This window comes from Echiichthys vipera (genome assembly GCF_963691815.1).
Source record: "Echiichthys vipera genome assembly, chromosome: 20".
NCBI lineage: Eukaryota > Metazoa > Chordata > Actinopteri > Perciformes > Trachinidae > Echiichthys > Echiichthys vipera.
This window is the reverse complement of record NC_139845.1, coordinates 13,798,791-13,920,676: the sequence shown is the minus strand read 5'-3', so window position 1 is coordinate 13,920,676 and position 121,886 is coordinate 13,798,791. Positions and strand designations below refer to the sequence as shown.

At 39.9% G+C, this 121,886-nt stretch overlaps 1 protein-coding gene across 4 annotated transcripts; it reads right to left on the bottom strand.

Annotated features, from left to right (window-relative positions):
- Positions 1 to 1,834: 1,834 nt before the first annotated feature.
- On the bottom strand, positions 1,835 to 63,227 carry cald1a (caldesmon 1a). 4 transcript variants are annotated; one of them, XR_014593656.1, is made up of 17 exons: positions 63,006 to 63,227; positions 35,332 to 35,417; positions 25,456 to 25,587; positions 22,599 to 23,022; positions 22,478 to 22,510; positions 22,160 to 22,384; positions 20,073 to 20,197; positions 18,298 to 18,565; positions 15,878 to 16,015; positions 12,445 to 12,488; positions 12,119 to 12,194; positions 10,956 to 11,096; positions 10,709 to 10,804; positions 8,596 to 8,664; positions 8,015 to 8,066; positions 6,588 to 6,624; positions 1,835 to 3,515 (listed from the first exon to the last, which is right to left on the bottom strand). XR_014593656.1 is itself a non-coding variant. In XM_083934748.1 (16 exons), the coding sequence occupies exons 2-16, from the start codon at positions 35,406 to 35,408 to the stop codon at positions 3,502 to 3,504; spliced, it is 1,899 nt and encodes a 632-aa protein (XP_083790874.1). In that variant the 5' UTR covers positions 35,409 to 35,417; positions 63,006 to 63,227; the 3' UTR covers positions 1,835 to 3,501. The 4 variants fall into 4 exon arrangements, 3 of the variants coding, with proteins under 3 accessions (XP_083790874.1, XP_083790875.1, XP_083790876.1); XM_083934748.1 differs by lacking the exon at positions 8,015 to 8,066; XM_083934749.1 differs by lacking the exons at positions 8,015 to 8,066; positions 22,160 to 22,384.
- Between the last annotated feature and the right edge of the window lie 58,659 nt (positions 63,228 to 121,886).

Sequence of the window (121,886 nt, the reverse complement as noted above, 5' to 3'; positions counted from 1 at the left end):
ATGGTGAACGCATTAAAATGGCTTTTCAAACCACCACCACAACACCAAACCTTTGCAGTAGCAAGATAAGAGTCCCTACACATAAACCGAAGAATCGATGGGCTCCTTCCTTTTGTATTGCATTTGGTAATTTGGTAATTGACTTGAATGGACTTTACTATGAGAGGAGCTGGTACCATGGCCAGTTGGTAAGTCTTTCAAAACACTCTTGAAATAAACTCTGGGTTACTAACTACATTGTCGGTGCTTTGTTTTACGTGTAAAGACTCTTCTCATGCTACTGCAGAGGTTTGGTGTTATTTTGAGCAGTATTAGTGGTTAAAAAAGCCGTTTTAATGCCTTCACTGTGCTGCCCTGAGCTAATCAGCCGCATTCGGCTGTTAGCGACTCTCTGGGATAGCGCCGTTAATACACAAAAAAAATTGTCTCCATGGCTTATTTGATGAGTGTATTTGCCGAAAAAAAACCATGTGATGATTTTTTTTACATCAGAATTTCACTTTTCAAGTCTGAAATTATTTCAGAAGGCTAAGATAAGTTCAAAAGGTAGACATTCACATTTGTGCTGTAGAAAATAACCCACCCTGTTCAGTTTTTTGACCATGGTTACTATCTTCTTTAAAAGAAACACTAACTTCTGAGAGCTAGCTAACCCTACATCAAATGACAACAGTAGGCTGCCTGCTAATTACAGCCAATCAGTCGCACCTGGCGTTTGTGCATGCTATTGTTTTCCTACACTTGCTATTGGAGCATTAGGCCCTGTGGCCTCTCCAGGCAAGTTCAGTTAAAACCCCTTAAAACCCCATTTTAAAACCATTTAATAACAGTCACAGACCATAAGTTGTAGGGTAAAGATGAATAACAGCAGAATTATATTTATTTGTTTTTTTTAGTAATGGAATGTAGGTAAGCCGTCTTTACTCTCAAATAGCCTACTGCACTTAAGTACAAATTGACTTTACTTCAGCATTTCCATTTTATATTCCGAACACTTCTACTCCAAAACATCGCATCACTTAATATTCTACTTTTACTCCACTACAATTGTGGCAGCTACTTTTCAGAGTTTTTCATCCCCTTCATGTCCAGTGAAAACCATGTATTTCCATATGTGTTGGTTTTTTTATGTAAATGTTGGTGCTCCCTTATGGTTTTAGAAAACTCTCCTACGTCTAAAGATAAATAATAAACTAAAAAGCCTCTTTGATCAGCTGGAAAGCTGTCTTTCTGAGTTCATGAGAAATGGACTTTTTTTCGAGATGCGTGGTTCTCACAGGTCACTGACCCTAAAAACATGATCTTATAGAATATGATGCATTTACAACCCAACTGCATTCATAAGAGTTAAAATTAGCTCAACCTTAAACATCTACAGCAGTAAAATGCAACAAATGAATGCCTGAATAATGGTCAGAAGAGCGTTTCTGCAGAACATTATGTCACATTGAAGTTGACCTTTGACCTCCAGGATCTACTCAGTTCATCCTTGAGTCCAAGTAGACATTTGTGCCTAATTTAAAGACATTTCCTTACTGAGATATCACGTTCACAAGAATGAGAGGGATGCATGGACAACCCTAAAAAAAAGTTGCCTAGTGAAAAACAGATAGAATAGAGAAATGCATTAATGCATAATTTATTCCATCAAAATGATTGGTGGTAAGGGAATAAAGTGTAGGATGTTAAAGGAAAATAAAAACTTTAAAATTTCATTTTGTCAGTATCATGGCTCCATAAAAAATACAATTGTCTCAACACCCTGAGCTATAATGGGTACAGAAATGGGGTCTAAAGTAGAATAATAAGAGTTATGGAAGGAAACTTAACAATGTGGAATACGTCAATGTCTTTATTGCTGTTGTTGAGTGAAGCGTACAATGTTTAAAACATTCATCCAGTTGGAAACTGCCAACTTGTATGACACTGGGAATGTTAGAGAGGCTACAGATAGTGTGTTTTGCATAGGCTCCGCGCTACACAAACAAGTGTCGGGTTAAACATGGAAGAACTTAAAAAAACATAAAATGGACACAAGGTTGTATAAAACAAAAAATAACAACACGGCATAATGAAAACAAAAAGACATAAATGTCACATTAAATCACGCTTAACAATATTTTGGTCAAGCTCCCCTGCTCTTTTCAGGAGCCCTGGAATGTGATTGTCAGAATTTTGAGCAGTAGCATTGATCAATTTAATGCCCCGGCAAACCGTTAATATTATCATAGCTTGCAAAAACTATGAAAGGGAATGTTCTACTTAAGACCTTGTCTGTAAAAAATAAACATGAAAATCACATCATATCATACTAAGTTGCTTTGAGGCTATCATGTACTGTACCTCAGCTGTCATAAATGTTTTCATTGCAATCATAAGGCCTGAAGACTTACATAGTGGTAAATATCCTTGTATTATACTAGCATCTTGCTATATGCTTAGGCACCCTGATTTTACTTTGTATGCCCTCAATTAGAAAATAATTGCTGAGCATAAGAGTGTGCATAGAGGCAAAAAAGAAATGAGTAGAAGTTAAGGTAGATTTAAAAAAGAGGGTTGATTTGACGATTTCATACATTGTAAAACCTACAGCGAAGGCACCTTGTGCCCCTGCTTTTTAAGAGGAATGTCTGAAGATTTTAAAGTGATCAAACACATACACAAAAGCTACAAAAACAGCTAGAAATAGAAAAGGACAAAACACATTAAAACATAAATAAAATGACATAAAGGATAATAAAAGTCATAATGGCCTTCTGAATATTCAACACTCTATCACCATGGAAATTAACTGCCTGTTGGTGAAAAGTTTCTGGATACAAAAAAAAAAGCAAAAATACCTTTTGTTATGAGTATAAAGATGTTATATAAGATACAGTATGATAGGTCATATTCAAAACATCACATGTGCTAACATATATTACTCAGACCATTGCTGCACTATTGGTAAGACATAATAAAAGTGAAATCAGCTAAATTCTAGAAGTGCTTATATTTCTATCCTGAACTGGTGAACGTTGAATAAAATAGCAATGTGTGAAGCTTTTGCTTTAAATATAAATTAAAAAAAAGAGATGGAAAATGTACTGTATGAGGGAGGGAACTGATTTCACCCATCTCTTGGAATGTGGAAACTTTTTACTCCGTCTCTATCAAAACTGTCGGCATGGAGTACAACAGATAAATCTAAATTGAATTTGTTTTTTTTCCTTCCTGGCAGGATTGTATAAAGTAATTAGTAATAGTAATTACAAATGTCCAAATTTCACAGCATTTTGTCTCTTTTAGAAAGCAAAATTCATTGTGCAAAGGCACTATACGAGGCAACCGTACAAAAATATGATGCTGTTTTTGGTACAGTGCTTGGACAGCGTCTCTCCTGTCCCTCCATTTTCTTGGGGTCCCTCTTGGGAGTGTGATCATTATTTGGTTCTTAAGACAAAGTCAAAGGAAGAGTCTTGGATTGTCGTGGTCCCCAGCTTCAGTGGCTCCTTCAAGACATTAGTGTCCCATACCTGGTGAGAGACACAAGACAAGTTCATCAGCGGCTTTATAAGTCTGCAGACAGCTGTGGGTTAGTAACTCTGACCTTATGGCACAGTGGGTCAAACCAGGCAACAAACACCACATGCAGTTAACTGCAGCCTTCATGCAGTTCAAAGGCCACTTGATGTTTACTTTATAGGGATTATACTGAAAGTTCATGCCTTACCTAATATCAGACAGCTTTGGGGCTGCTGTCAGATGGCAAAGTAAAGCAGTGAAAATATTCTAAATACAGTGTAAACCTAAACTGGTACATTTTTTTTAGCTCCTGCCCCTGTCCACATCAGTACATTGTTTAGCTTTCATGCCTGTCATCCTGCCTGCTTCTTCAAACAGCAGGCCTATCGACCACCATCTACTGTAGATAATAACCTGACTATGGCTAAGTACCTCATACAACCCCACTTCAAAAAAATCCAAGCCATCTCTTTAATGAAATTTTGTATCAAATGTAATAGAAAAGACCTTCAGCGCATCCAGTTATTTATGTTTTTAAACAAGAAATAAAAATAATTTTACTGCTTTTGTTTCTGGGTCAAAATTCTTAAAATTCTTATTTCATTAACACAACAACAACATCAACGTTGAGATGGATATATTTCGGGGTGTTTGCTTGATTGACAGATCTACAAGACTTGTGTTGGCTGCTGCTTGCTTTACCCACTTTAGATTCACCCAGACTCCACTCAAAATGTGCTCAAATTTAGATTTGCTGACTCCAAGAGACTGACAAAATGACGGTAAACATAAAGCCAATAATCGACTTGTAAATACCCATTCTGAAAACTTGGGGTGACATCACACACACACACACACACACAGTATCTGTATATGCCTTTAAGACGTGCAGGCAGCCTGGTGATGTCCCGTGTGTGTTGGTTATTTTCCAAACTGCTAAAATTAATTTTGAATCAAGAGGCCAAACAACTCTCACTTGAAAGATATCGCTCTAAATTCAATACAGCCAGACATTTCCGAAATGGTGAACATTATTTTTGAAGTTCTCTATTAGAGCCAAGCATGTGGAGAGCTGCTAACTCACATGTGGTCCAGTGTGGTGTCAAATGTCTCTAAGGTCCTGCAGCCAACTACTAGGAAGAAATACAGAATCTATACAAAGCCTCTGTCATCCTCTGAGTCAGGCTGCGATGGTGTGATAATCTCCAGCATACCAGCTATTAATGTGACAAACTAGCCTGGCAGGAAAAAATATGTCTGAGCAGCACCAGTGGACCTGCACATGAGTGGAAAAGCTGAAAGGTTTGAGGGGCGTCAAGACGGCTGTTGAGTGGGTTTACAGAGGTGAAATTGGTGCGATGCTGTGCGCTGAACAAGCAACACATTACGCAGACATGTACAGAATCCCTCAAGGCCAAAACCCCTCCTCTAACTGCTGGGAGAACAAAGGGGGGCTGCACTCTAAATTTAAAATAGCATGCAACATTTAAGTGGCATCCTAAAATGCTGTGGTCCAAAAGGCCAAGCAGCAAACAAAAAAAGACTGCAGGGTAGGCTATGATAGGGTCTGTTATTGGTTTGTGAAACATGGTGTGGTATAAATAAATAAAAAAGGGCCAATGACAAGACGACATGCTAAAGACAAGGTCACACCTACAATATCTGAAAAGAAAATACCACAATTGGGACACAATTAAAAATATTTGTTGGTAGGAAGCCAGTGAGGGATCATGTGCTTTTCGCTGTTCCACTGAGCCAGGGAAATTTGTGTAAGAAAAATCCAGCCCTGCCTGAACCCAGTGGGTTGGATCAGATCCAATCGGGTTTGGGCTGGAGGTCAAAGCTCTAGTTTATTGTACACAAGTAGTCTGCCTACATGCCTATAAAAGCATATTGTTATTTTTTATTTAAAAACTAATTTTAATAATTTTCATGTTTTTACTAAAATCAACTAGAACAAAGAAAAAATGCACTGTGGCCAAACACAGAACAAGATGGTATTTGCAGTATGATTCAATTTTCTGCAGTATGCATGCCCACATGGCTGCCCACCCATTTGTGTTTTTTTTTGCGTACACATTCACAAGATCTAAACCCCATAGAGAATCTCTGGAAAATCCTTGGCAACAAAGTAATGTCTAAGAAACCCACTACAGTTACTGAACTGTGGAAGAGACTGAAGAAGAATGGACCAAAATTAAACCAGAGCAGTGTGAGAAATTAATGATGTCCTGTGGCCGCAGATGTGCTGAAGTCATTCAAAGCAAGGGCCTCTACACTTCTATATTCACTTCTATACTATATATCTATATATCTATATATAGATAGATGTATAGATATATCTATATATATACTCAGTCTTTTTTTTTACCGTCACTGGGTTTAACCTGAGCCAAGTCATATATATGAATATATATATATATATTCATATATATGGCTTGGCTCAGGTTAAACCCAGTGACTGAGTATATATATAGATATATCTATATATCTATCTATATATATATATATCTATATATATATATATAGATAGATATATAGATATATCTATATATATATACTCAGTCTTTTTTTTTAACCGTCACTGGGTTTAACCTGAGCCAAGCCATATATATGAATATATATATATATTCATATATATGACTTGGCTCAGGTTAAACCCAGTGAAGGTAAAATAGAAGACATTTAAATTTTGAAAGTGCATTAACAGTATAAAACAGTAGTGCAGCAGCAACTGAAATTGGCGACACTAGTGCCACCCTTTGGAACTGAAGCCTTGCATACTGTACTCATGCTGATGGATTTGCCAGTGTAAAATGGTGCCAAATTGCTGGCATTTTGCGAATATGAGGCTCTGACTAACATTACACTCTCTGGCAAACTGGAAATCAATTGTTCTTTGGGGCTCTACAAACAGTAGACAGCACAGCGCAACTTGCTTTGTCAGCTATATATATATTTTTTTTTCTGGAACTTTTTTTTTTTAAATTACAAGCTATTGGATCGATGCCCAGCGGAAACCTGATCCAGCCTTTTAGGCAGTATCAGAGGAATGTCTGATCTGGTGCCTTATAAAAACTCACCGTTGGCGACTGATTTGGTCTCTTCTCTGCCTGCCACCTGGAAAAAAAAGACAGGAAGGTAACAAGGCCGCAAAGAAGAAGACAGATGTCTAAATTAGGCAAAGCATACCAGCAAAGCCTCCAGACATAGCTGCGACTGCTTCAAACCACTTCTGATCTGACACTTCCAACTATACAGACTCTTGAACCTATCCATATCTCCCTCACTGATCATTACCCTGCTCATCTGGCCATCCCTGACATCACAGCATAACATGGTTAGCTAATGACAAGGTCGCTAACTGCTACCTTTCCTGTCCAGGGCCCTTTTTACGTCAGTGCAGACCACCGCCTGGGGCCCTCCAACTCAGCTACTCACTGTGGCGGACCACAACGTCTGCTCTACACAGCAGCTGTTGGCTGCAGGAACACACTACTACCAGGCTAGGATGGAAGGTAGAAAGGTTTATACTAAAGTTAGTGGGTAGGTACAACATTTAGTCTTTTTTAAATGTGTGGTTTCAGTTGTACTAAACAGCTCTACAAACACAGATTTATCTATGTATGGTAATACATGGATAAGACATTTTATTCAACTCAGGTTTAGTCATTTAGTAATGTCAAAGTGCCACTGTGCCACTCAGCAAGGCATTTTACTTGCTGTAAACAATTTCGCCATTAGGGCAATATACTGTAAAGCCAAGTGAAGCGGGACTAAGAGTAGCGATTTGTGGTCATCAGAAGAAGGAGCCTTGATGTGATACAGCCATGTGGGAAAAGCATACAGCCCGCAGTGGGACAACAGGCACACTGTTTAAAGGTTTTTTACGCCACAAAATTTATACTGATAATGGAATCAACAGCCTAATGCTTTAAAATTGGCTTTACTGCGGATTTGTTGATATATTCTTTGTTCATTTTTATCTTTCAGCACTTTCAACATTTGGCACACATGCTTTACAAGTTTCATTCCTAAATGCACTTTGAAAAGCAGTTGGTGTTTTATGCTCAATATTTAGAAAATGCGTACAATTACATCCTCTAAAGCAGAGATTTTCAAAGTGGGAGGCAGGCCTCCCCATGGGCGCTCCGATCAATTTTAGGGCAGGCTCAGAAAGAATATTACATTAGTTTTTAAGATTATCAAAAAGAAGATCACATAGAATAGCCTTAATGTGTGTGTTTTGGTTAAAGAGATAGTTGAGATATACAGTAGTTTTGGAGAATGTTAATGGTGTACAACATATTTGTCAAATTATGAATATTGAACTGTGGGCCAAAGCTCTTAGATATTACCATTAGGATTAATATAAGCAGTAGCGTCCAACAACAGCAGAACAGAGCACAGCTTAGCAACAACAGAGCAAAACGTTGACAGAGTGACAGCAGAGTGTGAGGTCATTCTGTGACAAGCGCTTTGAAGAAATGTGGAACTATTACACCTTTACCTCTCCAGGTTTATTCCAGATTTAAAGGTGAGGTCAACTAGCTATCAGAGTTCTTTAAAACAAAAGCAAACAAAAGTAATTGTTATTCCCTTTGCTGTGACACCAGGGTCAGAATCGTGATATTATTTAATTTTCCCACACCACATCTTTAAAGGTCCCATATTGTAAAAAGTGAGTTACCATGTCTTTTTTTTTTAGTACAAAAAGAAGGGTCAAGGTGCTATGTAAATACTGTGAAAGTATCAAATGCTGAAATCAAGTGCTGCTACTGTGCAGGTGGTCTTAAAGAGACAGGCGCTAAAACGGAGCTCTTCAGACAAAGTGTGAATACAGGTTTATTCAGACGGATAGTATGAGCATGATATAGGACCTTTAACAAAATGTTTTCTTGATTGACATCTGGAAAACTACGAAAACCCACGGGAAATCCTTTCAAGACCACAAACCAAACTGGCATAGTTAGAACTTCATCTGGATGATCACTTGGTTTTTTCCCCCTGATGGTTGAGACTGGTATTCTGATCACCGTGCAAATTCCTCATTACGACACCAGTCAATAGTTTGAAATGAATAACAGCTACCTTGGTTGGAGAGGCACCTTTGTTTTCCCATAGACTTCTCTTGTTGGTGACATCAACAGGCTTCAGGTCCTGTCAGAGAGAGACAGAAAACATGAGGCAAAGACAAAGACAAAGCATCATATCAGCGGTGCTCAGACTGCCCAGCATTTGTAGGTCAATTTGAAAAATAGTTGTCAGTCTGCGGTAAATGGCAGAGTATCTGAGATGTAATAGAGAAGGAATTATAGAGGACAGAGCGGTTGATGAAAGAGGGTGAAGGTTGACAGACGCTGTCAAGCAGAGAGGTGCTTGTTGCGAGAAAGTGGAAAAAAGCATTCTCGCTAGAGGCTATTCTCTTTCAAGACACTCCATTATTATGAAAAATAAAATTCAGAGACAGGAATATTCAGAAAGGAAACATTCCCGTGTTGGACACTCTTTTGGAAATACTTTTCTGCAAATTTTCCTCTCATATCCTCATTCTCTACTGCTGTGTGTTACTTATTTAAGCAAAAAGCCTAGAGATGGAAACTCTAAACATAAATATTTGGGTGAAATACGGTTAAGAGCGAAGAGAGGCATGATACTCTGGCATGGCGCCATACACATAAGCAGGACTGAAAAGCACCACTCTGCACGAAAAGCTTATGATAAGCTTAAGATGAAATGCTGAAATGACACTGTAAACCAAACCGATGCCAAATCTTCAATACCCACATGTTCTGCATATGTATATTATGACAGATGGAAGAGTGGACTATAGCAAGCTCAGACAATTTAGACAGCTTTTTTTCCTTTTGGCCACCAGGTGGTGCCAGACGGATGGTACCTCAACCTGACTTTCTCACCTCGTTTAAAATAACATATACATATAATGTATAGAACATGACCAGCAGAGTGACATAGTAATAATAATAGTAATAATAATAATAATAATGATGCAGGGCTGATACAAGTGTGAGAGTACTGCAGAGGGTTTTCTGCAGTGACTATATCTCAGATGTTACAGGATCACTGTTTGCACACACAACTGGCTGACTGAATCTTTAAAACAAAATCCCTTTAGAAACACATCACTTAAAATTCCTAATATAAATGATATGTAAACAATACCATAATAAGCTAATACAAATTAAAACTTAAAACTTATTCACTACGTTTTTATGTGATTTGACTGGATTTGATTGACAGATGGGCAAACAACTCATCACTTGTCACCAGATTCTGATTAAAATGTTGGTACATCCTGATAGTGCTGCAGGAATGAGTCCTATGAACATCCGGTAACCTCATCTCAAAGTCAATTTAATGTTTTTTTAGTCAGATGCCGGAAATACGGTCTATTGTTAACACAAGCTTAAGAGATTTTCATGTTTAGCTTGACAACATAAATTACGCCTGTAAAAACCCCAATTGTGAATTTTGAAGCCCTCACACCAGGGGCGTCCAATCCTGCTCCTGGAGGGCCCCTGTCCTGCATGTTTTAGGTTTCTCTCATTATCAAGCAGCTGAAGCTTGTCACAGTTGTTTGACGATCTGAGACTCAGGGCCTCACACGGTTTGCTAACAGCCTAATGAGACTACAGAGGTTGTCAAATGTCATAAAGCAAAACACCGGAGATCAGTTGGAAGCTTATGCATCAGAAATCATCAAAGTGTTCATTTGTGAAGATTATCTTGCTGAACAAAATGTGCAAGCATCATAAACTTGTTCGCCACAGAGCTTATTTTCTGCAATAATCAAAAAATCCAGTGGAATAATCCTATTGGTTTTTTGTTGAGGGAACCAGGGGAGATGCTAATTTCTGGGTTGGACTACAAAAAAATTGTCATCTCTGCAGCCCTCTATTGGTGCATTGATATATGTGACATGCCCACTTCAAACCAGTGAGAAGAGCACATGAATAAATAAATACATTTATCCCTCATGAAATAACCGAACCTGGTCTAAGTTGGGCAGAAAATTGTGTGTTCATGTAAGACTGCTTCGCTCATTGCAAAAAGGTTATTAAGATTTATTTTTTAGTGCCTTTAAAGTAAATGTGTAGATCTGAGTTTTATAGAAAAACATCTTTGATAAGTCCATACATTTTGATACAAATCTATGATAGTGGTTGCTACGGGGACCACCTACCGTTGGCCTTCCTCCTGGCGTTTTGCCGCTCTCCGGGGTTTTATTCAGCCAGTCGTTAATGCGACCTGCCACGCCTGTCTTCATCACAGCTGCTTCCTGTTTGGATAGGGTCAGAGGTCAGCTAAGCCTGGTCGTCATCAGCAACAAGGCTGAGCAGGAAGTGCCTGTGAATTGAATTCTCTCTCTCTCTCTCTCTCTGCTCCAGTCACGCACAAAGTTTTATCACCTCCACCACTTTGTCTTTTACCTTGAACGGGCTACCGCCAACTCCAGGTGAGCCGAACACGTTGCCTTTCTCCCACATGCTCTTGATGTTTCGGATGCTGTCGGTAACCATGGGAAGATCCACCGCTCCAGAGCGAGGGGATCGAGACTCCTTGTTCTCTCTCTGCTGAGACAAAGTAGTGGGTTTAAATTGGTAAAAAGAGGGGATGGCTGTTCCTGATCACAGCTCAGATACTCGTCTTTTTTGAAAACAAACACATGAGCTTGTTAATAATAATGATGACAGATTCGGAGTGGCCTCTAGCTCACTGGGTAGGGTGCGCCTCCCATATAGGCCCAGTCCTTGGCAGCGACTGCGTTCAAATCTGCCCTGCAGCCCTTTGCTGCATGTCATCCCCTCTCACTGTCTCCCCCCTTTCCTGTCACTCTTCAGCTGTACTTGGAAGTAAAGTCAAAACAGTCCAAAAAATGAATCTAAAGACAGTGACAGATTCCCAAATTGGAATAGATGAGTACTTCCGGGCAATGTTTACTCCAAGAATAGCAGATTTTGTGAGTTGTAAATGTAATTTTATTCAGGATTCTATAGATATGTGTCAGTATTGTTGCTCAAATCTGATTTCAAATAGTCTTTTACATTAACAACATGATTTGATGAGCTTTGGCCTTTTATCTGGATGTGAGAGCGAGGTTTTTATTTTGTTTACTATTGTCTTTGAAACTGGGAACCTCACTGTACATTTCTTTAAATAACAAAAGAAGAACATTTTCTAATCATGTAAGATGTAAAAGACTGAGTTTACGATTCACATGTGAAATATTTAAGTTAGCCACTTCCTTGGATAAAGCATGGGAGATGATGTTTACCATGAGGATAAACGTAAACTTAATTCATAATCTTTCTTATTTAGCTTCTGGTATACAATATATTTCAAATGTGCACATAAATGAATGTCATTTTAAAGTATAAAGGAGTACATATAATGCTAACTGATGTTTTTTGTTGTTGTTGTTGTTTATGTATTCCTGTAAGAAGTCTTTTTATATTTGTGAAGTTCAATATATAACTGTCTTTTAATCCTAAGTGGGATAGGGCAAATGCTTTGCAAGACACAGAGAAAAAAACATTTAGTGACTACATTGTCATGTGTCACCCATGTTGATTACAGTTGCAGAAATTCTGACCTGAGCAGCTGATGTGTACTGCTCCAGCCTGTTGTCAATCTTGGACACCACAGGAGAATGAGACGCCTTCATTGTGCTGCTGGGCAGAAGCAAAATACTTAGCAAACACAGTATGAGACCACTTTGGATATTATACACAGTGTGGTCAACCCTCTTTAGTGCCTTGAGAAGAGAAGACTTACAACCCAGAGTGGGAATTTAACTCTGGATTACATTCTTTGTATTCAGCAAAACAGGACTGCAAGGCTCACATGCTCCACTGAAAGCTTTGTCAGTAGGAAAATAACAAACATGATCTGTCAGATGATGCTCAAGTATGTTTTTACCTCTTCTGTGCAGACTTGTTCAGGAACTCTGCTCTCTCTCCAATCTGTTGAGGAAGGTTATTAAAGCTTAGGTTAATAAATGTCGCAGACATCGCTGCAACACATTTTCCTAAACCTAAACTTCCTTTCAATTCCATTGCTTCTGTTGTGTCTTTAATTATTTGATGTACGAGTAGTTTCAGTGTAAAAACCCATTCCTGACTTGAGTCAGATGGTTCATAAACTTAGATATTTCATGACATAATTGCCAATAATCTCAAATATCTAATTTGGTCTCTTCTCCTGACCAGCAACACACAATGTACCTGATTGTTCCCTGTGTGCATAATGCTCTGAAAGACACACGCACACACCCACACACCCACACAGAAAAAACACAGCAAGTCTCTTCCTATCAGCTGTTGGACTGTGGGAATGTTGAGGATTGTTTATGATAGACGAAAAAAAGACTAAAAGAGGGAGCAATGCATGCGTTCCTTAGGCGCTCACAAAAAACCTTTAAACGGACAAAAGAAGAAAGTACAGAAACAGCTCTCTCCCCCTCTCCCTGTGAAAAAGGACCTTGCGCTGGGCTGCTACCGAATGTGGGAGTTCCCAAAATACTCTCAGACAGGAAATTCCCCATTCTCAGATGCGTTTTAAAGAGCCATGGCCATCCGAACGCAGTTACAGTAATCCTGTTAACCCTAATCGCTTTCCTGCATCCCAGCAGCCTGTCCTTCATTCTGTCGCTCTGTCCTTCTCTCACAGAGAACGCTGTACTTTATCAACAGTACTGAGCAGGGTTATGCTGGTTTACTGCTGATAACGTGTGGGCGAGCTCTTGGGACTGTGTGTTCCACTGGGAAGTGATTGCTGATAGCGAGGCAAATTTCTGTAGTGTAACAGGAGCCAAAATATGGCAGTTGTTCTGCAAAAAAAACGCATAACGACAAAAGACAATGATGAAAACAATGTATTTTCTCAACGGTATGCATGCCATTTTGAAATCTTTCTGTTTCCAACTGCAGTAGGCAGCTGTTTGCAATAAGAAAGCTCTGATAAATCGACTGTAAACTACCTGCCCAGCACCAAACCACAGGCAGACTGAGCGAATAGCTTGCTGGTGAACATAGTGGAGTATTTAAGAGCTAAAGAGCCAGAACTCAGAAGTTGGTGAAGACCAAAGCAGAGCTAGAAGAGTGAAAATTGGATTTACATTCAACAAGTGACTAGAAACACCAAATGTTGCTCTGCAACTGCTGGGTGTGCAAATAAATTAGCCATATCAACTTTATCAGTTGAATATTTTAAGACATGCATCAAAACTGACAACTTTTAACTTGTTGTCTATACGTTTTGGTTGTCTATACGTGGCATTCAACTTAAAGCAATTATAGTGAAAAACTTTCCCCAATCAAGTAATAGAAAAAAATCCACAGTTGTAAGACAATATACAGTGCAACACACACAAACACACCAACAAAAACAGCTGTACCTACAGTGAACATTACCACAAAGTAAAGCTGTGTCTGTGAGGTGAATGCAGCAGGATGGAGAATAACAGTTCAACATTATTTACAAAACTGACCACAAGCAAACAATGTACTCAATTACAGTCCGATCAGACCTCACACACCATTAGAGCCAAGTCTGGAGTCTCACCGGGACGAACAGATGGATATTACAGCTAACTGTCACTAATTAGATTTTCTCCACTGGCTGAAAATCCCCCTCGATTTTCAGCATGTGGGAGTTGGCTTTTGGCAACACTGGAAACATTTATTCACTTTTGAGTTGATTAAACGTTCCTTCGCCGTGACAAACATATATCTTTGGATGAGGTGGGGAGGGGGCATACACTGGGTTGATGTTTCTTTTCCGGGTGCCGTATTTCTTGTGACAAACAGGTCAAAAGGTCAACAAAATTTCAAAGTGAAATATCGAAAAACTTGCAAGCAACTGACTTTCCCCCCCACATTTTCCCACTAGTTCATCAAGGCTCTTGCTATTTTTGACCACCTTCATCTCAGTCAGATACCACCTCATGCAGAGAGCTAAAAGAGGTGAGAAGTGCAGATGGAGGGTCATCTGGCACTTAATCTCTCCAAATATTTTGAATGTTTAGCTTGAGCTTTGCTGCACTGCCGGATGAGTGGGATTTGCAGGTTTTGGAGAACCATTATATTAGCTCCATTACGCTGACAACTGTACTGGACGGGATGCGAATACAGACAGAAACATACAACACAGGCAAAGTCTTTCATAGTTAGAATTGTTTAAACTACTGGAATGAAACATCCGTGTTTATGAAGAACTGTCGGATTAATGACCACTCGCTTAAGCCCTCCCTCGAGCAGCAATTGTCTAATCATAGTTTAGTAACCGTGACTAGGCATGGCAGGCCTGTCAAGCTTTAACACATGTTGAAGCTTTGAAAAAGGCTGTACAGAGTAGTGAGAGAATTATTCTGCATCTAAATAGTTTGAAGGGTCATATTCTTTTTGCTTCAACATGAACTGCAATCATTAGCATTTCTGTCCATCTATCTTAAATCCCACAGTAGTAACATAATGCTTCTTCCAAAGACGCATATAAAAAGGAGAGTTCACCCCAAACTCACGCAAAAATGTGCAGAAGGAAGCATGCTTATTGACAAGAAGCCCATGCTTGTGAGAATGCGAGATGCAAACAATAATGGCTCCCACAGCAAGGTCGTACATGGACGGACCACTAACACCTCTGCGGTTGTAGTTTGGTAGCTTTGAGCACCACAGGCTGAGTACCATCTAGTTCCATTATATTCAAGAGAAGGTGGACTTTACAGCCAATATCTCCAACAATGGGCAACTCACACCAAAACAGTCCAGATTGGTAAATAGCACTACAGGTAAAATCAAAAATATGTATTTTTGATACTGGGGTGAACTGTGCCTTTAATTAGTTGATTATATCAGCTTTTTAGGATGATCGAACGCTCTGTCTGGATCTTTATTGTATGAGGGGAAGTTAAGCAGCAAAACAGGGTTACATTAAAACAAAAGAACAGTCTTAACAGAGCTTTTTCCTTATCAAACTTATAGTACTAGGATTAACTATTTCTGATATTCAATACAAAACAAGGCTGTTCCTTTATTTCCATGTCTTCTACACAGATCATCAACTTGTGAGGATGTTCACTTTTTGTCTGAAACATGTCTTAAGCATGATATCATGTATGTTGCCATCAAGACTGATTTGTTTAAACTCAAGGACCCAAAAGAATAACTAAGAATTTTGAGTGCAAGGACTATATATATATATATATATATATATATATATATATATATATATATATATATACAGGTTTATACAGTAATAATAGCTATGAGACATGGGGGTTAGTGAAAGGTCAAGTGGCCAATGAAATTGCACTGACACTGTTGGACGCGGGGGTTAAAAATGGCGCACCAACCTTCAGAGAGGAGCCTCTGGGACTGACACACTTGAAGGGTCTTCCCTCCCCGTCCATAGTGTCTTCCACCTTCTGTCTCTTCTCAGCTGCCTCTGCTCTCCTCCTTTCAATCTCCTCCTTCATCTTCCTCTTCTCCTCCTGAGAAAAGACAGATGTGTTTTAGAGTTGAGGCGGTTTAGCAGATGCACATTTGAGCACAATATTGGAAAGTCATTTTTTTTTTACTTTGCAGCATCTTTGGATTTGACAGGGAGCTTTCTGTTAATTTCATTGGAGCACAATGTAGGTGGCGCTCTGTTCTTTGCCAGCCCAGCCATGCAGGATATTGCTGCTCATGCTTCTCTTGTATTTACTCTAAACAAACCACTGTTTGCTGCTGGAAACCTTAAGTACGCTTCCTGTGCACGAGTGGATTTTTCCTGGGAACTAACTAACAGAGCCAGAGCGTTTGGAGCAGCAAATACAAAGTCCTTACACAAGACTGGGTATAAAGTGAATGACTTGAAAGTGATTTATGAGTTATTGTATTGAATAGCATAAGCCACCAACATGATAGACAACCAGGATTTCACTAATCAGGAATGTGGCCAACTCAGACGATAGATGTGCCACTTTCTAATTGATTTACTTACTTTATCTAATGAAGCAGGTCAGGAACAAATTCAATTACTCAGAACAAATTCTTATTTACAGTGATCGCCTGCCTCGGGAAAAAAAAGCCATTTTGGGAAGCTTGGGACATGCACACTATCAACAGCTTTTTTACAATCAATGTATAAACCATTTGTACTGTATTCATAAGAGGGCTGGTGCTTGGCAATATATCAGCCCTCTCCAGAAGCCTTGTCTTGGTTAATTAGACTCTCTGTATCTCTGGGCCATCTTTTAATTACAAACCAAAAGGCCTCATTAACATCACACAAGAGGAGAAGAACAGGGGCCGATAGCGAGAGATGGGCGGCCACATTCGGAGCCAAGATCAACAAAAAAGACCAGACAGTAATAGTGAGAATGCAGAGGCCTCAGAGCGAGCGGATGAAAAAATGGACGACATCGCGTGGTGGTTGAATACAGATGTAAACACAGGTTATCATATTTGAGATACATAAGGATGGAGGTCGTTATTAAAGGAGGAAGAAGGAATGACAATCATGAGTTACGAGTCCGGGGCACCAAATAGCTTGAGTCATGATAACAGTGAAGTATGGCGAGATAACGTCACCGCCGCGCTAGTATGAGTGTGATGCATGGGTTTCAGCTCACACTGGTGTAAATGCTAAATCAACATGGAAGTGGTGGTGTGGAAAAACAAGGAGAGGACACATGTTTTGAAATTAAGTGATATTACTGGAAGATATTAAAGTAATAAAAGAGACAAATGCACCTAAAATTAGGGGTGTGCGGTAAATATCGTTGTCTATCTAAATTATTGTTTTAACGATGAGTGAAATCACTATATAGAGTATGTTCCTCATTTTGCAAAAAACTATCAAAACAAAAATTTTTGAGAGGCCACATATTCACGACCTGATCAAGCCTAGTGGGGCAGACTACTGTCGGCGCTGCCAGATTGGGCTGTTTTCAGCCAAAATATTTGGCCTGTTTTGTCTGGATTTTGTGTGTGTCTGTAATCTCAATTGCGAAACCCTGACTGTGGCTTCAGAACGCATGGTGGTTCACGCTTCACAACAACAACAAACCAGGCTAACGTTGCTGCGTGTAGTTAAGTCAAAAATGAGTGAACAAACAGCGGCAGGAGACAAAACACAAACGAAAAGACGGCAATCAGCAAACCATGCTGGAAAGCGGTTGCTGTCAAAGACAGTGCAACAACAAACTTGTCTCACCGCCATTGTAGTCGGGGAATGACTGTAACAGCACTGTAGCACACTTTCTACCTATAGTATAGTTGTGACATCATAACTATACAGAAGTCCTGATGGCTCGATTAAAGTCACAGTTTCTGAATATGGACAGTGTGCATTTCTCTGTGGATCGAGTGTTTTGTGATAACATTGACGTAGTTAGCTTAGCCTGCGAGCTTCCACTTACAAACTTAACAGCACGATGTAGTGTTAAATTGTAAATGGATGTACTGTATGTCTTAAATCAATAATTGTACAAAATATTATATTAATATTATTACAATTTGTATACTAGGTTGTTTGCCACCCGGAGCTTGATGTTGGTGTTCCAAAAATGTTTTTTTTCCTCTTTTGAAAAATGTGAAACTGTACAATACCTGCAGTATTTCAGTTTATATTTCCTCACAAAAAAGAAGTGAGGAGAATACAAATTTCAGTTTGACTTTAACAAATCATCAAGAAGAAACTGGATAAAAGGGAGAACAGAAACACAGACAGACAGAGCCGAACCGATCAAACAGCATCAATAAAGTGACATCCCTCTCTCTTCCCTACCTCCTCTCTGGCTTTTCTCTCTGCCTCCTCCTGCTTCTTCTGCCTCTCCTCCTCCTCCAGCACCTTCTTCCTCTCCTCCCTCTTCCTTTTCAGCTCCTCCAGCTCGACTTCTGCCTCCTGCTGCTTCTGCCTCATTCGTTCGAACTCCTCGCTCTCCGCGTCATCGCGGCGGCGCTTCAGCTCCTCCAGCTTGCGCTCTGCCTCCAGGCGGGCAGCGTCGTCCTGCTCTTCACCCGCGGACACCTCGGGGGAACGCACACTGCCGCGACTAGGACAGAAACGGGTCAGAGCACACATGCAGGTCAAAACAGAAACAAAAACCGTGGAAGTAGGATGACGACATTCAGGTTAACGCTTGACATTTGATACGACCTGAATAATTAAACGTACAACATAACAAGGATTTGTCTCTTTCATGGAAAAGCAAACACACGCTGACAAAAACAAATGTGCACACGTACAAACACCAACAATCACCTTCGCAAAGATAGTGTTACAGCACAGCTCAAGTTTCATCCAGTGTTTCCCGATGGGGACTGACTGTAGGTGACCCATGTCTAAAACACACTTCTTCTCTGCTACGGCTGACTGCTCAACACAAACAGTTTGTTTGCTTGAAAACTGATTCAGACAGCTTTTTCAATTATTTTGCAGATGCCCGAGGCAATAGTTTTTTGTTTTTTTTATATCTTGTTTCTGTTTGTATGTTGTGGAGTTTTTTTTCCCTTTCATTTTGTATAGTAATGTGATTCTGTCTTATGTGCTGCAGAACAGGAACCTGCTGTAAACCAGATTTGACTGAATCAGGCCAGTTTAATCATTAATGTTTAGTGTTACTTTGAATCTTTTTACTTCTTCCTGTAAAACAGTGGCATTGAAAAATTAATGAAATACTTCCACGCATTTATTCCAGCCTGAGCGACAAAAAATAAATGTCAGGCAGCACATGCAAACGCTGACTTCTTCTCCATCATTTTCACAATGAGGCATTAGTATAATTCTGTATATGAAGGACATATTTAGTATCTGTTAAAATGTACTGCATTTTATTTTAATGTCAAAATATTTTTTTTTTCTCATAGGAATGTGTCTTTTCCTCACACTTCTGGATATCTGTTTTTGGAAAAGCAACAGGTTGTGGTGGTTGTGTACCATGATCTTCTTAAGTGACCTGCGTGTCAGGAATATTAGATCACTGCAGTCAGTTTACACAACTGGTCAAGTGTAGCCAGGCACTGATATATTATCATGCCGTCATAATTGCTGATTTTTCTTCATTTTAATGTTTTACTGACAATATCGGGACAATTGGGGGAATTGAAATTTCTAAGTCACATTTCATTGCCAAATTAGCTTCAAAATAAAAGCACCATGCCTAGTTTTAGATTAAAAGAAAATCATTATTTAAAACATGACTAAAAAAGGCAATTTGTTTTGCCCCATTTCGTGTCATTTCATCTGATCTATAACGACCCTAAAAGTCCTCGAAATCCTCTAAAAAACAAACAAACAAAGCATACATATTGGTGCATCCCAAGTAATTAGGATAGCATATGTGAGAATGGATTAAATATACAATTTTAGTAATATTTTAGCAATAATGCACATTCAGGTAATACTTTTAGATTTTTCAGGCATGCACTCTTAACTGGTAACAAATTGGGACGTTGAATAGAATTGAGTTCCTTGAATGATTCATCAGACCAGGCTTGCCCAAATTTGGCCTCGCTGGAAACCAGGACGTCCTGGATGTGTGCACTGTTGTGTCTGCGTACCTGAGGGTCCTCTCAGGTTTCCTGTGCTGTTTGGGAGCCTCCTCCTCCTCTTCCTCCTCGTGCAGCCCTCCGTTCTGCTTCCGCTGTTCCTCCCTCTCCTCCCTGGCCCAGTCTCTCTCATTCACCTGCACAGAAACATCCACAGGGACAGTAAGCATAGATGCGAACGGTGTGTAGCCTGAATGGGCAGAGTCAGTCATGTGACATCACAGGATGTCGAATGACAAAGGGAAGTAGAGGCCACCCCAAACAAAGAAACGCAGAACATCACGTAACACAGCGTCCACTCCAGTATTACTACGGAGACAGGATTATCTAACATGTGATCACCATGGGACAAGTGTCTCCAGCCCTGTATTTTATCTTGGACTATTATCAAAAACAAGTTTTATAAATTATAATCATTATGTGTCTGAGCCGAATAAGTACACTACCAGTCAAGCTTTTAAAGCACCATATATTATTAACCTGTAGCACAGAGGGTATATTTGTCCTAGTGTTGATGCCATAGTCTATGCATTTTCTTTTACCATAATATAGGCTGGTGGGCCTTTTCAGCACACCTGTCTTTAATAAAGCACTCGTTGAGACTCTCTTTATGACAGGAAGGCTTGCTCAATAATACAGTATATACTCTCTGTAATTAGGTATTTGCAATAGTCTGAGATGTAGAGGGTTCACATCAGCTTAAAACAGAGGGAAAAAAATCCCTCTATTATTACAAAGAGGAATAAGAAATGTCAAAAGAAATGTACCTCAACAGGGAAAGTGCCAAGAAACATGAAGGGTCTTACAGCACCGTTGTTTACACTATCAAAGGCATGATAGGAAGGAGCTCACATCAAGGGCGTTTTGTTTGCCTGCTTTGTTTGTAAGAGAAGCTACACAAGAAATCCAGGTGTAAAGAATTCACTTCAACTGTAGAGAAGAGTTTGGGAGGCTCGGCTTACGCCTGGGTCCCACACTGTTTAGTGTCCATAATTCCATATATTATAAAGAGTACGCCCCCTATTTTTCAGAACAAGGAAATGCATCTTTGAACCGAAGAACAGAAATTGCGCCGAAGAGATGGGAGGAAAGTTCATTTTGTGTGTTTTTCACCGCCCAGTGTTACGGAATATGCATGACATACCAAGACAAACACAGGACAGAATGTAATAATGAACTCTCAAAATCTCAAACCCTTTTATTTAGCTTTGATTTATGTTGTATCTGCTTACCATATATTTTTGCAAAATAACATTACTCAAATTTACAACAGTTACAATAGCTGAACGAGTTGCTTTTTAATTATACAAATAAACATTTTCACTATCATTATTGTCAAGCAACTGAATTGAATGAAATAGCCTAAATAAATAAAACATTTCAGCGAATTCTGGACAAATTCTAGATCAAAAACGGAAACAAGGCATTATGGGTTACTGGATGAATTGAAAGCCTATATTGACGCATTCAATTAGTTGAATAATGTTCATAGGATTGCCTGGATGTTACTAAACCTACTAAACTGCTGAAAATGAAAAATGTAAGTTTGGGATTCGTACATTTATTCCTATGTCATTTGGACATTTTCATTATTTATTTTTTCTAATTTATGGGGTTCTAAAATGAAAAACTCATAGTCTGGTGTCAAACATTTGACTGGAAGAATACACATGATATGATGGCTCAATGATCTCCTTATAATGTCCCCTTGCCGTAAACACCCTTATTATTTTAAATTACATTATGTTCCTCTGCTGCATTGAGGTTTTTGGAGTGGAGTTAGTGTAAGAAGTGTTGCTGCTCTCATAGCTGAGGTGGAAGACATGCAGAAAAACATTGTGACCAATAACATGTATGCCGAGTTTGCAAACCGTGCAAGCCAAACTGTGACGACACGGGGTGTCTGGGTAATTTCAGTGTCTGGCTCCAACGTAAATCACAAAGTCAAGACTTATTAAGAGATATTTTTGTGGTTTAATCTGGAAAGATTTCTGAGTACATATCTTCTTGAAGATGCTTAAAGACACTGAAGTTACCCAGAGAGATTTTCTGTGCTGTGCATCACACCTATACTGAAAATCTTACCACTTGCATAATACCTCATTATCCTCTGACTGTAGTATGTCAGATACCTCATTGTCCTCTTCAGTGTAATTTCTGAGACTCATAGACTTATTTTCTGATGAATAATGTACATTATCATCCTCAGGTACCTCCTCAGTCTCCTCGGATGCTACTGCATCCTCCTCAGCCTCTGAGTTTGTTGACCTGGCCTGGTTTGAAACCTTACTGACTACTGAATGTGTTTCTTCTTCAGCGAGTTCCTATGAAAAAAGGTTTATAGCAGTTCTTTGAAAGAAAGACCAGTGATTGCCTCAAGGATTTGCATTAAGAAGTCAATAAATTGTTGACCATACCTTGTTTTCAATTTTAGATTCTTCAGTTGATTCCTACAGAAACAAGCATCACATTTGCAGGGAATGTCAGCTCCAAACACCCAATAAATTAGTGAAATAAATGAAAGAACAGGTGGCTCACCTGTTCTCTTAAGTAAGACTTTCTCGGTTTTTCCTCCACTACTTCCACATTCGGCTCCTCCTCTTCATCTACACCCTCGTCTGCTTCCTCTCCACCCTCAGGAGCAGCCTCATCTTCCTCTTGCTCCTTCTCCTCTCTCCTTGAGCTATACGTCTCTGTCTTCTCCTCTGCATCCTCGTTGTCACGGTAACGACCCCGACGCCAAGAGGATGGCCTTTCCTCTTCTGCATTGTTTTTCTCCATGGTAACGCTGTCGTTGCTCTCTGTCACGGTTGGGTCCAGCTCCTTTTGTCTATCCAGCGCCTCCTGCATGCGTCTCTGCCGTCTCTCCTCTCGTTTGGCCATGCGATCCAGCAGGGCTTGGTCCTCGTCTTCCCCGCCACCTCCTCCATAAGAGCTGCTCACAGACACTGTCTCTGTCACACTAGGAGGAGAGAGGAGAAAACAGACATTTCACTGTGTGTGTCACTTATGTAAATGAGGAAGAAGCCTTGAGGTCAGAGAAGCAGACGTCAGCCGTTAAAACTGAATGCATTATATCTACTTTTATGAGATGCCCTTGATGGAGGCCTATTGGATAACCTCTAAGAGTTTCATAGTTGTTTAGTGCAGAAGGCTTTTTAATTTAAGCATTTTTCAGGTTTGGGTTTCACTTGGGACTTGATCTCTGACATGGCACAAAATGGAAATTAAAGACCATTGGAGACCCGATCAGCGTGCCTATGCTGTTGTAACAGTCAATGATGAAAAAAGAGATGTGCTAAAAGAGCATGAAAGCTCAAGTTAGCCATCTCTGGATTGCAAAAAAAAAGAATGAATTCTGTAAGGAAACCAAAGTTTACAGAGAGTGGCTGCCACATCAGTTTGCCCTTTAGCCAGTATTTGGAGAATGCTGACAACTGGCTGTATTGTCAGGTCTTCACCACAGATATTCTTAAAAAATAAACTATTGGTCAGGTTTTAAGATAAACAGAAAATCAGTGAATTTCTCTTGGATTCCAGGTCTGGAGTTAAATTTCTATCCTTGACTCAATAGGTCTTTTGTTTATGTAAGAGGAAAAATCAGGGAATTACCAAAATCAGTATGATTGATCCTTTTGGAAAAAAAGGAAAGTCTGTACAAAATGTAATATATCAAATAGTTGTTGTATTTAAGTCTGGACCAAAGTGGTGGACCGACAGTCCAACTGACTGACTGTATAGTTAAAAACAATGTATTTAATACCAACTGTACATCCATCCACGCTACTCCAATTAGCATGACTCATAATTTTCTGACCTAAAAGTCTGGCAAACATTATCCTTGCATCTACACAATTGACAATTGTTAGTTAACACAAGGTCCGGCCATAGCATCCTCCTGCACAATCCTCTAGCTGTTTGACTAGCCCAGGATGTATCTCTGAGCTCATAGAGAGGAAACATTCATGTCCACAAAGAGGTGTCTGTGTTGCTAGATGTCAGAGCAGCCCACCGCTTCCACCGCAGCCAAGACAATTGATCTCATAGCCTCAAAAAACGGCATAGAAACGGGAATGTAGCCCCTATTGTTCCTATGACAGTCTTTCTGATGGATACGTATGAGATCATGAGTTGGTTGTCATATTGACAGCGGGAAAGTGAATTTCACATTGGTTGACTTAAATGTATTCAAGGATGCAAAAATAATTAATGGTTGGGGAAAGCCACTACACAAAGTTCCATCATACAACACCTGACAATGTTACAATTTGTCAGCTTAGCCGCCACCATAACTAGGCACAGCAGGTTTGTCAAGTTTTGGATTACTCCACATCTTGGAGTGGTGTGCATGGGGTTCTAGTTAAATGTGACAGCCTGTCCCAAAAGATTTTTCAAGTCTTTCCAAAAACCAAAAGCAAATGTGTAAGGCTTGGATTAAACTGTGCTTACCCGCTCTAATGTAAGCCATAAATGTTAGCATGTCTGGCTGACTAGCTTACTGTCTACAGTACGTGACTGACTGTTAACTTCCAATGCTTCTAGGTTTAAAGAAGGCCAGTTCAGGACTACTACATTCAATGTGCAGCTGTTCCCTGATGCTATCAGATCCCAGTTAATGTTACCTGGGATACCTGGCATATTTTCTTTGCTAAATACACTAGTAAGTCTTTTCCCTGAGCTTTGAGCGTTTTCATTTGTAGTTTTTAAAGTGGAAACACACTGAAAATACAAACTAGTCACTTAGGCAAGCAGCCAAACAGGGTTATGTAGAACAAAATAACAGCCTGACCTCTTAGCACAATACCAAACACAAATAGCCATAGTGCATAGTGCAAAGAAACATTAAAAAGTCAGATGGAGAGTTTACAACCATCTTACGGAGCGTATGTAAGCTAGCTAGCTACAGTGAATAAGATTATCCAGAAACAGTCGTTATATCAGCCAGCAAAATTGACAGCTGCCAGTTAGAAATTACAAAGCTAGTTTTGACAGATTCTATCTGAAAACAGGGACCCGATGTTTCAAAAATGAGCATTCATTTTGAATAGTTTACTATTGTAAACTACAGAAAGTTAGTTGGCAGCAGAGCGCTTTGCAAACGGTCCATAGTTTTATGAGAGAATAAAAAAAAGACAGTTCCCAGATGTCTTCAAATAATCTCTAACCCAACAGTATGCTAAGTTCTTTTTAACAGCAAAGGTTGTGAAATATTTTTTGGTGACATTCATTTGAGTTGTCTTGGGGTTGATATCAGGCGGGATGATATTACACTGACATTTTTCCTCCCTCTTTCTTGTTGCTCTTTTGCCTCTTTAGCTGGATGAAAAATTGAGCTAAGTAGTCGGCTGCTGACTAAGTTTGTCACAGACAGAACCTGTGTTGCTGTGTGCGTCACCTGTGGCTGTTGGTCATGACCAGACTGTCTGGCTGTAGGCCGGGCTCCTCACTGCCCTTCATTCTCTCCTGGCGCGCCCTGCGCCTCCTCTCGCGGGCCGCTTCCTCCTCATCATCATCATTTCTTGCCAAGCTGAAGGAGACAAAAGAAGAGAGAGAGAAAGGGTGAGGGCACATAGAGAGACTCTTTTTTCCCCCCAACTTTCAAGCCTTCACCTTCTTGTCTCCTTCCTCAAATTAGCTTCATGGTTCAAAACTTCAAAGTGAACGATTCTTTAAATTGGACTTTAATCATCACAGTGACCAAACCTGCTGGATTTGTCCAGAGCTTTTTTTCTTCTTCCCTCCTATCAAGCTGACCTGTCAGCTGTGCAACAACCAATACTTCTTATCGTGGCTGCAGTTTTCACGAGCCGATAAAAGCTCAGTCTGGAGACATGGCTTGGCTGAGGATAAGAGAGAGCCAGAGAAACATTGCTTCTGGGCCCACAGCTTGTACTGGTCTGGTCAGTGTTGGAACAGAGAAAACTACAGAGGTGTGGGTATGAGCGTTTTAATGCACTGCAAAACAGCCACTAGCAGTAAAAGTTTATATTTTTACAAGGAATTTAATACCACATTAAACGTTGAAATCACATTTTTCCTGGGTTAACGAAATGAAATAGAATAAATCTCCTGTCAAAACAATTTAGACAAAGCTGGAGTGAGCTTTGTTTTAAAGATATTGCCTCTTGTTTTAATAAAATTTGAGACACAAACTCAGTTTTGCTGAGACACCCATTTCAGCACCTTCCCAGTTAAAAGGAATAGTTGGACATTTATGTGTTCACTTTCTTGCGGACAGCTAGACGATCGACACTGCTCATATCTGTACAGTAAAGATGAAGCTACAGAGGGTTAGCTTTGCTTGGCACAAATATTGGAAACAGGGGGAAACAGCCAGCCAAGTACAGCTGTTTCACTCTGTTACAAGCATTCTTGCTAAGCTAAGCTAACTGGCTGCCGACTTTAGCTGTGTATTTAACGGAGAGATACCAAAGTGGTATCAATCTTCTCATCTCATTTTCAGCACAAGAGTGAAACAGTTAACTTTCTTAAAGAGAAGTTAACAAACTGAGGTTAAAAAAATATATCGTTATGCTAAAAATAGGCAAAACGCAAACATCACTTTCACAGTTTCTTTCAAAATCTAAGAATGCATGCATGTTTATAATTAGAAGAAATTTTCACCCTTTAATATGTTAACAGTATAAAACACTATTCCCCATTTGGCGGTTTTGGTTTCTTAATACTATGAATACCTAATCATGTCTAAAATATCATAGGTAAAAACATTTTTTTGCATTAGATACTAAGAATTTGAGAACTGCTTCTTTTTAGTTTCTCCATCTTGCCCTGCCATTAACAGCGATAAATCCAATGTAAAAACAAACCACCCATATTCTCATATGCATGTCTTTATTAATCGCAGTGGTTTAAGTAAAGGGTTTGACTGCATACAATCAACACAACTCCATTGTTCACAGTCTAGTTAGCTAGTGAGCTACTGTATATTTTTTTTCCTAAATTTGATAGAAAGCAGCAAGTTGACACCTTTCTCTGGAGCCAGTCCAAAGTCACTCATGGGAATTGTTTATATCTAACTGAAATAAACGTAGACAGGTAGGGCAAAGACGTTACACCCGAAAAGTCAAGTATATCTGGTTTTGTATTATACATTAAAGTATTAGAAACTGAGAATACCTAACAACAGTTAGACAGTGCAATACTACCAGAGACAGAATTTTCCTTTTATTCCAACGTACTAAATCAGTTACAAAACTGCTGTATTTCTGCACCTGACATCTATGAACTTAGCTCCATGCTTGATCTGTGTTGCCCTGACTGACCTTTACACTCCCACTGCTAACCACATGCCTTGCTACCTGACATCATAGCGCCGCCTTTGAGGTCAGTCAGCGAAGCATGCTATTGCATGTTAATTGCAACATGTGTGGTGAGCCGAGCTAAAGCTGCTTGGGTTTATTTGAGGTTTTACAGCTTGTGAACAACAGTTTCCTTCTTCCTTTCTTTCCCTTCTGCTGTTCATTCTGCCTCCCGTTTCTTTCTCCGAGATGAGGAATGTTGTCATAACAGAACAGATTAATCTGTTAACGCCCAACCTAGACCTATGGGACGTTAACATCGGTGATGTCAGGCAATGATTTACACATGTGCATGTGTGTGCGCTTAGTTTGGACAATTCAGCATATTTAACTGGTCTAATCCAGATGAGTTAGACTCTTTTTAAAAAAAATTAAAACTAGACTATGTAACACCAGCCACTGTCGCCACAATGTTACAATGATAATATACTGTATAAGGGTAAATGCTAAAATGTAGCATAGCAGTCCACATGTAAAGGAGAGTCAGAGAGTCAGTAAACTTACTCTGTCATAATATCCACCTTGAAGGGATGGTTCAGATTTTTTGAAAAGGGGTTGTATGAGGCACTTATCCATAGTCAATTTATTATCTACAGTAGATTGTGGTCGGCAGGTCCACAGTTTGGAGAAGTAGACCAGGAGACAGGCATGGAAGCTAAGCAATGCACTCCTGTCAATGGGGGCAGCAAATCACATTTTAACCATATGAGGAAATCAATGTCAGTTTAGCCTTAGTCTAAATTTAGAATATTTTCACAGCTTTGCCATCAGACACCCCTGTTTCATTTAAGTTTACAGGAGGGGGAACAGATGCAATTAGAATTGCTCTTGTCAAAGCCGCCAGACACCATTGACAAAAGCAGTCATTTTACCTTGTGTTATTGTGTGATCTTGATTAGTTAGGAACTAACAAAGCTAACAAATAAACTAACCAATCAAGGCAGGGGTAGACCATCAATTCACATGTTCTGCAAGGTAAAATTACAGTTTTTGTTAATGGAGTCTGGTGGCTTTGACAAGAGCACAGATAACAGCTTCTGCTCATCCTGCATTAACTTAAACAGGGCTGTCTGATGGCAAGGTAAAGCTATGAAAGCATTTTAAATATATGGTACAATAAAACTGATATAGATTTTTGTAGCTGTGTCTTTTTTAGGTGTCTAAAAGTTATTTTGCTTTGTGCCCCCATCCACAGCAGTGTATTACTCAGCTTTCATGTCTATCATCCTACCTAATTCTCCAAACTGGGGGTGTGCCAACCGCTATTTACACTTGGTAATACACTGACTATGGATAAGTATTTTATACAACCCATCTTAAAAAAAATCCAGACTAGCCTTTTAAATTTTCAAACATTAGCTACAATAAGCTACTGGTCATAAGAGACCAAGCAAGTCAAGTTGCAGAAAACAAACCTCAAATACAATCATATCCCTTCAACTTAATTTAAGTCCCCCTGCAGTAGAAAGTACAGAAACTTTTAAACGTATTTATAATGCCAGAGACGTATGTTGTTTCTATGAAAAAAAAAGTAGCGAAACAACTGCTTTAACTCCCAAAGGACTGCACCATCCCAGAAATGGCACCAAATGTCATGAGAAAGAGAAAAAGACAACAGCTAAAAATGGAACAAAAGAGTACTTGGTAGCGGTGACGGTGACAGTCTCAGGGTTAAAGATTCCTCAGTAGGAGACAAGAACAAACTCCTAAAAGCTGAATTAGCATTCCTGTCAATCACAGCTTCGGCTAGAGACGCATACACAACCAAAGCCCTGATTTAATATCCCTTTCCTTACCTAGGCCCCAAACTCTATCAGCATACTGACACAGAAATATGGGGAGGTGGAAGCGGGAATAGGGAAAGAAAAAAAAGTAGAGAAAAAGAAAGAGCAAGTGAAATAGAGAGTGAGGATGAAGGAGAATTGGGAAATGAAAAACTGAAAAGGGTGCAAGATAATGGAAAAAGGAGTAATCTGCAGACTTTATCATAGACATCTTTTCCTATACAGAATGATGTGCAGCCACAGTTATAAACGGTGTCTGTCAGAATATAGTATGCAACAGGCGCCCTTTTCTTGGGTGACCAAGTAAACTATGTAAGAAAAGCAAACTGCATACTATTAACTGACAACTAATATATACTTAGTTTTACATGTGGCAGCTGTGTTACAGCTGAAAAGGAAATTAAAGGTCTTGATACACATGGGCATAAATTCCTAATTTTCTTGAGTTTTTTTGTGCTGCATAACACAGTTATGCTGATTTAAGCAGGATTCAGCAATCACAAAGTAACTGTATGCATGGACAGCACCGGCACACAAAACACCGCCATCAGCGAGCCTATTAGGGAGAAATATGTCCAAATATTTTCTTTACAGCGAAATATCTCAGAAATGTCAGTGAAAACAATTTGGGAAAAGCCCATGAGAAAAGACTTCTTCACCCCTCCTTGAGAGGAGAGGGACACAGGGAAGGGAGGGAGAAAAGTAGAGATGAAGATCGAAAAGAAAAGCTGATGTGAACAGAGGGGAGGGGAGAGAAGGAAGGGATGGAGAGGGAGAGGGAGAGGGAAAGAGGGTGGGGGCTCTGCTTACGCTGTCAGAAATGCTGACCCATTCCCACGCTGGCCTCTCTGGACTATTTCCCTTCCTACTGCCGGACCAAAGAACCACAACATACCCCGTCTGTCCCTCTTCCCCACCCTGCGCTCTGCTGGGCCTGCTCCAAGAATACACAATGCTAGAATTCCCCTCGACTGCATTAATTCTTACTCACAGATGAATGAGGCAGTTTAGCATGTATGTAAAACTTTACTATATAACATTATACATTTCTTGTGGGGAGTAAAAGATTAAGATTAGCCTTTAACAAACAGCAACAATAGCTTATCTCCTTTCCAAGCTGATGTGGTGTAATAGAAGTTACCATACGTGGCTCAAACTCTCCCTCCCTAACTCTATCTCTTTATCTGTATCTCCCTTTCTCTTCCTAACAGAACCAACAGGTTTACGATGCAGGACCAGGTCATGTTTGGAACGGTCCATTTGCCCAGGGCGGGGATTGTTTGGCATGGCTCATTCATGGAGGATGGGTGTTATTTCCGCAGCCCTTCCTGGTCTCTCAGGCGGGAGGGAACAGCATAGATATAAAGAATGAGAAGGAGAAAGAGGAGGAAGAAGAGGATGGTGGAGAGACATTAGAGCGGGAGAAAGAAGAGGAGACGGAGAAGAGGAGATGAAGAAAAAGAGATCAAGTGAGGGAGGAAGAGGAAAAGAATTTGAAAGAACAAGATCAAAAGAGAAGAGCAAGGGGAAGATGAGGAGGAGGAAGGTGTGAAAGTAAGAGGCGAAGGAGGAGGAGGTTTGGAAGAGAAGGGAAAGGAGATAGTGAGAAGAATAAGGAGGGTGAAGGGTTGAAAATGAAAGCGGAAAAAATTAGGCATATTCATAGTCTGTGCAATAAATATGAAGCTACAGCTAAGAGGCGGCTAGCTTAGCTTAGCATAAAGACTGAGAGGAGGGGATTTGAACTGCACAAAATGTTGTGGTTTTACTGAGGGTTATAATTTGTGCCGGACTATTCTTCCTGACTGGGTGCAGCGACTTGAGTTGTGTTTGAGTTCCCAAATTATTCTCATTTACTGCTTTATATTTGTATCTTAAGTTAATAAAAAAAAAAAAACATTTTAAATAATTTTTCTCATACTTTCTGTCAGAAACATTCCGTTTTATTGGCTGTCTCTGATCGGTCGTTTTTTCCAGGTCTTCCAGTCATTGCAGCTGGGGAATGAATGTAACAGCACTGTAGCGACTCTTCTACCTACAGTATATATATAATGCAGCTGTGACATCACAAATTTGGAAGTCCTGACGGCTCGTTTAAAGGCACCGTTTCTGAATACAGGCTCTGTGTATTTCTCTATGGATTGACTGTTTTAATACTAACAAAGAATTTATATAGTACCTCGACCTGCTTTATAATCAAAAATGACACTTTTTACAATATGCAACCTTAAATAATCGTATCTAACTCTCAGCAAGAGAGCGAATAAAAGCCTTTCCCCAAACCTCCAAACTGTTTAGTGATGAGTCACCATTGTGATCGTGAAAAATACCGAAGTGCAATGTGTAAATATTTTGACTATGAATTGTTCCAGCAGCTGCATTCTGCAGGAAGCAACAACAGCTTTTTCTGTAAACTATGCGTACTATCACTGTTACAAAAGAAGGGTATTACTAGCTGAAGCAGATACGCTTTGGTCACTGATGAAATAAGAAAGCAGTAGAGACCTTCCTGTGTGTTTCATTGAACACAGACGCACTATAGCATTGATGAGCAGGGCAAGACGAAGAGCATGAGAGAGTGTGAGAAACCTTGGCAGAGCAAAAAACGATGCGATTGTGTGTGTGTGCAGCTTTACTGAATAGAACTAGATGTGAATTGAAGCCCATTGTGCACCTCAATGTCAACAATCATTTTCTCACAACTATAACTGAGGCTGATGTAAGACAGAACAGGGACGGCTTGCACACACACACACACACACACACACACACACACACACACACACACACACACACACACACACACACACACACACACACACACACACACACACACACACACACACACACACACACACACACACACACACACACACACACACACACACACACACACACACACACACACACACACACACACACACACACACACACACACACACACACACACACACACACACACACACACACACACACACACACACACACACACACACACACACACACACACACACACACACACACACACACACAGAATGGAGCTTGTCGATCCTTCATCATCTGATGCTGATCCAAACACACCAGCACATATGCACGCTACAGCGAATGCCTGCACGGTGTATGCAAGCACTCCCCCTATGCACATGCACACACTGACATGCGCACGGAAAGAGCACACTTACACAGACTATGGGACACACATACTCGCTCACACACACAGACTCTCTCACTGTCCCAGCATGTAGGAAACAGCTCATGGAGACCTGGCCAGTAAACACTTATAATAGCCAGGAATTTGGCATTCCTACAGCCGTTATTATATGGCCCCACACTCTCCCTGCGTCTCTCTCGTGTTCTCACAGCGTGCTCAGTGATGGTTGAATGGAAGCAGGCCAATGAGACAACATGTGGTTTTGACTAGTTCAACTAAGAGGGGCATGTAAATATTGATTGTTTCAATATATTGGCAGAAATGGAAACAATGTAGAGATGTAATCTTTTATCAATAACAGGAGCGGCGTGTCGCCTGCCAGCTTAAATTATTGTTGCTTGGACCAGATAAACAGTCATGAACAAACTCCCGGCGAGCTGAAAATGTACATGTCGAAAGCGCTTACAACTCTTACTCTTTTTCACTCTTGGTCCATTTTTCTTTCAATCAGTCATTCTTCATCTTTCTCTTCCCTCTGCAAGCTCTTCTTAGTCTACCTTTTCTGCCAAATTCCATCTTCTCCGTGTAACATAAACAGTGCAAAACTGCATAAATAAGTCTAGCAGCAGGGGTTTTATGGGGGGTTTTAAACTATGAAACATAACAACAGCATTAACCTTAACTTCAATCAGTTATTTAGAGTGCGCATCTAGGGAAATGAGGCATAAAGGCCAAAAGAAGTACAATGTGAAAAGATGCCAAGGGGGAAAACACTGCATAACTGTTACATAAAATCAAAATATAGACGATCTTTACCCTCAAATGAAAACAAAAATGATTCTGAGGTTACAAAGGCTGTAGATATGTATAGGTGGAGGTTGCTATGTGTATGTGTATAAGTTAATTGGTGATATACTGTATACTTTTTAAAGGGTCCCTTAAATTTGGTTATTAAAGCTACACTAATGCTGTTTTTTCCACTGCAAGGTGTGGCTTGGCTCAACTCTACTCGAGACACTCATTTGGTTTTCCATCAGCAAAAGTTGTGGATAGGACCTGGTACTTTTTGTGGTGGCCAAGGTTTTAAGGGTGCTCAGGCGATACTAGAAGGTGGAGACGAAACCATTGATTGGTCAGAGATAATTGTCACTAGCGATTGAGAAAAGTACTGGTACCAAGAAAGTGAGTCGAGTTGAGCAGAGCTGTACCATACAGTGGAAACACGGCACACAGTAAACAATATTTTTTAATTAATAATAGATAAAATGATGTGTTGCGTTAAAGGCTTTTCACCTGACTGCAGTTTCCCTCAGCCCAACGATGCGTTTTGTCCGCTGGCCTCTAAACTCCACTCTCATCAACCATGTTTTAGATAGAGCAGGAGGCTATGCTAACTACCCAGCACTTAATGACTGACGGACAAAGTTAGCAACTGGCTGAGCATAGCATAGCATTTAGCAGCTAGGGAGATTGATATTTTCCTCAGGAATTTGTGAAGGGTGAAAATTGTATTTCCCAGGTCATCACAAACACAACTCTGAATGAATAACAGTGTTGTTCTACATTTAGTGACTGTGTAAATAGCCAACCGTTTGCTAACATGTTGCCAAATCAACTTTATAAGATGAAAAAAGTGTGCGTCCATGTTGCGTTTTTAGCTGCCCCTAAGTAACCATAAAATCAGTCAATTAATGCAGCATTTAAGAATTGTGACCAAGATATCTACTACTATATGACAGCGATAGTGTTTTAAACTACCGCAAACATACAGTATATATGGCATTTCTCTACTGAATTGTATTGTTACTATCTGCTGATATATATGCTGACACCATATATCTCTGATAAGCTATTGAGCGATAATATCGGCCATGTAGATTTATCGGTCAGGCTTTATTCACTACCCAGAATAAATAAGTAGAAGAGTAAAAAGGACCTAGCTGGTCTCTATGGAATATCACCTTGGCACATTCCATAGCACACAAGCTGGCAGACACTTTATTTCCGATGTCTGGATGAATGACTTAACCCTGAATTTTATCACCTTGTATATCTCTTTCTCTTTTGTGGATGGTGTGCACTGTTTTGCAGACTCTCCCTTATAGAAGAAATGCTATTTTACCTTGAGCAAAAAGCAATGTTCATCACTAAGGCAAATGCTGCACACATATTCTTTGTGTCATAGAAAGAATTATCAGGGAGAAACATCTATGCATTCAACAGCGGTCAGCTTGTTTTTCATCAGTGATGGAGTAACTGGCTCTAACAAAACCCTTCTCACAGATACATCAAACAGGCGGGTGACCTTGGCCAGTATCTGCATTCACATCAACCTCATCCTTAATTGGAAGGGCTGCAGCGCACATGGAGACTTTTGTGAAAAGGCTCTATAAAAATGCCTCCTTGGCACACTATGCATCAAGTTCTCACAATAACACCCACCCCCTTTAACTAGTTTTGATGACTGCACTTGGCGTGTTACCACTCAATCAATTTGTCGAAATGAACTTTAGTGTAATCGATTTCCTCCATTGAATCAAACAGAGTTCACAAGGCCGCGGTATCTGGGAGAGAAGATTGGAAAGAGGGAGGGAGGGCGTGATTGAACATTCCCACTTAAAGGTCATCTCATTGCTTATCAGATTTCTTATCAACCTTTTTTTCTTTTAGCCTGGGTCAGGGACGCCAATATTTGCTGAGCAATATTTTTAAAGGCCTAGAGGAGGGTCTAAGCCATTAAAGCTGGCTCCCTCCTGTTCCAACTTGGCATGAACTTCAGAGGAGGCGCACTGTGCATTGACAACCAGAGACTCATTACACAACACACAGCTCCCTGAGTTCACACAACCTGAGCAGTAAGATCTTCAGTGACAGCCAGATCTGTGGTTGCAACTACAAATTAATCCATTGTGGAGGACTGACTCTTTAAACACTCTCTGCTTTGCAAGAGAATTAGTTGGAAAATTCTGAAGTGCTAATCTGCAGATGTGAATGACAGGCAACCAAGTGGGTCTTACCGTTCAGCCTCCAGGCGCATCTCCTCCCGCTTCTGCCTCCTCAGCTCCCGGCGCCGCTCAAAGTCCATTTCCTCCATGACTGTGCCCTGAGGAGTGACATCATCAAACGGTCATTTACTCAATTCCAGGAACAAAGAGAGGAAGAAAGACTAAAACGCATTGATTTAAGTATCCTGAGAGGGCAGAAATAGTACTTGTTCAGCAGTCAAACAAATCTGGTTATCAAAGTGCTGTATTTAATGTTAAAATCCTTTAGATTTTCATGAAATTAAATCCTGATTTTGTTACTGGATTCAAATTGTCCACACAAACACAAGTTACACCGTTACAGTCGCATCACAGCTGTATTATGTTACTGCTAATGCAGACGGAACATCCTACCTACTGCTGCTGCACTTTAGTGGCGAAAGATCGGGTGGCTTTTATTGTGAAGCAGCCACAGGAAACACAATGTATTTTTAACTGGGGTTTTTAACTGGGTTTTGATTGCATTAACAGCAATCGTTCATCAAAACTGTCATTTTGGTGATGTTATCAGCGTTTCATCCTCTTAATTTTTTTTTCAAAGAACAAGAATAGTTGAGTAGCTGCTCATTGAGCGTTTGCTTACATATTTAACTGCTACTTAACTGTTGTTGCCAAATAAGCAGGAATTAAAAGTCGCATTTTATGCTTGTTTGCAGGTTCATACTTGTATTTTGGGTTTCTACTAGAACATGTTTACATGCTTTATTGTTCAAAAAGCACATTTAATTTCTCATAATGTCTGTCTGAATATACCTGTATTCACCCTCTGTATGAAACACTCGTTTTCTGTCCCTTTAAGACTCCCTCCCGAAAAAGCCCAGTCTGCTCTGATTGGTCAACATTCCTGGGTCATCCAAATCTGCCCTCTCGGTGTCTCTGCACCATTATTGCAGCCAGGGAATGACTAACTGCGCTGTAGCGACTCTTTCTACCTATATATAGTATAGCTGTGATAATACAACAATACAAAAGTCTTGACAGCTCATTTAAAGACACAGTTTCTGAATAAAGGACGTGTTAATGAAGCATAACAAATTTAAGTACAATCCATCTTTCTACACACAGTACAAACTTTGGTGGAGGACTAAGGAATGAGACAGACAAAGAAAGAAGAGCAGAGATGCACTGAGATAGGAGGGAGAAGCCAACACAGGATGTTAACTCAGTCAGTTAAGAGCAACTTTCACTAAAAATACCCCACTAGGGTACGTGACTGGCTGTGCAGTGAGGGCCGAGACCACCCAGGAGCTGCTGAGCCTCCATCATACATCTACAATCCTAGCTAAACCCCAAGCAACATCTTCTATACACTGGAGCTGAGTAAACAGACGCTAGCCGAGCAATTGTTGGAAAAAGTCAAAGACGGAATAAAAAGCACTGAATAAAGTTGTATTTGAACTTTATCCTTGTGGTGATACAACATGAATAGGAAAGCGACTGTGGCAGAAAAAAAGATGCTCTTATTTGCAGTAGGACAACTTGGAAAAACAAGGGAAGAACTTTGACTGTCATACCTTGAATTAGCCTTCAAACAATGTGTTTTCCTTCACACCATACCATACAATGCTCTCTCCAAACAGAGATACAATACTACAACGTCTAGTAATAGTCTCCCGCAATCCGGGCCTCAGCTGACAGAAAAGGCAAATGCCTGTTCCCTTTCCCCTCCCTGCTAGTTGTCCCTCCCTCCACCCCTCAGTGACCTCCTTCCTTTTTTCCCCTCAGCCTTACCCCTCTCCCTCCCTACTCCATCCTGTCTCTCTTTCTCTTCCTTATCTCTATTGCTTACTTTTCCTGTGCCGTTTACCTACATGTCAGAGCGAGGATGTGACTCGGCTCTTTCCCAAAGAATCCCGTGTATTATAAGCATGCTTTTTCCTTCATCTGCAGTCGTATACAGTAAGGGGTTGAAGAAAACCTCTTTTACGTCGACATCTGTATAGAAGTGTGCATGCACACAAACATGTACAATAGGTGCAACAGTATAGCGTTTGTGTGCATGCGTTCACACAAAGCATACTAATGAGTGCACAGATGTACAGGAAACACAGACAGAAGGGAAATGCTAAAAGAAACCATGACTCCGAGGGACACTCCTAATGCTCACCCTCCCCACTGCATCTTCTCACTCAGTCTCCTCCTCCCCTGTGAGCCTATACAGTAAACACAGCCTTGTCGCCCCACTATTACACTGTAAAAGCCTCTGTGACTCTGAGGAGGGTGAGATATTTTAAATACCACAAAAATTCACTCTATGTTTAGATGCACAGTTAGTGTCATTTGTGAAACGAGGAGAGGGGGGGGACAATTGGCACTTTGGATGTGGGGCTATTCATACAACCGTAATTGAGACGAAATGAGAGCAATAACTAAAACCGACAAGGCCTCCAAACATCGCCAGTTTAATCACATACTTCCTAGAACCAGTGACGCCAAGGGAGACAAACTTATTAGTAACACAGGCACGGCAGCATATAAACTAAAGTTTTAGTGGACCATATATACAAGATTTTACATGAATAATTACATTTTAAGCTGAAATTTGACGTATGAATAGGGCCGTTGAATGAATTCAAGACTGCAGGCAGCCCAGTCACATTGTCTTGTCTCCACATGGTAGAAAACTAGGGCAGAAGAGGAAGCCTGTGGCTTGCAGACAAGGCCCTCAGTAAGACGTAGAAATGTAACTGTTGTGTATATCACTGAAGGGACCACCCACACTTTGCAAAAGCTAACAGAGGCAGAACGAGAGAAAGACAGCATTCCGTGAAGTTGAGCAACGTGGAGTCACAGACTTTTCCAAGTTCAGCCTGTCCAGTGTATAACCTCTTCTTCTGTACTTCGTTGCATCTGTCCATTTATTCCACCATTTAACTTTAAAACCTGCATCCCTCCCTCCCTTCTTATTCTGTCTCTTTTTTTCACTCCTCCCCCTCTTTCTCATTCCCTGTCTGCCCCAACCTTCTACAATAGCTATAATGACACATTTACCAGTCAAATTACTACCTGTCGAGACTGCCAGACCCTGGCACAGGACCCAGTGTCTAAGTGCCAGCCTCTTAAAAAGCCTTAAAAGCCAAGTTGATATTATCCTGACAGCCACTGGGATTACGCCACTTTATAATGCATCTATCTTCTCACGAAGTTGTGAGTTAAAGGCACAAACAATGGGCCCCTATCGGCCAAATGAGGCACAAAGTAGATCAAGCAACAGTCTGTACTAAGGATACAGCTGTAGAATAAGTATGGGCCAGCGGCATCTATTTTTGGCTTTGGTGAAATGTTCCTAACGCTGGCTTTGCATGCTGTGGGAAGAGAAAAGTGCAGCTTTTTGGTCAGATTTGTTACTACGAAACGCAGAGCAACTATCCCCTCAAAACCTTTAGACAAACACATTAATCTCCACATTATGGCTGAGGAGATATGCAAGGAACGCTCCTATTTAAACTCTGATTTGAGCAAAGGGAACTTGAAAGAGTCTCCAAATTAGTCATTCACATGCCAGTTACAGACAACTCATCCTTTGGATCTTATTTGTGTGCAGTGACTCTTTTGGTTGTTGAGGAAGGGAATTAATGTGAAGATAAACAAGTAAAAACTAGCTTAGAGGACACTATGTGCTTGCCAACTGTGAGGTTGGCAAATAAAGGAACAATGGTGACTTGTTGCAGCTGGTAGTTACAGGGCTTAGTCACAAATCACATCAAGTTTGAAGTTTTTAAAAAAGTGACCTTTGTAACAGTGAAAATACTGATACAAACGAGCTGTAGCAGGCACAGGTTAAGGTGTAGCAGGCACTGCCAAGATGATGGCCAGCCATCCCTGCAGCACTCTTTTGACTAGCAGCACGATCCCAAGATCCGAACAAGTCTACAGTCAAGCTGGCAGCTCTGTAAGGCTTTGCCTGCAAGCTAAAATGCAATGCTAGCATGCTGATGTTTGGTAGGTATATATATATATATTTTTTTTACCATTTTTACCATCTTATTTTAGCCTGTAAGCATACAGCAACAATTGGTAATTGGCACTAATACGTGAAGCTATGGCTAATTAATGTCATTGATTTTCCAGGTATTCTCTCATCTTGAATTCTAGGTTATCAGGTCATTATAGGACTGGGCGATCATATATTGAGATACTGTAACGTGAAACACAATTACTTTATCTAAATAGATAATAACAATCAAACTTGATGTGAAACATTTTGAGGGAAATCATTTGAAGATTGCATTTTTACACATTTTGTATCCATGCATGTGCACATAGTTGTATGACTGGTGTACGACTTTACCAGGTGGGTATTTCATATAGATTTATTGAATTACCAGAAAACATGCTGGATCGTTATTTGCCTATATATCCTTATTGACATATGAAATTACCTGTATCGGGCTGGAATATTTTGTCTATATGGTCCAGCTCTAAATATATACCTTAACAGCTCCAACGGAAACCACAGTCTGCAAACACTGTCACACTACATGTACTGCTGCTCTCCTCTTGGCCCCCGGAGGACTACAGTGGTCTCTGGAGAGAGAGGAGAGGAGAGGAGAGAAGAGAAGAGGAGACTATGTCCAGCAGCTATTGAGTCACAGCTGTGCAGGTGCCCAGGTGAAGAGAGGTATTCCAGTAATGTGGAATGTGAAGGCAATACTGGCACAAAGCCTAGCCTTTCTAGTCTTTGCATCAATGGAAGAAAATATTTTTGCTCACCTGCTACAGTGGTTGGTATGTTGGAGAACTCATGAACCTTTTCTACTCTTTACCAGCCATGTGCCTTTCTTTCAGGAGTAATATGAACTACTGCTACTTGCAGGATGAAATGCAATCTTGTCATTGCGACAAATTTGAGGCTTTCATTGCAAAGCACCTGATTAATGAAAACTACTGAGAGAGACTTTCAACATACAGTACATAGAAGAAGAGTACAGTTAGAAGTTAACTGACACCACTAACACATTTCTCCATTTGCATGTAGCTATAGGACAACGTACAGTAAATTGTCCATCTATGGGAGTATTGGATGCTAACTTAACAGGAGACACATTAAAACAAGGGAGGCAGAGGTCTATTGTTTCAGTCTAAGATAAATTGGTAAGTATTTTTGGCAAAGTAAGAATGATCATTTTATGATTGTTTTAAAGCTTCTGCAGCTCAACAAGGAGGAATTGAGAAATAAAGAGAGAGATAGTGCATGCCTGTAGGTAGTGCACACTAACAGCTGTTATGGCAGAGGCTCAGGGGACAGTTTGAGTTGGGTAAACCTAACGTTTTCTGCAGGGGTAAGGAGTCTCCTGAGATTAGTCTGACAGGGTGGTTGAAATATGTTCAGCTTGTGTGTGCATCACGATAAACAAACATTTTATAAACAGGATTTACATATATAAATGTGTTTTGTGTGTATTTATGTAAATGTGTACGCGTTAAGTGTGCAGATGTGTACGGAGTAAGTGCATATCAGGGATTGCATGCTTCTTTTGTGTCCACTTTAAATAAGAATGTAATTGTATGTTTTTACAAGTGTAATACTGAAAATACGTAAGGCCATTGCAAGAACAGTATGTGTGTGTTCATGTGTGATATCCATCACCACCTACAGTGCTGTGTTTGGAAAGCTGGCCTTGTGGTTGTGGTTCTCTGCGCTATGTGTCTCCTCTCACACGGCCTGGCCTCGGCAGCATTAACACGTTTACAGTCCCAGGATGCAGAGCGGCTGTGGATGAGCATTCATGAATTCACTGGAGGTTTTTGGTGCACCGAGGCCAAGAATCTCTTTTTTCCATCTTCACTCGTCCTTCTCTCAGCTTTATCTGTCATCGAATGTCTCTTTCTCTGCCTGCCTTTTAAAGCCTGACCGATACATTGGCGGCCTGATAGAGCTGACTGATAATTGGCAGCCTGGTATTATTGACTGATACTGTGGTATATATTGGTATGTAATAGACCTGTCACTTTTTATCTTGAATTTTAAACAGGCTTGAATCAAGCAAAAGCGTGTCCATCTGACCCACTGCTGTAAACTAGGCTTTTGTTAGGGCTGGGTGTTGTTTAAGAAAGTGAGATACCTGTCCCAGTACCCTTAAAGTGTTAACAATTCCCAAAGAGTACTTCATTTGTTTGTTTGGGGGAATACAGGAATACATTTTGAAAGTGTTCAAACGCGCTCAACTTCAGCACATCACAGACTGTATGGGTTGTTGCTGCTAAGATAGTTTGAGCAAAACCTAGATCTATATCTGGGTATGAGAAGGATCAAACACAGGTATTGTTTTACTGGAGAATCGATACTACTTGGTACTGGGTTATTTCGGTTAATACCTTAAAGGAATCTAGTACAGATACCCAGACCTAGCTATTGTTGCTAAAGTAAGACTGAGCGGATAATAATGACAACAAAGAATTGTGTAACGTGAGGAAGGATTCTGGATTCAACACTACAGATGGAAAAATGGATAAGGCTGTTTGCTAACATTATAAAAAGCAGCTGCCTTGTAGTAATGTAAGCTTAAGTTAGCTAGGCACTGAAGTGAGACAGCCAAGGCCCTGTGACTGAATGGAAGCAACGTAGTTTAGGTTAGGGCTTAGAACTAACAGATAGAAATTTGTTCTAATTCATTTAAATACCACCCACATACTAATTTGTTACATAAAAAAATAACTGCTCTAGTATGTAAGGAACAAAATTTGTGTGCGGTAATTTCAAAGTCCAACGCAATAGACCTCGCAATGTCCTTAAAATGTGACCAGGAACAGCCTCTCTCGACATGAGACTGTGGATTATTAAGCACCACACTGAAACCTGCGTTGCGGTAACCTGGCAGCACAAAAACATCCCACTTAGCAGTAGAGCTAGCAGGCCGCATTAACTGCAACCTGCTGACTCTTCAACACCTTGTCGCCTGTGCTTCCTTTCTGCCGGAAAGCCTATAACAGCCTGTAGACTGATTTCTATGTAAGACACTTGTGGGACAAATTGTCCTGGAAACTCCAAAGGATGTGATGTTTTGCATGCACCCCCTTGCCTCTCTTCAGCTTGCCTACAGCTGACAATGATAGCTGAATGGAGTCCACTAACGTCAACAAAGGAACCAGCAGTGTCCACACATGCTGTTCTTCCACTTTACATTTTGAAGTGGCAGTCTGGAGATGGACCTAAGGTTGGCGGCTATTCTGTAACGGCAGCAACTAGTTTGCTGCTCTGCCGGGGAGTCAGACAGTCATGATCAGCCTCAAAATTATCAATCACCCGTAATGTCTTTGCCAATGCATTTTTCTATTTTTTTATTCTTACCCTTTTTCTATCTCCTCTTGGACCACAATGCAGCAGCTTAACCAACAGCTGCAGACTATGTTTTCAGCTTCAATATGAGAAGACTCAGGGTCGGTTGGCTATGAATTAAGTTTAGTAATTGGTTTAATTTCATAGGATTTACCCATGCCCAAGCATCCAAGTTTCTTTCTGTATTTGTCTGTGTCTGCACAGCATGCCACAGCTTGAATATCCACCACAATAGCTTCTGTTGTCAAAGCCGAGGTCTTCAGCTGCGACTATATATTTGAGGCAACATACTGTATGAGGGGGCCAACTGCATCAGACCTCAGCTCAATCTCAATACCATCTGCTTTCCACTCTATACTCTATCTCCTCCAAAACAAATTTTTAAAAGTGTGGCTTCAGCTCGAATAAGGGAAAAATTTCACTGAGCATGAGCAGTCAATATTCATAGGCAAACCTGAGAAGCTAATGCCACTGTGGCAAGTGAAATGCGGCAGAATTAAGTGCTGATGGTTTTGAGGGTTGGGGCAAGAAATGGGCTTGAGTCCATGAATGCCTCAGATGCATTGTCATTAATGACTTCAGATGTGGTGATTGAGACACAATCCTCCCTCTACTATCTCCTCCATGCTGACTTTAGTATTCAGATAGAAGACGATCCAGAGAGAGGAAATTTCACATGGGTGTAGGGAAAAGACCTGAATGTTAAAGATGTTAAGTTTCCATTTGGTGAGGAGAAGGAGACTCCTGCATTCCCAGACAATGGTTCACATTCCATAACACCTCTCTGTGCCCTGTGAATCATACACACTGAGACAGACCGACTGCGGTTATCTGTTCACACACAGCCAAGAAAATCTCAATGGAATACCTTGGACGCATTATATTTTACAGGTTTGTAGCAGGTTACACTTAACACTGCATGAATTAACTAAACACTGAAATTCATGACTGAATCAACATAAAAGTAGAGAAAACAAAACCCCTTATTTTCTTAGGTAATATTTTAGTGAACACTTAAAAACGAAGCTAATATGCTTCAGATCAGCCCCACAGCTGCCAACAGGTGTCGCGACAATACGCAAAATTACCTTTAACCAGCTGAGCCCACTTCAAAATCAGTGAGCCAAAAGCCTTCCAGATCTTAGGGAGACATAGCCTAAAGAGTTCAAACATTATTGTAAAATGTTATTTCCCTGTAGTATCTGGAGTAACAACATGGCGATTCTTATTTTCAGGTGATTATGCACTAAAGAAAACATACTAAAAAACATTATATTCCATTTATATCAAAAGATCCACTGGAGCTTTAAAGGATAAATTTGGTCTTATTTTTGTAGTTTGGGCCATCATTGTTCTTGGTATAAGATTGCGTTCATCAAGTTACATGAAGAGATCTGGAAAGGGGTTTCTTCTTTCGAAGGGTACATAGTCTCACTTTAAAGACCAGCATCCTGGTTCAACTTTGACCCACTGTACTTGCCGTAGTTGTAGTGAAGTTTTCCTGTGCAATGAGATATTAATAGCAACAAATTGGCCTTGCTTTCAGTTTTGTCTCCAAATAAAGTGGTTTAGATAATTTGGCTCAACAACCAGTCTGATCGTGAGATTGCCCGTGTTTCTTGCCCTATTGTAGTGATGGCTCCATGTTCCCAGATCTCATTAATAGCTTATCACAGCCAATAAAAATGATGACCAAAACTGCAAAACGTAAGACCCTAAAAACTGTAATTAGCCTACAAAGTAACGTTTAGCTCAGCTCTAACCCTCATGATGATGCCTTACTTTCTCAAACAGCATAGCTTGGTTATCTTTCAAACTGACAGATCTCTTTTGGAAAGGAAGCTGCAGCTTGATACTTTATAAAACTCTTGTGTTGGCCTGATTAAAACAAATGTAGCATTCTTCAATCGTGTGTTTTATTTTCCACTGTCAGTCAGATAACCTCGCTGAACTTTGAGCACACTGTCATCGGTTGAATATATTTAGACTATGATTCACTGTTCTTTTAATATTTTCTCCTCTCACAAACCCACACATGGATAGGAGTTTCGTGCAGCTCATCACAGTATAGGCTTCATTAGATTAGAGAAAGAAATCACAATCCTATGTGATTTAAATAATGTTACATGAAAAGGTTATGCTGCTATGTTTAACGTTACAAGGCATACTCACAAACTTCTGTATTAGGACACAATAATTGACAGATTAGGTCTCTGTGTTTTTATATTTATTTTGAAAATTCTAATAATGAAAAGATACCTTCGTCTGATGAATCTTACAGCCCAGTATTAACTGAAAAAAATCCCTGAGCCTTAATAAAGAGCATCCCAATATTCCAGACACTATATGTCCCAAAGCAATAATTGGAACTTTTACACATTGTCAAAATGGCAAATCCCAAAACTGTTTGGTCTTTTAACCGTAGACGTAGACATAGATATATTTGCAAGTAAACAAAGTCTAATAGTTATTCTGTCATGGTTTCTAACAAGGTGCCTATTCTCACTCACCTCCCCCAAGTCACCTTGCCCTGTCTTTTAGTAATACCGTACAGTTTTGGACATTGATTGTACCAACAGAGCAGTCGAGCAACAGCTTCTACTGGGTCACACCAACACCACTTGGACAAACTACATGCAGAACTTTAGTACACCTAAAACTGGTAATAATAATAATGGCAATTTCTTTTCTGACCGATATTCACCCTCATTACCGCATCGACTATGCCAGGTGGTTGACATAGACATACAGCTAAAACACAATCTTTTTAGGGCTCAAAGCTGCAGTAGGTAAAAAGCAAAAAAAAAAAAACACCAGAATTCGAAGCAAAGCAAGACCTCTTCCTACAGCTCTCCCTCTCCCCTCTGTCCTGAGCCAATAGGAACGTAATTTCTCTCTCCAATATGACATGTGATGGGCTAGCTTTTCTAAATCCTAGAACAGAGTCAAGAGGAGGTGCAGAAGTTAGTAGTAGTTTTCTCTCAGGACACTTGAATTACAATATGATGAAATAATTATGTATTTTTGCCTAACTACGCCAAATATAAACTGCCTATCCCAGGTTTAATCTCTCCTAAAAGCTGGAGAACAAGCACCCATCAAAATGATTATAACTGCTCCTGTTATGACCTTTCCCTTCTGTGAAGAGACAGCTGAAAACACCTGTGTTTCACCAGCTGGCGTTCCCCTTCAGGTTGAGGGTGTGTTTATGTGTCTTTAAACTTCACGCCTGGAGCAAAGTCACACTTAAATTGCAATAAAAATATTACCCCAACATGCCATATCCATCAAATGAAGCTCACAGCTTTTGACGACAGGTTTTAGCACACAGATGCTCCATTTAAACTGCAAACATACCGTCTTTATTGAGGAGATCTAACTAAATCCAGCTTCAGGGTTCAAATATCTTACTCAAAGCTTTTAAAATTTACCACTGAAATGAGATGATAAATTCTTATTTGTCAGCTGCTTATTCAATTTACCAAATTAAATAACTGGCCAAGTGGAGTTGATGTAGGAGTTTGCTAAAAAAAAAGAAGGGTTATAAAACATTATCTGACTTTTAAATGTTGGTTTTAAGAGGGACATTTGCATTAAAAGCTGGACTCAAATCATAAATAATATTGTAAAAAGGCAACTTCTTTCTGGAACAGCAGCAGGAGCAATTCCTCTCGAGACTTTTAAAAGGCTTGTGTCCCTTTAGAAAGTGCACTTTCAGATGCTACACCCACCATCAGGCAGAATTGGAGAAAAAGCATTCCAAAAAGTACAAATCCCACACAAAATAGGGATGTTTGTACGGCATCAAAAGGCTACTGCTCCCTGGCCATGCTCCATATGACCAAATATGGAAAGAAAAAATGCTGTCTTTTCCCGTAACCAAACTGGGAGAAAGAGAAAAAAAAGGGGGAAGGCTCTCTTGCATGCTGTGTGCACAGCGAGATAGAGCTCTCACACTCACTGCACAGTGGCCGCAGAGTTGGCTCCTTCTCAAAACAGCATGACTGATGGTGATGTTGGACCTGCCGTGACATCTCTGCAAGCACTTTTGGGCACGCACACACACACACACCTGCATGACTCAGGAGTCATGAAAGAGAGGCACACCGATCCTTTCACTACGTTGACATTTCATTTTGAAACGCACACAAAAGCTTTCTTCACTTTCACATATGAGCTCTACACTGTAGTCTCAGCAGTGTACTTCGAATCGGAGCCCCCTGGAAAGGAACATTCCTCTTGGTGAAAAAGCAGCTGTCTCAAACGCCACACTCCTCTACTCAAGTTAGAAACGGTTTGTTTATCTGCCCCCCCCCTCCATATTGAACGGCTCTGACATTCTCCTGCCACTGCTGCACTGCAAAAAATGTCTGTGTTGGTATGTCATTTAACAAGAAACTGAATATTTTTTTGGAGCATGTGAGAATGAACCTTTGTGTTCCATCTGAAAGGAATAGTTTGGGAAAATATGTATTCACTTTCTTGACAGAAGTTAGATGGCATTATTGATTCTGCTCTTATTCTTGTACGCAGAACATGAAGAATATGAGGCAGTTAGCTTAGCTAGGATAAAATTGAAAACAGCAGGAAAAAGGCTGGCTCTGTCAGATTGCTTTAACACGACTGAAATATAAATATGACATGACTACAAAAAACAGAGTGGGCTTAAAAAATAGATCTAACAACCTATGCTTAGTGACAAAGAACAGACTGTAATTATTTTTTTAATCACTTTTTTTTTTTTTTACAATCTTAAAGGGGGATTTAGGCATTTTTCAACCTGGACCCTATTTCCCCATGTATTTCAGTGGCCAACTGCAAATGACATTAGTCCAGTAGTGAATGTGAGCCCTGCAGCCTATTTGTGGTTTGGTTTTAATCAACAATATTTGATGCTCTAAAAACGGTGTGAAACGTCATGATTGACAGCTGCGATCAACTCGGGATTGGTCGGGCAGCTGTATAGACGAAACTTCGATGATGCAGCTCCATCGCCTTATCCCTACTGCGCAGACTGGTTGCAAAATCACAACAACGTGGCGCTTGATCAGGGATATTTTGGCTTCACTTTTGTACAGTAAAAGGAAGTGGAGTCGTCCCTCTTTATATACAGTCATGGGAAACAGCAGTGCTGGCTCTAGCAGCAATTCGGGTTCGAGTCCAACACGCAGCCCTCTGCTGTATGTCGCCCCATCTCTGTCGCCGACCATTTCCTGTCAATCTTCAGCTGAAATCCACTAAATACATTTGTTTGCTTAGTTTAACCAAAAAACTCAATCAAAATGTATGGTTATATACCTGTAGCTGCATCTTCATCCCTAAAGTGAAATCATCTGTTGATCGATGAACAAGAGTTCCAATAGCATCATGATAGTGAAAAGTTGATTGAGTTGAATAATCTACTGAAATATACAGTATCTGTTTAGGGCAAAATTACTTTCTTCTTCTGTTTGATGATGATCCAGGTTTCAGTTTTCGGCGCTGCATCCCTCTTATGTAAGTACCTCCTTAAAAAATCAGATATTCTGGTGCAAATACCCAGATGGTCAAATAATCTCAATAAATATGCACCTCTGCACTTGACATGCGATAATAACAGTCTGTTGTGCAATTCCACAAGGACGTTAAGCCTTCATCTTTTTGTTACTATGGACCAAACGCGATGTGAGAATATACATGCCATCAGGGGCCAAGACCTTTCTGAAAACCACACTATAATGGTATCAAACAAACCAGGACTAATGCATAAATACATGCAATTTATCCACATCATTTTCCTGTCATAACAGACCAAAACTGTGATGAATACACAAGGACAACATCAGCGAGTCTCTCAGTACCTTCGGGTGCACTGTGACTTTTAAGTCCATTAAATAGGATTGTAAATAAATAATGACTGACAGATGCTGTATGAAGGGGGTGATAGTAATCTCAATGCACTAAAAAAAGTCTCTTTAAACGTGTAGTTCCACGGCCTTGGCAACCTCTAGCACCATTGGCAGAGTTTTCTCACTTTAAGTAGTGCAGACAAGAACATGTGACTTGTCCTGACTTCATTCCTCATCCTTCTCTCGTGTCCATTTCCAAAGAAAAATCAGCCCCCTCTTGTTCCTTTAGGACAGCCCGTCTTGACACCTGCCTTCTGTCAAAGTAAATGAGGCCCGGGCAGGAGTCTATGTCTCCTCAACAGGACATTAATCTGCTGCTAGTGAGCTGACCGGGGAGACTAGTGGATCCAGAGTGCTGATATATGTTGGGTTTTAGTCTAAGCACTGCTACTGCCGACACTGCACCTAGAGAACAGTTTATCCAGCTGATGGCTATAAAGAAGAGTCAAACAGAAAAGGATCAAAACAGGACGAAACCGAGCAGAAATGACCTCTGCCACGCTTAAAATCATTACTTTCTTTCAGATCTGTGAGCTTAAGTTCAGCTCTTATACAAGAAACTGAAATATATGTGATTAGCCTGATTCACGGCAGCCTACAGCCTCTGGTATATGGGCAATAATATAACATGCTGGAAACATTAAGTGGAACATAAAAATGTATTTCTCATAAAGTTTGAGAGGTTCCTGATGTGTTTCTCTGAGGCAAAAAAAAATGGAAATAAATTGATCTGATGAACATTTGTGACACGCTTCCTATAAAAGCCACGTTTCTGTCGTGGTGGACGTGTGGCTCTCTGTGGCCGGACAGAAATTACACTTTGGTGAAAGAAGGAGAGAAAATCAGAGGGATAAAAAAAGGAATATAAACAGCAGAGTGATTTATGTGGCTGGCTCAAACCACACTAAGAGAGAACGTCTTCCCATCATACCTTACATGGAAACATACATGAGGTTAGAGTGAGGCTAAAAAGCATGATGCAATCCACCACATACTGAGAGCCTGTTGAAAACATGACAGCTGAATGCAGTCCCTGACAGCCTTTTTTGCACATGCATCACAGGAAAACACACACACAAAAAATCATTTTCACAGATGACACATATTTATTTAAATCTCTCCAAAATGTCATAAATCTTTATCTTTCTTGCCTCGTTTTAACACACAAGTTAGTAAATCACAGAAGCGGAATGGCAATGGCAATTTTTTGGAAGTGTGCTGCAATGCTTTTCAAGGGTATTACATGACAAGGTATTTTTCAAAATAAGGGGCTGCATTCCTGTAGAGAGATAGGAGGAGATTAAGGAGCGGTTGGGTTGTGGGTGGGGTGGCGGGCGGGAGAGCAAGATGACCTGACCGAAAGAGTCTGTTCACAGTGGATGTGGAGCGATGCCCTGGTGATGCTTTCAGTTCAGTCTTACTTGGAGGAATCTGAAGGCTTCTTCAGAGAATACACAGACAAGACACTTTGAAAATAAGTCAGAAAAACGGAACAATAATAGAGAGTCTCTCAACACAGACAGCCGGGGATGTTTTTGTTTGAATCCTATGACTCTCATGTGGCCTTGGCATGCTCTTAGGGCGCACTCACACTGTCCATCCGTACCATGCCCAAGCACGTTTCACGGCTAAAGTCTAGTTCGTTTGACCAGTGTGAGTGCAACCGCACCGCGCCTAGGCGCTGTATGCTTGCCGGCCACAGCCCGTTTGGGAGAGGTGGGCTTTTGTGAAGCACGTTTGCACATGTACGAGCACAAGCGTGTGCACGTGTACGAGCGAGAGGCCTACGGTGGTTCTGACGTCATTTTATGTGCGCCTGTTCGGACGGACCATGGGCAGACATTTAAAACAATGGCAGCAAAGGGTTCACGTTGGTGGGATGCGGAGGTGGAGTGTATACTGCAGATTTGGTCAGATGAAAATATTCAAAACTTGGACAAGACGCACAAAAACTCAGAGGTCTATGGAAAGATTTGTAAACAAAGCAAGGCATCGCAATTACGTCAATCAATGCGTGTGACGTGTTACAGCGGGATGGCGTATAGGCAGGCAAGAAGCATTCGAGCGGGGCCCAGGTAGTGTAAGTACAAACGGGCCTGGGGCGCGGGTGGAGAGGGAGGGGAGGACAAGTACCCTAAAGCATGGGGTACGGTACGGATGGACAGTGTGAGTGCGCCCTTAGAGGGTTAATGCGGGGCCAAGCCATTTAATGGTGGATGTGTTGGGACTTCTTAGCCAGGTTTGGAAACTACAACGTCTTTTATCCGTATATTCAGCCGGCAGTTGAAGAATGGGCTTCAGCGGCCAAGACACTGACTAAGAGGAGGAAATTGGTGTGAGAGGCATTTAGATGCATTTAACAGGTTCAAGCTACATTGCACACTTGTGCCTAACACTTAACCTTAAAGATACTTGACAGAAACTGTTATATTTATATTCAGATTTTCGCATTCATTGATTTTTTTTGGACAATTGCAAGCAATGTGTTACCAAACAGCTAGCTATTTACACATCCAGCAGATTTGGAGCAGCATTAGCATTAATTTTAGGGCTGCACAATATACTGTATATCTATTGGTATCTGCATATATTGTCCAACATGATTATTCAACAGTATAATGCTAGGGGTGATTTAGAAATTGTGTCATTTCCTAGTTTGGCAGCTGAGTGTGGTCATCAATTGGTCAACCACAGATTTTCATTGAAAAGTAAATGAACCTTTAAAAGTTCAAAAATACAAAATTGTGAAATTAGCGTTTATGTTATCTGTATAGGGCATGAGAAGCAGGCAATTACCGGTATCCGTTAATGGTTATCGGTATCAGCTGAAAAAAATCCATATTGTGTATCCCTAATTCATTTGGAGTTGTGTGTCTGGCCAAATGCAACTCCAATATTCACTCTTCTTTAAGCTAAATGTTAACTGTCTGTATGTCATGTAGTGGTGGGAAAGTATTAAAAACAGCTGTCTGCTCCGACCTAAAACAAAGCTGATGAGACTTAGTGGGCCACAAAACCAAAACAATGAGCTGAAAGAGGCTAAAAGGGTCTGTAGAGCTGAGGGGAACTGTAAAGTCTTGTGATAATTGTCTGTGGGTCTGTCATTCTGAGCAGCACCTTTCACATTACACAGTCATGTGATCCATTTTAGAAAAACATTGAAAAGAACACCTTTAAGGACTAAAAAACATGTTGAAAGCTTTTTCTTTCTGATAAAAGGTTTTAAAAGAGGGTTTTCTTCTATTTTTTGAAACATCTAATCTACCACCCTCTACAGTCGGCAGGAATTACGTTTTGCATTGCATTTCTAACAAAATGTTCAATAGTACTTTTTGGTTTATCTAAGGGATGCAATTCCATACTTCCATTTAACTGTAATAAATTCTCTCCAAGAGTACATTTCGAGTGTGCAACCAGCAGAGGCAAGAAAACACTGTAGTTATAGGAAGAGTAAGTACTGTAATAGAAAAAGGCAGACCATAGCTCTTGACAAAGGACTGCAGAAGTCAGCACAAAATTCAGAGGAGTAAACCAGTCCTAATCCCAGTCCACCTACACTGGATGACAGATATGATGCCAGGAACTAGAAATGTGGAGCTCTTTCATTAAGACGAAGATGAAATCCCAACAGGTATCTTACCCCTGTGGAAAATGTGGCATTTATTTTTTTATCTTTCAACGGTCTGTAGTATCAAATTTTATGGTATTAAAGTATTAGCATTGCTTTTGAATCAGCGGATGCACATTCTCTAAGTGACAGAGAGCTCACCTCTCCTTCCAAAAAATACATTCCACTCTGCTCATACCTCAAGCCCTTTCAGGGCTCTACAGGGCTATAGTTCACTAGCTTTACCAGATCTCATTTTCGTGCATGGCTGTTCTGGCTGTTATTATGAGTGTGGCAGTCGGCCAGCTTGGACGGGTACACGTCAACTGTCTCCCCTCGAGGGGGAAAGGCCCGAGCCTGGGTCTTTAATCTGTCGCTATACGTATATGTATGTCAGCTTATACTCCGCACTCTCTGCAGGTGTGTTTGTACTGTATTCATTGTTTAGTCAGTCTAGAGGCAAAAGTGACCACAAGTGACCACAAGTGCTAACACTAGAGATCTTTATATCTGCAGTATACAGTGGCAGAACAGCTATTGTCAGCATGAGCGTCTTGAACTGTGTCCTTCAGGAGAGTTACCCCCTGTCTATCTCTATTTCTTCTCTTTCTGTGGTTATGTGACTTTGGAAACCACTGCCAGAAATTCCAGGAAACCCTAGAGCTTCATGAGACATAACAAAGCTCTCTCTCTTCCTCAGTCTTTGTCTCTTTCATTGAAGATTACACTATGTTTCTCTGTCTGCTTTTTGCAGGCCTGGGAGCTCTGCAGCTCATTCTCCCCGGGAGTTAAAAGTCATTTCATTCAGTGGCTGATTGACTCGTATTACACATTTTTAAATAGTGGAGTTTCTTACTTTTAATGCCTGTGCTAATTCTAGACCACAGACTATTTAGACCATGGAAGATGCAATCATTGAATGCCATTAGCATGATGTGGCATTTACCACTAAATTGAGGATAAAATCCAGCTTTAGAGGTTAATATATGTGCAGCACTTAAGCCTCCTAATTCCTAAATTTATTAGAATAACACATATCTCAGACAGCCATGAAATTGTAAATAATTGAGCGGTGCTCTTAGGAGGCTTCTCCGGTGGCTCCGTTTAAGTTGCTGCAAGCTTCTTTTTTTTTTAGCTGATGGCAAAACTGGAAATGAGATTTGGTTTACAAAGCAGAGCTAAATGGGAATAAACCCCAAAACGTGCCCCCAACCCCTGCAATGATCTGTCAATTGGGGGGGGGGGGCATCTCCTCACATTGAAAACTGTCTCCTCCATCTGGATCACCTCTGCTCCCATACACACAGAGGCACGCACCTACAGACGTACCTATTCACCCCCACCCACCACCCACCTTGTGTTTATGTTCAGAGCTTGAGTGACTGGTATTTCATTTCGGCCTGCCCGGAGCCCTTTTGCACAGTTTGGCTTGGCCGGTGTACCATTACTGGTCATTAAATCTAACCTGAACTAATAGGGGCCCATTTTCCAAGGTGGTCTCCCAGGTGGCTGTCACAGAAGTGAGTGGCACTGCGGGGCTCAGGGCTCGACGGAGGCAAGCAGAGTCTCATGAAAAATCTGCCGGGACGCAAGCCAGACTCCATCATACACGGGTTAAGACTCTTTGATAACAAGAACCCATTGTTCTAGAGGGGCGTCTGGGTGTTTTGTTTCTCATTAAGGCAGGTTTAATGAGGCCAGCCAGAACTGGCAGCCCATCCCATCTCTCTTGGTTCGTTCAAGCGAATTTGTACCTTCTTCAGCATGTGATCCAATGAAACATCAACAGTCCACCTAAAACAGTTAGTTGAAACCATATCCTAACAAAATCACACCAAACACCTAATTATGATTTGGAATGGGATGGGACATGGTATGGCATAGGATGGAACAATATACTTTTATCATGGTGAATTTCCCTTATCGGCAAAATGGTGAATATCCAAATTAGTGACTTGAAAAAGATGTCTAGCTCGCTACTGTACAGTACTGTATATTGATTTCCTGATGTACTATTTTGAATTGCCACAAGGAGGACCATGAATCTTTCCAATCCTTCCACAATCCTAGCCTGTTACCATGCCTGAAGGCATTAAGTCATTAATAAACATTGTTGCTGTTACACATTTTGTCAATAAGAGAACTCTGAAAAGTCTATTACTGTACCATCAAAATGCTCACAACCGTACATATATTGGTCGCTATTCTTATATTTTTGGCACGTTTTTCATACTGTACATACAAATCCTCAAACAGGCTACACGCGATAACGTATTGCTTTTTATCTGATGATGCAATGATGTTTACGGCTACATTCTCTTAACGTAATGCTAATTTCCAGTAAAGGGCGCTGCATGGCTTTAATAATGTATATAAAAAAGAATGTTTTCATACACCATGACCCTAAAACACCATAAAATTCAAGTGGCAGACATCTAATTTTTACATAAAACTGTTCATATGTTTTAGCTGTGCCCTCCTCCGTGTGACATGTGTCATCATTAATCAGAAAAGAAGGAGCCATTAGTCTTAATATGTGGGTAATTAATCCACGCTCACACTCCATTAGATGTCATGCTCAATTTGTGCAGAGAGCTGTGTACTGTGTAAAATAAGCAGAGACGACAGGACCTACAGCTATTATCCCTGTCAAGGTGCTCATGTTCATCTCCAAGAAAGCTTTGATCCAAACACACACACACAGTTCAAGTGGATATCACAACTTAAATTGAAAGATGAATCAAATTATTCTATAGTCTGTTTCAAATAACTGTATTCATGCAGGTTGTTTTTTTAAATTGCAGGAAATTTGTGAACTCTGGTGTCTGATTAGAGGATAATCGTACACATATGTATCTCAGTCATAAAAATGTGACAGAACTTCAGCATTAAAGCCGAACCATAAGCCTCCAACAAGGTTAAACTGCAGTAGGGCATATAGTATGAATCAGCCCTTAGTTTAATAAGTACCATTTGGCTGTCACCTCGGAGGCCGTGGAGCTGCTCTATTATAGTAAAGCCCCTCCAGTACAGTGCTGGGGTTATTCAATAAAAACCTGACTGAGTGTTTCTCCCAATCACCACTGGCAGGGCTCTGATGAGGTAAAGAGTTCTCCTATGCCAGCCTCTGTCCCTACGGAGGAATGTCTGATTAAAATGGTTTTCTGAGGCCATATTTTTGTTCTCATTGTCCTCTTGCCAGATCTGAGTTAGAGTACAGAGAGAAAAATTGACAAAGGACCTAATGCATACTGAAATGAATCCACAAAAACGCATCTAATCTATAACGGTGTCCAATAGGTAGACAGATGAGAGCATTAGATCTCTACCCGTTTTAGAAATAGTGGCTATCGTTGTCTCAAAAGACACACACTGTACACTACATTTATTACTGGTGTTAAGGGAGGAAAGGCTTTGTATCAGCCGTTCTGTGCTTTTGATCTTCAGCCCTAATCATTTTCACCCCCCCACTTATCTCACCCCCTCCCAACAGGGCAGTGACATGTGAAGTGGAAAGAAATGGCAACAGTAGAGTGGTGCACCAGAGCGGGCTTTCTTTCTCTCCCGTCCTCTTGCCTTGCGTGTAATGCATTCCTGAGCAATCCTCGCAGGCTCATATGTAAATGCATGAGTATGCTTCTGATTAGGAGGCACAAAGAGTACACTCTATAAATGCACTCTTAAACAATTACTGCTGCTCCCGACACAGACCTCAGACTGTGCTGCTGCCTGACTGGCTTATTCAGGTGAGAACGGTAGATGCGGACCATTTCAAACAATGTGCCTAGTTATAAGACACGTGCAGAGTCAGACTTTAGATACCAGGCCGAGAATAGTTTGTGAAACGCTGTGAATAAATGGCATTTAATTTAGTAGTTGGTCCATTAAATGACCGGAAGACAATGCGTCATCCACATTTGTCATTGTCAATGAAAGGCTTGAAGCAACTACAGCATCATCAATATTTGTATTTGCATGTATGTGTTTTAGCAGAGCATTTTAGCATCTTTCAGCTCTTTGTTTTTGTTAACAGGGTCGCAACTTTACTCTTTTAGTTCACCTCTCCCGTCATTTTCAGATGCATCAGGTGGCTTTTTACCAACAAAACAGATTGGGATAAACCCAATGTACACGTTTCCTTGCACAGCAGCTAGATTCTTGCAATAGCACAAGAGCACATGAGAATTGCTGGATCCCATATCACACAAAAATGTATCTAGTCAGGCAAGTAATGCGTTGTGTTCAGAGCCACCATGACCCGGTCCATCAGTGTCCTGTGAGGAGCTACTGGAAGTTGAGGGGGGAGCAGGGGTATGGTAATGGTTATGTTGCTCTTTTTGCTAATCAATGTCACATCAACTAAAACTGTAATAATATGTCAGTGATGTGTGTATTGAAAATAGAAATACTGGTTCCACCTTCTCAGATGTGAAGATTATTGTAGATTACATTTCTTTGGGTTTTGTGATTTTAAACCGGTTTTAAAGAGAGCAAGTGGCATTCTATCTGAACCTGTGACCAATTTCTGATAAATGACAGTATAAATAATAAAATATTTTTTCTACGGCTAATTTATTTAATATGGCAACAGCTTCTCTCAGTTGAGCCAATCAAATCTATTGTTTACTGTGTGTAGATAGTTCACTAGAGCGAACAAAAGCCTAAAAGAGATGTGACAGACAACATTGAGCAGCCGACCCCGCTTCTTTCTTTCCCTGGTCCAAGTAGCACTACGGACTATGTTTGGATTGATTTACAGCTATGAATCAACTTTCTCATCTATGAGCATTTACACCAAGTACTGTTCCGGGCTCACCAATGAGCATAGCACATGTGCATGAGACTTGCACAACTCCATTTAAACCAAGATTCAAACTACTGACCCCTGCCAGTCACAGACACATTTTTCCCATTTGGAAATGAAGAGGCGAAATGTAAAGGGGCTTCTCACAGCTCTGTTTGCATTTTTTTCTAAATGGGGCATATTGTTGATTTTATTTATAGATAGATGTAGGGGTAGGCTAATAGAACACAATTTAGACATTATGAGTTTTGGATCTTTGCTGGAAGAACACTTTAATAACTGGTCCTCTTTAAAGTTATAAGCCGTAAGATTTGAATCTAGTTAATTAACCAATTAAAATATCAAAGAGTGAGTTAAAACAATGGTGATTGATCATATGACCCACTGATGAAAGCGCTTGTACTTGCCTCTTTGCCGAATACTCCAATCTGTGTCTGTGGAAAAATTCCCTTTCTAAATTCAAATGTGCCGCCATGTTAGTGATGCTTCTTACGTTAGTTAGCAGTGGTTGATCTGCCCAGGTGGAGCTCGTCACTGCTGATTATGCTGCGGCTCATTGAAATTGGAAATCTCAAACTTCCAAGTCAGGCTTGTAGTAAGGGCAGAAGTGTAATAGGAATATGTGTGTGTGTGTGTGCGTGTGTGCGTGCGTGTGTGTGTGTATGAATTTAAGAGGGTAACATATAGGGGACTGACCGGAAGTTTAGAGGCGAATGTGTGTCAAGTAAGTTTACAAAAGTTTGCAAAAACAAAAATAAGTCCACACACATAGCGACCGTGAACGTGACAAGATGGAGGCTCTCAAAAGAACAGGCTCGCCTGCAGTAACATCTTACAGCCAATGAGGCCGCTAGAAACAAGGTATCTCAAATATTACAGATTACAACCTCAAATTTTAATTGAATACCCTTGTATTCCTTTTTGCTAACCCCTGCTAAACAATTAAGTTGTTCATCAAGAAAATCACTGGCAGATTTGATGGTAAAAATAATCATGAGTAACATCACATTCCTAAATATATTATCAAATTGTAAGATCTGACAACGCTGTACTCTTCTTTGATTTGACATCAAATAAATGTTCAAATGCTGAATTTGATTAGAATAACACACTCAACTCCAAAATAAAAATGAAACAGAATTACAGTAGAAGTCTGACTCATGTGAATACCCATGTAAGGACAAAGTGATTGTTTTATGTGATGAGGTAAGTCCATCATTACCACATACAAGCCCAATCTTGCTCTCCCCAGTTCTCACTCCCATGATGGCGGGCGTCCAATGTGGACTCTCCAAGCTGTCCTTCACATTTACCATACACACTTCAGCACACGCAGTGCCTTTACAGCCACAAGCAGAAAGCCAGCAGGCATATAACTGACCCGCACACTGCCCTGCCTGTTTCCTCCCGTTCGATTCATAGAGCGGTTAACCTTGCTAACTGTGTAAACGCATGACCTCACTGGTCATGTGTTTACACTCAATGGTATTTTTCACACGATGCTGGGATTTACATCACCTTATTACCTCTACATTCCCTTAATTCCCTATTACCTTAAAATATGGGACTTTAAAAAGATGCTTTGACAAGCTCTTGATAAGCCATGTTTGTTTAGTTTTTCAGACGTTATGGGAGAAGGACGAGAGGCTGAGAAGAGAAGGGAGGAGGGGGAAGAGAGAAGAGGTGAAGAGAGGACAAGGAGGAAAGAATGGAAAGCTGGCGAAGAAAAGAAGTAGGGTAAAGTGAGATTGAACATTATAGTAATCATTTATTTTACGGAGAAAAGGGCTAGAATGGATTGGTGTTAAAAGGGAGGAGAGAGGCGAAGCAGAAAGTTAATGTTGCTGTTAGGAGAGAGACAAGTAAGGTGGTTTGTCTGCCACAGGGACACACTGTGCACGTCTGAGGTCCCAGTGGGAGGACGCTGAAGGAAAACACAAGACCAATCAGCTAACAGAGACATTTCCTGTGCTTGTTTTATCAGATGAGAAGGAGCCCAAAGGCTAAATGTCCCTCCGAACAACGCTGTACATTTCTCCAAATAAACCGCTTTGGGGAATGAAGGGGAGAACATGCATCTTTGTAGGATGACATCAGAAGCGCCGCTTAGGAGCACTGACCTCACTCTCGCCCAATCAATCATCCAGAAAAAAACATATGAAATGTAGAAAACCTGAGTAAGAGAGGAGGTTTTACCTTTTAAGACATGAACCAAGGCTGCCTCATGAATTAAATCATCACCCAGTATAAAAATAAAGATTTAGTTAGAGGGGGGAAAATACAATAGTCGTTTTTTATAGCTATGAAACTTCTGGTGGAGCTTGGCATCTGGCAACAAGCAGATGGCGGGCCAATATGCCAATTACCAACACCGACATGCCATGCTGCCTATTAGGCAATCTGGCCTTGAGTGATAGCACTTTAAAGTCAGAAAACGACACGAGTGAGAGGCTGATCTAACAAACCCTCTTCATCAGAGTGTGACTAAAGCCCAGAGGAATTCAAACACAGGTCTTTCATGCCCACATGACTGCTTCAGTCAGGAGAATCAAAGTTTGGGAAATAGTTTAGAAAGAAAGGAAGTAAAGATACAGATCCTGAGAGGAGGGATCCTCATTAAATTCTATATGCATGCATGTGTATGGTATATGGGATCTATGGCTTGAAAATAGCTTTGTATGTGGTTTGATTAAATAAGAGTAAATTTGGTGGAGAATCTTTTATAGGCTGTGGTGTGGGTCAACTACAAGAGGTGGGGGAAAAATGAGAGTAAGCATTCTCCATCACGCATGAGACTAATTGTGCAGAGAACAAACGCCAAAACATCCAAGAGCACTGTGGCTATTACCTGATAGAAGGGTTCCATGTCAGCATGGCTGCATAAAAGGAACAAGGTTTTTCTTTTTTTAAATGGCAAATAACAGGAATGGTAAATTTATATCACAAACATCTGCAAAACTCTTGCGATATATTTACCAGGATCTAAATAAACATCCTCTACGGTTTCATGCCCCCGTGTGACTTTACAAGCAATTAAAAAGGGCTACCATTTTTTTGTCAACCACTTGTTTGAATGTCGCTACCCCAGTGAAAGAGTTAAGAATTCTTCTGCAACTCGACTCTGCCCGCCCGTCCAAGCTCACCATATCCAACTTAGTGTGCGGTTCTGGATGCAGCGCATTCAAATTACATGCTATCGAATTCAAAGGCAAGGGGGAACAGAACGAGTATGCTGTGGGGCTCCGGTCCAGGGCCAGAGTCCCATAAGTGCTAGCTGCATGTCAATCACAATCACTTCTCTTCTTTTCTAGGGTTTTTTTCAGTGTGTTTTCGTTCTTGCGTCTATTCTATTCTATTCAAATCAGGTGAACCCTGTCCTACTCCTGCTGTTGTCCAAAAGATAACAAAAATCTAATCTAACGTTATGTGAGGCAATTGGTGGACACCAGTGAGAAAAACACCACTGGTTCTGCAGGCATGATGGGGCAGCATCTCTTTCTTCAACCATATTCTTAGAACAAACAGATAAAATTAAGACAAAGACTGGAACACAGGAAACACGCTTGACATAGTTTCACTGATCTGTTACAAGAAGAAACCAGAAAATAGCTCTGGCACCTGCTGTGCACAAACAATGTATGTTTGGACTGACATGTCAGCATGCCATTACTGGAAACAAAACCACATTTGGAAAATCTACACACTGAACACAGTATAGGTAAACATCTTTTAAAAAAAAAAAAAACAACAGTACGGTCTGATCACTTGTGTACAAAACTCACCTCTGCCAGTTTTCCGTTCTATTCAAATTCAGTTTGCCACTTGGTTGGCTGCCTTTGCTCAGTGGTGGTAAGAAACTATTGCCTTGCAAGGAAACTCTGGATTCTTGCTTTGGAACTTGATACTGTGGTGGATTATGAGTATCTCGGATCAAACTATAACAACGTACCCACATATACTTCATACATGTTAACGCATAACTGCCCAGAGATAGATTCATGAATGCCTCATGCTTTAACACATGTTGATTATGTTGAGAATGAGCTACAATAATTACCTGATCCAACATTTCGGTTTAATCAAGTGTATGAGAGAAGGGAGGGAGAAGGAGAGGGAGCCAGTGTACAGTAACTAGAAGCCTCCACCGCACTGTGCAGTCCAGAGCCAGACTCCGGAAATGCATGGCAGTGTTCCCTACATCCTGCCCGCCCAGCCCTAACCCTGGCCCTGGCTCTCGCCCCACACTGCCAAACCCCTGTTATCACTTTTTGCAATTACCTCCAGACTCTTTTTCACCCATATCATATCGTGCCAATTCTAAAATCCCCGTCTAAGTACACTACAAAGCCCTACATGCATTTTAGTGTAAAGCCTTCAGTTTGCTGTGTGTGTTTCAGCCCATAAATCATTGAGAGTATAGAGGCTATGCATGTGAACATTCATGCAAAAACTCATAAAAGTACATGGAGTACTTGGAAAGAATAGCTCCACTAATTTGACTAAATAGAACAGGATTTGATGAAAACGCACATATTAAGTCAGCTGTAACACCTGAGCACTACATGTTGTGATTGAGTGTGTGAAAAGTAGTTAGAAAGCTAGCTTAAAGTCCTGGAAGTGTTGAAATTGTTAGTCGGCTACTGTATAAATGGCTGTTAGCTAAAATGAATGTATAAAAATTCTAAATAGATAGTGAAAAGTAATGGAGAAATGGCTGGTATAATTAGCTTAAGTTAATGTACCCAAAGCAACCTAAACTTTAGTTTAATTCGAGGTTCATTTGTATGAAGAAGTTGTTTTATATAATACATAGTGTTAAATAACAAATTAGCCCATTCTGAACTTGGCAGGTGGCGTCCATGAAGGGGTACTTTAGTTCATCTGACAGGGCTATGGGGTACATGTTGGGAAAAATGTTGGGAACCACTGTACTAGCAGACTGTTATGCACTGCATTCCAGAGGCTATTCCAATCACCTGTCACCAGGTTGGGCCTGCACCTTATAAGGAGCGGAGGGCACTCTCTCCACATGTTTTCCAAACACTGCACAGCTTATCAGATACTGTTTCATGGACAATTACTATGCTGTCTCTGGCCCAAAAAGCATTCAAAAAAGAAAAAAAAACCTACAGATCTACCCCACCCCCCATTTTCCATGCTTCCATTTCCCAAATACTACTATGCAATAAAGCTGAGATCAAAAGACTTACTGGCCAACTCAAGACAGTACCATGAGAGCTGAAGAGAGGGTTTTTTGCCTTCAGGGGCGGTGGGATTGAAAAGAATGTGATACCTCCAGATGATGAGAAGTGGATTCATCTGCAAGTGAGCATGGCCTTGTCTTTTTGCCCTATGGCTTTATCTGCAGGAGATGCTGGATGTGTTTAAAAGCCGATTGAATTCTGTATCTCAGCATGATCTTATGGTCAATTGTGACCTTTGAAGGGCGTGTGGTGGTGTGATGGTTGCCATATGGGGCCCACCCTTGCCTATAGCCAACTTTGCACACCCTCCACATGTCACATTTCAACAGGTTTATCCACATTTTGCACTCACGGGTTAAGAACAAAGCTTTGCTATAGGATGTTGGAGGATGCTATGAATATTAACAACCGAAAATATGTGGTGACAACGTGAAACATATTTACAGCCGTGTCGGCTGCAGAGGCGATGAAACTCGGCTGGTGGGAGACACCCCCCCGGCCCCGAAGGACTGAGCGCGCATAACAGGAGTGGACGTAGGCTTTTTCTTTGTGTTGTCCCGCGGTTAAGAAAGCATTCACTATGACAGCGTCACTGCTCGGACCAGAGGAAAGTTGATTCTAACTCACAATCGGGAGTTTACGTTGCCTTTAAGTGAAGTGTTGGCGCACAAAGAGGGGAGCGGCGTACAGCCAAGATATCCTGAAAAGTATCAGCAGCAGCCCATGCGCACGGCGGAGACCATAATGTGATAATCTCCCATCGTCAAATAACGCCTATTCATTGGCGTCATAATCCGCCTCCCTAATCATGGCGATCGAAGTGTAAGAGTGGAGTTTGCAGGCAGTGCAAAGTTTGTGCGCTTACCTGTGGATCTTAAAGGTACAACGTAGCTCTGGAGTCGAGTGTGAGGAGAGGAGAGGGGAGCCAGTCTGCAGTCGGTCCTCCACTACACTCAATGATAAAAACCAAACTGAATACCCCGTTCAAGCCCCTCCCTTCAAGACTATCTACTCTTGGCTGAGTTGTCCGCTCTTTAAAAAACATTAAACCAGCTCTCAGACTGCTCTCGCTTAAGCGTCCTCAAAAGTCTTCTCTGGTTGCAAAAATGAAAAGTCAACTCTGAGGAGAACTTGTGCAAGAACTCCGAATAGCGAAAGTGACTCGAAGCAGAAACAGAAAGTGCTCCTTTTCTTGGTTATCCTTCGGGGGGCCTCTGAAAGAAAATCATCTGTCAAGAGCGATCATCTGAAATGTTAATCTTGGGACAAAAAAAGGAGGGCTGGGTGCTCACAGGCAGACAACAGGCCTCAAAGCGTCCATGTTAACTGTATCGCTCACGTTATTGTGGTAGTGACGACATTTTTTTCTCGCATGAATTACAATCTCAGTTTTCTCCCTTTCCAAAGAGATGCAAATTTCCACACAAATTAAAATCCATTCATGTAGGCAACAAAGACTCAACAAAAAACACTTTTTTTCTCTCCTTTCCAAAAATGAAAATATGCATTAACATGAATCCAACACATTATTAGCAAAGATAAATCAGCCTTAGTGAAATTAAGAAACATCTAATCAACACAACACTGATGAAAGGCTTACTGGCCTTTAGGTAAGGTAGCCACTACATGGTGCATCTGAAGCATTCGCTGTGCCTTCCACATGTAGGCATGTATGTTTAGCATAAAAAACATGATGTTCAAAGATATGAATACGTCACTCATTATTATTTTAATAGCACAGTATTGTATGCATCATAAAAATGTAGGCTACAGTTTGTAGTAGGGCTCCAAGCTCTGTCTCTCTTTCAGCTAAGGCAGGGGTGTCAAACTCCGGCCCGTGGGCCAAATCTGGCCCGCGGTGAAATTATATTTGGCCCGCAAGATCATATCAAGGTTCTATGAGTATAAAGCACATACACCGCTACTTTTCTGTTAACAAACATGAGCATCCATGCTACCAGTCTCTTCGGACAAACTAAATCCACCCCTCCCCAAAAACGGCCAAAAGAAAGATGGAAAACAGGAGCTTTCCACACCGGTGGAAGGCAGATTATCTGTTTATGAAGGTAAAGAGCAGTTTGTCTCGTCTGCAGAGCCACCGTGGCTGTAACCAAAGAATAAAACATAAGAAACACCACAACATTTTTGAGTCATGCTAGTATAGCTCAAAACAGGAAGGACACACAGGATGTCATTTCCAGCTATCTGGATTGGGAATACAGCTGCAATGTGAGAAGAGATTATTGTGGAACACATTTTATCGTATTTTTTTTATCCAAATGTTTAGATGAGTCTTTTAAGATTCTTAAAAAAAATACCTTCAGAACAGCAGTGCATGTTGTTAAAACAAGCGGATAAAATCCGATGCCAGCTCTGTCAGTCAAACGTAATGGTAATACTGATGGTAATATTTATATTCAAATTAAGATCTTAAAATACTCAAATTAGCCCCCCCCCCCCCCCACACACACACACACATACACACACATTGCAGGTTTTGGATTATACAATAGTTGCTAAAACCTCAGTTTCCTCAATAGTAGCTACAGCCCTGGCTTCTCTTTCAACATCAATCTTTTTACATAATGATTATGCATCAAGCATCAATGATATTCATAAAACTGTGGTGTCATGTTAGGTTCACTCCACGAAATGCAGCCCTGCAATTTGTGACCTTTTGTCTGTCAGCAATTTTAGTAAGGATGCAGGGAGTTAGGAGGTGACGGACACAATGGTGGCAGTGTTCTACTTTCTACTATGAAACAGCGGCGCGGGGACACTGCCCCACTTTGTCTTCCCCTTAAAAACAATGATGCTCACAACAAAGAATGAACTTAAGCGCATTAGGCCACTGATGCAGAAATGAGCACCATACGCGCTGGTTCTCTTTTGCATGTGTTTCTTTAAGATAAAGTGAAATAAATGCAGTCTGTTTATTGCGTACGAATGCAATTGTGTGTTAGTGTGTGTGTGTGTGTGTGACAGTATGAGAGACAGTGTGAATGAAGAGAGAGGAGAGACGGACAGAGAGGGGGGTTAGAGGGCCATCCTTATCTCCATTCCTTTGGAAAATGATGCATTTTAAGATAAACCTGTCATCCTTCATCCTGCAGCTTTCTTTCAGACGTGCTTTCCAGTTTGCACACAACATCTTGGCCCCAAAACCTGCATTACCCTGATGCAAAATCCCTTCATGACATAATATGATTGCCAAATATGATGCTCTGGCTGGGGCATGTTCATGGGTTACAATAATTCCCTTATACTCAGGGCCGATGCTCATTTGCTATATTTACATGAGCTCAGGTGTTTATTTCAGCCACACAATTCAGTTTACACTCGGCCTCCTTAGGGCTGTGGCATTGCGTGAGTTTTTTAATGGGAAAAAAAGGATCCTCAGTACAACAGCATGGAAACATCACCACATCTTAACCATATAACAGGTAGCACTGAAGATATGGATAATTGTGCATGTTCTCTGCCCACAAACCAAAGACAAAACATCATGGCTTCTGGGTGTTTTGCTTTCTGTGAGCTGTGTGCAGGTGCTGTCGAGGCTGCACAGATCTTTGGAGCCCCAGGCCAGAAAGATCCCTACTGCCAAATCTACCTGACATATATACCCTCACAATGTTGCATCACATAAAACACCTCAGACCCAATTATAAAGGTTTTAACAAAACCTTTGACATTTTCCCATTTCATCATATTGTTTTAAAATCAGATGAAAGACTGTGTTGACATCATGTGCGAAAGTGACGTTAGAGGTGAGGATGAGATTTGCTTTTGGTTGTAGAAAAGTGTGAGAGTTGATGATGAAAGTTTATAATGTTATTCTGCAACAGCATTAGCACAAAAGTTTCCTTAACAACAATGAAGAACTGGGACGTTTGGGGATGATGCAGCTTGGGATATAATCAGGATCTCTCTGTTAAATTGACATAAAAATTATGTCATCAATGTCAGACATCAACTCAATATGGATCTCAACATACTGCAGACTTTCTGTGTACAGTATGTTTGACAGATGATTGTATCAAGGATGTCTCAGCTGGTGGATGTGCATATCAAATACCTGCAGCATCCTGAGCATTGTCCGTCCCCAGTTCCTTCCTGCATCTTTCTACTGTGTTCTGTCAAAGATAAAAATGCCAACAAAGGATAGACACCTACACTTGTCAACATTTGGATTATTTCCCTTGTGCATGGTTCATGTTTGACTTAATACTGAGCACTGGTCTGCCAAATTCTGTGGACAAACAATACGATTATTGTGAGAATATCAAATTGATGTGGCACCACCTTTCCACCAAAATTATGAAACATTGTTAGGTCGGTCATAATAAAGTGCGGATTTGGCCATTAAAGAGGGATTTTACACCATGACGATGACATTTGTGCCACATCTGTGAAAAGGATACAATCATACACTGGCAATAATGGATGTACATCATTTTACTATATAACAACATTAGATCAAGGTGGATGACGTGGATCACTGAAAGAGTTACATAGGAAATTCAAGCCTCTACTGTTAATGTGCATGATGAACACAGCTTTGAATCCTTTCCCTGTACTATGACCTTTGACCTCCTTCCACGCCTAATTTCCATTACATAAAATGATTTATAATGATCAATTACACATACCGTGCCGGAGGGCCCAGGCAAGGATTAAAAGCCTTGCAGTGACACACCTGGCTCAAGTTCTAACTCTTTCATATGTTCAGGGGCCCCGGGACGTGTCCCTGGGGGACTCCGTCACACCATCTATAAGTCTAAGTAAAGCAAACACAGAATCCCTCGTTTGTTGACTTTTACAAAATGCTGAAACTAGTCAGGAAAATGTGAGTTTGTCAAAAAAAAGTGCCTTGATGCATTTATGTGAAGAATGTGGTTTAAAAGGTAAAAACCTCTTTCATGTTGCCTTTCAGACATCAAAGTAACTCTGAACTGAATTCCCAAAGCATAAAGCTGCACACATTAAACTTTATGATGAGAAATTTTAGGTCTTTATGTCATTAATCTAGAGAAGCTAAAATTCACCTTTTTTATGATACATCTAAGGAAAAGTGATTTCTGGCTTCTGATTTTCTACATTCTCAAACATCAACCAACTGCAAGAGCTTTTCAAGGAAAATACAAAAAATAATTTGCCTATGAGCTAACTGAGTGTTCAGTCCCACTGGCAACTTCTTTCACCAGGCCACAACAGTTGCCAAGTGCTCTCATGACCAAAATTCCACCATTGGCATACACCTAATTTCCATGAAAGACCTTTTGCCACATTGTCAGTGGCTATTTCCCTACCATATCAGTTCACTGTTAGTCATCACTTGAGTGTTTGTTGTCCATTATATGAGAAATATTCAGGTCTGAATGCACTTACTTTTTTATAAAAACAGGATTGTGCTGGAAAACACAAAGCTTTCTTATTTACTAAAACAGAGGATGTAAACTAAGCATCCCATGTGAAGAAGAAACAGTGTTTGTAGAAACCTGGCTTTGATATGCAGTAAAGAAAGAGGGGTGAGTAAGAGAGAGAGGATGTCACTGAGGTTATTAAGTGGGCACCTCCCATCACAGATGTTTAACTGAATCACTCCCATGACACCTCCGCGGGGCTCCTCTGAATCCCACCGCCGCCACATCAACAAACATAAAAAGATAAATATCTGGATCAGGATCGATTTCACCGCCAAGACTTTGGTTGACACATGAGATAAAATTCAAAGCCTATCAAAGACATTTCACGTTGAGGCATTTGACTGTACAGTAATATTGGCAATTTATGGCAATATGAGGGTTTCTATGGCTTATTTCTCGCTTGTTTCAGTTTTAGCTGCACTGACACACACAAAAGACAGCAGCAGACAAAGCTTTGAAATCATTTCTGCTCTAGAGTCAAAGCTGGGGCAAATATAACACTGTGTGGGATGTTTGATATTGCCACGGAAACCCCATCTGTGTCCAATCACAACAAGGCCATCTGTTCAGCATAAAAAACCGAAGTGACATGAGAAAGAATATGTGGGATCAGGAAACTATATTTTTGTCATATGTATATTTTATGTATACTGCACATGTAGGCATGTAGTTCTACCACCCGCAATCACAATATGTATTTTTCAACAATCCACTGAAAGTGTAGTGTTATTGCTCTGAATAGGAATCTAATGTACAAACTGAGCAGTGATCACTCCCATTCTGTCTTAATTATAACACACATATGCTGTATTATGCCTGTGGGCAAGTTCACTTTAATTACCCAGAGGGCTGAAGTGAAATCTTCTTGCCAAAGTACAGTCATTCTTTTACCCTTTTTTCATACATCAGTAAAAAATGAATGGATGAATGGAGGGTGATGCTTGGACAGCCCCTGGTGGAGATTATGATAAAGTGAAAATTGTAAGAATGAGTCAGATCCCCTATTTCTTATGGTGTCTGCAGTCTGACCTATACGGTTGCCAACAGTTCAGAATGTAAAGTAGATATAATCCTATGTAAAAGACATCTCTGTGTGATAAGCTGCAGATCCATATGCCAACGTGTCACACTGAAGATCTGGGAAGAGGATTTTTTTTTTCACTCTAGGTTTTGAAGAAGATCGATCCAACTATATATATTTCAAATACATGTTTTATAATGTTCTGCAGCAGCAGCAAGGAGTCCCACAGCACCCATGTGAAGCATAATCACTATAGTTACACTGCACTGTGAACCGCTATAGAGAGGAATGTATGCCAAGAACCTAGATTCTTGATATAGGTCTATACTTTTCAACTGTAAGATTGCCTCTGTGTGTGTGTCCAGTCTACTAAGAAGGTTGGAGGTCACTAAAAACATATAGACTTGGAGCAACTGGAATGTCCTACTTCTTCCTTTATAGCCAACTGTGAAACTCTTCGAGGGCACTTCCATGAAAGGTGGATGCCTCACATGGCTGTATATTAAAAAATATCCCATCTCGTAAAAAAAAAAAAAATGCCTGAAAAAGTAGAAGAAACTATTCAGATAGTAGCCGCACCAAGCCACAGAATGAACGGCCGCGGGTAGTCGAGTCACGTTTTCCCACTGCGCAGCACAGCGAGGTGTAGTTGTTTACCTTGAGTTGGAGGTGTGATAGTCACAAACAGAGCCTGTCACCTGCTGCCTTTTTCAGATTACTGTGGCTTTTACAGTTTGTACTATTTTCTCTGCAATATTAAAACTCATCTGATGACCAAATGACAGAATATGTCTGCACAGTGCTGGTAGACTGGACTGACAAAAAGTAGCTCAATCATAGTCTAGAGCATGGTCACTTGTCACAAAAGTTTAATTTTCACTTTTTGTTATTTTTCAATTGTTCCTATTCAGTCTTCTATTTCATCAATAATTCAATCAGGGGAGACTTAAATTCAAGTGATTAAATACATCTATTACATGTTGCACAATAAAGTTAAGAGTCATTGGCGTTTGTTCCATGATCATACAGTATTTAACCTGGGCACTGGAGGTGAATGGGCTTGAGGAAGGTCATATTGATTTCTACTGAAAGACAACTCCCAGCAGTAGAGAGAAGAACAGATTTTTAAAGTTTGACAGCAATGACATGATTGGCTGCTACCCTGTTAACACTGAGGCTCAGGAAGAGCTTCTACCCTCAGGCCACTAGGATCCTTAACGAGAACACTGCCAAAGACTGCCCTTTATCTAGAAACATACAGTGAAGGATCAAAATTAGAAAACAAAGTATTAATACTTGATTTATTCTGAAATACTGTTCTTTTTTATTGTTTAGAATTCAAAAGAATATCCACTATAGTGGCTATACCACTGCTTTACCAGCATGTTTGTTTTTTTTAAATAACCAAGGCACTTGAGAACAGTAACCACTGTGTCAGAAGACAAGATTCAAACAAAGTGTAACTTCAGCACATCTGCGCCCACAGGACTTCACTAGTTTCTCACACTGCTCTGGTTTGATCTTGGTCCATTCTTCTTGCAGTCTCTTCCATAGTTCGGTAACTGTAGTGGGTTTCTTAGACATTACTTTGTTGCCAAAGATTTATTTTAGAGATTCTCTATGGGGTTTATAGCTAGCCAACAGCTAACTAACTGATTCACTGAAGCATTGAAATTCTTGTTTATAGTCTCACAAACCTCAAAATGATTGACGGAGATGGAAATTTGATGGAGATGTCAAGTCATCTGTGTGTAGTTAATGCTTAATACTACATTAAACTCAGTTAAATATAACCTTTTAAGAATTGCAAAACATTCAAAATCAGTATTGTAGTGAAGCTACTGCATGTTATTGGGGAAAGGAGGAGAAGAAGTGATTGTATAAACCTGTTCAAACCACACATGGAAGAGAACTAATTATTTCAGTACCTTATTTCACATTATCATTCAGTTGCACTGAGGCAGTCTTGGGATCTCAGGCAAGGTTTCTCTAATGCACAAATTCTAAAATGTAATTTACAAGGTCAGGGATCATTAATCTCCAGTGAGCACTTATTTGTTGGGTGTAATTTTAAGAGGCTCTGTTTTTAGTTACACTGACTATAACTATACAAAACCATTTAGGCTGAGCATTTTTTATCAGACGATACTTGCTCCCTGTTTTCAAATGGCATGGCAAGTGTTTCATTAAGTACCTGTTTAAGCATAAGTTTAGAGAAGACATGTCATTTTAAAAACACACCGTATTGAATTAATTCACTGGCTTTACATACTTGTATATACAGGCATGAGAAACCAGTATCATAATGAAAATTGTTATATGGAGTTTCACTATCATTTCCATTTTAGGTGCCCTCCTATTCAAAGTGACAGACAGTGAGTGAGGAGGTAGGCGTTCACAAGGACATCTAGTCTGACACCCTTCAAATTGTCATGTGACCTAGCCTGAAATAATGTGATGGAAGATGTAACATTTGAACTTCATTTTTTTGTCTCTAGGGAGAAATACTTAACGCAGGCAGCGTACCTCCCGCTCAAATAAAAAAAGAAATACAGGCTTCTATGAGAAAAAGAAGTAGAGTAAGTCACTGCCTCTGGCCTTACTTCCTCAATCAGTCTTCATGGGGTTTCGATTTGGTCTCCAGACTACTTCATTGCTTCAGGTTATGAACCCTCTGTTCCAGCACCTTCTAAAACCACAAACTGGATCTGAGGGTCAGTAGCAGAAAAAGAATAGCGAGTCAGGTTTAGTTTTCCATTTCTGCTATTTCTCTCTGCAATCTTCAAAAAAAGTCTGGTGTGGATATGTTGAAGGCAAAGACAGCATGAATACAGAATGTCTTATTTGTGTATCCTTTGTGGATTAGAGCAGATCACAAAGTCTGCAGAATACAATCTGACATGACGCATGGCTATTCATACCAATCTCTGCAATTCCCGCTGAGTTCAGGCAGTTCGCGCGCGATCATAAATTTCACTTTGGTGCGGTTAGATACGTAAATAGATATAATCTTGGAAGGAGTTTTAGGATGAGAGTGTGCCATTTGATCTTCAAAGGGCCTGAGGTTATCACAGGTAAAGTACGAGTGCAGTTAGTTTCCATAAAAATTCTGACACAGAGTTAGACTTGTGTTCATTTCCATTACAAAGACAAGTACCTCTTTCTCATTCTTGGCCACCTTCACCTCAATATCGTAGCACTCATCATGCATGGTGTCAATCCTTCACTGCAAATCCTCACAAAGCTCCCGTGAAGAGAACAGTCTTCTTTAAAGTACAATGGAGTGCAGAAGGAAAATGGGAAAAAAATGGAAATGAAAAGAAAGAAAGGAATGATTCACCATCAAATGGCATGTAAAAGCAGCGGCTTTAAAATTTCACTCAGCCGTCAAATTAGACAGGTGGCAGGATGTCTTTTAAAGATTTTTTTAAAGAGAAGAATAGAAAAGTATAGAGCAGAGGGGGAGAGGCTGTTTATTTCACAAACACATAGAAACAGAAAAAAAAGTCTGTTTGCTATTACAGAAAAAATACATCCACATGTACAATTCTGGATTTATGGAAAAGGGAATTGAAGCATAAAATACATCCAGAGACCTGCGATGAGTTAACTGGCCTGGCTATTCAGTATGTCAATAGCTCTTGGTAGTGTGAAATAATATTTGACGGTTGACTGACAGCGATGACAGATCAAAAACAAATGCAGTATTCCTACAGAGAACAATACAGAAACCACAACACGACAACAATGACACAAGATAGGTTTCCTCCAGAATTCAAGTGCCAGTTCTGTCCACAAAAAAAACAAAACAAAATAACACAAAAAGCAAAGCCTTTGTGCTGAAATAATCAACCATTCTGAGATTAGTAGAGAGCTGTCTTTTATTTGTTAAACCTGCAATAACTGATTAGTTTTTTTAGTCAACTTTTGTTGGTTAAGAAAGGTAGTAGAAACAAAACAACAAAGGATGTTGACAAGATGCGGGTAAAAGGCCGAAATAAGTGGACCTTGTGTTGAGATTTATTTGCCAAACAAATTAACTGGCTAAGAATAAAATGTGCCATGTGATGTTATTTTGGTCTTTTTTGTGTAGGGGGGCACTTTTAATGCAAGATGTAATTTTCAACACAAGTCTTTCTCTGCATTTATGGTGCAGCTGTTCTCTACCTGCAGTTCCCGAGCAGGAAGGTTGAGAGCACTTACTCTCTGTTTTATCACTGCCTCTGCAATCTTGACTTCCTGCTCCACCACCAGTGATGCCTCTGCCCTTTTTAGCAGCTTGCCATGTCGATTAGCCATGTATTAGCTTTATAGTGCACAGTGGAGACAGTTTCCTCAGTCAGCGCGCAGTGTTTGACACTTTGATTCCAATGCACAATCCTCCATTAGACTGGTGATACTAGAGACTTCACAGTTCCCTGATGGCCTGTAGGGATGTGAACCAGAACAGGTTATTTAGATATGAACATACAATGCACTTCAGACAGGCATCTGAAATAGAGCAGTAATATTTTTTTATATTTTTTTTCTCACAGCATGGAACTGTCATAACATTGCAGATAATTGCAAGCAAGAATCCCCCTGGATGTACGTTGCTGTTAGGACCTGTTTATCCCCCAAACCTTGGAACAGTAGGCAGTGAGTCAGAGCCTATTGCCAGACCTGCTAGCGGGGGATGCACACACACACACACACACACGCACACACGAAGCAGCACCACACGCTTCCATTGTCAGTTCTCTTAAGTGGAAATGCTACCAGACACCAAACAAATGGTTCAAGAGGGTGAAGTGAAAACAAAACACAGCTTAATGAGTAGTGTGTGTGGTTGTGTTGGTTACCTTCATCACTTCTCTTTTGGGGTTGTCATTACTTCTGTTTATAGAAAATGTCAACAGAATCTCAAACCCTTTTATTTACTAGCTTAGTTATTATCAATATACCGGTTATATTGTTTACATTACAGCTGTATATGCTTCACCCTTTGTTCAGTATTGCAAACAAAGTGATAATTGAATAATTATTATTATTATTATATTGTGCAAAGTAAGATAACCATGTCTTTTTTATTTATTATAAAACAGGTCGAAATGCTAAATTAATACTGTGATGTGTAAAACACTCAATCCACAGAGAAATGCAACACAGCCTGTATTCAGAAACTGACTTTAAACAAGCCGTCAGGACTTCCGCTGGGATGTCATAACTGTACTATCTATAGGTAGAGTGCTGCTACAGCCCTGTGAGGCATTTTCCAGCTGCAATGACGGTGCAGAGACGCCTACAGCGCAGATGTAGAAGACCCAGAAACGTTGAGCAATCAAAGCATTCACATATTAGACAGTGATTGGTTTAGTTACAAGTGACGTTCTAACTTTAGCTTGCCAGGGATACATTTGAATATCAAACTGCGGAGAAGTGCACAGACATCCCCTCCTTCAGGAGATACATGTGAAAACACTTCTATAGTGATAAACTTTACTCAGATACAAGTCACATTTTTGAGTAGAGGGGGACTTTAAGATTAAAAATTAAACCCAAAAAAATTTTTATCAAATGGAAATAGTCTAAAACTAAAATGATTTGTACGATTATCTTACGTGTGGTGTAATAAAACAATGCTTACTGTTAGGAGTGTTATTGTTGCTGACCTTTGGGTGATGGCTGATTGACAGGAACAGACATGTTACTTTTATTTAAAAACTGAAATGCAACTTCAGGTTATCACCAGTTTAATAAATGAGGACAAAACCACAGAGAGACACACAGAATCATTAAAAACGACTCTCTTAATTTAAGGTGCTTGAGGATTTAATGGTCTGGATAACCTGGCCAACAAAAGAAGCATAACTTGAAACGAAAATAACAAATCAAGACCAATAATTGTTCTGACATGCCACGTGTCAAGGCGGAGAGTGACAAACAAACACATGGGGGCAAGAAAATCATTTTCCCTCCTGCGATCAATAACAAGGACATTATTAAGGAGATGACTGATTGAGATGCATGACAGTGTGACAGACAGAAAATCACGCCTCAGACAGGTTGCCCTTCTTTAGATTTCCTGATGGAGAGATGCAACACAGTGTGATAAGGCCTACATTCACAGCTGTGGCATGTCACACAGGGGCTGCATATTAGCATTTTTGTATTGTATATGTGAGTTAACAGTCCACTGTGTTAACCCTGTAGTGTTGCAAATTTGGAACCAAATCCACTGACTGCTCTTTTTGGGCTCCATCCGTCTAGAAATCTGCCCATTACTACACAACGTGTCGTTGCCTTTACCACCCTGCTTGCCAGACGTAACATTCTCCTTAAATTGAAAGATATTTCTCCACCAACTCACAATAGTTGGATCTGTGAAATTTTACAATGTCTTCGGTTGGAGAGGTTAAGGTTTTCACAGAGGGGATCTTTGGGGTATTTCACCAAACCTGGGACCCACTGCTGGCTTTTATTAGCAATAGAATCACTGTTATTCCTGACGATGCTGAGGACACTTGAGGACACTGGAAGGAGAGAGACACCCCCCCCACCCCCCCCCACCCCCTTTTATTTATTTATTTTTTGTAGTCTTTCTCTTTCTTGAATTATGCTAATTATTTTTGCTATCAGTTTGAGTGTGTTTTTCTCTTTCTTTTCCTTTTTTTTTTTTTTTTAACTTTATCTGACGTTATCTACTTTTGTTACATGGTATTCCATTACTTGTGTTTTTTTTCTATTTTTTTATTGTGACCGTGTCAGACGTGGGTTGTTGGGAGGGATAGTGGGATTCATGTTGGGGTTTTTCTGTTTTTGTCTGTGTTTTTCTTTTTTTTTTTTCACCTTAAAGCAGATGTACTGTACATGTGTTTTACCTGTTTCCGTGTACTGGTCTGCAAAAAAAAAAATAAAAAAAAATTGGGGGAAAAAAAAGAAAAGACCAAACCAATATCATTACAAGATTGGGTGATAAATGCTTACGAACAGCTCTGATTTAACTTACATCACATTGATTGAAGTAGCCGTTGGCTGAGGCAGCACTAATTATCAGGATATAATTGTGTTACAGTCCCTTGGCCATTCCTCTCATACACGCTGACCCTGGCCCTGGCTGTATCTCGTCCCTGCAATTTCTATAGAAAATGCTATTACAGCCACCTCTCTGGGGACCAGAAAAACAAGGTCCTCATGGTCTCGGCTCGGGATATAAACAGCTGACCCTCATCACACACAGAGATGAAGGTACACAAGAGGGGAACGAAAGTTCATCCTGCGGGTTAATAGGGTCCTTGGATGAAATCATGTGCATGATACCAAAAAAAGTGAAGAAGGTGAAGAAGTTTGAAAAAAGATTTTTGAATTACCAGGTCTTTGATTTCCTCTCTGTCTTTCCTACTTGTGTGGCCAATTGCCCTTCAGATGTTTTAGAGGAGGACATCAACTTGTTGGAGATAAGATTTCATGCTGTAATTGAGGCTTAGGGAACATAATGGTGTTTCAGCTACGGTGTCTGCTGTACCAAAGACTGGCACGAGGCAGCTGAGTAAAGAGGCCGATTGCTTTAATGTCACTGCTGTGACATTACACGCAGGGACTGAACTTGTGACCTTCATTGTGACACATCGTTCTGTTGGTTCTAGTGGCCTTATTAGCTCCCCTGAGCTAAAACACAGCACACCCCCCAACACACACGCACACACACACAAACACTCATGATGTCACAATGTCACCGACCAGGATGTGGCAATCTTGTTAGAAGGTTACAATACATTACATGGAGCCTCTTGACAGGAACTCATTTTTCTCTTTCTTGCGCACACAAACACACACACACACACACACGCGCACACACACACACACACACACACACACACACACACACACACACACACACAAACACACACACACACACACACACACACACACACACACACACACACACACACACACACACACACACACACACACACAGACAGGGGTATCTCAGGTTGCAAATGAATAAGAATTAGAAGGACAGGAGGGGGAATGAAGTCAATGCACCATTTTACGGGCAAACGATCTGACACCAATAAAATGCAGCTTTATTGGGAGAATTTCACCATTAAAATATGAAGCAGGATATGAGCTGTGACCTCCAGGAAGACAGAGTGTGCTGCTACCACCAGCCACACACACACACACACATACACACACACACACACACACACACACACACACACACACACACACACACACACACACACACACACACACACACACACACACACACACACACACACGCACACATAGACACACACACAAAAGCAATCAGGCAAGTACAAAGAACAATACTTGACCTATTTGTTTTCATCACTCATACATCTCATTGCATAACCACAAGACAATTAACACCAATTCAGCTTTGATTATTATAAAACCACTTGGAACATAAAAACAAAACTCTCAAAGAATAATTGTTTCTTGTTCAAGAACACTTCATTGCCCCATAACTTATTTTTGAGCAGCAGTTCTGTTTCAGAGGAAGTGTTAAGCTGTGAACTGTCAACTACAGAGAAAAGTAAGATTTTATGTTTAGGTGACTGATTTATTGGCAGTTTCTGACCTGTACTTGGAAAATAGCAAATTGCAAATAGCTGGTAACTTAATAAGCTATTTGCAAGTTTTATAACATGTAATCATCTTGATTGGATTTTACCAGCTTTTTGTAAAAGTACGAAGGTACTACTTATATATAAGTTCTTAGCAACAGCTAGTTAGCTAGATTCATACTAGCTTATAACTAAAGGAATCTTAGTAAATATTTTAGTAGCTAATATCTAAATTGGCTTTAATATATTTTCCAAAAACAATGGTTTTAATGGGGAAAACGTTTTTTAAATAACTGCCATTATATTGTAAATGGTGGTATTACTTTGCTTCATGGAGTTTTAGAACGAGTGGCAAATACCTAATCATGCTAACCTTACCAGTATTATTTCATCATTTAAGCTAACTTTGAATGCAAAACATAATTTCAAGTATTTATGTTATATTTGTAAAATGTAATTTAAAATCTTTCAGCATTTTACAGCAATTTCATCAAGTGTCCCGTCAGATGTGTTGTCCATATTCCGTATAATCGATTTTATCTCAATGTCATATGCTAGCAAGCTAACATTAGTTTGGTGTGTATTCCCAGGGTCCAATGTTCACCAGGTCAAATGTTGAAATCACACAGTTTAACATCATACTCCACATTCAACTATGTGGGCAAACTGCATTTGAAACCTGATCCCCCTTCTTTAGTTTGAAATTTAAATTAGGAAGATACAATGTTCGTTTATATCAAGAACATAGGACCCCGGGAACATAGGGCTGATAGTTTAGCGTTTCTTAACCTTCATCACTTCTCTTTTCGGGCTGTCAATACTTCTGTTTATAGAAAATGTCAACAGAATCTAAAACCATTTTGTTCAATAGCTTAGTTATTATCAATATACCGGTTATATTGTTTGACATAAACATAAGACACCTGGAAGGGAGGGACACTTATGTGAAGATGCTGTTTTTGGACTGCAGATCAATGTTCAATACTCCAGGTGGACCGACTGCCTCGAGGTGGTGAGAGTGGACAACTGCTGACCCTCAGTACAGGAGCGTCACAGGGCTGTGTCCTTAGCCCCCTTCCCGCACACGCACACGCACACGCACACGCACACGCACACGCACACACACACGCACATGTACACACACAAAGCAGGCTTCAGACACCACTGTGGAGTTTGCCAACAACACAGCAGTTGCGGGTCTGATCTCCTGTGGCTGCTAGGCAGCCTACAGGGAAGAGGTTAACAGAGGTCAGGTCAGGTGCCTAAAGAAATCTGGTCTGAGGCCCCACATCCTTAGGGACTTCTACCAGAGCCTCTTGACGTGCGGTCTCATCACGGAGTATGGCAGCTGCACCAGCATGGACCACAAGGCACTGGGGGGGTGCACATGGGCCAGCACATCACTGGGTGGGGGCTGCAGAGGCTGTACATCCAGCAGTGCCTCTGAAAATCCCTGAGGCTCAGTAAGGACCTAACCCCCCCCCCCCCCCACCACCACACACACACACACTACAGCATGTTCTTCCTGCTGCCCTCAGGTAGGAGGTAGAGGACACCCAAAACACGCACCAACAGACTGAGAAACAGCTTTTACCTTAGGCCATAGGACTGCTAAATAAATCACACAGACACACACAAGTGCACACAACCAAGTGCAATATCCACCATCTAGAATCCCCCTGTGCAGTGTTTACAGTGTCTGTAAATATGCCTTGAATGTATACTTTTTTTTTCAAATTATATATATTTTATTTAAATCTTAAATTAATTGTATTGCTTTGTATATTTTATTAGTATTATATATTATGTTTTTCATATTTACTGTTTATTTCAGTAAATTTCAATCCCTCTTGAAGCTATTATAAAATATAATAAAATATAATATATGTCCCTTATATTCATTAGTGTCTTTCTTCAATGGAGCATTCTTTGTACAACTGGTTTGACATTAAACATGTTGAATCTTGATTTGACGTTTGCAAAAACCTACAGGCTACATTGTTAACGTTGCTAACATTACTCCAATTGTTACCTGCACTTTTGATGCAGTGTGGCTCTATACAGCAAACTACATACATCAATGTGGGATCATTGCCAGGGAAAAGAAAGCCAGCCAAAGACAAAGTAACAAAAGAGACATGCGTAAAAGATGATTTTCCACAATAATGTGAAAGCCACTTAGGCTTTGCTGCACTTCTCCTATTTGTCACCTGTAAGGCTTAATACAGGCTTGTCTTTCAACACTGCACATCATTTAAGAATCTTTGTATTTAACTTGTTGTGAGACGTTCTATTGATTATGCAAGCTGTTCTTATTTGGACAATATCCAGCTCCTTCAGTGTCTCACTGTCACCACATAAAAACAGATCTGGGAACCAGGGAGATTATGGGTCAATAATTTTGGCGAGGCAATCAGCCCACGTCAGCGAAACCCCCCTTCGCCCACATCCAAAGACAACACTGGCTGCCGATGTGCTAATGGTCAGGTGGTGCAGTCGTAAAGCCTCATAATTGTTTAATGGTGCGTTTTATGAGGCTACACTGTGAGTCAGTGCAGCCTAAAGGCTCAGAATTCCAGACGATAACACGTTGGGCTCGGTAATACGAGGTTAATCACAGGTGGATATTAGTTCACCGTGGGCTATAGGCAGATGCTGCAGTGTGCAGCATTGGGTGGAAAAAAAGGGTGCATCCTGAGCTTTCTGCCCGTCTTCCTGAGTCAGAACGACCTTGCTGTCTGAGCACAAACAGACATCAAAAGGGATGGGGACAGACTGTTCCCCTGCAAATACCACATACAATTGCGGATGAGCCTGAAAAGACACTTGCACCTCACACACACGTACATACATATTGTACATGTACACACAAGAGTTTTGCTGAGGTAGGAATCTACACAGTTCTTTGTTCCATGATCAAAAATAACTGTTCCCCAGCTGTCTGCGTGCAGTGATGCAAGGTAACCCAATACTGTCCCACAGTGCTGTTCTGCATGAGCTGCAAAGGCCCCTGTAGACAGCCCCAAACACACGCAGTCACACACACACACACACACACACACACACACACACACACACACACACACACACGAACACACACACACACACACACACACACACACACACACACACACACACAGTCACGGTAATGTAGTCACATAAATGTAATGAAAGAACGCATGAGAACTTACACAAAGCTGTGTATCCAAATGTAATATATTTCCCCACCTATATGCTCACAAACACTGCACCCAAATGAAGACGTTATGCTTCTGAAATAATGATTCTCTAAAGAACTAATAATTGTATTTATTAAATCTCAAGTAAACTTTTATTTTAATGCTCTTTCTCATAACTTACTGCATGCTGATAGAACTTTACTGGCTGCCTCTGAAGAATCTTTTCAGGTTTTGATAAATGTGGCTGACGGCTGTTTGAAATGAAAAGCTTTGGTACACTTGAGGAAAAATGTTCTTTTCAGTTTTCTTGATTTTGGACAAACACACTCTTGAACTGTGTAGTTTGTGCGCTCACTTATCTCGATTTACAGATCATACTTATAAAGATGTGTGAAACCACACGTACAGGAGGTGTCCAAATAGCCTGTAACCATCACTTCTGATCACTTAAGCTGCAGGTGTTTGGGAGTTCAACACAAACTGAAATGGTCCTACTCTGTGGGGGCTGTGAAGACATTTTATGGATTTTTTTATGGACAGTACTGGCATCAAATCTGTGAAAGCAATATGATTGATATGAAAATAGGATTTTCTCCGCTTTGAAAAATCTACAAGAGAGAAATCAAAGAGTCACTATCAGAAAATTATTTTGGGAAACATCTCTTAGGTGGCCATGATATCTGATTTTCCTTCTTGTTTTCAATGAGTTATTTGAAATGAAAAAATCTGAAATGAAAATATTTAGTATAATACCGTGTTGTGGGTATCATGTGTCATGTTGTGCAAATGAAAAATACAAATACTTTGTCTATACAGCCAGAGGTTAAGATACAAATGAAAAAAAGGCTTTCCTGCTTTACTGACAGTAAATTCCTATTTTACAGGTTTGCTTGATGTGTCATTTTGTTTTCAGAAAAAATCATCAGAATAAAAATGGTCATATGAATATAATTCCTTTGTTTGACTTTGAATTATTGTGTTAATGTGGTTTATAAGGTCCCATATTGCAAAAAGGGAGATTTCAATATATTTTTATGACCAAAAGCAGGTTGGTGTGCTATAAAATACTGTGAAAATATCAAAACACTCAATCCATGGAGAAATATACAGCCTGTATTCAGGAAATATCCCTTTAAACGAGCTGCCAGGACTTCTGTACTGTTGTGATATCACAACTATACTATATATAGGTAGAAAATGTCGCCACAGTGCTGGTACAGTCATTCTCCGGCTGCAATGGCGATGCATAGACATCAAGAGTGCAGCGGAAGACCCGGAAACACTAACCAATCAGAAGACACTAAGCGTTTTCAGGAGGGGGGGGGGGGGGGGGGGGGGGTCTTAAAGAGACAGGCACATATGGTGAAAACAGGTATATTCAGAAAGACAGTATGAGAAAGATAATGTTCTATGAACATTAAAGCATGTAAACATATTTTAGAAGAACCATGAATTGCATCTATAAACCTGAAAATAAGCATAATATTGGACCTTTAAGGTATGGTAATCAACCCTGCTGAGTTTATTGAGACATCTACTATATGTTATGGTTAATCAACAGGCTAACTAGTTAAACCTTGGAGACCGTCACCACATGTTGTCCCCCTCTCCCTTGTCTGTCCAATACAGGTGAAATTCCAAATAAATGTTTGATTAGAAATTAGACATTATTATAGTTAAAAATAAATGTATAGTTACAGTATGGTAATCCCTTGGAGCTAAGATGCTTGAATGCATGACGTTAAAATAGATTACATTAAAAAGCCTCCCTCTCTCACACACATTTATATATTGTATATTACACCCACACAGGCTCAGCTTTGCCATGTATCAGAGCAAAGAAGTTAAGCCTCCTAATCAGATGACAGAGACTCACAGCGTTAAAACTAAAGGCCTGCGTCTTGGCTCTCATGCATACGAGCTATTTGGCTAATCCTGACTATGAAGTAAATTTGAGGAGAGATTTTATGTGTCATTGGTTGCGACAGCAGCATCTCATTCATATCTCCGCTTCTTCCTGCATCCAGTCAATGTGATGCAGCTTTCATAATCTCCATGTGGTTTTCAGTCAATGGAGACAATATCACTCATTATCACGGTATAATCTGCATCGTGGTTAAAGCTTTGAAGAGGGTGGAAATAAACTTTTCTTGCAAAACTCTAAACTCTAAGGTAGGACGTTGCTCCATAACACGACTTGACTATTTGTTTGGATCTATTCAGAGATGAAACCAGATATGAGTGTGAAGACAAATGCTGCATGACGGGGAATTAGGTTATGTAAATGAGGCACAGTAATAATATAATTTAACATCCCGTCTCCCCATTCATACCTTAGACTTGACTAGTGCGGTTTCTAATTTAAATGAGATTAGATTTACATAAAGATTTCCCATTAACTTAGTCCCAGGTGACCCCTTCCTGATGGTACCAACTGGTTCCCCAACCCCCCCCCCCCCACACACACACACATACACACACCCCAATACACACACACACACACACACACACACACACACACACACACACACACACACACACACACACACACACACACACACACACACACACACACACACACACACACACACACATTTCACATTTTTCACAAGTATGTGGCTCGGTGTGACCTCTTAACAATGCCAGGAGTGTACCATTGACACACTAGTCTGATGAAATTCTCGTCAACAGGTGTTAAGTCGCCAAGTTGAGATGACTACATGTTCGTATTGTAATTGTCAGATTAAAATAATGTCTAAGAATGTTCGGCTCTTCCTTCCTTTAAATTCATAACTGTAAGATTTGAGATACGTTGTTTCTAGCCGCGGTAAAATGTAATCGCAGGTGAGCCTTTGGGACCTCATCTCCCAGAGTTTCTCTCCTTAGCCTCTTTTTTTTCTTTCAGAGCCCTCCATCTTGTCACGTTCGTGCTATTCTTAATGATTATTTGCCCTTCTTCTCTCAGTTTAACAGTCTTCTTTCTCTTTCTGTTGTTCCTCCATTTTAAGTCAGCAGTAATGAAATGCACGTGGGCCAGTCATACACATTGGAACTCAGAAGTTGTGAGTTCCCGATTTCCGATTACAATGAAACGCAGCATACGCTTCAGTTACAAGCTCCATCTGTGCAGACCAAACACTGGCATTAGTAAGTAATAGAAAACGCAGGTAAATGTAGGTACAGCTTATTTATTTATACAGGATACACACTAACTGGGTGACATGCTGCAACATCCGAACACCATTTCTCAAGTCACCTCAGGGTTATGTCCACTTCCCTGCTCTCTCACAGAAGGTGGCACATTGTTTAACAGAGATGAAAGCTCTGAATGGGTTATGTGTACACTGCGGGAGGAACGTTTTCGCCTGACACACTTACTCAAACGCACACACATGCTTGATGCATTTTTCTCTGAACTGGGGCAAATTTCAAACAAATCTCCTCCGCCTATCACATCCTGTCCTTTGGAGTTTACACTGGGAGTGAGTAGAGAACAAGAAGAAGAAGAAGAAGAAGAAGAAGAAGAAGAAGAAGAGGAGGAGGAGGAAGAAGAAGAGTAGTCTTGGAGCTGACCTAAAAACAACTCCTCATGGACATTCTCCATGTCTCAAAGATGCAAGGCCATACTATCAAATATTTACTAAAAAGCTGTACCCGATCACTGTGCGGGGTGGGGGTTGGGGGGCTGGTTCGGAAAGAAAAGGTCTTTGAAAATGATTCTAGCATCTGTGAGCAGCAGTATATATAGGAACTCTCACCCTCAAGGTCTTTGAATGGCGATGCAGAGAGAAAGAAAAACATTTCCTTTCTTTCCCACTTCCCCTCAATTCAACTGAGTGATTATATGGGCCAGTATAGAGTCTTTCAATGTGACTGATGCTCGCTGTAATTCTTTCAATGCTCTGGGATCATGAGAGAGCATTTGCATATGTATGATCACGCTGCACAATAAGTAATCTCGCCAACACATGCAGGGATTCACTACACACCAGTGACTTAAGCCCTCAAACCCAATTTCACATATTCTTTGCAATTAAGGTGCTTTTTTGGGGCTGTTTTTGCTATTTCGGATTACCATTACTCAGCATGTGTTTGATCAAGCTGAAAAGGGAACTCCGGAAAACCATATCATTCATATGAAAATGAGTCAAAGTACTCAATGGTGTGCAACCAAGCTGCTTCCTGTCATTGAGGCAACACCATTTACAGTAACATCTAAGAGGCAGAACTCATCCTGACCACTAGGGGGTAGAGGTCCTCTTGCTGTGAGTAACTCCGCAGGCATTGCAAGGAGAAAGAGGAAAAAAAATGATGCCATGGTTTCCAATGAGCGGCCCTGTATGTATGCCACAGACAGTTGTTAAAGATGACAATGAAGAAAAAAAGTGTGTGCGTGTGCGTCGGGGTGGGGGGTGCAGAGTGCATCGCAATGAATTCATTTTCTGATATGCATAAAGGGGAGTGGAAAGGAAGCTGAGGGGAGTTCTTGTAATGACTGCAGAGGTGGAAATTTTGATTTCACATCGTCAAGCAGGAGCCTTTACAATACCGTTTTAAATCCTTCCTCCCCCCTGACAGCGTAATAGCCTCACTCACTTATTGTAGGCGACTGTCAAAGCTTTTAATTGCATTGTTGTGGAAAGAGACGTCTCTGTCACTCAACTGTAGATGCTGCGTTTCACTCTGTGTATGCTACTGTCACTCAGACCTGCCAGGTGTTCGTTTGTGACGATGTGTGTATGTTTTCTTGCCTCCGTATATGTCAGGACTCGTGTGACGGAGTGGCAGTGACACATTTGATCAACTCGTGTGCAGAGGTGACAGTCTCTTGGAGGTTCCTTTCTGCAGGTGACATCTGCAAAGTTTGCATCATGTGTGGAGGGACAAAGAAGAGAAGGAGTCAAGTCTTTTTTTTCTCTTCTCTTCTCTTCCACCCTGATAAGATCTTGTGTACTGTCAAGGGAATTGACAGTGGCTGCCTCGAAGCGCTGTGGGTCACCGTCAGTATCGGCTAGTGTGTCCATCACAGGTCTGACCTCAGGAATAAAGTCTTGGACCAAAGGCTAGGGAAAAGAACACAGGGCTGCAGGAAGGGAAGAAGTTGATGGATAGAGATGGAGAAGAAATAGGCAGCTGGAGAGAAGGATGGATTGGATCAGGGAAGATGATTCTATATGACATGATAAGGAGAAGACAGCTCTCACCGTCACCAGAGGGACGATGGACTGGACTGGAGGCACGAGGACACGTGTATAAGGATCAAAAAAGTAATATCGTAAAATATTCTGTATCTATCGGGGAAGATAAAGCACAAAGATTATATGGCAAACGAAACAATAACACTCAAATCTGCGATAATTGATTTTTTTTTGGTACACAAAACAGGTGCCTTGGCTTTGTTCAAAGGTAAGAAATCCTCATGCCAGCACCTCTAAAGCTCACTAATTAACATTCTTTATCTCTTTTGTTAAACCTGTACAAAAAACAAAGTGTAAAAATGCTGTTTTATGGGGGATTCAGTTGCCGGGCAACCAGCAGAGATTCAGAAGTTACTGGTCCAGGTTAAAAAAAATAAATAAATAAGGAAAACAGCAAATCTCCTACAACTGTAAAGCAAAAAGACATATTTGATATTTCCTCATAGCTTCATTTGGGGACAAAGCGTGAGGTGCGAGATAATTAACTTATGACCCTGAACAAAATTGCTGTCTGTTGGCTCCAGATCTAAAAATACAGCTTTTGTTGAAATACAGTGGTGATGGAGGTGTAACAGCGTCAACACCAACGATGAGCCTTATCAATCCAAGCACACATTTTAGTTTAGCAGGCGCAAAGACTTTGAGCTAATTAATTGATTTTAAATTGGCTGAGACGACATGGTGGCCACAGGCACAGCGTGACGCTTAATGGGGGGAAGGGGGAGGGGGGGTCCATTTGACAATTGTTATCCCCTACATGTGCACACACACACACTTTCCAACACACAAACACACTAAAGCCGTGCACTTGCAAACCCCCTTGAGTGTGGTTGTGATGATGTTAATTGAGAGGTACTGTAGCAACTCCATGCTCCTCATGCCATGAAGCTCGCTGGGAACAGGATAATCATCGGGACTATGCACAGGCTCCACGGCCCACAATCCTTTGCTGACTGGGAGTTCTCAGGGGCTTAGCTGGGGTCAGGAACCCTTTTCTATTCCTCAGCTCCGCTCTGACAGAGCAGCCTATTAAACTTGCCTTTATTATACAGGGTCCCGATACACCCTAAAATAAAGTCTTGGAAGACTTTCACAGATGCTGCTGGTTTTATTTCCACATTTATTATGTGCAGCCGGCTCAGCGCGACATCTCTCGAGCTGCATCTTATAAACTGTTGCCATTCTAAAGTCGTTATCCGAACATCACACACATCTACAAAAGCAAGCACACATGCAAATGCACAAACAATATGACAAAACAGTTATACCACATCATTTTCACAGCGCTTCATCTTCTGAGTTCGGGTGTTCCTGAATGCGAAGATGCCTTGTTTGGATGAATAAGGCGTAAAATTAAATGTGATTGGGTATGGCTTGCTATCTGATACCCTCCCCCAGGCTTCCTCACAGAAATGAGTGGCGTTATAACTTCGAGGATGGGCTCCTATGTTTTGATGCAATCTCTGAGATAAACATGAATCCGAAGACGTGCCGGTGAAAGCGATGATTCATCGTAGAGATGTGGGGCTTACTGTAAAGGCAATTATCCGCATACAAAAGAGACAATGCTGATACACGAGCCGAGGTGCACTATGCAGAGGGGAGTTTATTAGCATTAGTTATTGCACCTGAAGCAAATTTCCTGCTCATATACAGGAAATTGGCTAGTGATGGAGAGAATAAAAAATCTTTTGTTTAGGGAGGTATTCATGAGTCAACAAGTCATTGCAGTCATTACTGAGCACATTATATGGCTAGAGAAAACATATCAGAACATCACATATGCTGCAAACATATTACAGTTTGAGGATTTACACTGTGCATCTACTGTAAAGAACTGACAGTATTACATATTATCCACGGCCAGTTTAATCTGTTTTGGTATTATTCTGAGATTGGGAACATCGCCTGAACAATAATTACACTTCCACTCAGCTGGATGGCCGCTGAGAAGCAGCAGCAGAGGGAGGGAGGCCGTTTGCCTCTCAGCATTAACTATCTCTCTCTGATAGTCTGCAAATGAGGAGGATCTCGCCGTTGCCAGAAACTAAACGAGTTGAAGAAAATCACCATGGTCAATAATCCTGACCTAATGCGGTAACTGAACTCCACTGACATACCTGTTCACGCCCACCGATTCCGGCCTCCTCCTGATTCAGTATTACATCCTATGTGTTTTGCTTTTTAAATGATGCTTCTCAAGGTGAATTATGGTTGTAGAAAATATATTTTTTTTCTGCCTCCACCAGGAACCTTTTTTTTTTTTTTGATAGATTGCAGCGGGAGCAGTTTTCCAATCCCAAAGCAGCCATGGATTTAGGACACATTCTCATTTTCTGCATTTCTTATTACCACGATAAGAACTTAATGTGTAAGTTACATTAAAGCATACTGTAACGCAGCTGATCAGGAATACCAATAACGTGCTATCTTGAACTCGTGTTTCTGTTACCATGTAATTGTTACATTCACCTCATAACATAACTAAGGAATCCCACCAGACGATGGGTGTTTGAAAAGCTTCTGTTCACCCTCACACCCCCACACACGGACACACATACCCTCCCCGATTGCAATCAGTATCTTTAGAACTGTCCTGATTTCCATCTTTTCTCCCTGAGAGGGTTCAACATTAATTTGGTTTTTGGTGGTGAATATGTATTGGCATTAATCATAGAAGATAAAAATTTGCAAGTTTAATTCTGCCCTCTGCACATTGGCTGCTTATAAATAGTGTTTTTTTTTTTTTTACCCCTACAACTTGTTCAATAAAAAAAGATTTGCCTTGATTATAACTCAGTGATTTTCAAGTGCACTTAATGGCCTATTGTTTAAATTTGTCAAGCGCTAAGAGTTGTTTTGTTGTCTGTTAAGAGCGGTAATTAGCCGAGCGCAGTCTGTCCTCAAACGCCATATCTACATGACTCAGCTGTTTCAGCCAATTTATCTCTGGACTGTCACAACAATGGAAGCTAATGAAGAAAATGGGCATTTCAAGCATCCACTTTTTAAAAGTCACCAATGCTGCACACTTTGTCACAGCAGTACAAAGTGTTCTTTATGACAGCTTTCTTCAACTTCACTATGACTCCACTTGTTTATATTTAATCTATTATTTGAAATATTATACAATCTAGCACAGCAACCTTTTTTGTCTGATGTTTCCCAAAAGCCCAGTCGGATTAATTTTAGCTTTATTATGTCAACAGTTCATCGATTACTTTTAATGACTGCAGTTTTTTAGTCATTACTGTTTACTAACTATTTCAACTGTGTATCTTTGGGAATGCCCAACTATACAAGTGTACTGGGAGGAGATAAGAACTTTATCCACCGCCACAATAGAAGAGTTTCATAATGCCCTAGACTGTGTATTTCCAGGGCTTCCCAGTAAATTGCAAAGTAAATACAAGTAAGAGGATGGTTACATTCTGTTTACTTGAAGCTAGATATAAAATTGCTCTTTCATTGAAATCTATTAGACCAAGCAAACAATGTTGGGATGATGGATCGTGCAATGTTTCGCTGTGGAGATCAAGGGGAAATACAACCCTCCTGATAAGATTTGGGGCTCATTCATAAAAGTCATGGGTGGAGAGGATTTTGCGTACTTTATGTGTTGGACTACTTTTAAGTTTTACTGTCATTTTTGACTTTTGCTAATCTAAAGTGTCTGAAAAATGTCTTTTTATCCACCAAGATGTGATTTTTATACCTCGTCAATTAACAAAACAGCAGAAGGAGCCCTAATTACATTAGCCTACTGTATATCGTACATGCCTTGATGTGCTTTGGTTGCTTGGTGTGCCTATTAGTGTGCACCTTGTGTGTCCATGTTTATCCTTAAAACTGTTTATCTATTACTCTTAACTATTTCAAAAGTGTATTTGTTACTTTTAGCTACGTTTTTCAACTGTTTATTAGCTAACTTTTTTAACTGTTTGTGTACTTTTTATATTATTATTATACATTCATTTGAACTATTTCAACAGTTTGTGTACTTTTAGCTCACTACTAATGTTTATCCATTTTTTTCATTAATTGTTTATCCATTCCTTTTAGCTTACTATTTCAACTGTTTATCTATTTCTTTAAACTACTTTAAAAGTAATGATTACTTTTAGCTTTCAAATAATTTCAATGTTTAGACTGCTCGCTAGTGTTGTGGAAATGGATTTCTTCAATAATGATCAACAAACAGGATCAGCTTTTTCTTTGTGGTTTAATTTGATAAAGTGTTTTCTTCTGCAGACAAAAATACGTTCACCCCTGCTTCCTCACAAAGCTCAGAGTTTAGCAGAAATTACCCCGAGCCCACTGATGCTCAGCCTTTTAGAGGAGGAGACACCCCATCCAGACAGACAGGGTCACAAGGTAATAGATAGAATGAACTAAGCCTTGGTTGGGTGACGTCTTTAGACCAAACCAAACATGCCTTGGACATTACAATCCCTCTCTGAACTTCTCTCATCACAAGGTCTCTAACACAGGGTCCACATAGGCCATAAAAACAGTCATGAGTTATCTGCAAGAAACAGGATGTACAGAAGCACAGATATGCCATTATACCATGTCATTAGGCAGTTATTTATGTTATCCATTTAGCACCAACAAGCTATGTACTAGTCATATGATAAGGTTAAACAGAGGAGACACTGAACTGCGTCTGACCGGACAAAACTATGATTATGAATTACAAATATCCCAAATTCCCAAAACACTAGCTGACAGCGTCTCATAAACACAACACATTCGCTGACTGATCGCGTGATTAAAAAAAAAGTACCTCACTGGAATCACGGCTCTATGCGATCTACGATATATCCAAGGATGGAAAGAGTACTTGCAGATCATACTTAAGTGCAACTAATTTCACTTTATAGATGATAATATATGCATAGAGTAACTTCATGTCTCCTTGAAGCAGTTCAAAAAATGAGCAGTACTAGAAGTTGCCATCTCTCCTACTTTCTTCATTCCTCTGGTTAGATCATTTTTCTTCTTGTTCACTGGTGTATGTGCCACAGAACAATGTAAACTAGAGTCCCATCATTGTAAGGAGATTGTGTCCTGAAATGGGAAGCAGCAGCAGCAGCAGCAGCAGCAGCCGAGTCCTTTGGATCATCTCTCTACAGATTAAAAGCTTATTCAAATTATAATTCTTCCTCTCTTATAAACAAGGCAAGCTTTGCCTTCCCTGTGGAGAAGTGCTAGTAAGTAGCTTTGCAAACATTTGGGTCTAGAAGCGCACAGATTGAAGCTTGAATGATCTACTTCTTGTTTATGAAATGAATGCCCAAAGATGTAAATGGATTATAAGTCATTTAACAATATTGTGGAAAACAAATTTGGTAATTGTTTTATGTAATCTAATATTGACTTAAGTAAATTGTTTTATCATTGTTTGAGAAAAGAAAAAAAATTATATCTGTATTGCAGTTGTCCCCTGAGCATTTAAAAAAAAATCGATGTCTTAATTCTGATCTTTCAAAATGACATTTGTCGCCATCGAGCCCCTATGGAACCCTGTTAGCAAACAGGTTTATCATTCGGTTACAAAAGAGCAATGGGCAGAACAAAATCCCAGCAAGATTGCAGTTATGTAGCATAATTTCTTTGATCACTCTTTTTGTAAGCTATGGAGCACTCCCTTGCTGTAAAAAAATAAATAACATGTACTTTGACAAGAAGAAGCTGCTTTGCTGTAACCAGCTCTGCTCTACTCATGCCTTTGGCAGCTTGGCAGTCCCAACGCTTTGCATATTCATGTGAAACTATGCCTGACAATCGAACTGCAATGCCTTGACACCTTATTGCAAGCACAGTTGATAGTACAGTAGGTAAGACGCTGATCCTCAGTATAGAGGTAACCTGTCAGCCAGGTGTCTGCCTCTCACAGCAGTGTTTCCTCAAGTCACAAACATTTAGGAGACAGGAAATTCTGGGTTTCATCACGATTCACCTCAACATGCTTAAAAGAGAGAAATTGTTTTAATGAGGTGGAGTTATTCCCTCTCTTTGTCTTCAAAACAAACCCATGATACCACAGGCAAATGGCAAATCAGTTTTGTTGAATTTCTATTGGTTTCACTGCAAAAATGAAGACATTTTATGCATGTATTATTACTCCGAAAATATTAACGTCCAGAGATGCTAATTTTCTGCTCGCAGACAACTCTATTTGCAACATTTACTGCTTATTGCATGTTACATCCTGACAACTGTGATTATTAATATGTTCCTAATAAATCCATTCAGCCAGATGATGGCTCACTCAAGCCAAAACTACACTGTTGTGTTTTGTCCTTCGGAAAGTGTGAGCCCATTTATTAATAATATGGTGCTAACTTTCCAGTAAGCTTTCAAATTATACAGTCAGGCCATATTCAGATCTGTCTAAATGAATGATGTGCAATTACTGTTCCTGCTCCCCTCCTAACCTCTGTGCTAGGCACACGCACAAGTGCCGCCTCGGCACACTGCCTCGACAATTCAAACTGCGATGTCATATCGCATTATGAAGAATGACCTTTGTCTTTGCTGTATCACAAGCCTGGAGTCTCTACTTAATCAAAGATGATTAGTTCAATTTACTAAGTCTGTTCAGTAATGGGTGCACAGAGGACCGGCGGCACTAGGGAGAGGTCAGAATGAGAGGAATTCAACCCCTCTGTCATTTGAATGACGTGCGTGGGTAAACATTCACGGTGGCTCAGCTGGTGAGGATGCCCTTTCAATGCAGAATTCTTGGTTTACACAATTGGTTTATCTTATATTTTTGACTTGTTTTATATGTATGATTTGACATTTTTGCATAACTACTAACATCTAATCAATAAACAAAAGAATATATATATATATACATGATTTACTGCTATCAGTATGATGTCTTTCGTATATGCCATATCACAACACTCCTGGTATTTGATGTATATATATTATAGCAAAGTGCATAAGAAATGTTTTCAAAATAGCAAGCAGCAAGTCTAATGGAGATCCACCAGCCAGGTGATCAGTCTAGGCTGTACTCAATCAAATGCAGAGTGAAAATATCAAAATGTTCATGAAGATTCATCAAATAAGATCAATTTTATTTCATCTCAGAGTGTTGGCAAGGATAAGGGGTTTATATTAAATAGGACTGATGTGTATATGTACGTGCACAAAAAAGCTTGTGAGTTATTATTAATTATTATTTTCCATGCAGGGTTGTGTGCCTCCGTGCTCCCCACATGTACAGCTTTTCTCTCTTTTTGACGATTGCATGCAGATAACCATGTGTCAGATGTGACAGCAGGTGATAAAATGTTCACAAATTAATTCTCTTCATGAAACTGTCAGGAGTGAAAAACTACCTTTCAGTCCCTCTGGTTTCCCTCCAGTGTTCCACATACGCTTGGCACATTAGCATTAGGTTTTGTAAAAGTATATGCACTCTTAACATTGGAGGCCTGTTTCAGTCAGCTCCTGATGTGCAGAGGCAAAAAAGGCCTTTGTCAGACTAATTTGTTAACTGATAGAAAGTCCCTCTACTCTAAGGTTGCGAGAGCCTTGCCCTGGGCATCTACTCTCTCTACCAATTAAATGAAAGCTAATTAAAGCCATTTATGCAAAATTAAACAATTCAACAGGTTGCTTGCCACAACCTATGAAAGTCAGTGTTAAGACATGCTTATCTAGTCGGGAGTGTGTGGTAAAAGCTAAACAGAAAAGGTCACACTTAATGATGTGAGCCAAATTGTATGCTGTTTGTCTAATGCTGTCTGCATGTTGCATGTTAAACTCCTGAAGATTTTAATTTAATCTGGCCCCATTTTTGATACTTTTTATATATAGAGTGTTTTTTCCTGCAATAGAAGTTTGTATGTAAGTTTGTACACACAGTTGTTCCCTCTTTTCATAGTAGTAGTAGTAGTAGTAGTAGTAGAGTTCACCATTTCCAGGCTGGACTAAAATTGCCTTCTGCACATGTAAAATGACCTTCATCAGAGTTCTGCCCTAAATCTAATTTAGTTTAATTTAATTTAGTTGCTTAGCTCTGGGATGTGAGAGCCTTGCCCTAGGTGTTGACTCCCTCTACCAAATAAATGAACGCTAATTAAAGCTATTGAAGCAAAATAAAACAAGACAACACAAGTTGCTTGTGCATAGTAAAAAGGGACAATTTCTGCCCATGTTTATTTTGCTTTTGTTTCCACCAGGACAGCAAATCCATAACCCACCCAGTGTGTCATACACCTTGACATTTTGCTGCTAAGGCAATTAAAATGTGTTGTTGTTCATATTAAATGTGCAGTCACACATTTACTCTTGTTAGGGAACGTTTTAGTTACCTGTCTTGCTACGAGTTAAATATTGAGGAACTGCTAATAGAAAAAATCAACCTGAGGGGGAATAAACTACTCCAAACATGTCCTAAGAAAAGGAATCTGCAAATTTTCATTCATTCATTGTTGGTAAAAGGTTTGATATGACATAAAGCTTAGCAGGTAGATTATGGTACTAATACAGCACATGCCAATGACAATTGGCAGGCAGACTCCAACACTACACTTAGGGATTCAATAATGCATCTCTTCTGTGTCAATTCATGCTAAAATAAATGCACTTATGGTCCCGTATGTTGCTTTGGACATTATGAATTTGCCAAATGGCTGCTATTATGTAGTAAGCATTCTAAGTGCAGCATCTAGCTATAGAAAGACTATGAATAATGGCACATTAGGGTTGCATCTCAGTCTCTGTGTCATATTTTGCGTTCATACTATTCTGATACAAACTATAAATTACACCGCATCTGACCGTAACATACTCTCGGCAGGAATTAGTGTGTGGACGATGTGGAGAGAGCTGTTTCAAAAACAGGGGAGAGCAAATGGAAGTTGGCAGAAGGAGAAGGAAGAAAGAGAGAAAAACAGACAAAGAGACAGTCTGCTGGATCCAGCACAGTGGATGCTCCAGCTATCCAATCTGAGCAGTAAAACGCATTAATACCTATTGAAAATATCCTCGCTGCCTGATGGAATCCCATAGGAGGTATGACCAGTCTTACCTCAATATCAGCTTCTGATCTAATTTGACAAATGGATACCTATTACACAATTCCCTATGATAGGTGGGCTAGGCAGTGGAGTGTGGGTGCTGCCGCTTTGAATTTAGAAATAAAACCTCCCATCCTAAATTCCTCCGCTATACCTGATCCTCTAGATCTTCCTGGATTTGTAGGTTATCTTTAGGTTGTATTATTATTGAATTCACAGGAATGCTGGCTATGCTAAAAACACACTACCCACATCTTCAATATCTCTTCATCAAGCTGCACCGCAGAGTGAAATTTACCGTTCGACATGCGGTTCACTTTCTCCTCTGAGCACTGTGTTTGACCTTTTTCTGTACTAAATGCAATTAGAATAATGGACAGACATGACCACAGAACACATACAATTTTCTTCACACATACATCTCTCTCTAAAACATAATTATCTATTTAGAGTCTAGAGTAGTGTTAGGCTGACAGGGTATTTTATTTTTCTGTCTTTAGTTGTGATTTTACCTAATGAATCTACTAAATTAGACTTATCCTCTCAGTGAGTGTGACATTACAGAAGACTTGCTGGCACAGCTGGAGAGCTGGTAAGTAATTTCCTTTCATTATCTAGTCATGCTAATGATCTAATTTTAGAAAAAATGGTGAAAACAGTGACCATTAAGGCAAAATCATTCTTGATTTTCAGTCTCAACTTTGTGTTTTATCAATGAACACATTTAAATGTAATCTGCATTATTTCAAGTTACTGCTTAAGAGATTAAATTAAACCTATTGTCTGCAGGTTGTTTGTTAAGAATATTATAATAAAGGGTCACAAAATGACTTTATTCTGCTGTTCTCATTAGTTCCTACTGTTTTGACTTGCAAAGCATGCGACTTTACCCTTTTGGTTCACTCTCATGGCTCTCATCAGGGTTGTTTAGGCAACAGCAAAAGCTCTAAAAAGCCAAAGCAATAAGCCAAACAAGGGGCCAACAAGTTCACCATCAACTTCAGGTACATACATAACAAGGTTTCCTGTAATGAGAACACGTTTTTGTTGTCTCATTGTGTGTGTAATGAGTTACACAGACTGAAGGACACATCTTGTTATAAACTAAAGGTTTTAATCGTTACAACCACAGCCAAACTGTATGAGCAAGAACATTTGTTAGTTTGTTAAGTAGTTCTATTTTAATATGAACTGTTTTAATATTCTTAGAAAGCACACAATGAGAATGACTCAGAGGTAGGGATGTCACGAGAACCGATACTAGCAATACCGTTTACCGTAACAAGCAAGGCAGCATTCATGAGGACAGCTACAACACAGCTACTAATCCAATTCACGTTTTAACGAGTTAGCGCTTTCTTTTTCTTATCTGTCATACTGAAATACATGTTACATTATGTTTGGGATGGCTCACGGGCACACCTGTTGCAATAATGCATATGAACTGTAGGTTTAACGTTTGCCTGTGCCTCGTTGTAATGCAGCCTCGGCTAAGCAGTTAGCACGTATATTTCAGTCGGCCTTATCAACTGAATACTTTTGTAAATGTTTGCAAAAATTTTTATATTAATGTTTTAACATTAACTACCTGCCACCTCCATGTCTGTTAAAATGACTTCATCTAATGTTAGTAATTAGGCGTGCAGGCGTGCGCCAATGTGTGCATTCTCTTGAATGTATGAATCTTAAGTTGTTGCACTACAACCAATGGTTGCACTGTAACTTCTGTTATGTTATATTCTGTTTGTCTATTATAGAAATGGCATTTTTAGTATTTAACCAATTTGCCAATAAAGAAGTTCATGTTTAAGTAAATGGGATCTTAGAAAATCCTTTTTTTTTTTTACCCTGGTCTTTATTTGGCATTGAGAATCATGTAATTGCACCGGTACTGGCACCAACTACCAAAACTTCAGTAGTCGGTGCCAGTACCAGTGCAATTACATGATGGTGTACCTGTCTATCCAATCAAGCCTCAGATTACCTGCAGTGATTTTAGCTTTTCATATCATTTCTCATAAAATATCCTTTCTTATTGTTCCTCTATGTAATATTCAGCCAGTAGGGCAGTTTGTGTGTTTTTTTTTTAATCATAACCAAGTCTCATGATTAAAGAATCAGATAATCTTGTTTTAACACTTTCCCAACACAATGATCAAAGACTCTTACTTGACAATGTTTGTTGTTCTGTTACAACAGAAATACCGTTCCTTTCAAAAGAAGAGCCAAAGTGTAAATAATTTAACCTCTCTCTCTGTAGCACATGGTGTTGATATTAAACTCACGCAGCATTAGCAATCACATAAACAAAAAGAATGAAAATAAGTAACAAAAGCAATGTAATAGCAAACAAAAAAAATAAATGCTGATGCTAATATAATGATGAGCCGGCTAGCCTGAGCACCAATAACACAGGTCATTTCAAAGCTGAGGGTCCCTATTGCAAAAGTCTTGAACCGAGATTTTGGAAAATCCAGAAGTGTTCTGGCTGCGGATCTGGGATTGGCACTGACACATAGGAGGTTTACAACTTTGGGCCAAACCAAAGGAAAAACTTAAATTTGAGGTAATTTCTTTTGTCTGTCTGCACTACTTGAGATCACTGCTGCTGCATAAGACACACACCAGTAGAACAGCTTAAACATCAAGGGACATAAGCATGAATGACTTCCTCCAGATCCCTAAATGGTAGCAATGGCCAAAAAAACTAATCTGAATACTCCACATTTAAACTGATAAATGTCTTTGGTGTCCCTAAACTGATTCGTGGCCCTCTCATCCCGATAAGGGACTAGATGAGACAATGCCATGGGTCTGGTTGATGGATCTACACTGCTACGTTATGTTTTGATGTGTTGCTTGCCAGAAGGTCTGACTAATGCAGGAGTTGTCAGAAAGATTATCATTGCTTTAATGTAAGGAGGTGAACCAACACTAAATCTTGAGAACAGTGGCAGGGAAATAAAACTTGGGTTTTGTGCCCTTCTTCTGCTGTTGATGGCGATGGTTCACAGTGTACAGTGTAGAGAGATGATGTTGTTTTTTTTTACATTCAATACCTCAATCCCCTGGTGGCTCACAACTTTACACTATACCAATGAGGTAAAGTGGCGTGTTGTTTGCTCAGTAATTATGGTCTTTTAATTTTTAATCTGAATTTAAATCAGCTTTCTTTTCTCATCTGTACAGAGGAAATTGCCGATGCTAATGAGCGATAGAGGAGAGTTATTCAGTTAGCATCCAAGCCAAAAATAAATAGTGTTTAATTTCTCAGGTAAATTAAGAGTATGTGTCTGCTGCTTCCTCTCCTCTGGGTAAATGACCTGTGGAAGGTGAAAAGTCAGCTGAACATATGACTTTTGATTAACAAGACTGCCCCTTGACGAGATGAGAGTTTTATAACAAATTTACGCCTTGCTGTTTTGCTGTCCCAACCCGTTCTCCTCCCAACAACAAAAAGAAAAACTCGTCTCATGTACCCCCTTTGCCAGGACCCTTTGATGTCACTTGTCATGAGCTGGTTAGTTCTACACGTCAAACAGTGATGCTCCACTGCAGTCGCTATTTTAAACACGCGAAACACAAAATTGACAGAACCACTTGGTTAGGTTTAGGCGGCATTATATGATGCCCTACACCAGGCATCTGTTTTCAGCAAAAAAACCTCTTAAAACCCAAGGTACACTACAGTCTCTGCACCAAATGGCAGGCAGAAAGTTGGAACAGCAGCTTCATTAATTATTTCAGAAGCTTAATGCTTAGTTCCCCTTCCTTTGTCAAGTTTATAACTCCAGGTTTTAGTTTTGCCACTTAAAGGGATACTTTGCACAAAGCGGAGATGTCCAGAAACTTCCACAAATTTAAATGAATTATTTAGTTGCCTAAATGTAGCTAAATATTAATTATATATTTGGAAAGGCAGAGAAAATGAGTCTATTTTGTTTTTTTCAGTTTGGAAAACTTCTTGTAAAAACTTTTCACCTTTCAATCTGGCTTGTTAAGAAAGTGTTGGAATTAATGCATAAAGTATTTTGTCTGTTGGTTGGTGTCAAAAGCCTGCAGGGACAGAAGTGGTTAGTTCAGTATCTCAATGAAGTGTATTGTCCCTGTTTCCCTCCATTGCTTGCACAGTTTAGAGATGACAATCGGCAGCCAGCAGAGCGTAACATGGTGTCTCATTTCTCATTTCAAAGCAGGTTAATCAGTAAATTAGCTTTCAATATAGATGTTTGCACTTCCACAGGATGTTATGATGATCGGCTTTAAGGCATTTTCAACAGATCTTTTCAGAACAAGCTACTGTGCAGTTCAGACTTCATGAATGGTGCTAGAGTCCCTCTGTGATCACGCTCTGATGCACACTGATAATAAGCGGCATCGTTTACATAATACTTTTTCCTACGATACTGGCTACACCATGTGCACATCCAGCCAATGGATAATATGGCCACTAGCTGATGTTGTGTGTTCTAACGTCACATCTGTCCCTACAAATAACTCATCACTAAAGATCTAACCACTAAAGCAGGTTTCAACCAAAAGTCTCAGACTATTTGAGTGCCCTCAAATATTCCACTGAGAAGTTTGGTAGTTTAAAAGTATAAACACCCCTGAAAACTCTTAATCTGCCCTTGGGTGCCTCCCTCTGTGGCAATGTCATAGCCAAGGTTTTAAATATTTATCAGAGGTATTGGTTCATTAAAATGGAGAGGGGCTGCAGATATCCTGCCCTCTAATCCATTTTAACGAACATCTGCCAGCATTGCATTCGAGAACATGTCATTAAATTTAGCTGCAAGAGTAGTGCTTTATAATCTCCTCCCAACCAAAACACTGAAGTCCTCTGAATTATTGAATTCATTATGATAAACATGTGCTTTAAAAAAATCTACTGAATAATCTTTGCCCAGGGCGTCTAATCATTTTGTACTAATCAACAAGTGTGTTAGTTATTGCCAAGTGTTTTCTCTAAAACACATCATGGTACAGCATGTTCTTTGGAAGAATCCTGTTGTTCTTAAAGTGCAACCACAATTTCTGAGTGAAAGAAGAAAATAATAAAGCGGCCCAGAATTCTCTTACAATCCCCACAAATACAAGTTAAAATGTCCACAGTAATCCAACAGTAAATCCAGTATTTAATTTCCCTTTTTTCGGTTCAGCTGATAATCTAGTTTAGAGCAGAGCAACTGTAAGATTTACCAACATAACCTTTCCCCACATAATTCATAAAGAGAAGCAATTATAGATTGGAACAATACATGAAAAAGAGCCATCACCACATTGCAAGACTCCCTTCTTTCTCAATAATGCAGGAGATAATCCTATCAAAAGTGAAATGCACTAACATTTATGAGGTCAAGCCCTCACAGTAGCAACAAGCAAATGTTTTTTTCTGGGCTGTATTCACAAGAGACGGCGGACATTTTGACAAAAGTTCCAGCTGTGCATTTCCATTCTTTTCCAAAATATTGAGCAGGTGCACTTGCTACTGCACCGGTTGTCAGATTTTAGAAGGTCTTGAGATCTGACAACATTTTATATTTTACAACCCCTGAAACGAAGACATTTGAGAATGCTGGTGACCTCATTTTGGTTTGAAAACCTCAGGGCTGCGTTTTGAAGCAATTCTTACCTTTCCTTACCTTACCTGCATTGGAATGCCGGCAAATCATTTTATTTGGATCAAATAAAATGATCTGTCGGAATTTTATCAGAAATATATGAGAATTGAATATTGATGACACCTGCTGGATTTCTTTTACATGTTAGCGTGCCATACGCTTATTAGGAGCATTTTGAAATTACAAAAGATTGTTTTAATCTGGACATGCATAGATGAAGACGTTTGGAAAGGATGACCCTTGTGTTTGGTTCCTGATTGGGTCTTATCAGTCCCGATGTTTCACTGCCTGATTCTTCACGAAAACAAATGACACCAGCCTTGACTATTAGTGGTTAACTCAACATTGATAACAAATTACAGCAGTTTCTGATCTCGTTGTCAATACTAGTAGCGGTTGTGCTGATAAAATCTGCATTTTAGAATGCTACGATTGCCTAGTTGCACGAGAGGACAGCTATTATTTGAGCAATTTGCGACAATTCCAGCGTCGTTATCAGCTTTACACTAGTGTGTTTACACCTGCACGTGCGAAGAATGTCTGTGATATGCATTTTAAGGCGTTTAAGTATGGACTAGGAGATTAGCTCGGAAATCGTGCTGGGAAGGAAGGAAACTGTTTGTAGCCTGAGTTGTAACACAATGCTCTGCGCAAACCTTTGAACTCACAATCCATTTTCAGTATTGCATCAACGGTGTAATTCATAAGCAATAAATTAACTATGCGTGCAATACGCGAGTGCTGTGTGTTTTTCATATAATTTATGAGGTTGCAGGATGTGCTGCCCCAGCTGATGATAAGAGAAGGTTTAAAAAAAACGAGAGGGGGGAGGAAGATAGGAAGACAGAAAAAAATCCTGTAACTTTGATTTACAACTGGAATGTAGAGCAAAATGAATGTGGGGCTGTGAAGCTGAGACCTCCCATCTGCTGTGCTGTAGGACAGAGGCATAGCTGCCATCTGTGCTGGAATCTGTTTTAACATTTACATTTAGCAGTGAAAAATAGGCAATCTAGATAACAGGCCCAAGATTATACAATCTGCTATCAGAGGCATACTATATCTTAATATACAACGCACAGTCCATACAATCCACCATATCTGTGTGTAGGAATTTCTCCTGTGGGCAATTTAATTTTTCATTTTCAGTGCTCAACTTGTTCTAATAACCCTCTGAGACATTATTTTACAGTAAATGTAGTGCGGGCAATTTCATGATCTCGGTCACGACCATGATCCCAGCCCATTAATTTCAAATATTAGCATTATATGAAAATATGTACATTTCAACTGCAAGAACCAATGCTGTTTCAGATTTGACATAATCATTTCCCGAGAATCAAATGTCAGGACTCTACTTTAAAAATCAAATCACATCATATCTGTTCTGCCTCCTCCACTGGACCTTGGGTCTATGACAAATGTCTCGTATTTAAACACCTGCCAGACATCACTCTCAGATTCTCTCAGGTTCCACAAATTACAAGGACAAAAGGGGAATTGAGAAAGATAAATTAGATGGGCTAGAGAGACAGAACTTTAAACAACTTTGACTTCTGAGTTCTTGTCAAGCGTTTTCTTTTTGGCCTACTACCTACATCTTAAAAAAACCCTGATGTTTTTGTTAATTTCGAAGTACTCATTTTTATCGTTTTTTCCCCGACTACCTATTTAATAATACTTTTTCAATACATGTATTTACAGACAGACAGACAGACAGACAGACGGACGGTCAGACAGATCTCATAAATATTTATTAAAAGATTTGAGTAGCTGGGCAACAGTTGAATAATATCATTCGACAAACTATTGAAACCGAAAGGAAGTTCAGACATACAGTACACATTACACATTTTAACAACCAATAACTTCAAAGACGACACACAAAAATGAGAATCGGGTGCAGAGGGTGCATGAGAAGGACGGGGAGTGGCATAAAGGCGTCGAGACTTCAATGCCACATATCACTCCGTCCTTGGATTCAGTGAGAGCCACCCCACACAGATGATTCACCATTGTGAGACACAATTACCAGCGTGACATTTCCTTTTAATTGGGTTACCAATGACTCCTTTCTGAGGCAAAGGTCATTTTCCGACACAAGTCAAAGTCTTCGCCTGCCTATATTTCAAAGGAGGACTGATGAAGGATGGGTCTAGTGAATGGAAAAATTGCATTGGTGCCGAAAGTGGTATTTACATATAATTTACAAGGTCTTTGGTGAGTTGAATTACAAAGGCCATGAGTTATATCATATATTAATCCCTATGGCAACAACTCACTGTCATGTGCATGTGTTACGGTAAACACATTATGTAACTAAAAACCGTATGTCATACTTCACCCGTTTTATGAGCATGTGCTTAACAACCGAATTGTGAGAATACATTAAAACAAACTTCACAATGGGTGTTTGTGTATTCAAAATAATGTTATAAAATACTGTATTGGGGTGAGCTGCGTCAATGGCCATGTTTGCCTGTAATAAGTGTTTTTTTCTGTATAATTGCTAGGGTTGGACTTCCAAGGTGATTCACAGAAAACTGTCCACCACTAAAAATGATTAACTGTCTTCAGGACTGCAAGGCAGATAAGACGCTTCAAGTAGACAGTAATGAAAGACTTCATGTGAGTTTGTCTGCATCTATTTTGTTCTTTTATTTTGATAAAAGCAAGTATTTTTGAACATCCTTTACATGGAGAGAACAATATATTCTTGTATAAATAAAGCAAATGTCACAAAAAGGTCTGGGTTATTGTAGTTAATTAATGTAATATTCAGTGTCAGTCACGATCTGAAACTAAATAAATCTGACGTTTATTTAACATAATGACTGCTTTCATTTGGTTTTCAGGCACCGATAGATTCAGTACTTCTTTCTGAAAATGTTGCTATCTCAGCAATTAAAAGCCTCATTCTTGAAAGAGTAGTTCTACATGTCATAACATTTTAAATACAATTAATTACTTTCTGTCTTGAGTTTATAAGAAGACTGATACCACTTTATTTGTCTGTCAGTAAAAATAAAGTAAGAGTCAGCAGACTTTTCTAGTCTTTGTGCTAAGATACTGCAAATGGTTAATGTGTACTTATGTAGCTCCATTCTAGTCTTCTGACTACTCAAGGCACTTTTACACTACTTGTCACATTCACTCCTTCACCGAGACATTTACAGACGGCAGAGGCTGCCTGGCCCTCATCTAATCTAATCATTCAAACCACATTCACAAACCCATGCGCAACACAGGGAGTCATTTGGGGTTCAATGTCTTGTCAAAGACCAGAAGTAGAGACGTGGATGTGTCAATAAAGTTCAGAAAAGGGCAAAAAGTCAGCACACCGTGACCGTGAACGTGACAAGATGGAGGGCTCTGAAAGAACAGGCACGCCTGCAGTTACATATTACTGCCAAAGGGGCCGCTAGAAACAAGGTATCTCAAATCTTATGGATTACAGAAAGAGATTGCATGTTTAATTAGTTTAATTATTAAAGGAGATTCAAGAGATGGTTAGCTTGTACAAAGTCAGAAACATGCACTTGTCTAGAACATAGGACCTTCTTCCTATTACTGTCTTGCCCCCATCCCTAACACATCTGAGTAAACATTCTCACCTGGTTTGAAGTTATGCATTTTTGTTTGCTTGGATTGTTCTCTGTGTGAAAAGAAACCCAACGCAGGATAAAATGCTCTAAAATTACAAACGTATCCACTGATTGGGACCACAGCACACAAACTATCCTGTAGTTGTGAAAACGTCCTTACAGTCTACTGGGCTACAGAATATACTTTCTCATCCTGTGGCCTAATGTGTTAAAACATACGAACTAAGGAGGTGGTTTTGAACAGCCGTCACATGCTAAAAACTTAAAGTAACAACCTGAGTGAGTCGATGACGGTTAGAGCAATTTTGCCACTTGCTCACTTTTTGCAATTAACTAATCAGGTCAGATACTAAGGGAGCTGGCCCCAAGGTGTTTCCTAGCAACCATGCCACTGTCGGTCGACCAACAGTGTTGGTGTGTGTGTTTCTGTGAAGAGGGAGAGTTACTGCCGCAGTAAAACTGTCTCTCTGCCCATAAGTGATTTGTGACTTTCCCCTCTTTGCTATGCCAATGTAGTGGAAGGCACGTACCGTCTTTTGTTTGAGCAAGCACACTTTACAAGGAGGAGATTGGCAGGTGGTGCAGGATCTTGCTTACAGTGTGCCATAATTCATTTAAACCCAGTGCAGTTCTTTCTCACTATGAAATGCATTTCAAGCAACCATGCCCAATATATTGCGTTTTTTTGTCTTCTGCTTATGAACGTATGTGGTGAACACATTGCAGGGGTGTAATATCAGAATAGGTCAGATCAGATTGCTGGTAAACAAAATTTCCAGATGATACTTATTTAGATTCCATTATGTTCTTATCTAAGATCCAAATCATGGTGTTATGGTTTTCATGAATCAGTTGTAAGCTCATCAAGTTGTAGAATCATCTGGAAAACCCACCTGAGCTACACAAGTTATAATATGGTCTAGATTGAAAGATATCATCACTTTTGAATGGATTGCTATGACATTAATTTTCCTCAGATATGAGTCCTAATGACCCCCTGACTTTTTTCTGACAATATCAAAACCTCATGGTTTTGAGTGCCATGATACAGTAAGTCTTAGGTGCAGCACTAAAGCAGTTTTTGTGCATTGCAAAAACAATGAAGAGAGCATCTGGACAAGCAGAGGCACAGGATGGGCATCCACTTGTTGTCTTCTGCCACATCGGGTCTTTTCCTCTCCTGCACCATGAGCATTCAGTCAGCTGGTGTGGGGCAGGTAGTAGGATGGCGTTCACTGCAGCAGTGGAGTTCAGTTCTAGTTACTTTTTATGGTTATGCTAACACTCTCGCTCTCGCAAAGTTGTCTCCATGTTTTATATATATATATATATATTTTTTTTTACCACTTTACTGTAAGTTTTTGATTATTTGGCTAATTTTATATGACTTTAGGTGATCTGTCCCCTCGCTGCAACAGATGCAACCACTAAGCTTTATGCAAATGAATGCGTGATGATGCATCACCAATATGCAATTGAGTGTATGACATAGATTGCCTTTAAGCCCACTAAAATCCCAGCTAACGCTAACGTGCTAAACACTAAACTAATGAAAAACTAAAACATGGTAAACATGGTCAACTCAGATGTTAGCAATGTCATTGTAGCATGTTGGCATTTAGCTCAGAGCCATTCTGTATAGTAAAAATGCATCACTTACCTAGCTTCATTTCCCATTATATTGTGTACAGGAATGAAATGTTCATTTTCAGGGTCTACATTTACAGCACATGTAATCAAAGCCACACAATGGAACATAAAAATTGGATTTCATATCACGATTGCAAAATGTCACAACTTAATCACACATAGCATATTTTCTCCGTGTCTTGAAACTAATTTTCTGTACAGGCTGGAAGATAATTCACTCTCTCTGTGAACATGAATTATAGCAACATTATAAATGTAGCCATCTTGTAAAGTAAGCCATCAAGCCACTGTGTAAAATGATGCAACAAGGCATGCAATGGCCTCCTTTCATGCGCCATAATGAATGCTGATCAACCTTAGATTAATGGACAATTACAGCTGTATTTCATTGCACATCAACAATATGGCCAAGTGTACTGCTGTGGGTGGCAGGCTGGGAGGTTCAAGGCATAGCAGTGCAGAGCATGTGGGAGAAAGATTTTCTATACACTTCTACACGTGAAAATTTCCCATAACTGAAGGAGAACTGGAGGGATTCAGTGTTCCAAAAATATCAGAGCATTGATTATCTTTGACATACTTGTTCTTGTAGAGAAGACTGTGAAATCACTTTTCTCTTTTCCACTCATTGATGCTGATTGGCCTAGCACAGCACTACTGTAACAGTGTTATTCTTAGAATGTGTTGCTAACACCAAAAAAACACTGTCAACTTCATTAACTGCTGCCAACTTCATTAGCCAGTAAAAACTGTTCATTAGCTTCAGAAGTTGAAAAGTGATCCTGACTTGGGACAAAGCTTTGCTTTGATCAAGTTCAGTCATACCGAGAGGAGGCTGGCTCTTTGTCTTTATGATATCTTGACAACAAACCCCACAAGTCTGTCCTCTGTAGTTTGTATGTGTGTATGAAAGTGAAGGCACACATTTGTGCCTGAAAGTGAATGTGTCTCTGCCTATTTCTGCCTGTGTTTCTTAGAATAGCTGGGAGAGTAGGAGTATGTCTGTTTGTGTGCGTGTGAACTGACAAATACGAAGTTGCCTTCGATCTCCCTTCGGCACTGGCTCCCGCTAGCAACTTTCTGTCTCTGTTGTGTTTGTAGATTACAGGAGCTGTTGATTTTGTAATGTGTCTTATTCCAACTTCAAAGTTTGACTGATCTCCCTTGCAGTAAGGGACTTAGCTACTTAAAACTTTAATTCCTTCCCACTGTCTCTTCACCTTTGTCCACACACACAACATGTACATTGCCATGATAGCACTAAGCTACACCCAGTGAATTCCCCTCACCAGCTCGACCAAAGCCTGGATGTTGAAGAAATTGTAGCAAGATGGACTGCTCAATCAGGCCCACTACAGCTTTAACGCCAGCGTTAATGCAAAGCAACGAGCGCTAAGGCATTTTCGAGCTGCCACCGCAAAGTAGACACATTAAAAATCCTGCTGAAATCAAATACTTGAAAGCCTTTTCATGCTCAAGAGAGTTAAGAGTTAGAGGGCATTACAGTGCGTACATTAGTAAATAAGGGGGGTTGGCGGCAAATGACATTAATCATGCACCAACTCAGTGTGTTGTGGACCTTTTTGAGTGTGGCTGAGGAAATGCTTGGGAGACCTTGAGAATCCCACCTCTTGTCAATCACAGACTCATTACATGCTTATACATATTATTTAAAATTAAGTAAGGTAATAAGTAATAATTTTTTTGTTCTATACAATAAATATAATGCTCAGTATTTTGCTGTGATCAATGTGTTCCATTCATAAATTGAAAATTATTTATTTCAAATAAGAGGATCCATTTGCACTGTATCCTTTAACTTCAGGCGCATTATCTTTCTATGTAAGTGCTGCTGATGTACATGATTCATCCTGCTTATATTACACATTAATGATGCCTATGTGAGTGTTCAGTAGCTATGATGTTAATTAAGTAGTCTGTAACACCAGAAATCCATTACAGATCTAAGTGATGCTACTAATTTAGCAAACTCGCTTCATTTCAGTGGTAAGAGAACTCATACACTTGATACAAAGTGAATGTGCAGGTTGAGGTAACTTTGTTTGTACCCATAGGTAGATTTGGTTTGCAGTAGATGAGGCGGGGACTGACTATTGGTGAGACAGCCCATTATTCTGAAAACCCCAATAGTCTGAAAAATGTATTAATCCGATGGCCTGTTATCCCGTAAAACAAAACTGCTCCAAAGTTCTATTGGTCCAAAAATACATACTAGAGTATTTGGAGTCTAGTGACTACCGTCCTTACAGACTCCATAATGCGTTAACATATTGCTCAATTCAACAGAGCTGGGTTCCCTGTTATAGACATGATAGTCCTGAATCATAACGTATGACTTTGTATGACTCCTAAAGAAAACCTTTTTTATTTCAGCTGATGTTTAACTTTAACAGCTCTCCTGTGACCTACACTGAATAAATTAAAGTAAGATGTATAATTTTAGGTTGTATAACAGCAATATTAAATTGGAGTTCTACTGAGTGATACATGATGAGTGATATAGAAAAGGTATTTTTTGTCAGGCAAGATTATCAGTGTCTGATAACCACACACTTATGGTTAGGCCTTCTGATTACGACTGTTGTCTTTTTTGTTTAATATCTTAATGTATTTTGACGTGTTTCTTTAAAAACACTGGCATGGCACCGACGAGGCAAATCCATCTTGACAAATATTTTACAAACAACACGAACAATAGACAGACATCATTAAGGTTCTCAAAGCTCCAAAAATCACTAAACCACTAAACTAAAATAAATAAATGTTGCTTCTTCGTCTGTGCAATGTTGCTATGACTTGTTCATCTGCGTGATGGCTGCTTGAACAAAGCTGTTTTAATTCAGTTTCCCTGTTCACCTTGGAACCGTATACCTCTGCCCAGAAGGACAGAGCTGAAATTCACTTTGTGAATTCTAGCTGAAATGTGTCAGGTTTTACTTGAAGTGATTGAATTACGAGTTCAGCCTTGTGCTGTTGTGTAATCACACTCATTATTTACGTAATCCTATTGGACCTCTAGATTAGAATCATGTTCCTCTGATCAGTCAGAAAATCTGCGTGGGATTACTCCGGCCGTATCATGGATTCCTAAAAAGATTAAGGGCTGAAACACTCATTATAATCTAAGAATATGGTTTATTTCCTGATTGATTGTTGATAAAGAAGAAATAATTATGTATTTCATACGAGCAGTGTCCATAGCAACAAACCCCTTCATGTGATGTACTTCACATCTGATAGATGATGTGTGTGAACGTTTTGATTTCACAGTCTGTCTGTTTATTATCCTCCTCTGGAGAACAATCAGCCCAGATCTAAAGCTATCATGTCGATTTGACAAGAGGGAGGTGGGAAGCAGGGAAAAGAAACTGCACTGATATATATGAATGAAGCAGATCTGTTTGCCTTTGTCTTGTATTACATATGTACATCTCATTTCCTCCACCCTCAGAACCAGTCTCCCGGCGTGCTTTAATCAAATTAGCTTAAGAAATCAGTATAGAACATCCTACAATACTTGTAAGACATGCTTCTCAACCAACTTTGGGTGTGTAATTAATCATGTGGAAATTAAAGTAACAGTAGAGGGTTTGACCTTGTCCTCAGAGAGTTAACCCATGTCCTCCGCACACGACTATTTTTACATTATTTTCAATTATCTTCTGAAACTCACAGGCACCCTTGAGGAAGGTAGCCTCATTTTTTGCCAAGTCCCTGTCATTGAGTCACATAACCACATTCTTTATATAGCCAAGCTGAGGAAACATGGTCAGCTGGCGCGCACAATGTCCTTAAATTCGATCCCATTGTCGATTCAAGGCTTGATTTGATAGAAATGTTCCCTACTCTACTCGTTCCCTACATGCCCTCTTTAAAAAGCACGACTATTTTAAGTTTTTTTTTAAATTAAGTATAAAAAACTAATCTCATTACACATACAGCAGTACAAAGACAAGTGTTGACAGGTACATTCACGGTGCGTTATTTTATAAAACTACCCTGCATAAAAATGTCACCAAAAAAATGTTGTAAAAAATGTCACTTGAGTAATAACATAAAAGCATTCTGCTACCCACGTAGTGTCCAGGATAATGACTTTAGAGATACTGTCTTGTTATGCACCAAATACTTCTTCGTTTAGTGTGACAGCATCTTAATTAATACACACTCTGGGGGTGCTGGAGTGGACTGGGTGCCTGTGGTGATTGGCAGATAGATTAATATTGTCAGACCCCGGAGACAAGTGTCACATTCCACTTGAAGCCATTGTTACTTGTTTCAAGGACATTTTCCCCACCTCAACTTCTTATCTATTCCACTGTTGCTGCACTGAAAAGGGTCTGTAAGGGTCAGTATCATTGAAACCAAAGTCTTATAAGACAAATGTAAGGGTGGCACCCATGGGAGAAGGAGCACATATTTACACTTCTTTTTTCGGTGAATACTGCTTCGACAAGAAAAAAAAAGGAAGTGGTATGAAATGCAGGATGAACCCTCACCAGCTGTTCTGCTGCTTAACACCCCTCTACAATATGCTGGATGTGTATTACTATTAATTATGAATTAACCATTCACTAGCTTAGCAACCGTAACTAGGGTTGGCAGGCCTGTCAAGCTTTGGCTTTCTCCACACGGAAGAACAGAACAGAACATGCATGGAGCTGTAGTAAGGCAGATATTCAGTATGTACAGAGTTTGGAGGGTGGTGTCTTTTATAGCCGTAAAACTACAGGAGCAAGTACCTAAACTAAGCATCAAAACAGGATTATGCTAGAATGGAAAAAAATGTCTGATCGCTTTTCTTCTTGACCATGTAGCTAGTGCACATTCTTTCATCTTTTATTAGATTCCTGTTTTTAAAATGAGTCACTTGGAAACAGTGACATATAAGTCAGAAAACAGCAATTTCAACCAGTAATAGACTCTAAAAAAAAATGAAATGGATGTAGCCATTTTGATGTTCCGTTGGTTTGTAGTTTTGAAACCTCAAATGTGTCATTTTGGCTGTCCCCTTCTTGTGTTTTTTGCAACAGATTTAAGAACGTTAAATAATTTGGAAAATTTTTGCTGAGGTAATCAACCAAGTGATTTCATTTTCCCATTTACTGCTATACAATCACAGACTTCTTTTTGCAACCGATGGATTCATCCCCAACTGGCTATGAAAGAATGCAGGTTGTCCATTCTGGGCTACTGTAGAAAATGGCGGTGCAACATTGTGGGCTCCGTGGAAAAGGACCCGTTTCCTTTGTAAATATGAAGGGCTCAGTCTAAGCTAACAGTTACCGATCAATTCCAGGTGATTATGCTCTAATGAAAACAACAAAAATCCTACACACTGGCCCTTTATAAATCCGAGATTGATTAAAAAATGACTATTACTCAGATTTTGACTGCCAAATCTGGCAGCATTATTATTATACAACTGTGTGTGTGCTGTGCTAGAATTAAAAAAAACAAGAGTCACATAAAAAGACACTGACATTTATCAAGATTGAAGGTCAGAGCACTGCTTTGGTATTATAGACCCACTGTAAATCCTGTGTGACAGAATTTTATCGCTTGCTTCCGATCTGTATTCATACATTTTTCTTATGTTGCAGCTTTTAGAGAAAAGTGATGAATTGATTCAGCACCGATAAGTATGTATCTTCATTATTGAGACATACTTCATGTTTTCATTTGGTCCTACTGTGTTTTTAAGGTCATCAAATAAATCAAAGGCCTGTCTCAAAGCCAGAGGTATTTCCCTCACAGCTTTAACTCCACCAGGGGCTATGTTTCACTTTTCAGACTCAATACTTTATTTCATTTTTTTCCTTCACCTCAATCCTTTTCCCATAAGGGTCTACTTCATGTTTGTACTCTGCTTCAACTCTGCCTTGGGCTCAACTTTGGAATGAGTCTGTCTCTGCAAGATGATTGGCGGCTGGGTTGCAGCCAGGGACAGCTGGGCTCTAAGAAACTGTCTTGGTGTTTGGAATACATTAACGGCCACCACATTCAAGCTACCTTGATGTAGTTGAAGAAGTCAGGCTGCCCTTTACACTTCATCTTCTTTCAATATCTTGTTTGACATTTGGGATGTAGATTTATTTCTTTCAGCATTTCCTGAAATGAATTTATTCCATCTAGTTATTTTTTTCACCATGTATCTGCAGTGCATTAAAATCATATTAGCACATGGGTCTGTCACTCACAGACAGTGGGATTTCTCTTGTTAGAATTGCCTGCTTATGCTTTTATTGAAAGAACAGTTACTAAGCATCCCCATAGTCAATCCCAACATTTAATTTATCAGGGACTGACAGAATATACCCCCGAGTTGTAATGCTGCATTTGTTATCATTGCTTAATTGCAGACTATATGTTTAAAACTCCACTGGGCTTAGGAAGATTCAGAAAAGCTTCATTTTAAATGACTGCAGTGCCATTCTTTAAGGGAAGCCACATTCTCCGTTAAAGCGGCATTATCAGAATTAAAAATGACAAGAGAGAGTGAAGGGAGGATATAATTAACAAGTACTTTCTTCCTGAATATCACTGCATCTCCCCAAGTGTCATAGGTAGTTAAGATGCATGAATGTATTTACAGTTGATCTGATACCAACAGTTTTGGGCAGTAATGCATTCATGTATTACATTGGATATGACGTGGGATTGCTTTTTCAGTAATAAACAGTGTAAGGCCTACTTAACTAAGGCCTACTTGTTCTTATTTAAAGTTTAATAGGAGCATTGATATAATGTTGGTCTCCATGAGGCTGGAAGTGGAGATAGTTAGCCTCTATCAAAAGAGGAGAAATCAGTGTTAGCAATTCTTTTTTAATATATAGCTAACACAACAGCATTCACACATTTGCAGATCCACTTACATTAACTATTTACATATGCAAAATTTAAAGACATTTAAGCAACCTTTGTTAACTAAAGTTATCATTTTGATTTTCTAAGATGCTATCACCTCTCTAAATCTACCAATAATTTCTTAATCGTTTCATGAAGACTGTTGAACTATAGTAAAAGATCCTGGAATGAAGCCCCCTTTCTGACTTCCTCAGTGGGGATCAGCGATTGGTTATTAGCTGCACACAGTCTTTTAACGACTTGTTCGTGTTTCAGTCTGGTGGGAGATTGGTCAACTGAATGTCACTAAATGTCTCTTAATTAAATGTTTTGTATTCTTAGCTAGCTTGCTAATGTTAGCCACTTGTAAGCCTACATTCAGGCTTCATGGTTTGGTTCAGAGTTAGAGGGAGCAAGAACCTGGCTGCTTCACTGACAGGACTTTTGGAGTAGAGCTTATATCGGGCCAAGAAAATCAATGTGTTAAATTATGGAAATGTGACAAGGTGTGAGGACTGCCTATTGTTCCGATGGCTCACAATTCTATAGTCTGAAAAATGTCTCATTAGACAGAAAGGCCATACATCCAACACAATGCTCAGAAGGGCTGTTTCCCGACTAATTATTTTGCAGAATTATGTCATCTTTGTTGGTTGTTTTTTTTAAGGTTTGGGCATGAGGATTGAGTCCGATCCAGGTAGGGTAAGAATATGAGTGAATCAGATTATATCATTCTGCATAATATTTAGCACCTATTTTGGAGAGTGCCATCTGAGCAACGGCCATTTGGAGCAATGCACGTTTGATTTCGGACATGTGGGACAGTTTTGAGACGACTGGGGCTTTGGAATTATTGCATGGCAGGTTCGGAGTGGTTTAAATGTACCTTTAACAGTGTGGTCAGTCATGAGTAAGTAATGTAAAAAGTGATGTAACTAAGCACTTCTTTTTTCTCCCCACTAATTGATTTTAACTTACATTTTACATAACTTACCTGGACACTGGATACCAAGTGGTACACTGTCAAGGTGAGGAGCTAGTTAAATACAACGGATTGGTGGTCAGCTGGCAAAGTTTAGTGATAAAAAAATGTTTGATCTTATATTGTTTGTTTTGGAGAGGGCACATTGTTTTGTATAAGGTTTTACCAATGCGAATAACATTTCACAGCTGTAGTCAGAGTTATATATATCTGTCTGTTGTTCGGCTGACATTGTTGAATGCACTGCAGCCAAGGACAGTTTCCTCTTGCCTTTTGTAGCCATGTGTTGCCCAGCTATTGAAGTGGCATTTGTTGCTTGGCAGTTTAGAGTGTATGTGTGGCCAAGTCCCACTGCGAATGACCTCCATGTCCTCGACCTGGCCAGAGCTGCCATCTCTGTAATGGCTATCATATCTCAGCCCCACTGTTCATGCTCTTCTTACGTTGTCTCTCTGCCCCCTGCATGTTTTCATTCTCTCTGCCTCAAGTTACTCAAGTCAGCCTGTTGAGGAGGATATATAGATTTACAGATTTTTCCTCATCACAACAAACATGTCTAATTTACACAGTAACATTTAGTGCCAGTTAAGTATTTATGCTTGAAGAAGTGGACTCACTTTATACATTTATACTTTTATACAAGTAGTCAATATTAGCACTGATGTTTTGTCTCTGTAAAATAACCACTTATTATTATCTGACGATTGTTGCATCATAATGGAGTTAGTGTGGTGAAAGATAGCTCTGCCAAACAGTGGAGGCACACAACTGCCCAAGGCAGTCTCGTCCGGCCAAATAATGTATTTACTAAACATTTTGTTCTTTACAGTACATTAGGCAATTTAGTTTTCCTACCCACTTTGTGAATATCCGAAAACAATATCAGTCACAGCGACCAACTGGAGCAAGAGCAAACGCACACACATGAATGTAAATCAGGGTAAGTGACCATTGTATTTAGAAAAGAAACAGTGGGCTGTAATCTGGTATTTTGTCAAATTCTGCTTTGGATAATTATGTTTTTTTACTGATGGAGGAGGCTGGTACTGGGCTTTTAATGTGTGTTAATGCAAAAATATGCGACTGACCTGTAAATTTTTTGTTTGAACAAAACACCCTAACTTTCCTGCAATCCAAGTTACATTTCATATCAAAATAACATATATTGGATTAATATAATAATATAATATAGAAAGGGCTAAGAGTCTGCTACATTTCCAATAACATTTGCAGAAGCAGCCTTCCCTTGACAGAAGAAAACAAAAACTAAGAGATGCTGGAGCTCAGAATGAAGTTTACCTCACCTTGAAACAACATGATCGGTTCACTGTATATGTCTGTTTTTGGAGTGAATCAACTACATCTGTGTTGACGGGGCCAGATGGCATTATTAGTTTGCTGGCTCCAGTCATTCTGTTATGTCAATCTTATTGTATGTACTGTATGCTGTATATGTGTGGATGGGGTGATTGCTGTATTTTCGCTGTACTTGAGTGAATTTTGCTAAAGTGTACTGTACATGATACAGATCAGGAATAATGTCGAGATGGGAGTTTCGTGATGCTATTACTATTATTAAATGTGTTTAGAAATCATTCAAAGTGAAATGTACTTAAAATTGGCAGATATAACAGTCATAAGAACTGAATATAATCCAGAAATCTAAGTCAATACATCTTATGTATAAAATAAAATGCCAATTGGCTGCAGCATACTAGAGCTGCTAGGGACAGCAGTGGGAACAAGATTATAAAGCTGAGATTTTGTGGCAGTCAATATAATATTTCAGAACACATACAATAGAATACTGTATATATACCGGCAGAAATCGTGGCCACTTAGAGTCACTTATCAGTGGTGTTTCAGACTGGCAGACCACTTAAGGAAAAAATAGTTATTAATAGGTGATAGCTGCCAAGTGCTGTGCTGTTCAAGTACATTTTATTTATAGTACCATATCATGACAAAAGTTATCTCAAGACACTTTACATATAGAGTAAGTAAAGACCACAGTCTCGACTTATTCATGATTTATCCCAACAATTCCCCTATGAGCAGTAAGTCACACTATCTTTAGTAATAATAATAATAATAATAATAATAATAATAATAATAATAATTATTATTATTATCATAGTTATTATATACAGCATTAATCCACACATAAAACGAAGCACCAATGGGATCCTTCCTTTTGGATTACATTTGCCTATCGACTTGAATTGACTTTACTACGAGAGGAGCTGGTACCGGGGCCAGTTGGTAAGTTTTTCAAAACACTTTAAATAAACTCCGGGTTCACTAACTATGTTGTTTGTGCTTTTTTTTATGTGTAGGGACTCTTATCATTCTACTGCTGAGGTTAAGTGTTATTTTGAGCAGTATTAGTGGTTAAAGAAGCTGTTTTAGTGCCTTCACCGTACTGCCCGAGCTAATCAATGTTAGTCGCGTCTGGCTGATTTTGCGCAATGGAATTACACTTTAAGATAGAAAGTAGTTATTCATTCATAGCACAGCAAATTTCATAATCACTTCTCTTACCATGTTATGTGGTAGTTTGTTTATTTGTATGAATAACTGTTAATATCTTCATGTCCTGAAACTGTACTCAATTTGTGCTTTTAATGTTTTTTAAACACTCCCCTTGACTATATGGTGAAAGTATTCATGAAAATATGAATCTTGTGGAAATCTGGAATATCACAGAAGTAGCACCACCACACTGCCTGTTCAGTATCCACAACCTCTGACCAGTCAACATTTTTAAGTGCATCAGCAGCCAACGCACTTCAAAATGCACAAATTACTCCCTCCTCCTAAAAGGGTCTAAATGATATGCTTTTAAGAATAATTATCCTCAAATGCAGACAGATGAAGCAGAGAGAGAAAGAAGAGGCAAAGTGCCTGTATGCCCCTGACCTTTGCCTTGATTAGCATAATTGAATTTCAAACGATCAGCGGAGTATTGAGGAAGAGGGAAGCCACTGAAAGTCTGTAAATGGCCAGTCTGCACACCTCTGTAATATCATCACTGAGAGTGTAGATGTGGTTGACTGGGGGTCGATGTGTGAGGCTCAATAAAATACATTAGGTGAAGACATGAGATAGTGTCAAAAGGTCATGTAGGTTTTCTGTATAAATCAGTCTGTAATCTTAAGATATTACTGCAACTGAAACTATTCATGTTCATGTGAAGTGTGAAGTAGTGATGCGTGGATTGAAGTCAATGTCTGCGGGCACTGCAATAAATCTGCGATCGGGTTGGCTGGGTGGGTGGGTTCATAAAAAATAACATTCTGATTAACAGTGGATGGGTGAAATAATACATGATTCAGTAAAATACTAATTACATTCTATAAATTTAGCAGACAGCAGAACGACACTACCAGCAAGAGTACCGCTCCTAGGTGCGGTACGGTTTCACTCACACTGGTTAAACGAACTAGACTTTAGCCGTGAAACGTGGTTGGGCACGGTACGGATGGACAATGTGAGTGCGCCCTAAGAGACACGGTGAGCAATTACATACTACAGCGCAACAGCAGCTTTCAGTGCTTATTTCAGAAGCTTAATGTTTACAGTAGTCCTCACACTTCGCATGAAGCACTCCGCGGAGTGCAGTTCCGTGAAGAAAAGGTGTGTGGCGGGTTGATTGTTGGACACAATGGATTTGGATGACGTCAAAGCTGATCTGCCCATCACTAATATCAAGTGTGGTATGACGTCCCTACCCTTAACTAAGTATTTACTGGTACTTCAACCCAAACCACGATCTGATGGGACATCAGATCAGAAAATATCTGCTGTTGTAATAGGCAGGTACAAGTGCTGTAGTTGGAAGTTCATATCAGAGGACTTTTTGGGTTTCTTTTTTTACCTTCAAAGTACTTTTCAAACACTGCGCCTTTCTCCCTTTCAATGACTTCACTTCCCTCTCAGTGTTCAAGCAAACTATACTCTTTAATTTTATGTCTGCCAACATGATGTCCCCCTCCATGTAAGCCGAGAGGATGTGATGATATGAAGATATTCTCCCCTCTCTGTGTCATTATGATGAATGACCAGAGAGATGTGGCAGGTTTCTCCTTGTGGAGCGGTGAGCTATCGCTCAAACAGGGTCTATGGAACCGAGATGTCCATAAACATGCACATAAAATCAGATCCCTCAGCAGGTGGTATTCTGTCCTTGGCAGCTGAATGAAAAGTCAAATTGGCATACATTAGAATGATGGCTGCTGTCCCTGAGGACAGACTGTTTTTAGCTATCTGTCACCAGTCTGAAGTCAGAGCCTTCCCGAAGAGTGCTCTGATAGGATTTGATTCCTGCCTCAGAGGAAACTAAATTTAATCTTAGCATTCAAAACCGCTCCTGCCCACTTCATAATACAGAGCAAATTTATAACATGCTACTCATTAAGAAACGACGGATTCTAACTTTTTGAAAGACATCAGAATTAATAATTTTACCTAAAGAGTGCAATTTTACTTTGTTCTTTAGTTTCTATAGCTTGTGTAAGAACAAAGTGTATAGTGTATACAAATAGGGAATTAGTCTTGATTAACCATTTCTTAACACATAGCACTGTGAGTCCCGGAGAATCTTTAAAGCCTGGTCTTCTTTTTAAAGCTCCAACACAACTCATAAACAACATATGCTCACAACAATTATGTGTACCCTGGAGGCAAAGTTAACCTTGAGTCTTTACAGCAGATGTTGGCAAAAAATAACAGAGATTGTAACAGCTTCAGATGCATGATTCATTTGCATTGATGAGCTCTTACATTGGTCACTGGTGTCTGCTGCTGTGCAACTTAAAAGACAAAAATCAGCACAATATAAAAGATCATTACACTTCTGGTTTTGCCGTTTCCCACCGATACTTTAAATTTGAAAGATGTAAATGTAGTGAGCAAAATACGTGTAGATTGAACAGATGATGCACCAGGCCTGTTGGAGGACGAAGAAGATGTCGATGGCAAGATTTTTGGGAAAGTCTGATATTTTATTCTTCTCTGTCTTACACTGTGAAACCTGAGTAACAACAAGGAAAATAACTGCTGTCACTGCTGGAGAAAACATTTTATCTTAGACTTCAGCTTTGTTAGAAAGTAATCTGTGTGCTGCAGTGCAACAAAAGGCTGGTGATCATGGAAGGTATAAAACTATCTACATTCATCAAACTTTGCAGAAATATTTTTTGAATTTGAGATGACATTGGTTTTGTGGCATATGTTGCTAATAATTTGGAATAGGGGTTTCAGCATTTGCCCAACTCACTTTAGATGTGTTTTGTCTTAAACTCAGCTCGGCATGATCCAAAGTGAATTGGATATGATGGGGACTGCATCTGTGTGAGGGGCTTTAGTTCATCTGCTGTCTATGTCGGCTATTAACTGTTACTTTTAAAGTTTTAAAGTCATAAATCGGCTGTCGGGGCGGCTGTGGCTTGGTGGTTCGATCCCCATCTCCCCCCGGTCCACATGTTGAAGTGTCCTTGGGCAAGACACTGAACCCCAAATTGCTCCCCGTGCTGCGCATGGGTGTGTAAATGTGGTGTGAATGGTTAGATCAGATTAGATGGTATGTAGATGTCCACTGCCATCAGTGTGATTGTCTGTGTGAATGGGTGAATGTGACAGACACTGTGAAAGCGCCTTGAGTAGTCAGATGACTAGAAAGGCGCTATATAAGTACAAGTCCATTTACCATAAATAAGCATTTTATGTTTTTTTAACCACAGCCTGCCATCCGTCAACACCTCCAAAAAAGACTAAAGTTATGCTAGCAACTCTGTGAGGATGTGCTAAATGCTGATATTAGCATCCTAATATGCTATCAATTATCCTCCTAACAAGCTGATGTTAACAGGTATACTTTAACTACAAACAATAACTTATCAATTTTTATTTTAGCGAGTTAACAAGGAGACTTTTTCAGGGTTCTTTCAGATCATGATAACCTCGAGCAGAAGGTTTGTCTGCCAATTTTCATCCAAAAGTGTTCAGTAAGCACCATCCCTCATTGTTCCAGCCGTCACATCAGAACAAGTCATTATAAATGCATGTGAGCTCTCCTCGTACTCTTCGTGGTAAAATCAATGCCAAAGGAGGTTATAAAATGGTAATCACATCACAATGTATTTTCATGAGTAATTTAATTTGAGAACCCACGATGCACTAAGTTGACTGAGTCATGACTCTTAGGACTGACTTTTCTTATTTGAAACAGTCACATCAGTTACTGTCATACTGTGAGTTGTTTCTGTTATTCTCTTTAACCATGATGAAATCGATCATATGTCATTTAAAATGTGTATCATGAATATTGGCCCTACAAAATGACTGAATGCTGTGGGAATTTGATTTCTCTGAATCGGTGGGAGCTGTGATTTAACCTGACTCACCAAATGTGAGAAGCTGGGAGGTGATTGGATGTCTATGATGTCAGTGGGGAGAAGAATGTAAACATCTTTTCCAGAGGAGCTCACTGCTGTTGTCTTCTTTCATAGAAGAGTTCAGTTCAGTTCTGACATAACTGATGAAATTGCAGCCTTCTTTAGGAGCTGCCATTGTTGTTTTGAATGAAAGGTTGCATCTCTTTGACGTCATCAACCCCTGCTCCCCCCTCAACTTCCAGTGGCAGTAATGGGACACTGATTGGTTGTGTCACTGTAGCCTTACAAGATAGATTTTCCTGATATGTGATCCCATGATTCCTGCGTGATCCATTGCAAGAAACCAGTTGCTGTACAAGATAGCCTTGCTGGTTATCTTAAATTGGTTAAATACTGCATCCCCAGTTTAGTGTAGTGCCTGACACTCTTGGCTATTATCAGATGCATTGCCATTATTTGGGATACACATTCCTATCCTCCTGAGTATAATTTGTAATACCTTTGGTGATCCCTTTTTCTCTAGCTCTTTTATCAGGCTGAAATTTATAATTGTTCATAACCAAACACCTGCAGAACTGATAGGATTCCCATTAGCCTTAGCCGGAATGTTTTTACAGTTAATTAGGAAATGCTAACATGCAAACAAGCTGAACTAAGTTTGTATATAGGGTAAACATTATACTTGCTATTATAATTTATGGTATTTTCACGATGTTGACATTGTGATGTTAGCATTTAGCCCAAATCACAACTGTGCCGCAGTACAGCCTCACGATGCCGCTACCATGGCTAAAGACACTTATTCTCGTTTTAAATATTTACAAAAACTGTGACCGAATGTTAATAAGAGTGTTCAATATGTTATTGCCACTTTATTCACAGTGGTTGCTTAGCCGTGGTGGTTCTGTTGATCATCTCCATGAGAGCGGAAAATATTTGGTCACCATACTGGTAGGAGAGACAGAAAAGATATGGGGGTTGAGGGGATTTTCAGTACAATCATTATCATCATATTTTACTTTAAAAGTGTTATAGAGTTTGAGCAATGGACTGGAAATCTCCCAGGTTTACACTGTTTAGTCTTAGTAAACAACCAAGCCAAAGCCGAGGCAAATTCAAACATCACAGTGCAAAGCAGGTTATCTGAATTCGCTTATTGCCAAAATATGAAAGCTTAAGACTCAAGATATGAATCTATGATCAAAACACAGTGACAGTCCAAACCAAAAGACACTCTGGGAGGATATCACACATACCTGAGTACATACAGTCATAACAGGCAGTTGAAAGGTAGGCCAGGTGCACATAAAACTCATAAACTCAGACATACACTCACACCCTTTCCACGGTGGCTCGGATGACGCTTTAACATATCGTTCTTGTAGTACACCTTCAGATAATGAAGATGTTAAGAGAGCAGAGATTTCAGAGATCTCCTGATGCAGCAGTTCCACGCTGAGCCACCATTTCTTTGCACAAATCTTTCCCAGTATGACACATTTCAGCCTCAGGACTGATACATTATTGAGCGTAACTCCTTTATGCATCACTTGTCACCATCCCTGCACTACAACAGCAACCAGACTCTACACATGCTAGCTAAATGTTGTGTTTATATGTTATATCTGAACATTTCACTATCTACAATGTTATGTATGTATGATGATGTCTTGCAAACAGTCAAAAGATCATGCAGGTTTCAATCAAGCCCCAAGGTTATTCAAATTTATATGGGAAAGAAAGTAATGAAACTGCTATAATGATTACCCAAAGTGGCACCAATAGTGACTGTGTGGTAAAAACAATCCCAGACCACTGCATGCCACTGTATGAGATGGTATTATATGCTCTGTCACAAACATTTTCAGACTGTATCCTAAATCTTGAATCATGAAGCTATGATGTTGATGCAAGGGCTGACGATGATCAAAACAACAATGGAAGCTCCTGAAGACGTTAGCTTATGCTCCAATAGCATCAGTTTTATCAGAACTGCAGAGCTTGTTTGTTCATTGAAAGAAAATAATGGCACTGAAAGCTTTTCTTGATGGAAAATATGTTTTCTCTGTTCTCCTGATTTTCCTCAGTGAGAGTTTGATGGACAGATGGTTCGTCCAAACAGGTATGTTTTGAAAAGTGCCTGCCCTTTCCTAATCAGTTTCCAATCATCTTTAAATGGAATCTT

Coding starts and splice junctions, on each gene's coding strand:
- cald1a (XM_083934748.1), bottom strand. CDS start 35,408: ATGGAGGAAATGGACTTTGAGCGGCGCCGGGAGCTGAGGAGGCAGAAG. Junction 20,198..22,159: donor TACAGTCAGAGGATAATGAG/GTATTATGCAAG, acceptor GTTTCTGTGCAG/GTGAATGAGAGAGACTGGGC. Junction 10,805..10,955: donor TTGGCGGTAGCCCGTTCAAG/GTAAAAGACAAA, acceptor CTATCCAAACAG/GAAGCAGCTGTGATGAAGAC.